Source organism: Rana temporaria, chromosome 1 (genome assembly GCF_905171775.1).
Source record: "Rana temporaria chromosome 1, aRanTem1.1, whole genome shotgun sequence".
NCBI classification, from domain to species: domain Eukaryota; kingdom Metazoa; phylum Chordata; class Amphibia; order Anura; family Ranidae; genus Rana; species Rana temporaria.
This window is the reverse complement of record NC_053489.1, coordinates 585,023,793-585,165,257: the sequence shown is the minus strand read 5'-3', so window position 1 is coordinate 585,165,257 and position 141,465 is coordinate 585,023,793. Positions and strand designations below refer to the sequence as shown.

General features: G+C 44.9%; 1 protein-coding gene across 1 annotated transcript; it reads left to right on the top strand.

Annotated features, from left to right (window-relative positions):
* Positions 1-31,248: 31,248 nt before the first annotated feature.
* GRXCR1 (glutaredoxin and cysteine rich domain containing 1) lies at positions 31,249-96,837 on the top strand. The gene is made up of 5 exons (XM_040335009.1): positions 31,249-31,721; positions 35,358-35,360; positions 81,486-81,725; positions 88,168-88,233; positions 96,598-96,837. The coding sequence occupies exons 1-5, from the start codon at positions 31,323-31,325 to the stop codon at positions 96,775-96,777; spliced, it is 888 nt and encodes a 295-aa protein (XP_040190943.1). The 5' UTR covers positions 31,249-31,322; the 3' UTR covers positions 96,778-96,837.
* The last annotated feature ends 44,628 nt before the right edge of the window (positions 96,838-141,465 follow it).

Genomic DNA, 141,465 nt, shown 5'->3' with positions numbered 1-141,465 from the left:
TGTCAAAAATCCTTGCACCAGCCCTGCTCCCGGTCCCTGCTCTGTAAGGAGCGATCACGTGTGCCCGGCGGCCAGGGCCGCCATCAGGAATTATGGGGCCCCTTACACAGCTTCAGGCATGGGCCCTCCTGGAGCAGAGAAATAAAAAATAGGGGGGGGGGTTGCCATCCGGGGCCCTGGGGGCCTCCGGGCCCCTGGGGACCTCCGGACCTCTAAAAAACAAAAAAAGAAAATTGTCCCTTTTAATAAAAAATAAAATAGAAATATATAAAAAAATATATATAAAAAAATGGGGGGCGGGGGGGGGGAGTTGCCATCTGGAAACCTCCGGACCCCTAAATAAAAGGGGGCTGCCATCCGGGCCCCTGCGGACCTCCGGGCCCCTTACAGGTGTACTGCCTGTACCCCTGATGGCGGCCCTGCCGGCGGTGATCGCGCCCGCCGGGCACGCGCACGGGAGTCGGGGGCAAGCGGGAGGCGTGCGCGCGCCCCTAGTGTAGGGTGACCAGACATCCCCGGTTTCAGGGGACAGTCCCCGGATTGAGGACACTGTCCCTGGACTAAGTCTGTCCCCGGTTTTGTCCCCGGATTGGATTTGAACAGGGGCTGAGGCAATTTCAGACAGTCAGTGCAAAAAAAAAACAAAAAACTGAATTACACCCCCACTCCACCGCTCCTACTAGCTTAGGGGGGGGGGTGTATTTTTTCCATTATCTGTGCCCCTTTCTGATGATCATGTGCTGGTCGAAGCAGAGGGAATATTTCTTCAGTTTCGGGTGCATGCCCATTCAGCTCCGCTCGCATGTTCTTTTGCCTTGGCTCAAGTCCCAGCCAACAGCCTGCCTGCTTATCTCCTTGGCTTTCCTTTGTGATCTTCCTCCCCACCCAGTAGTAGCTGGGGCCCGGAGAATAAGGGCCCTTTCAGACGTGCGGACCGTATGTCCGCATTTTCATCCATCCATTGCAGATAAAAAACGGGACATACATGGGTCCCTATGTGATTACGGGGGTGTCAGCGGATGACCATCCGCTGACACTCGTAATCGTCCGCCTCCGCAAAGATCCGATTTTTCGGACGGAAGAAAATCCTATTTTTCGGACGTAAAGAAATCCTATTTTTCTTCCGTCTGGCGGATCGGATGAACACGGACATACGGTCCGTGTTCATCCGATCCCCCATAGGGGAGAGCGGAGGAAAGACAGGGTGGTCCCTGCACAGTGTGCGGAGACCGCCCTGTCAGCTGCCAGCTCAGCGGGGATTTTACGGAGGATCCCCGCTGAGCTTTTGCGGACACATGGAGCGGATCATTACTGATCCGGCAGTGTGAAAGGGCCCTAAGACTTGACAGGCTGTGAGGTGGTGCAGCAGTGGCGACGGGGATTGAGTCGCTTATTGCCGCCATTACTAGTAAAAAAAAAAAAAAAATATGTCCCCGGTTTTAAATTTTTAAAATCTGGTCACCTTAGTGACCCTAGTGGCCTGCGCGAGAGCCGACGTATAGCTACAGGCTCTCGCGCAGGGGAGCCGACCTGCCGCCGTATAACTGCGGCGGCTGGTCGGCAAGCAGTTAATGTGTTTTTCCCCGTCCGGACTTTCTGCACTAGGTATATGTAAAAAAAAAAAAAAAATGAACCAATTTTTTTTATTTATGTCCACTGAACGATTTATCGGTCATTACATGATGGCAATATCGTTTGCGCTCACGGCCAAACGTTTGTTTTTCGAAAGTTCGTTCGGACGATTTTTCGTAGAGTGTATGGCCAGCATAAGACTGGGATGACATTAACGTTCATATGTGTGTAAAGGCAGGCGTCCCAATACTTTTCACAATGTAGTGTATTCTACGTATGTAAAGCAATGTTCTCCTTATTGTTCTATAGGTTTTATGTGTAGTGACTTTCCATTTCTTTTTATCTTCAGGTTGAATTTATATTTTTGGATTACCTTATTCTACATTGCGCTGAAGGGTGATTGATTGAATTATGATGAAAAGTGAAGAATGGGATCAGCATAGTGGATCCTTCATTCTTCATACAGCTCTGGATGGCGTTTCCTGGGTGCACAGCAGCCTCCTGTGGCGTGTTTAGTGACTTCACTGTAATTGTAGTTATTATAGAACACCTGTGCTGGGAGGAAACAGGGGCTGCCAGTACTGACTTCTCTCTGCCCTGGTTCACACTGGGCTGCGGGAGTGAAGCCGTGCGAGTTCAGCTGAACTCGCACGATTTCACTCCCGCTGGTAGTACCGAATCCGGCCGCGATTTAACCTCTTGACCACTGGGCACTTAAACCCCCTTCCTAACCAGACCAATTTTCAGCTTTCGGTGCTCTCACAATTTGAATGACAATTACTCAGTCATACAACATTGTGCCCATCTGAAATTTTTGTCCTTTTTTCCCCACAAATAGAGCTTTCTTTTGGTGGTATTTGATCGCCTCTGGGTTTTTTATTTTTTGCGCTAAAAAAGAAAAAACACTGACAATTCTGTAAAAAAATTAAAATAAATCTTGTTTCTGTCATATTAGCGGGTATTGCGGAGTATTAGGGGTATTGCGGAGTATTGGCGGTAATGCAGAGTATGGGGGGTTATTGCAGAGTATGGGGGGGTTATTGCAGAGTATGGGGGGGTTATTGCAGAGTATGGGGGGGAGGGGGTTATTGCAGCGTATGGGGGGGGGGTTATTGCAGAGTATGGGGGGGTTATTGCAGAGTATGGGGGGTATGGGGGTATTGCCAGGGCCGGACTGGCCAACCGGGATAGCGGGAAAATTCCCGGTAGGCCGCCTGCTTTTGCCTGCTGTCACTGCCTGTCAGTCAAATATAATCAGCGGCGGGCCGCAGCCGCGATCGCCGCGGCCGCCGCTGTTTTCAATTGTGCAGAGGTGACGGCTGCACTGAGTTTCCTGGGGCTGCTTTTTCATACCTGCAGACTGCGGTAGTTAAAAGCAGCCACAGGCCGGCAGGTTGCGGCCGCCATGCTCGTCGCCTCACTTCCCTGACTTGAACTAGTCCTGACGTTTTTTTTTCTCCTGCTCGGCTCCTCCCCGTAGACACATGATTAGTGATGCTGCTCACTGATTAGCTAGGTAAGAACTTACCTAGCTAATCAGTGAGCAGCATCACTGATCATGTGTCTACGGGGAGGAGCCGAGCAGGAGAAAAAAAAACGTCAGGACTAGTTCTATCGTCCCGTGCGGCGCCAACACCGGCTCCTAGTACAATGTCTCTGCAGTGTCTGCCCGGTCACGAGTGAGGGGAGAAGTGAACGGCGTCGCCACCCCTCAAGGTGAAGAAATACATTTAAATTCAATAATAACGATTCTCTATCTTACCATATCTGCACCCCCCGGGCCCCCCCCTTCTCTCTCTGTCACCTATCTTTGCTGCCCCTGCAATTAAAATCTGTATAATAATCTCAGAGAGGAGGGGGGGGGGGGTGCACCGTGCAATGCCTCATGAGAGAGATTATTATACAGGTTTAGGTTACAATTTGCACCCCCCCCCTCCTCTCTGTCACCTTGCTGCCCCTGCAAATTGTAATAAAAAAAAAACGCCCAAAAAATTCCCACCTGTCCTCCTGCGGCTGCCTCCCGCACTATAGCCCCGGCGGTACGGCACTTTACCTGAAAAATTTGGTTACTTAAAGTGGAGGTTCCCCCCTAAAAAAATTCTAACAATACATTGAGAAGACTGATTACACTGCGGGTATGCTGTTGTTTTTTTTTCTCGTACATACCTCGTTATCGCCGTTTCGGCTTCCGGGTATGATTCTAGTGGGGCTGGGCGTTCCTAGTTGATTGACGTTCCTCCGACCGACGCATACTTGACGTCACGACTTTCCGAAAGAAGTCGAACGTCGCTGCGCAGGCGCCGTATAGAGCTGACTCTATACGGCGCCTGCGCAATGACGTTCGGCTTCTGTCGGAAAGTCGTGACACGCAGTATGCGCCGGTCGGAGGAACGTCAATCAACTAGGTCTTCTCAATGTATTGTTAGATTTTTTTTTAGGGGGAACCTCCACTTTAACTGTTGGCAGTATGGAGGAGTGTGACAGGCACCCCCCATGCTCATTTACGAGTGTGACCGGCCACTCAGCCAGATTGTCATTTGTTTGACTGGAGGAAGCTCCACCTAAAGTGTCAGTATTTTAGCAGCGCTTTACTGTCATTTTTGCGGCGCTATTCAGCCGCTAGCGGGGCGCCTCATAGACTTTGAGCGTCCTGCCAGCACAATGCTAGCGGCCCAAAAGGATAAAAAAAACGTCCGCAAAGCGCCGCTGCAGCAGCGCTTTGCTGGCGGTTCAGCACTGCTGCCCATTGATTTCAATGGGCAGGGGCGCTTTAGAAGCAGTGTATACACCGTTCCTACAGGGCCTCAAAGATGCGGCTAGCAGGACTTTTTTGAGCATCCTGCCAGCGCACTACTCCAGTGTAAAAGCTTTCGCATTGGAGTGAGAAGAGAGGCTCTTTCAGGGCATTTTGCAGGCGCTATTTTGTAGCGCCTGCAAAGCGCCTCAGTGTGAAAGCAGTCTAAGACCCCTTTCACACTGAGGCGCTTTTCAGGCGCTATAACGCAAAAAATAGCGTCTGCAGAGCACCCTGAAAGAGTGGTTCCACTCCAGTGTGAAAGCCCAAGTGCTTTCACACTGGAGCGGTGCACTGGCAGGACATTAAAAAATTTCCTGCAAGCAGCATCTTTAAGGCGCAATAGGAGCGGCTCCTAAAGCGCCCCTGCCCATTGGAATCAAAGTGACACTTTGCGGCCATTAAAAGCACCCCGCTAGCGGCTGAATAGTGCCACTAAAAATAGCGGCGCTTTACTGCTGATGCCCCCATCGCCCCAGTGTGAAAGAGGCCTTAAAGTCATTATCATGTGCGATTGTGCGTGTGTGCCAAGCAGACGGGGCCGCTGGTGATCCTACTCCCTCTCTCCCCCTGTACAGTGTCAGAGGCACTGGCGCAGCATTGGCAGAGGACTGTATCTATTACAAGGAAACACACTGCTGCGTGTCCCTGACCATCACAGTGCCAGTGAGTGTGACCTGTCTGTGTACCACTGCGTGCAGTCACTGTCTGATGTTCCATTCCTCTCTGCCTTTCTGCCCAGTGCTGTGCCCATGATACACCGCACGATTCCTCTGCATTTAAGGGTGCTGATATTACTGCATTTATGGGTGCTGATATTACTGCATTTATGGGTGCTGATATTGCTGCATTTATGGCTGATATTGCTGAATTTTTGGGTGCTGATATTGCTGCATTTATGGCTGATATTGCTGAATTTAAGGGTGCTGATATTGCTGCATTTAAGGGTGCTGGTAAGGCCATATTTATGGGTAATGGTAAGGCCGCAATTATGGGTGCTGCTATTACTGCAATCTTGGGTGTTTTTTTTGTTATGGTTATCTGAAAGATGGGTTTCAAATGTTTTGACAGGGGCACAGTTTCAGTGCTTGCCATAGGCGCCATTTTCACTAGAAATGCCTCTGCTCTCGCCGTTGCACCCTCTCTCTCTCTCGCCGTTGCACCCTCTCTCTCTCACCATTGCAGCCTGGCCCCTCTCTGGCTCTCTCATGGATTTCTCTCTTTTTTTTGGGCTGGTATATTAATGCTGTGGGGCTGGTATGAAATTATTTCCAGGGCTGGTTTTCATTCCCAGTCCGGCCCTGGGTATTGCAGAGTATGGGGGGTTATTGCAGAGTATTGATTTTATTGCAGAGTATTGATTTTATTGCAGAGTATTGATTTTATTGCAGAGTATTGCGCAGGGAAGGATGGCTGGATCTGTGACTGCATTTGTCACAGATCCAGCCACAGCAGCTGCTGCTGCTTCCGCTCTCCCCCCTCTCCTCTCACACTGTACCGATCGGTACAGAGAGGAGAGGGAAGAACCGGCGTCATTACATGACGCCGGTTTGTTCATTTGACGGAGCGATCATGTGGTAAACCGCCGCTATCAGCGGCGATTTACCGCGATCTGTGATGCGCCGGGTCTTCTAGACCCGGCCCTCACAGATGATTCCGGGAGCGCGCCCCAGGGGGCGCGCGAATGAAGGATTCTGGGAGGACGTCCCAGGGACGTCCTCCCAGAATAACTCCACCGCGCTGTAGACGTCTTTTGTCTATGGCGCGGTGGGGAAGAGGTTAAGAGACATCTGTGCAGGTTTCTGCACAGATGTCAATGTAAATCGCGGCCAGAAATCGCAAAAAGTAGTACAGGAACTACTTTTTGAAATCGGTGCAGCGCCGCAGATGCGGCGTCGCACCGATTAGGACAGTGTCATTGCCGACAATTGGAGGCAAATGCTGCCGATTTGAGATGCGATTTCACATGTGAAATCGCATCTCAAATCGAAGGAAATCGTACCCAGTGTGAACCTGGGCTAAGGGATATTCGTTCCCTGACTGGCTGTGGCTTTAATTGTTTTTCAGTCATGTAACAAATTTACTGACTTGTAACAGGCATGGAGATTATAAAGTAAGAATTTTTGATCTGTTTGCTAATTTCAAATTAGCAATTTAGTTTTAAAATGTTTGAAACAGCATAATAGCCAGGCGACTAGCTTTTTTCAGAAGGAAAAGACAGCTCCCTCGATACCCTTTCTTAAGCTTTGGAAGGTTTTACCTCCTTTATGAACAGACCATTTTTCATTATTCAGCACTGTGCTCCTTTAACCACTTGCTTACTGGGCACATATACCCCCCTCCTGCCCAGGTGAAATTTCAGCTTCCGGCACTGCGTCGCTTTAACTGACAATTGCGCAGTCGTGCGACGTGGCTCCCAAACAAAATTGACGTCCTTTTTTCCCCACGAGTAGAGCTTTCTTTTGGTAGTATTTGATCACCTCTGCGGTTTTTATTTTTTGCGCTATAAACAAAAAAAAAGCGACAATTTTGAAAAAAATACAATATTTTTTACTTGTTGCTATAATAAATAGCCCAATTTAAAAAAAATAATAATAATTTTCTCAGTATAGGCCGATACGTATTCTTCTACATATTTTTGGTAAAAAAAAAAAAAAAAAAATCGCAATAAGCGACTGGTTTGCGCAAAAGTTATAGCGCCTACAAAATAAGGGACAGAATTATTATTTTTTATTATTTTTTTTTTACTAGTAATGGTGGCGATTTGCGATTTTTATTGCGACTGCGACATTATGGCGGACACATCGGACACTTTTGACACATTTTTGGCACCATTCACATTTATACTGCAATCAGTGCTATAAATATGCACTAATTACTGTATAATGTGACTGCCAGGGAAGGGGTTAACACTAGGGGGTGAGGAAGGGGTTAATTGTGTACCCTATATAGTGTTCTAACTGTGGGGGAAGGGGGGTGACTGGGGGAGGTGACCGATCTATGTCCCTATGTACAAGGGACACAGATCGGTCTCCTCTCCAGAGACAGGACGCTGTTTCTGTGTCAGCCGGCAATGAGAGATGATCTCATATGTTTACATTTCTAACGTCGTTTGCGTAGGCGTAAGGTTACCCCTGCTATATGAGGGGTAACCTTACGCCAGTCCCACGTAGGCCATGTTAAGTATGGCGTCGGGTCCGCGTCGTGTTTTCCCGTCGGGTACGTCGTTTTACTAAGTCGTCCGCGAATACGACTTTACGTCAATGACGCACACGTCGGCGTCATTGACGTTTTACACCGAGAACTGGAGCATGCGCACTGGGCTATTTTAAGCCTGGCGCATGCGCAGTTCGTTAGAATCGGGGGCGCGCTTAATTTAAATACAAGCCGACCCCTTGGATTTACGCTGCCATACGCCGGGCCATTTACACCACGCCGCCCCAAACTACGGAGCAAGTGTTTGGGGAATACAGCACTTGCTCCTGTAGGTTGGGGCGGCGGAGTGTAAATGGCTTATGCGACGCCCGCCCAAAAACTACGGGAATATGGCCCAAAATTTCTTCATCAATTTAGGTCAATATGTATTTGGCTACATGTTTTTAGTAAGTGTATATTTATTGGTTTGTGGAAAAGTTATAGTGTCTACAAACTATAGAATAGATTTATGGAATTGTTATTTCTTTTTTTTACTAGTAATGGCAGCGATCAGCAATTTTTAGCAATTGGCGAGTCCGGGCGGACATCGGGCCTGCCTGACCTGCTGATTGTCTCCTGCTGTGTTCAATCATAGCTAGAGCGCGTCGCCGGCGCCACGTGTGTGCACTGCAGACCAGGAAGAGCAAAATCGCATACCTGTACGTGATTTCGCACACAGGAGCTGCCGTCCCACAGTACATATACGTGGTGCAGTCGGCAAAAGGTTAAAGTGTGTTTAGGTAGCAACTGAGTAACTTACTGTTTTGCGAACACCTTACAAATAGTTATATAATTTATATCATCTTATATATTTCCTGGATCAATAGCATCTTGATATGTTAATTCATACAGGCTATTCTCATGTACCTATTGATTATATCATAAAGAGCTTCTTAATTCTTTGCTGGATGAATACCTCTCAGAAAACAGCAACTGTATATTGGCGAGGGGTCTCGTCTTTCTCATGGTTGATTGGAAAACTGCAGATCACCAAAACAATCTCTTGGTGGCAAGCCAGGTGTGACATTAGTATGCCGTTTATGAATTCCGTATATAGCCCTTCAGAACAGACAGACAGTCCACAGTCCACATGGGCTTTGCTGCTTAACTGCAGACAGGAACTTTATTCAGGGAAAAGACATAGGCCCAGATTCACAAAGCACTTACGCCGACGTATCTTGAGATACGCCACGTAAGTCTATCTATGCGCCGTTGTATCTATGCGCCATGCCCACAATCTGAGATACGCCTGAAAATAGGCTGCATACGACCGACGTAACTTTCCTACGCCGGCGTATCGTGGGCGCAAATTTACGCTGGCCGCAAGGGGCGCTCCCATTGATTTTTTCATGCACATATGCAAATGAGGGAGATACGCAGATTCACAAACGTACTTGCGCCCAGCGCATAATATACGCGGTTTGCGTAAGGCGTACGTCCAGGGTAAAGTTATTCCACATATAGGAGGTGCAACGCATGCAAAGGTATGGACCAGGGAACAGAGGAGTCGTATTTTACGTTGTTTACGTAGTACGTGAATAGGGATGGGCGTAGGTTACATTCACGTCGTAGGCAGTGATCCGGCGTAACTTAGGGAGTAGTTCCGATGTGATTCTGCGCATGCGCACTGGGTTACGTCCACGGGACGGCGCATGCGCCGTACGTTATTCGTATCTTTATGACGCTCAGTCCATCATTTACATGAGGTCACGCCTCATTAGCATGGCTCACGCCCACTTCCACCTACGCTGGCTTACGCCGAGAAAACCCAGCGTAGATTTTGGGGCGAGTGCTTTGTGAATCCAGTGCTTGCATCTGTGCGCTGCGTCGGTGTAGCCTATATTAGATACGCTACGCCCGCAAAAATATGCGCCGATGTATGTGAATCCAGGCCATAGAGTTTAACCATAGAGCAGCTACAAATGTATAAACACTGCCATCTACTGGCTAATGTAGTTGTTGCACAAAATGCATGAACAATGTATTCCAACACCAGGTCTATTCGGCACAAGGGAATTGGGGGGATGCAGTGTCAAGAACATAGGAGAATGGTCTGACCAGACAAAGGACTGAATGTCAATTCAAGAACCTGTGGGGCAGAGATAAGTAATTCAGCCTACTAAAGGACTGGCACGTTGAGGAGAAATATGTGTATTTACGATCTTTAATCTTTAAGAATAAATGGTCCACTAGAGGCCAAGCAGTTGGTGGTCGAAAAGCTGTTTTTTTTGTAAGGATTTAAGACAGCCGTAAGAGAGGTGGGAACGCTGAGAGGAGGAGTCTAGGTGTGGTTCCAGAACCAGGAAGAAATCATAACCTATAATAACTGCACCTTCCACAAAGTCAGCCAAAAGGTAACGAGTCACAGCCACAATTTGATTGTGATTCCGAATAAAAAGCTTGGCTATCATGTAGCTTTTTTTCCATAGCTGAAACTTGAGGAAGAGATAGTGGCCATTGGGATCAGCCACATGTTCCAAGTAAGAGGAAGAGAAAAAATGGGAGTCGGAAGTGAAGAAGGTACTCTTGCTAGACCCAGAGCTGTCCGAGGTCCAAAGATAAGAAAACAAAAAAGGGAAAGAAAAAGGAGGGAAGGTGGGCAAAAAGGGGGCGAACTATAAAAAAAATACACCAATCCCTACAAAGAGGGCTGGTGCTCCTACAGGGGGAATGTGGACACACATGTAGGACTCTCCCAGAAAATATGTGGGGGCATGAGAATACTATAAGCAATTCAACAACTTGACAATCTAAACAAGTGCATAACAGTGAGCCCATTTGTAGGACCTCAAGAATTCGGGGTCATAGGGAGGGGGTATCCATACTTAGGAATGGTCCCTATAATGTATATGGGAGTCCAAGGGCCCTTAAATAAAGTACATCAGGAAACCCAACCCAATCACAAAAGGCATGTAAGGACTAGGTTGTACATGTAAATTGCAAATAAACTACTGAATACAACCACAAATAAATGCATACAATTTAAAAAGAAGTTAGAGTGTGCAGTGGAGAACCCTGAGACCAGAAAAAGAGGGGATTTGAGAAAACCCCAATCAGAAATCCACTGTGGATCGGACTCATTTGGAGGCGATTGCCGGGAGTCCATGAATGTCTTGCTGTTTTCCTGGAGTCCAGCTGTAATCTTTTACACGTATTCTTTGATCCTCTGTCATGGGGGATCATTGCTAGTCGTAAGAGCTTATTTTTACTGGTGGTGGATTCAACACGTTTTCATTCTCACAAGTGGATTTGGCAGTTCACTTTTATATGGACTTTTTTTCTTTGGACTCTTTTCTTTGTCATTTGCACTGGTGCTCTTATTAAGTTACTTGCCATGTTTGTTAGTTTTTTTTTCCAGAAAACTTTGGACACTAATTTTTGATTACAACAAGCCTTATGTGGTTCAAAAAAAATCCATTTGTTGATATTCATCAATTTTTTTTACTTTTTATTTTTTCACTTTAAAATTTTTGTAGACTCACTATATATTCTTATTTCACAATATTTTTTTTATGCGTGGGTTTATTCTCATTAATTGATTATTGATGTTAAATAATTAAAAATTCTTTGCACTTACATTTATCAATTGTATAGTCACTATCATATGTTTTTCAAAAATTTTCACCAAGTCAAAGCATGGGTTAATTCTCATTAATTATTGGTGTTGTACATTATATGTCACTATTTTTAGTGTTAGGGTTAGCGCGATTTATTCTTTCTTCCAATGTGTGTATATATATATATATATATATATATATATATATATATATATATATATATATCTCAATCAATCACACTACCTAACTTTGTTTGTTGCCAGCGGCCACAGGGATTGCTTTACATAGGTAGAAGCATATAATATATGCTATTTAAGAGCATTCAATCAACAGCTATGTTATCACAAAAAAATCACCTCAGATTTTTTTTAAATAAATGTATTTCACTGTATTTTTTGACAAAGGTCTTACACTAAGGTTTTCATAAAATAGCTTTATCAAGGAAGGCCAATAGCTCTGCCTGTAGATGAGATCTTCACACTGGGAGCAAATGATCAGAAGTATAGCAAAGAACTGAATACTCCCCACATGCTGACAAACATGAATGTCCTGCAGAGTCCAGGAAATGAGCTGTCAGTGAGATATTCTGTGCTATCACTAATGTTTAAATATCACACAAACTATGATACAACTGAAGATCAAACTGATGTGGGCCATCTGACATGCGTAAGAACATTCTTAATAGTTTTTTTTTCCAAATCGGTATATTCATTGATCAGCAGAAACCCATGCAACCAATAAATCTTTAATATCATGACATTTTGTGTCAGGATCAAATCACAATTTAGAAGCTTGTTTGTGCAATTGTGACCGATTAGTAGGTATAGCTCAATGGATCAGTGCTTTTAAGAGCCAACGTTGTGGTACTTGTTTGCATGACAGACAGTTACTTTAGTGCATTAGACACCATGCACTAAAAACTGACATATCGCAAGGTAAGTTATGGGACTGGTACATTTTGGTGCTGATGCTGCTGGAGCTGTGTGTACTGTATGCTGCTGAATGAGTTAAGCAAATGTTAGCTGATGGGATGATGGGAAAACCCAAATTTTGCAGCTGTCACTCGTTTCAAGGTGAGGGGGAAATCATCCAATTTGGATACCTGTACCAGTGACAGTTGCTTAAGATATGATATCCCTTCACTTGACCTGTCACCAGAAAAGAAGATGGAAGGGAAATTCCTCTGTAAAATTTGGACCTTGGTAAATACATACTTTCAGTACCATGGAGAGCTCCAGATAACACAGTTACTGGTCTAATCTAAGTTGGTAAAGCAGTTTGCTGTGCTTGTTGTGACTTTTGGGCAGTCAATGAGCACACATTTGCCATAGTACAAACTTGAATGTGTCTATATGCTTTATAAATGTCCCATTTTTTTTTAGTCTGCCATTTCAGCTGTACAGGTGTCACCAAAACAAGAGAGCCATCATCGTAATGGACATCTTCTATAGCCCCCCCACCCAGTCTGTGTGGCATTCAACATCAGACAGGAGCTTCTAGTGGGTAGGGGGGACTCAATACTTTGCACTGATAGGCATTGAGAAATGCTACACTTTTGGTGCCTCATTTAGGAAATAAGTAAATGTGGGTGTTTACCTACCTGTGGTAGAGCCTGAAATGTAGAGAGAACCCTCTCATACAGCCCCAGCTCAGGGACCACTGATGTTGCAACAGTGCCTGCGAGAGCGCAGCGAGTACCTGTAAGATCGACCGTTGGTCGCATGGATGCATGGCAGGTGTGTTACCAGAGTTGGGCTGGAAAGCGGCAAAGCTGAAGCAGCAGATGGTGGCAGGAACAGCAGACCCCTGGCAGTAACTGGTAGCAGATGCGGTCAGATTGGCAGCACACAGCAGATGGAGGACCAGTGTCACCTGGCACAATACAGAGCAGGATAGATGAATGGATGAATGGATGCAGGGTCAGACAAGCCAAGTCAGCAACAGAAAATCAGGTATAAGCATAAACCCCAAGCAGAGAATGGTTAACGTACAGACAGAGGTTGGCAACAGCATGTCAGGCAGATGTGTAACGATAAACAAAGTCAAGCCAAGGTCAGGACAGGTGGAGTGTAATGCCGCATACAGACAATCGGAAATTCCGACAACATAACCGTGGATTTTCTTCTGATGGATGCGGGCTCAAACTTGTCTTGCATATACACGGTCGCACAAATGTTGTCGGAAATTCCGAACGCCAAGAACATGGTGATGTACAAGACGTACGACTGCACTAATAAAGAGAAGTTCAATACCAGTCGTGTTAGTAAAAGTTTGGTGAGAGACGATTCGCGCTTTTCAGCCTCGTGCTTTTCAGTACGTTACAGCGTGACAAATGTGCCATCTCCATTACGAACGCTAGTTTTACCAGACCAAGCGCTTCTGTCTCGTACTTGATTCAGAGCATGCAAGGAATTTTGTGCATCTGAATTGTCCACACACGATCGGAATTTACGAGAACGGATTTTGTTGTCGGAAAATTTGAGAACCAACTCTCAAATTTTTGTTGTCGGAAATTCCGACAGCAAATGTCCGATGGAGCCTACACACGGATGGAATTTCGGACAACACGCTCCCATCTGTCAGGGAAACAGACAGTTTCAAGCCATTCGGCGGTGCCAGTTCCTCCCACGCATGCGCGTTTGCGGCCCCATTAAGCGGCGCACGTGCACTAGCGCACATGTCACATGACACTTTGGCTGCCTATAATAGTGGAACACGTCCCCAAGCAAATTGCTGTTTTGTCTTCAGCTTCCTACGATTCTAGTTCCTGTTTCCTGCCTGCCTGATCTTCTGCTGTGACCTGGATTGCCTTTTGACTACCCTGATCTCTCCTGACCTGACCCTTGGCTCTGCTTATTGGACTCCGCTGCCATCTACTTTGTTTGACCCTCTTGCTTGTGACCCAGACTTTGTTGCCAGCCTCCTGCACCTGATCTTCTTGCCTGTGACCCGGATTGTCTTCAGTCTCCAGTACTTGGCCTTTTGCTTGCCTTGGACTTCTCTCCTCTTGGGTATTTGACCCCCGGCCTGTTCTGGGCTTACTTCATTAACGCACCAGCTAGTTCTGATTCCCATCAGCTCTTGTACCAGTCTTCTGAGACCTGCTCACAAGTAGGGTGTCCACGTGTCCCGAATTGCCCGGTACTGTCCCACAATTCACATGTCTGTCTTGGGTCCCGGGCACCTTCATTCTGGGACAATACTATGTCCCGGAATGAAATAGAGGACACAGCCACCCCTACTAACTAATATCTACATTTTCAGAACTGGTTGCTAGGGGCAGCGATGCCTGCCATCTTGCAACCAGTGACAATTTACTTTCAGACAGTGAGACCGAGAGCGAGGCCTGTGCCGAGTGCAGCACTGCTGTCTCCACCCATCTCGGGAACCTCCTCCTTCTCCGGCACCCAGTGGCAAGGAGCAGGGACTAGTGTGACCTTCACTCTCCAGATAGTGACTCCACTCCTTTCCTTCTACGCACGTGTCTCATGCAGAGGGAGTGACAGCAGCACTGCATCTGGTGGTAGGCTATGGGTGGCAAGCAGCCCTGCATCTGGTGGCAAGTGGCACATTCACGTGACAAATAACCCACCGCCAAATTCCCCATCAAGCCCAAGACTACATTACCCCTCCCGCCCCCTCATCTTTTTTGGGGAAGGGTGAGAGAGGGGGTGTGTCCCTGAATGGCAGTTTGAAAATGTGGTCACCCTACTCGCAAGTCCTGCTTAGCCGACTGGTAGCTTCTGGGTGCCATCCACCCTCTGTCCCATCTCCAGGGGGTGGAGTGCACTTAGTCGCAAGAGTGAGCCACTCTCTGCATCTCGGCCTCAGTGAGTACCCTTTTCTGACACCAATCGAACATTTGTTTTCGGAAATTCTGACCGTGTGTATTAGAGTGGTCAGGATAAGCCGGGTCAAACACAGGAATCAAACACAGGGCAGAGCAACACGAACATGGGTAAAGCTGCAGATCAGACAGCAAAAGGATTAGTGCAGCTGCTGCACTTACATCGTCCATTTAGCGCCAGTGTTAATGGTGAACACGTGTGAGCATGCATGTAGGCAGTTGCATCTGCGTGCACTGTGTGCACATTTGTGTGCCTGTGCCCAGAAAGAAGGGCGTCTGCAGGATCGCACATACACATTCTCCTTTGCCTCAGAGCTTCGACTGCATTATGGCCAGCACGTCCCTGGCACTATCCCAGTTAAACAAATAGACACCCAACATGTTTTTTTTTTTGTTAGTTATTTTTAATCAAAGAAGCACTCATGTGCTCATTCAACTATTTATAAACAAATGCACATTATATATTAGATACCTATTTTGTTGCACTCTATAGGCTAGTCCAGTGATGTCATGGGTCCTTTCACTTTTCCTAGGCAGTGGCAATGGGCGGTTCTGCCTTGGGAGGGGTGTCTATGACAGCATTTGCTCCCAGTAAGTAAATTGTAGGTAGATATCAACCATGGGAGTTTACTCCCACTTTAATATATAAATAGGCTTTACTTTATGCTGACCCTTGTATCTTTTTTATAAAGTCTTTCTGATTGAAGACAATGACCCTCTGCAATCTCTAATGTCAAACACCCACATTGCCAGGGATCATTACATTTTTACTTAGGTGACATGGCAGAGTTGTGTTTTTAATTAATTGCAAGAAAGAAATACTTTTTACTAAAAAAAATATAAAATTATTTGCTAGTTTTCATATCTCATCAAATAATGCAAACTGTGATTTTGTTTTGTTTTTTGTTAATGAGAGGTTCACTTTAAGTGAAATCCTGCAGGACGTTCAAATACTTTAGAACTCCCTCAACTGATTAATGATGCATTTGCTGTTAGCATTTGACATTATGTTTAGCAGATTTCCTTTCATCTCTTGTTGGAGAATATACCATATATTGCTGAGTTGCTCTAGGGAGGGAATACCCACTGTGTAGATAATGAAGATATACTGCATTTTCTGGAAGACACCATGGATGATAACTGAAGGAGCAATCACCTGATGTGTCTGATTATAAGTGAAAAATTATGCACTTTATGCACATTCTTATATAGAGTGCCCTACAGTAGGCAGACCTTTTTCTTTTGTCGTCTTTTGAAATATTGGCTCTAGAAGAGTAAATGGAGTACACATTGAATATATTGGTTACCATAGGATATAGTGGTTACCATAGGATATAGTATATGTGATTGGGGCTCTGATCACAATAAGTGGATGTGGATCCTTGGGTTTTCTTACTTTTATCATATTTTTGGATTCATTGTACAACATACAGTGCCTTGAAAAAGTATTTTCACCCCTTGAAATTTTCCACATTTTGTCATGTTACAACCACAAAACGTAAATGTATTTTATTGGGATTTGATGTGATATACTAACACAAAGTGGCACATAATTGTGAAGTGGATTGAAAATTATAAATGTTTTTTTTTTTTTTTTTTTTTTACAAATAAATATGTGAAAAGTGTGGCATGCATTTGTATTCAGCCCCCCCGAGTCAATACTTTGTAGAACCCCCTTTCACTGCATTTACAGCTGCAAGTCTTTTTGGGGATATCTCTACCTGCTTTGCACATCTAGAGTGTGTCACGATCAGGCGTCAGGCTCAGAGGCCAGTAGCTATAGTAGTTGAAGAAAGGTATACAGACAGTCACTTCTGGCAGATGACACAGGCTCACCTGAGGTGTGGAGTCTAAGCGCTAACCGGTGTTCACCAGAGCTCTTGATGGTGGAGATGGATTTTGCTGCGTGTTAGCACCAGGTCACGTCCTCAGGATCGCCCCACCAGCAGGGGAGCAAGCCGGGGTCCAGTAGCGGATAAGCAGATAAGGGTTAAACAGCAGCGTGGTCAGTAAACAAGTCAAGAGGTCAATCACGAGTGGTTGCAGGTTGGGATTAGGCAGTAGAGTAGTCAAGGAACAAGCCAAGGGTCAATCACGAGTGGTAGCAAATAGAGATGGCAGCTGGGCAGACAAATAGCAAGGCACTGGCTGGGAAGGCACAATAACCTGGCAAAGAGGAAGTGCTGAGACAAGGCTTATATAGGAAGTTCATGGGAGGAGCAAGGGGGTTCAAGGTTCAAGGCAATCAAGACACCAAGCAGAGTAGTCTGATGGATCAGATAGGTTTATCCAGCAAATCAGACAGGGTGCTGTCCAGCATCCCATATAGCTCACTTGGAATAGTTAATGCCAGTTGCCAGACACAGAAAAGGTCCCAGGTCCTGACAGAGTGACATTGTTGCCCATTCTTCTTTGCAAAATAGCTCAAGCTCTGTCAGATTGGATGGAGAGCGTCTGTGACAGCAATTTCCAAGTCATGCCACAGATTCTCAAATTAATTTAGGTCTGGACTTTGACTGGGCCATTCTAACACATGGGTCTGCTTACTAAGCCCCAATTTAATTTGCATATTTGATCTCCTGAAGAAGCGGTACTTCCGTGAAACCGGTAGAGGTCTCCTTCGATTTACCTCACACCAACAGATACTGCTGTAATCAGTGTGAGGTTGATTGTTATGGTTCTGTTTTTAAACTGTATATTGTTTTATATATAATAAATAATTTTTTTTACTGCACTTAAGTGTGTCATCATTACCGAGAAAGTCCATATACAATAATTTTGGGGTGATAGCTATTTGGGATAGCAGCTGCTACCATTCTATCCTCCAGTCCCTTTTCTCTCTATCAATTTTTGGATGATGGTACATTATACGATTATATAACTAACTGACCTGAGGCTATACTCAAAAATTTTCTCATTTGGTCTGTACTAGTCACAAAAACCTTTGTAAGAATAAAAAATGTTTAAGTCATCAATATCAGGTTATTACAAGAGTCTGATAGTCTGTTTAAACGAACAAATGAAAAAAAAAATTCAAGTATATAACTTCACTAAACCTTTTTATTTGTACATATTAAAAGTGACATTAATGTAGAACCATATAAATATAGTAATAATAATCACCACAATTTTTGAATAACTACAAAAATGGATATGACCAATTATTTTTGCATATTAATTATGGTGTTCACCTTACTGTTGCTCATCTAGTAAATGCATATTGGTACAGAAACCATCTGCAGCACGGTGACTAAGGGCCAGATACACAAAGCACTTACGCCGACGTATCTAGAGATGCGCGGCGTAATTGAAAAATGTGCCGCGCGTATTTTTGCGCCTGATCCTCAAAACGAAATACGCCTGAAAACCATTTTTTTCCATCCTACCTAAAACGATTACACCGGCGCATCTTAGAGCGCAAAATACGCTAGACACACCATTGTTTTGCTAGGCAAAGATGCAAATGAGGGAGATAAGGCGATCCACAAAATTAAGTGTGTGCGACGTAGGCTACGCCCTGTGCGCATCTGTTAGTTTCCCGGTGGGAAGTTACACTTCATAAAAGGTGCCTTAACTTTGCTCCAGCCGTGTAAAGGTCAGCTAAAGCAACACCATTAAGGAAGAGCTGAGCACACACACTTGCCGGACTACAATCCGTCTGCCAACATGCCAGGGGCATCCATGATCATGACTATACTAGTGACTTTAGAGGCGCAAAGAAGGAGGAGGGAATGGAGGAGGAGGAGGAGGGCACAGGAGAGGGTATACCGCAGACGCCTAGATGTCTTTGGCATGACTGCTTCTGAGGTGTATCGCAACTTCAGATTCAGCCGTGAAGCCATCATGGAATTAACCACAATCCTGCAGGATGATCTCACCAGCCCAACACACCGCTCACATGCAGTGGAGCCACTGATCAAGGTCCTGGCAACACTGCATTTCCTGGCCACTGGCTATTTTCAGCGCACAAGTGGAGGTGTGGCTGGGATGTCACAATCCTCCATTAGCAGATGTGTGCACCAGGTTGTCCCTGCAATCCTGAGACGCATGGCCAACCAAATCATCAAACCCACCCAGGAGGTCCAGCGAATGAACACAATGACAGATTTTTACAAAATTGCCAGATTCCCACGCACCATCGGGGCCATTGATTGCACACATGTGGCACTACAGCCCCCCCGTGAGACAGAGCACATGTACCGCAATAGGAAGCATTGGCATTCAATCAATGTCCAGGTGATAGTGAATGCCCAATGCCTCATATGGCATGTCCGTGCCAAACACCCAGGATCCAGCCATGACAGCTTCATATACCGTCAGAGCAACATCTCCAGAGAATTTGAACAGAACATGTATGGGGACAGCTGGCTGGTTGGTGAGTGACATGGGTGTCAGGTATGACTGTCCCCCCCATGATGCAGACATCACAAGGGGCACATGCATGACTAACATCCTCCTGTCTTTTCCCTTCCAGGTGACTCTGCATATGCACTGGGACCCCATCTCATGACTCCATTCCGGAACCCCTAAACCCCAGGAGAGGAAAGATACAATGCTGCACACATACTTACCCGTGGAGTGGTGGAACGCACATTTGGCCTCCTGAAGTCACGTTTCCGATGCCTGTATAAGTCTGGGGGTACCCTGTTGTATTCCCCAGACTTTGTGTGCCAGATCATCGGTGCATGTTGCATGCTGCACAACTTCGCAGTGAGAAGGGGCCTGCAGATTGACATACGTGATGACCTGACCCCTGAACCAGACATTCCCCCCTGACCCAGGGTACCCCCTCTTCTGAGGGAGGAGCAGCCAGGAGACGCCTTGCAGAAGGCATCTTTGCACGTTAAACACACACATTAATCATGGCACAATGAGAATGCATGCATGCACACCCACTGTGGTCCCTACCACACACACCCCACATGCACATCGAATTGGATTAGACCCAAGAAAACCACATGGTATTAGGGAGCAGCAACGCCACGCCACGGCTCCAATTATGTCACTGTGCATTCATAAACCATTCACATGGACCTGGGATCACTTCTCCCTGGTCCTGGGATCCCTACTCCACCAAAAATGAGGGTGACACCCTTTTTCACCAGGAATGTCACCCCCACATTCATACATCATTCACACACATAAAACAAATCATAATCACACTAGAAAATCATATAAAAAAAATACCAAAAGAACATCCCAACATATCAATGTCGGCGTGAGCTACGCCTGGGCCGGCCACGGCCACGGGCCCTCAGGGGAGACTCATGGGGGAGGGAAGCAGGGGAAAGAGGAGCCTCATGGGGGGGGGAGCAGGGGAAGGAGGAGCCTCCCAGGTGGCTGCCCACCTGCTGGCCTGCCCTCCAAGGCCACGGCGATCCTGGTCAGGCCCAGAGTGAGGGCTGCCGTATTGGCCTGGAGAGCCTGGGTGTTGTCCTGGACAGCCTGGGTCAGGGCAGTCACCTCAAGGGCCACGCCTGTTGTGGCGGCCTGCTGCAGCTCACAAAAACAATTTATAAGTGCGACAGTATTTGTGCCCACGTCACTGACTGACTCCTTGATGGAGGCCAGGATCTCCTCCATCTGGGCCAAAGTCCGGCTGACCTGACCCAGATGTTGTGTCTGACGGGCCTGGTCCCTCTGCAGATTTGCAGGCAGGAGCTCGGACACCCCCCTGGTCTTCTGGGTGGCCTTCCTGCCTGCAGTTGAGTCTTGTGGCCTGGGAGCAGGGGAGCCCCCTGGGGGGGCCTGTTAGGGGAGGAGTGGGAGGGACTACCCCTGATGGTGGCCTGACTGCCTCCAGATGAGGCTTGTGGCCTGGGAGGAGGGGAGCCCCCTGGGGGGGCAGCCCTGTTGGGGGAAGAGTGGGAGGAACTACCCCTGATGGTGGCCTGACTGCTGTCAGCCACAAGGGAATCCTGATCCCAACACAACATCACTTCTCGGGCAATCTCCATCCGGTCATCCACATCCTCCCCCCCCTCATCCTCCTCCCCCTGAACCTCCTCATGAGGGGAGTTGTGGCCACTCCCCTGCCCTGGGGACTCCGGCCTTTCTGGTGGCTCCTCAGCAGCCTGTTGTCCTGAGGGTGGTGCAGCCTGGCCTGATGGCCCAGCAACCTCCTGGCCTGATGGCCCAGCAACCTCCTGGCCATCTGTGGAGGACACAAAACATACACAGGTTGGGGGATCCACACACTTGGCACATATTCCCTTCCCCCACCCACACATGCTACTCACCAGATGGAAATAAAAAACAAACTTACCTGTCCTCACAGGATCATCAGAGTCAAAGCCAAGCAGGCCCACCACTTGCTGGCTATGGAAGCACCGGGCCACCGCACGTTCCTCCTCAGTCCACCTTACGGTGCAGGGTGGGCCTCCTCCAGTGCCCCTGGCATGGGCTGTTTGCTTGGCCAGCTTATCCCGGACCAGGCTCCTAAGATCATTGATCTTCTTGGCAATCCCACTGGGGGTCCTCGTCTCCCCCCCCCTCCGCATTGATCCGATCAGTTATCTGTTGAATGATCTCCCTCTTCCTGGCCGGGGTGATATCCCGGCTGTCAGGGCCATGCAAAAATCGCCCAAATTGGGTGATAGCCCTGGCCAGTAAGTGCTTCTCACGCACAGAGAAGTTAAGCTTCCTTCTCTTAGGTGCCATCTCACCAAACAGCACTCAGCAACAAACAGACACTAAATTCAAACAGAACAAACACAGAAACACACAGAACAAACCAACAAAAAGACACAGAACAAACACAAAAAGACACAGAACAAACACACACAAAAATCAGACAGCAAAAACCAAACACCAAAAAAGAAAAAAACACAAGCAGACAGCTAATACAAATTCAGACAAAAAAACACAGAAGAAACAGACACAAAAAACACTCAGAAAATACACACACCTACTACAACCTCCTACTACAATAAATCTTTATTCCAACAATACTACACTAACCAACAAACAGCCACAGACAACAGAACAAAAGCACCTTACTTTAGGAAGGGAAACACAGGGATGTACTTTTGCAATGGAAGTGCGTTTGTCTGGGGCTATTTAAGCAAAGGGCGATTCTCACACTAAGTATGCTTGGCCTTTTTCCTATCTCACTGATTGCGCCGAGTTCTGCACATGCCCAGTGAGGTGCAGATTCGTGGGCGCATGCGCAGTACGGCCGGCCCTTAATTTGCATGGGGTCACGGCTCATTTCAATGGAGCACGCTCACTTCCTTCCCACTTCTAATAACCCCGCCTTATGCCTCTGTATTTACGTCGCGCTGTCGCAAATTTGGGCGCAAATGCTCTGTGGATACGGCACTTACGTCACAAAATTCAGCCGCTTTAACTTAAATGACATACGTTAGGACAAACTAAATTTGCGCCGCTCTACGTGAATCTGGCCCTAAGTGGTTAGAACACTTGCCTTGCAGTTCTAGGTGCCATGGGCCAGATTCACACCGGAGATACGACGGAGTATCTCAGATACTCCGTCGTATCTTTCAGAGTATCTATGCGACTGATTCATAGAATCAGTTACGCATAGTTAGCCCTAAGATCCGACAGGTGTAATTGTTTTACACTGTGGGATCTTAGGAGTTTGCGTCGTAAACCAGCGTCCGGTATGCAAATTAGGAGTTACGGCGATCCACAACGGTTTTTCGGGTTCGCTACGTCGCTGCTAGTCTAGTTTCCCGTCGCAAAGTTAGTCGTCGTTTTGTGTGCCCTAACTTTACACAGCACACGTATGTGCTGTATAAAGTATGGCCGTCGTTCCCGCGTCGAAATTTAAAAATTTACGTCGTTTGCGTAAGACGTCCGGGAATACGGAAGAACGCTACTCACGTCGCCGTTCGAAAAAAATGACGTCACTTCGCGCAAAGCACGGCGGGAATTTCGAAACGGAGCATGCGCAGTAGGTCCGGCGCGGGAGTGCGCCTAATTTAAATGGCACACGCCCATTTAAATTACGCGGGCTTACGCTGGAGGCCGCCAGCGTAGGTTTTCATTGCAAGTGCTTTGTGAATCAGGCACTTGCGATGAAAACTTGTGGAGGTGTAACGTATCTACGATACGTTACGCCGTTGCTAGTCTACGTGAATCTGGCCCCATGTTTTTAGGCCAGTGCCAAAAGGGACATACACTACATTGTCAAAGATATTGGGACACCTGCCTTTACATGCACGTGACACACTCCTAAACCCTGTGTACAACCTTCCAAGAAGCGGTTATAGCCTCTAAAGGGTGGGCCAACTCAGTTTTGAACCCTACAGACTAATAGCCAGATTCAGTAAGAGTGATACGCCGACCTAACTTGGAATTTGCGCTGTCCTAAGTTTAAGTGTATTCTCAAACAGAGATACACTTAAACCTATCTAAGATACGACGGCTTGCGCCGTCCTATCTTAGGGTGCAATATTTAGGCTGACCGCTAGGTGGCGCTTCCATTGCGGTTGGCGTAGAATATGTAAATCACTAGATACGCCTATTCACAAACGTACGCCCGGCCAACGCAGTACAGATACGGTATTTACGTAACGCATTATCAGGCCTAAAGTTATTCCATCAAATAGCTGGAATAGTAATGTTAAGTATGGCCGCCGTTCCCGCATCGAAATTTGAAAATTTTACGTCGTTTGCGTAAGTCGTCCGTGAATAGGGTTTTACGTCATTTACGTCCATGTCGAAATCAATAGGACCGTGCGGCGTACTCTGCCGCAATGCACACTGGGATATGTAGGTGGACGGCGCATGCGCCGTTCGTAAAATACGTCAATCACGTCAGGTCAAGCCTCATTAACATAAAACACGCCCCCTCAGCCGAATTTGAATTAGCCGCCCTTACGCCCGCCCGATTTACGATACGCCGCCGTAACTTAGCAGGCAAGTACTTTGTGAATCATGTACTTGCCTCGCTAACTTACGGCGGCGTAGTGTAAACACGATACGCTACGCCGCCGCAAAGTTAGGACGCCCTCTCTGAATCTAGCTATAAGACTGGGATGCCATTAAAGTTCATGTGAATATAAAGGCAGGTACCCCAATACTTTTGACAATATAGTGTATGTCTCATAGAGTCTGCATAGTCAGCCCATGTTTTGGAGGGTTTCCACCAGCTGCTTCAGTTTGCCATCAAAATCCACAAAAAATGTTGATAAAATGAGTGTATGTGTTTAGTTTATGTAAGCTCCTTAAAGTGGATGTAAACCTGATTCATTAAATTTGAGTTTTGCACATACAGTATGTAACGGAACGTCCCACACTCCGCTTGAGTGCTTCCATCATATACCGCTTCTTATCAGTCTGGATATAGATATCGGATATTCCAGCTGCTCTCAACACACAACGAGGCAAGACTTGTTTGTGTGCTAAACATGGAGTGTTTATTAGAACTAAAAATGCCAGTCTTATATACAGTTAAAGAGGATTTAACCAGAACATAAATTAATATGAGCCAATTAACTAAATCATTTAGACAGTCGAGGTGACTCATAGACATCACGTCTCCTCACTCACCTGCTATACAATACACATTATCATAAATGTAAACACAGGACATCTTCACACAATAGCAGGGTCAATTAGCACAGAGAACAGACAGATGGCTGGAGGTAATGGCATGAGCATCTCCTTACACTGTATGTCCCAACAGTATGACTCAGTCACTCTAATATGGCATATACAGGGTCCCCAGGCATAAAGCACACAACGAGCACCGTTCCCCCAAATGCCAGGGCCCATGATCGCAAGGTAAGAGGCTAGCATTCAGTCCCCTCCAAAAGCCCCTGTTCCGGGTGAGTCTGTCACACAGTATATCTGCAGTGTTTTGTTATCTCTCTCCAAAGCACTATGTCCAGTAGCTGTCTCCTGCCCTGTTCTTCTGTTATCAGCCTGATAACTCCTGACAAGTTCTCTGTCACATATGATAAAAGGAGTCAGAGATTTGTGTTGGGGAGAATTGCATTTTAGTGTAAATATTAGATCGCTGGTCTTTTTGACCACAGATCTCATATTTAAGTGGTCCTGTCATGCTTTTTTTTCTATTACAAGGGATGTTTACATGCCTTGTAATAGGAATAAAAGTGACCCAATTTATTTGTATTATTTTAAAAGAACAGTGTAAAAATAAAAGGTAAAATAAATAAGATTTTTTAAACACGCCCTGTTCCGCCGTGCTCGCGTGCGGAAGCGAACGCATATATGAAAAGCACCCGCATATGAAAATGGTGTTCAAACCACGCATGTGAGGTATCGCCATGATCTTTAGAGTGAGAGCATGAAATTCAAACCATAGAGCTCCTCATGCAATCTGTAGAACTTTTAAGGGTAAAAGTTTGTCGCCATTCCACGAGCGGCGGCAACTTTGAAGCGTGACATGTTGGGTATCAATTTACTCGGCATAACATTATCTTTCACAATATAAAAAAAATTGGGCTAACTTAATGGATTATTCATTCAAATAATTGATTTTTTTCCCAAAAGAGTGTGTTTGTAAGACCGCTGCTCAAATACAGTGTGACAAAAAGTATTGCAATGACCGCCATTTTATTCTCTAGGGCAGGGGTGGCAAACTCAAATTCATCGAGGGCCACATCAGCAGTGTGGTTGCCCTCAAAGGGCCAGTTGTATATGGGTCGCACTACATACAGAATGCAGAGTTTAGGATTACGTCAGGATTATGCTACGTACACAGTGCAGGGATTCAGAGTTCTGCACAGACCCCATTACATCAGAGTCCGCACAGACCCCCATTACATCAGAGTCCGCACAGACCCCCATTACATCAGAGTCCACACAGAGCACCATTACATCAGAGTCCGCACAGAGCACCATTACATCAGAGTCCGCACAGACCCCCATTACATCAGAGTCCGCACAGACCCCCATTACATCAGAGTCCGCACAGAGCACCATTACATCAGGGTCCGCACAGACTCCCTTGTAATGCTGTGAACACGGATGTAAAGGGGGAACTCTGATGTAAGGGGGGCTCTGCCCACCAAAGCCCCCCTCTTGCACCAGAGTCCACAGAGCACCCCTTAAATTCATTTAATATATACACTGGGAGGTGGGAGAGGGTGAGCTTACTCACCCCAGGATGGAAGGTCAGGGGCGGGCTGCCTGCATCTTCCTTCACATTTTCCTGGGGATGTGTGAGCGAGGAAGACGCAGGGGGTGTGGGCGTGCCACACAGTGTAGAGAGGCGGGAAGAGGAGGAGCAGAGTCCGAGCTGAACTGTCAGCGTGGATTCTGAGGTTGAGCTGTGTGTGAGAGAGACACACAGCTCAGCCAATCAGCCGCGCCGGAGCCCGGAGATGACACAGGCGGGGCCGCATAGCTGTAGGTGAGCAGCGGCCGAGACCTGTGTTAACCCTGTCCGGGCTGCAGGCGCCCCACCTGAGCGGGCGGCACTGGCACTGGAACAAGCGGTGGAGGCTGGTGGGCCACATGACAAGGCTTGGCGGGCCGCATTCGGCCCGCGGGCCTTTTGTTTCCCAACCCTGCTCTACGGTGTTAGAAAAAAAATAATGTTTGGGGGGTCCTAAGTAATTTTCTAGCAAAAAAACACAGTTTTTAACTTTAAAACACCAATAGGTAGATTCACAAAGAGTAAGGCCGGCTTATCTACTTATCTACTGACTCTACTAACTCTGAATCTACGCCGCCGTATGTTTAAGCGTATGCTCAAACAGAGATACGCTTAAACAAAGCTAAGATAGGACGGCTTGCGCCGTTCTATCTTAGCTTGCAATTTTTCGGATGGCCGATAGGTGGCGCTTCCATTGCGGCCGGCGTAGATTATGTAAATGATTAGATTGCGTAGATTATGTAAACGACGAATTACGTCGTTTCTGTAAGGCCTTAGGCGGCCTAAAGTTATTCCACCGATGAGGTGGAATAACAGTGTTAAAGTATGGCCGCCGTTCCCGCTGCGAGGTTCGAATTTTTTACGTCGTTTGCGTAAGTCGTCCGCGAATCGGGAGTTACGTCATTTACGTCCACGTCTAAATCAATAGGCCCGTACGGCGTACTTAGCGGCAGTGCGCCCTGGGAAATGTAGGCGCATGCGCAGTTTAAAAAACGTGAGGTCAAGCCTCATTACCATGATACACGCCCCCCTCCAAGTCATTTGAATTAGGCGCCCTTACGCCCGCTCGTTTGAGGCTACGCCGCCGTAGATTAGCAGGTAAGTAGATTAAAAATCACTACTAGCCTAGCTAATTTACGGCGGTGTAGCCTAAACAGGCTAGGCTACGCCGCCCTAAAGTTATTCCAATGTACCTGAATCTACCTACAAATCTCAAAAAGAGGCTCCGTCCTTAAAGGGGTTGTAAAGGAATTTTTTTTTTCCCTAAATAGCATCCTTTACCTTAGTGCAGTCCTCCTTACCTCATCCTTCCATTTTGCTTTTAAATGTCCTTATTTCTTCTGAGAAATACTCACTTCCTGTTCTTCTGTCTGTAACTACACACCGTAATGCAAGGCTTTCTCCCTGGTGTGGAGAAAGCCTCTTAAGGGGGGAGGGGGCGAGCAGGAGGGTCAGGCCCCCCTCTAACACACAGCTCCTTTCATTATCTGCAAAGTAGAAAGTGTCCTGACCCTCCTGCTCGCCCCCTCCCCCCTCAAGAGGCTTTCTCCACACCAGGGAGAAAGCCTTGCAATACTGCGTGTAGTTACAGACAGAAGAACGGGAAGTGAGGATTTCTCAGAGGAAATAAGGACATTTAAAAGCAAAATGGAAGGATGAGGTAAGTGAAGGAGGACTGCACTAAGGTAAAGGAAGCTTTTTAGGGAAGAAAAAATGTACCTTTACAACCCCTTTAACAGCTTGCTGACCGCCTCCTGCACATATACGTCGGCAGAATGGCGCGGCTGCGCAAAGCAATGTACAGGTATGTTGCTTTGAATTTGCCACCGTGAGGGCGCAAGCTCCGTGACCGCAGGACCTGCGTACTCGATGTTTGTCGGTGTCTTGCGATTGTGTCACAGAGCTACAGAATAGGGAGATACCTGTGTAATCAAGGTATTTCCCTGTTCTGCCTTGTGACAGGACACTGATCTACTGATCCCTGTCATCGGGAGCAGTGATCAATGTCGTGTCACTGGTAGTCCAGCCCCCACACAGTTAGAATCACTCTCTAGGACACACTTAATCCCTTCCTCGCCCCCTAGTGGTTAACCCCTTCACTGCCAGTGTCATTTACACAGTAATCATTTTTACACAGTCCATTTTTATAACACTAATTGCCAGGGCTCGAGTCCTGTGGGAACGGCGTCCATGCACTTTTTTCACAGCAGGAACGCAGTTCCCTTTGCAGGACTAGAGCAGCCACGAGCAGCCGAGCCGCCCGAGCCGATCCTTCACTAAGTGGCGATGCCCAGCATTGCCGCATAGTGAAGGACTGGACTCGAGTCACTGTCAGGGGCAGGCGAACTGAGCCAAGCAGACTTGGAGCTCCTCTTCCAGGCTCCGACCTCGCCTGCCACCTGTCCTTCAGTACGCGGCTGGTTGCGTGTGACTTCACACGGAGGCAGAGTCACACAGAAATGCTAGGGCGAGCCCGTGTCTCCTCTCCTCACACCGTCACACTCACTCTGCCCTGACACTGACACACTGACACTGTGTGCAGTGAGCTGTAAAAAAAGCCCTTTTGGTACCCTGCTATAATATATATTTATATATATAGATTGACCAGCCAGCCAGCACCCTGAGGCCATCCAGCTAGCCAGCCAGCACCCTGAGACCAGCCAGGCCAGCACTGAGACCAGCCAGGCCAGCACTGAGTACCCTGAGACCAGCCAGGCCAGCACCGAGACCAGCCAGGCCAGCACCAGTATTTTCTGTGAAATATATATGCATATGAGCGTATAATTTTTTTGGGGAGTTTTGGGAGTTCCCACACTTTTTTCCACAGGACTTGACCCCTGCTGATCGCTGTATAAATGACAATGGTCCCAAAATAGCTTCAAAAGTGTCTGATGTGTCTGCCATAATGTCGCAGTCATGATAAAAATCGCGGATTGCCACCATTACTAGTAAAAAAAAAAAAATTATAATAAAAATGCCATAAAACTATCCCCTGTTTTGTAGACGCTAGAACTTAAGCACAAACCAATCAATATACACGTATTGCGATTTATTTTATTTTTTTTACCAAAAAGATGTAGAAGAATACATATCGGCCTAAACTGAGAAATGTGTTTTTTTTTTTATGTTTTTTGGGGATAATTATTATAGCAAAAAGTAAAAAAAAATTGCTTTTTTTTTTTTTCAAAATTTACGCTCTTTTCTTGTTTATAGCTTTATTTGTGGGAAAAAAGGACGTCAATTTTGTTTGGGAGCCACGTCGCACCACCGCACAATTGTCAGTTAAAGCGACGCAGTGCTGAATCGCAAAAAATGGCCCGGTCATTGGGCAGTCAAATCCTCCGGGGCCGAAGTTGGTAAGTGGTTAGGGGTCGCATAGTGTTATTAATAGTTTTATGGTGTTAATATTTGTTAGGCTATTAATGAAAGGTAATAAAATAAATGTATTCATTTATATATTTTTTTGCCACACAAACTACTACTACTAGTAATACTGGGCCAGATTCACGTACATTTCCGCCGGTGTAACGTAAGCCATTTACGTTACACCGCCGCAGGTTTTCAGGTTTAGTGCCCGATCCACAAAGCACTTACCTGGAAACTTGCGGCGGTGTATCGTAAATGCGTCCGGCGCAAGGCGGGTCAAATCGAATGGGCGGGTAACATTAAAATTAGGCCCGCGCCCGCGCCGGACCTACTGCGCATGCTCTGTTTCCTAACTCCCGCCGTGCTTTGCGCGCCGTGACGTCATTTTTTCGAACGGCGACGCACGTAGCGTACTTCCGTATTCCCGGACGTGTTACGCAAACGACGTTAAATTTTAAATTTCGACGCGGGAACGACGGCCATACTTTAGACAGCAATATGATTGCTGACTAAAGTTAAGGCAGGTCAAATAACGACTAACTTTGCGATGGGAAACTAGACTAGCGGCGACGTAGCGAACGCGAAAAACCGTCGTGGATCGCCGTAACTCCTAATTTGCATACCCGACGCTGGTTTACGACGCGAACTCCCCGCAGTGGTACTGCATCCTAAGATACGACAGTGTAAAACAATTACACCTGTCGGATCTTATGGATATCTATGCGTAACTGATTCTATGAATCAGTCGCATAGATAGAAACAGAGATACGACGGCGTATCAGGAGAAACGCAGTCGTATCTCTTTCGTGAATCTGGCCCACTATTACTACTACTAGTGCTGCTATTATAACTACCATATGTAAAACGAATTTGCTACTTTTTTCATTTAGGATCATAATGCTACTTTGTAAATGTTTCCCTTTTCATCACAGTTGAAGGTTTAAGTAGATAAATACACACAAAATACATTTTCATAATGGTAAAATCAGAAAAAATGTAATCTTCTCCTTTCTGCTTGTCACAATGTGCTTTTGACATACATAAAACTGAAGCCCTGTACACACGATCGGTTTGTCCGATGAAAACAGACCGATGGACTGTTTTTATCAGACGAACCGATCGTGTGCGGGCCCTATCGGTTTGTTTTCCATCGGTGAAAAAAAATAGAACATGTTTTTAAATTTTCCTATGGGTAAAAAACCGATAGAAAAAAACGATCGTCTGTGTGGAAGTCCATCTGTCAAAAATCCACATATGCTCAGAATCAAGTCGACGCATGCTCGGAAGCATTGAACTTCATTTTTATCATCACGTCGTAGTGTTTTAAGTCACCGCGTTGGACACAATCGGATTTTTGACCGATGGTGTGTAGGCAAGACTGATGAAAGTCAGCTTCATCGGATATCCGATGAAAAAATCCATCTGATATCCAATAAAAAAATCCATCGGATATCCGATGAAAAAAATCTATCGGATTAGATTCCATCAGATATCCGATCATGTGTTAGTAAGGCCTTAGTAAGGGTTTTTGTTATATAGTACAGCATACTAAGTTCGTGATCACCTTACAAAGCTGACTTTGTCTCCTGCAGTTTCATAATTCTTTTTGTTTACCCAACTTAGTATATATTTTTCTAAGTGTTGCTTGCTTCCCTTTACCCTATCTGCCGTGAAAGTACACAAGAGTTCATACATTATTAATTGGCCATATTAATTTACAGGTTTTAGCTTAAGGGTAACCATAGCACACAGGAATTCATTATTTATCGCTGTTTCAGAGTAAGCTAGACATTTCCTTAGTAGACTTTATTTCCTTATGGGTGCTGCTGTCATTAGTGGCAATAGTATAGGAGACCAGGAAACAAGGTGACACTGGCCCTGGACAATGTTTTTCTTTTACCAATGGATGGATATTTGTTAAACATGGACATGAAGTCGGAAGGGGACAGGCAACCAAGGAAAGTCCGGTTCAGGATAGCGTCATCCTATAGTGGCAGAGTGTTGAAAGAGGTCTACACGGATGGGGATTCTGTGGATTCTGAATGTGCCAGCAGCTCGGAGACTGACCAGAATAGCATACCAAGCGAGACAGATGGGCACCATAATGGATTTTTAGGTTCAGAATTTGATGAAAGTGAAAATGAGCCAGATGATTTGTTAGTTCTAGCAAGAGCCACTAAGGACAGGGGATTTGCAACCAAACGAGTGAACATACTGAGTAAAAACGGAACAGTCAGGGGCGTCAAACATAAAGTCAGTGCTGGCCAAGCTTTGTTTGACAACTTGGCAAAGGTATTCCAGGTAAGAAAATAAATACTTTTGTAGTTATTAATGCAAGTGAACTTAATTTATTTTACGTTAATGCAGATATTGACTGCAAACTGGAGTACTGGCCTAACCATTAAAAACAAACACGTATTTACCATATTTGGAATGATTTGTACTGATCTGAGCCGAGTTACCTGTTGCCAGAATAGCATATCTGGGACTGCTTATCATTGTATTGAATGTATTGTTAACTGGAATCTAATTAAAGATGTTCCCCCTTGCCTGTACAAGCATTGACAGTTGAGTTACCAGTCAGAAAACAGAAGTACTACTTTTTTCGACATTCATTTTCAAGCTTTGAAGTAGTTGATTCTAAGTGCAGAACATTTATTTTCAGCAGTTTATAGAGAGTGGACACCTATGATGTCTTTAGAATAGCAATGTACTGTATCTAGTACACTTTGGAAGGTGGGAGATATAACCAAGATGTTTGACACAGGGAAAAACATCAACACCAAATGGGAATCATTTTGATTATTTTTGTTATGTTTTAAATATATATGTTGAAAAAATAATGTTTTATGATCACATGGTGGACTGTTATAACTTAACTTGCTGGTTCCTAAAAAAAATAAATTACAAATGTTAGCACACCATGCTTAATATTTTTAAAATTAATTTATATTTCTTTAGCATTTATCTCTCTGGGGACATACAGCACTTTTTCTGCAGCTGGGACAGATGGTGAGGCAGGAATCATGGGCACACTTAGTAGAATATTTATTATAATAGGGCCAAATTTAGACCAGAGACAATTAACCTTCTAGCACGTCTCTAGAGTGTGGGAGGAAATTTGAGTACTAGGAGGAAACCCATGCAAGCTCAATGAGGATATGCAAACTGCATGCAGATAGTGTGCCAACTATGACTTAAGCTGCAGACCTCAGTGCTGCACATTGGATACAATTCACATTTTGATTTTTTTAAATGTGCTATGGTATTAAATGAGGTCACAGCAGCCCTGTACCATGTGATAGCCGTGTCCAATCACAGCAATCACAATAGTAAACAATGGCATTGCGAATGGATGCCAAACACAGTTAAAGACAGATTGCTTATCATCACTGTATAAGCAATCAAAGTGTAAAAAAAAATCCTGATCACCCTCCCAGAGCAGTACAGTGTCACTATGGTAACAGTATGCATTCATAAAATATTCCAAACCCCTTCACTTTTTTTACATTTTGTTATGTTGCTGATACTACAGTTGTTTAAAAAAAATGTCTTCTCTTTACTGTACACTTAGTATCCCATAATGACAAAGTGAAAACAGAATTTTAGAAATGTTTGCAAAGAGGTTTTCACACTGTGATTGGAGTCCACCTGTGGTAAATTAAATTGATTGGATATGATTTGGAAGTACACACTGCTCTATAAAAGGCCCCACAGCTGACAAAGTATACTGTATCACATCAAAAGCCATGAGGTCAAAGGAACTGCCTGCAGAGCTCAGTCAGGATTATTACAAGACAAAAAAATAAATTTTGGAACAAGGATACTTCCAAGAGCTGGTGCCGGACTGAGGAATCGGGGAGGAGGCCTTAGTAAGGCCCCTTTCACATTGAGGCGTTTTTCATGCGGTACAGCGCTAAAAATAGCGCTGCTATACCGCATGAATAAATCATGCCCTGCAGGCTTCAATGTGAAAGCCCGAAGGCTTTCACACTGAAGCGGTGCGGTAGCAGGAACGCTCCAAAAGTCCTGCTAGCCGCATCTTTGGAGCGGTATAGGAGCGGTGTGTTTACTGCTCCTATACCGCGCCTTCCCATTGAAATCAATGGGAAACCACGGTAATACCGCGGTATTAACCCTTTTTCGGGCTTTATGGCAGAGTGGCAAGATGGAAGCCTCTCAAAAGCAAAACACATGAAAGCCCGCTTGTAGTTTGCAAAAAAAGCACCTGAAGGACTCTCAGACTGAGGAACAAGATTCTCAGGTCTAATGAAAGGAGATTGAGCTGTTTGGCCTCAATTCTAAACATTATGTCTGGAGAAACCTAGACACTGCTCATCACCTGTCCAATACCATCCCAAAAAGAATGCATGGTGGTGGCAGCATCATTCTGTGGGGGTGTTTTTCAGCAGCAGGACCTGGGAGACCGATCAGGGTTGAGGAAAAGCTGAATGTAGCAAAGTACAGAGATATCCTGAAAGAAAACCTGTTCCACAGCATTTAGAACCTCAGACTGGGCCAAAGGTTTCCCTTCAAACATAACAACGATCCTAAGCACACAGTCAACACAGTAGGGATGAGCCTGCGGTTCGAGCCGAATGTGACGTTCGTGGAAAATCCAAGCCCTGCAGAACGTCCCATAATGCACTGCAAGATTTCAGTGCATTGCTGTATGATGATTGACCAAAGCATGCACCTGACCTGCATGCTACAATATGGCCAATCCCAGCAGGCCTTGCTGAGAGAGCCATTATTGGCCAAAGGGTGCCTTTGGCCAATCATGGCTCAGGGGGACTAAGTCCATGCCCCACACGATATAAGGCTGCTTACAGAGCAGCTGTGTGTAGTGTTGTTGGTGTGGACAGAGAGATAGCTTGAGAAGGCAGGTTATTTAGTTAGTGGCAGTGTATTTGATATATATTTTCATACAGTCTAGAATGTATGTATGTGTGTGTGTGTGTGTATATATATATTACAGTGCCTTGCGAAAGTATTCGGCCCCCTTGAACTTTGCGACCTTTTGCCACATTTCAGGCTTCAAACATAAAGATATAAAACTGTAATTTTTTTGGAGGAATCAACAACAAGTGGGACACAATCATGAAGTGGAACGAAATTTATTGGATATTTCAAACTTTTTTAACAAATAAAAAACTGAAAAATTGGGCGTGCAAAATTATTCAGCCCCTTTACTTTCAGTGCAGCAAACTCTCTCCAGAAGTTCAGTGAGGATCTCTGAATGATCCAATGTTGACTCAAATGACTAATGATGATAAATAGAATCCACTTGTGTGTAATCAAGTCTCCGTATAAATGCACCTGCACTGTGATAGTCTCAGTGTTCCTTTAAGGGGGCTAAATAATTTTGCACGCCCAATTTTTCAGTTTTTTATTTGTTAAAAAAGTTTGAAATATCCAATAAATTTCGTTCCACTTCATGATTGTGTCCCACTTCTTCAAAAAAAATTACAGTTGTATATCTTTATGTTTGAAGCCTGAAATGTGGCAAAAGGTCGCAAAGTTCAAGGGGGCCGAATACTTTTGCAAGGCACTGTGTGTATATATATATATATATATATATATATATATATATATATATTCTGCATTCAGTGTAGCATATATGTACAGTGCATTCTGTTTCTAATACACTTCAGGCAGTGTACACAGTATCTAATACAGTGTGTACAGTTTCTACTACACTTCTGGTGGTGTATACAGTATACAATACAGGCAGTATAGTATATGTAGCGCCCCCTTACTTTCAGTATGGGCACTACGCTAAAGTTAGTGGGGAATGGGAGAGTTATTTTGCTCCCATTCACAATTTGCTAAATTGGGACTTCTGTCGTTCCAGACATGTCCACTGGGTCAGTTTGTGCTCCAGGGATGCGGTGCCATCCCTGGCCGGCAGTTGGCACCAGAGGAGTTCTGGCAGAGCAAGTTTTCCCCAGCAGCCAATCAGAGGAGTTTTTCCTCGCGGGGCATGCTGGGGGAGAGTATATCTGTGACAGATGTCCTGTGCTCTAAAATCTTAGTGGGGTCCCGGTTCCAGGTGCGGCATCCACCTTTATTGTGCGCGCATCCATGGACCCCGCCAGCGCGGCCCACCTGGCCAAATTTGCAGGCTACACAGAACCTCATCCAGAGGTGAAAAGGGACTCCAGTGACTTACTGGGTCCCCAGTTCTATTGAGAGGATCCCAGGCTGGGTGCCGTTCGATTGCTCACAAGAATACTGCTAGCATTCTGCACATCACTTTGCCTTGCCAGGATACTTCCAAATAAACTTTGCTCATCCTGCCTAACAGGACACCAAGTGCACCAATGCCAGGCTAGCTGAAGATACCAGATATCTCCATTGTGAGGACCTTTTCTGTTTCCGCTTCAATAACAGTGATTAGGTGGTCCTAGTAATTTTCATTAAAGAGGACCCTAACGTAAATCCTAAAGTTGATCATTTACACTGTTGACTATTTCTTCATGTATTTATTCCCTGGGACTGTGATTTCAGGGTTAGAGGGAAACAGACTCACTGCTATTAAGACAGATCTGTTCCCCTTCATGCCTAAGCACATATAGGTGGATTCAGAAAGACTTAGGCTGGCGTATCAGTAGATACGCCAGCCTAAGTCTGAATCTGCGCCGGCGCTAATTTAAGCGAATTCTGAAAACCAGATACGCTTAAATTAGGCTCAGATACGAGCGGTGTAAGTGTCTTACACCGTCCTATCCTAAAGTGTAATTTTTAGGCTTGTGGCTAGGTGGCGCTTCCATTGCGGTCGGCGTAGAATATGTAAATCACTAGATACGCCTATTAACGAATGTACACCCGGCCGACGCAGTACAGATACGCCGTTTACGTAACGCATTATCAGACCTAAAGTTATTCCATCAAATAGCTGGAATAGTAATGTTAAGTATGGGCGTCGTTCCCACGTCGAAATTCGAAAATTTTACGTCGTTTGCGTAAGTCGTCCGTGAATAGGGATTTACGTCATTTACGTCCACGTCGAAACCAATAGGACCGTGCGGCGTACTTTGCCGCAATGCACACTGGGATATGTAGGCGGACGGCGCATGCGCCGTTCGTAAAATACGTCAATCACGTAAGGTCACCCCCCATTACCATAAAACACGACCCCTCAGCTAAATTTCAATTGGGCGCCATTACGCCCGCCCGATTTACGCTACGCCGCGGTAACTTAGCAGGCAAGTACTTTGTGAATACAGTACTTGCCTTGCAAACTTACGGCGGCGTAGTGTAAATGCCATACGCTATGCCGCCACAACTATGCGCCCGCCATCCTAAATCCAGCTAATAGACTGCATTGGAGCCATTTAAGTAGTTTTGATTGTGTTATTTGAAATTCACCCGTAGCCTTGTGCTAAACCGTTATAAGTCAGAGTTTTGATATTTTTGACTAGTAGTTACCCATTTACTGTTTGCTGTATGGAAGAGAGTCTTTGGTAAATATACCTTCTGATTTACAACAATTTGCGTCTATCTACTACTGTGTTTGCACTAACACTGTTTACTAGGTGTGCCAGAGGGTCTAGGACCGTTCTTGGGGTTGAGAGGCAGAGTACAGAACCAAACATACTCAAGCAGTTCCTTCAGGCAGTTGGTACTACATACATTCTTTATATTTTACTTGTACTTCAGCCCCTCCTCACAGAAGTTTTTTGTTTTATGGTTACCTGAGGCACAGCAAAATGGTGTTTATGGTGCTTACATCGAATTTAGTATCAGAAACCGATCACAATGTTCTCTTACACACCTGTTATAAATGAGCATTGGCTTCTAGCACTGCTGAATATTTCACTATGAGGGACAGAGGCAGACGCAAAATTCTTCTTCTGTATTCCTTATTTCTTATGCCTCTTACACATGATCGCTTTTACCAACGGGAAAACCGGCCGTGTGTATGCTTCATAGCAGTTTTCCCGACAGGAAAACTGCGATCAAAAACATTAGAACTTGTTCTCTTTTTCCGCCGCGATTCTCTTTTTTTTTTCCTCTGCAGTTTTCCTATGGGAAACACTGCAGTGGAGCATACACACGGCCGGTTTTCCCAACCAAAGCGGTCATTGCAGTTTTCCTGTCAGGAAAACCGGCCGTGTCTATACAGGGAAAAGCAACCAAGCAGGTTCACGGTTTTCCCCTCGGTTTTCCTGGCGGACTTTTGACCGACGGGAAAACCGATCGTGTGTACGAGGCATTATTCATGAGTAGTCCACATAGGGATTTTATAAAAGTAAAAAAGGAAGATATTGACCTGGTCTAAGATCTGCCTCATCCTGTGATTGGACAAAAAAAGAGCAGTAACATACTGTTAAGCAGGGCCGGCCTTTGGGGTGTGCCAGCTGTGCGGCCGCACAGGGCGCCATGGGCAACAGGGGCGCCGTGCGGCCATCACAGCTCGCAGAATGCGAGTCGCAGCAGGGCCCGGCCAGCGCTACCACTAGGCGGATTAGGAAGGCAGCCACCTAAGGCGCACTGCCACCTAGGGGCGGCGCTGACTCTTGCCTCACCTCTTCCTCATTGTTGCTCCCCAGGCTCCCGGCAGAGGATAGAGGGGCCCCGGACAGCCTCTTTGTGTATGTTTAGGTGACCAGGGGGCGAGGGGTGAATATGGGGGGGGCGACACAAGATTAGCTCGCACAGGGTACCTGAACACCCAAGGCCGGCCCTGCTGTTAAGATCATCACTCTGCTTCCTCCTCCTCTCAGGAAGCGCATAGATGAACAACTGTGCAATATAGTGCATTCTGATTGGCTGTCCATGCTGCCCTCCTCTTTCCAGCCTGAGTTCGGCTGAGCTGGGGATTACAAGAGATTGACATAAAGGCAAACTCAAATTATTTTGCTAGTTCGATGTAAAAATAAATGGTATGATTTTTTAATGAATCCACATCTGGATAAAGTAGTATTTGTTTTTTTCTTTTATATATGTCTAGTGTTCCTCTTTTAGCACACCTAGCATAACTTAGTGGCACTTATGAAGAAGACAGACATATAAAGGCTGGTAGCAACAAGGAAATCCAGATAGGTTTAAAATAAACTGAAAGCTTCAAAACTGAGGAATATCCCTATGAAACTGCAAGGGAAAGTTACACAATTGCCAGGCTCATGACTAAATAGCCAGTGTTTAGCAAATAAATAGGCTCTAAGCTAGGGTGACCAGACATCCCCGATTTCCGGGGACAGTCCTCGGATTGAGGACACTGTCCCCAGACCAAGTCTGTCCCCGGTTTTGTCCCCAGATTGAATTTGAACAGGAGCTGGGGCAATTTCAAAGGCAGTCAGTGCAGAATAAAAAAAAATATCTGAATTACACGCACACCCCCCCCCCCCCCGCTGCGCCGCTCCTACTAGCTTAGGAGGTGTATTTTTTTCCATTGTCTGTGCCTCTTTCTGATGATCATGTGCTGGTCGGCGCAAAGGGAATATTTCTTCAGTTTCGGGTGCATGACCATTTAGCTCCGCTCGCATGTTCTTCTGCTTTGGCTCAAGTCCCGGCCAGCTGCCTGCCTGCTTATCTCCTTGCCTTCCCTGGCGGGGTGATCTTCCTCCGCTCCCCACCCAGTAGTAGCAGACGGCGACGGGCAGAGAGTGGCTGATTGCCGTCATTACTAGCAAAAAAAGAATGTCCCTGGATTTCATTTTAAGAATCTGGTCACCTTACTCTAAGCTAGGGTGACCAGACATCCCCAGTTTCCAGGGATAGTCCCCGGATTGAGGACACTGTCCCCGGACCAAGTCTGTCCCCAGTTTTGTTCCCAGATTGGATTTAAACAGGGGCTGGGCAATTTCAAAGACAGTCAGTGCAGAATAAAAAAAATGATATTCTGAATTACACACCCCCTGCTCCACCGCTCCTACTAGCTTAGGGGGTTTATTTTTTCCATTATCTGTGCCCCTTTCTGATGATCATGTGCTGATCGGAACGGAGGGACCATTTCTTCAGTTTCGGGTGCATGCCCATTCAGCTCCGCTCGCATGCTCTTCTGCCTTGGCTCAAGTCCCGGCCAGCCACCTGTCTGATTATCTCCTTGCCTTCCCTGGCAGAGTGATCTTTCTCCGCTCCCCACCCAGTAGTAGCCAGAGCCCAGAGAGTAAGACTTGAGAGGCAGTGAGCTGGGCAGCGGCGGCAATGGACAGAGAGTCGCTGATTGCCGCCATTACTAGTAAAAAAAAATTAAAATATGTCCCCAGATTTCATTTTAAAAATCTGGTCACCTTACTCTAAGCAGGCTTTTAATCAATCAACATGTCAACATGTCACAAGAAAGAGAGATGCAGAAGGACAGAGAGCAGTAGAGGAGATATTGCAGGTACAATACTGTCAAAAGTTATTGCAGCCAACAGCACCATGTGAGGACCTGTGGAGAGGAATACAAACAACATCATTAAAGGGGTTTTCCACCTTTTTTTTAAGTTTATTAAAAGTCAGCAGCTACAAAAAGTGTAGCTGCTGGCTTTTAATAAACTGACACTTACCTGCTCCACGGCTCTAGCGACGCGCCGGCCGGGGCTCCGCTCCTCGCCCCCCCTCACCGGCCGGCGTCTTCATTCTTAGTGTGGGCACCCAGCAGTGACAGCTTTCGGCTTCACAGCCGGGCACCCACTGCGCATGCGCGAGCGGCACTGCGCATGCGCGAGCGGCGTGGCGCCGTCCGATTGGACAGGCGCTCGCCTACAGGGAGGGGCTGTGAAAAGGCGATTAAGCTAATCGCCTTTTCAGCCCCTCGGCGGAAGGAGGAAGTGGGACAGGAAGTCCCCTTCTCCTGAAGCCCCCACTCCCCCCCCCAAAAAATTACATGCCAAATGTGGCATGTAAGGGGGCGAGGAGTGGGTTAAGCGGAGGTCCATTTTTAGGTGGAACTCCTCTTTAAGTAAGATAAATGGAGTGTGCTGCATATTGTGTTGTCCTTTCTGGGCTATAGTGTAATCTGGGAGAAATAATAAGAGCCAATAGAAAACCTGAGAAAGCTAGGTTCTTGTGTGGGTACATTTTGAGGGTCCCATATACTGTGGTGTGTTATAGCTGTTGTTTCCTATTGAGTTTTGTTCATCATGAGTTTGTAATGGGACATTTCTTCTGCTGTTCTTTTAGTCCAAACCCTATCTATTGCTGGATACTATTCCTGTAGCACAATTGCCACCTAAAGTCTTCTCTGAAACCTTTAACCACTTGCTGTGCATAGGCCATATGTAAACAGCCTAGACTTTGAATGGGTAAAACAACCAAGATCATGGCTTTTGAGTATAAGTGATACTTTTTGGGCACTAAAAAAAGAAAACCCCTACTGACCCCCCACCGCCTGCTGTGTTCCCAGGCTCTTTAGTTAGTCCATGAACCCAGGACTTTGGTAAAAACTGTCAGGCTGCTGAGCTAAGGGGAACATTCCATGCCCAATCTTCCCTGTGGCTAATGGCTTTTCAGCATGGGTGATACTTTTTTTGGCATTAAAAAAAGTTAGCCCCTACCTACTGACACTAACCACCCCCCACCGCCTGATGTGTTCCCAGGCTCGCCTGTTCCTCCAGGGAAGCCAGGACTGTGATAAAATCTGTCCGACTGCTGAGCTCAGGGAACATTTCGTGCCCAATCTTCCCTGTGACAAATGTGTAGGGGAATGTCTACGTTGTGTTATTGTATATGTTATGCCATGTACAGTATAGTATGTCTGTCTTTATAACCTGTTTCATGCACTGTGTATGGCTTCCCCTGGTGCACCAAGAGTTATTATTTTCACTTTCTGTTGCTTAATCATGTGGATCTCTTGTGAGCCTATAAATACAGGAGATCGGCATTGGTAGGAGTTATCAGGTGTGGATGAAGGACAAATTTTGCAGAATAATAGATCTTTTTGTTCTACAAGTTACCTCCATGCGGTTGGTGTTCCGAAGTATGGACTGAGCAACTTATGGACTTTGCTAGTTTGAGGTATGGCGGGCAGGGACGCCATCAGGGAGTACAGGCAGTACACCTGTAAGGGGCCCGGAGGTCCCCAGGGGCCCGGATGGCAACCCCCTTTTTTTTTAGGGGTCCGGAGGTCCCCAGGGGCCCGGAGGCCCACAGGGCCCCAGATGGCAACTCCCCTTTTAAAATATATTTTTATAATTTTTTCTAATAATAAATATATTTTTTCTAATATATATATATATATATATATATATATATATTAGGGCTACGGGGGCCCGGAGATCCCCAGGGCCCCGGATGACAACCCCCCTTTTTTTTATAATATATATATTATATATTATAAATATATTTTTTTTATTTATTTTATATATATATATATATATATATATAATAATAATATATATATATATATATATATATATATATATTATTTTATATATATATATATATATATATATATATATATATATATATATATATATATATATATATATATATATATATATATTATTAAAGGGCTCAGAGGTCCCCAGGGCCCCATGTGGCAAACCCCCCTTTTTTTTATAAATGTTTATTCATTTATTTTTTATTAAAGGGCTCAGAGGTCCCCAGGGCCCTGGATGGCAACCCCCCCCCTTTATTTATTTTTTTATTTATACATATATATATATTTTTTTTTTATTAAAGGGCCCAGAGGTTTCTTTTTTTATTATTATTATTGTTATTATTATTATTATTATTATTATTAAAGGGCCCAGAGGTCCCGGATGGCTACCCCCCCTTTTTTTTATATATATTTTTCTTTATTTCTTCTTTTTTTTGTAACCCCCCCCCCCCCCGCTTCTCAATTTGTGGCAGCCCCCCCCCTTCTCTGCTCCAGGGAGCCCATGCCGGAAGCTGTGTAAGGGGCCCTATAATTCCTGATGGCTGCCCTGATGGCGGGCCAGGGGCACCAGGGAAAGCACAGCCATTTTAATGCACTATTGACAAGTGGATACATTGGAGAGACTATGTTTCTGACAAGCTATGTATGTAAGAAATTCTTTAAGGAAATTAAGTGTTATGGTGAAGAGTCTTGGTCTGAAGTTTATTCTGTAATACAAAATGATGTATGCAAATTTTATTACAGAACACAGTATATAAATGTATGAAATTATAAAATATAGAATAAATCGCTATACATGTTCATGTGTAGCACTACCCCCGTAGGAGCTGCTGGTTTAGATTGGGTTTTGCACGTTACCTCTAAGTTCGTTGTCCAGGGGAGAAAGTCTGTAGAAATTGCAATGTCCACACAAGATGTAAAACCTTCAACTGTTAGGTTTTATTTTTGCTGCATAAACTTGTGAAGGAAGTAGAGAGTATAGAGAGAAGGGGAAGGTTCAGGTACGCGGTACAGAATGCACAAAAAGTATCTAAAGTTCCAATATTCACCACTCACTCCTGAGTGGGTATTGCTCACCCGGATAGACCCCTCTCACATGGCCTAACAGCCGGAATGATGCACGGACAGTATGAGAACAGTCTCTGCCACAGACTGTCTGAGAACGAAAGATGGATAGCCAGGAATCCTCTGCCACAGGATTTAAGTCCTGAACTTCCTGCCTTAGAGCAAAAGAGCATTTAAGCCAATCCGGCGGATTGTAAGACAAATTGAGTAGTGGGTCCCTCTACAACAAAGACACCAGGCCTATCCTGAGACATCAGCTTGCCTTGCTTGGTCTCTTCCAGGGCAGGTCCTCCCCCGGTTTCCTTCATTAAGCAGCTTTCCCCACTTGTATGGACAGCTTGGGATCCCCTTTAGAATCATAGGCCCCAGCCAGCATAGCTGGGCCTATTTGATAGAGATGCAGCCATGGACCAATGTGGTCCTGAGGCTGGAATCACACACACACTTGACTCGCGCCAGGAGGGCCACGAGGCAAAGGACCCCGAAAAATGGCGTCTGCCCTTAAGTACCCCTTCCCAGCATGCACAGCGGGGCACCACTCCCACTGGCCTAATGCCGAGAAGGGTCACTTAACACACCATGGTTCGCTTGAGTTCCAACATGGGCCTGAGGTGGTAATGCCACCTACAGGCAACAAGGGACAACTTCTACCGAGCACAAACACAGCCAGAACAGAGGCAAATTTACATAGTTAGTAAAGTCTGAGCCCAACTATTGGCTCAGATGCCCCCTAAATTTATAATAGCGCCCCAGTCATTGGGAGCCAGCACTACACATGTTACAAACCAGCACAAAGAAAACACTGCACCACACTTAAATATGCACATAATGAAAAAATAAGTAAGCATAAAGTCCATAAGTGAATAAATCCCAACACCAAAATGGAATGCTCTGAGATAAAACTTCTAGATCTTCCACCACGAGTGGTCAGTATGAAGGTGGTCACTCACCAGAGCTGTTTGACCCCTTTTTACAGGACTGTCAAAAAACTCTTTGGGAACACCAGATTGGTTAGTGATTTGTTCACTTTAAAGGGGGCAGCTGTTTATTTATATGTTATTATCCCCAAAAGGCACCATGTTTGGTAAACATTTTTGCATATAAATATATGAGGCGTCCTAGGGACCTGGCCTGACAGTTACGTAAGAGAAAGAGAGAGAGAGAGGTCTCAGCTGTACTTCCTGAAGTACACTCAGCAGTGTTCTGCAAAATGTTCTTTGCATACTGCTGCTGAGAATTCTTCCTGATTGGATGAAAGCTATGTCACATGGTTTTGACAGGTTTTTTGATCAAGCTATTCTCCTTCTTTTCCTCATAGGCTAAAATGTATTTAGCTTTGCTTGCTTGGGAACTTACTGTATTTGGGCACATCTGTAAAGCCCTGCTCTGTGCTGGATATAGTAGTTTAGCCCTGTAATGCCTCGTACATACGGCCGGACTTTCCGAGAAAAAAAGTCTGAGGCCTCGTACACACGGCCGAGGAACTCGACGTGCCAAACACGTCGAGTTCCTCGTCGAGTTCAGCCCTGAAGCCGCCGAGGAGCTCGGCGGGCCGAGAGCTCCCATAGAACAACGAGAAAATAGAGAACATGTTCTCTATTTTCTCGACGAGTTCCTCGGCGGCTCCAACGGGCCGAAAGTGTACAGACGACAGAGTTTCTCTGCAGAATCCGGCTCTGACCGAGTTTCTCGCCGAATTCTGCCGAGAAACTCTGTCGTGTGTACGAGGCCTGACAGGCTTTTTTTCTCGTAAAGTCCGCCCGTGTGTAGCCTCCATCGGAAGTCCGACGGACCTTAGATAGAGAACCTGTTCTCTTTTTGTCCGTCGGACTTCTGACTGGGTCACGGCAGACTTTTGCACTGTCAAAAGTCCGAGGGTGTGTACAAGGTATAAGATCATATTGCAGCTTATAAGTCAGACCCAAATTGTTAATTCCATTGTCAAACATAAATAGATCCTTATAGCTTCTTAACTATGATTTATTTATTTTTTATGGTACCATTTTTGTTTTTTGCTGCAATATATAGGTGCAAAGTATCATTTGCTATACAGAGACAAAAAACAAAATAATTCACTTTGCAGATACATTATTTATGGAGATATTTACTTGAGACAGCAGGAGTAAAGGCAGCAGACAGTGATATGGTAATTTATCAGATTCTGTTGAACATCTGTTGTCCTATCCTTGTAAATATTCATGAATGTAAACTCTGCATTCAGTTTGACAAATGCCATACAATTATAATTCCCTGGTTTGGAGGTCTGCATTGGGCCATGTTACCTGACACTTTCTTAGAAAGATGAATGGAACCATCTCTCTCACTGAGTGAACTGTGTTTCCGCAGCACATACATAAACATTCACGGTCAGCACTAACTGGCCTTCCTTTGCCAGTTTAAAAGTGAGGAATGTATTAAGCTACTAACATTAATAACATTTCACAAACTGTATGCTGTATACCAGGGGTGCCCAACCAGTGGCCCACGACCTCCTGCTCTGGGATGGAATACAATATTATACTGTTATTAAAGGTAAGTTTATTGCTAAAATCACAGTGTATATATGGGATTATCTGTTCTGCAGTGATTACTGGGCTGCTTTTATACTGATCCGCAGATGCAGAGCAGTGCACCTGCGAATTACCTGCACGAGCCATAGACTGCACAAGCCATTACCTGCGAGTTTGGTGAGCTTTCTGAAAGTGCACCACACCTACAGGATGTAATAGAAGTCTATGGCAAAGTGCAGCTAACCTGCAGGAAAGCCACAGGTGATCTGCGCTGCATTCGCGGTACGAGTAAACAACGTGCATCAGTGTGAAAGCAGCCTTAGGTCCCTTTCACACGATCAGTCCGACCCTCCATTCACCTCTAAGGAGTGGCAGATGTAAATGGACTTGTGTCGGTTTACAAATGCCTACCTCCAATCCGAGTAGAGTGGGCACTATAGAGAAGAGTGGGCTGCCATCCCCCCGCTCCACTCATTGTGGCCCGCGACCGGTTACCGAGTCACTTAAGTGGTCCTCGCTCTTCAAAAGGTTGGGCACCCCTGCTGTATACCAACAAGCATTTGTGAAGGGGATAAGTTAAAGTATTGCAATCTATTCATCAGAAGTTAGTATTTTGATGATCCAATTATGCTGAATGCATGTGTAGCACATCCCCCGTAGGAGCAGCTGGTGAAAGGTATTCCCCGCCCTGCACAGTAAGGCACACCCATCTTTTTACAGGCTCACTTGAGAAAGGAGACAGTCCATACAGCTTTTTTATTTTATTTATTTTTTATTTAGAGGTTTGTATCTTTTATAGTATCTCACAAAAGTGAGTATACCCCTCACAATTTTTAAATCAATGGGCAGCGCCGCCAAAGCACCTGGAAAGCGCCTCGGCAGTGGTGCTTTGTGTGCACTTGTAACCCTTTATTTGGCCGCTAGAGGGGGTAAAATTCACCCCACTAGCACCGGAAAAGCGCTGCAAAAATGACGGTAAAAATAGCAGCGTTTTACCCCTGACTCCCGGGAGCTGTCAGTGTGAAAGGGCTCTAAAGATAAAAGTTATTGTGGTATTATTATTAAAGGATAAGTTCACCTTTGGGAACATGTTACATGTTCTACCTGTTTTAAGGGTGGAACATGTAACATGTCCCCAATGATGCAGCCTGCGCCCCCCTGTGGCAGCAGTATGGGGACGTTTCCTGTACTAGCTGTCACTTTTTAAAATAAGTATGGCCGCGCGGGGCTCCGCTTACACGCCTTCGCCATTCATTCACACAGCTCTGTGTGTGAATGTACTACAAGCCCCATGTTGAAAGAGCAAAAGCAATGCTTTGTACTAGGAACTATATACTGTATGCATTATACCTATCTATCCCAGCAGGTGGCACTGCAGTGTTATAGCATGTATTCTATGATATAATGTAATCACAGGATGTATCTTCCTTATTGAGTTATATGCACTTGTTTGTATCATGTTCCTGTTTCATGTTTCCCATAATGTAAAGACATGTACTGTAATCCTCCATACAAGCAAAGCTATTGCTGTATACAAGAAGCTTCCAGTGTATTATTTCAATACCCTGCTAACAGGTTACACGCCCAGCGCACCCAGCATACCCAGCAGCCACCCAGGCATCCAGGCCCTGGAAAAAAATCTACAGTGAGTACTGTATACAAGCTACTGAAAGATGGCACGTGGTTCAGATGTGAAGTTTGCAATAGCAAAGCTGAACAATGCTAATTATACCTCAGACAGGAGGCTCATATCTTATGCATTATCTTTCTTTAATAATGCCCATAGCAGAAATACAGTAAACATTTATTGTAACTTAAAAGAAAAAATTCAAAGAACTACCCTTCCCAGCAGTCCCTGGGCCAGTGTAGCCCCTCCCAGACCGTAATCTATATAAGGGACTGTCTGAGGTAACCTATTCCTCTTTCTTTCTGCTCATGGCAGAGCACACAAGATAAGTATTTCATGTACCTTTATTATTTACAAGATAGGTATTTCATGTACCTTTATTATTTACAAGATAGGTATTTCATGTACCTTTATTATTTACAGGATAGGTACTTCTTGTATCTTTATTATTTACAAGATAGGTGTTTCATGTACCTTTATTGTTTGATTGTATATATGGTCTCTAATACCGAGGGCCCAGGTGTCGGGTGATTTTGTTCAGTCTTAACTGATATGTTTGAGGTATTGTGGAACATGGGGAGTTTCCCTGGAATTCCTCCCTGATACCGAATGCCCCGGTGTCAGGTATTTTGTCAGAATTGATTGTTCTGTAGTTTTTGGAAGATTTGGAATACTGGGGGTTCTCCCTGCTATCCCCCGTTTCTGCGCTTTATTTCTGTCTGCCTGACACCGGACCGGTGTCAGGCAGATATGTTTGAGAGGCCACGTTTGTTTGTTTCCAATTTCTTTGACGTCGGAGCACTGCGGCGTCCGTGCGGGATCCGCGCTGTTTTTCATTCGCTCCCTCGGCGGGCGCCATGCCTGGGCAACTGTCCCCCCCCTCCCTCCCCACGCTCCCCTTCGCGCGCTCAGGTGGGGGGCGGGGTCTCCGCCGCGGCCGCTCCTCTCCTCTCTTTCGGTGCCTCTCTCGGTATCGAGAGCGAGACGGGGGAGAACGGTTCTCATCGACCGTTCCGTCCCTCACAACCTCGGGCCAATAAGAACTCCAGAGGCCGTAGTCTCGCGAGACTTCGCCTCTGGAGTTAGAATCTCGTCAGGCTCCCCTCACACCGCAGGATGTCCTTCCCAGCGGTGTCGTAGCCAGGAACCTGCTGCTGTTTCACCATGCTTTCAACCACTAGATGGCAGTACATCTTTTCAGATATATATATATATATATATAAATATATATATTTCATTCCAATGAATCAATATCTAATAAATAAATTAATTAATTAATTAAATTAAATAATTTAAATAACCGAATCTACAATAAATAATTCAATATATACTCAAATTATATTTCTGGGGAATTTATTCCCTAGAACATATACCTTATTTATCCTAATAAATAAATAATCAATATGTAGATAGATCAATAAATCAATAAATTAAATAAAGAAATGATAGCATGTTTATCTCCAGGGAATTTATTCCCTACAACATACTCCTAATAAATAATGAATTAAATAACTATCTAAGGATTGAATGAATAAATACATTTATTATTAATGATATTATTATTAATATATATTATTACTTATAATATATAACTAAATCCATTATTCAGTTTTACATATAATAAATTATAGATGGATTGTACAAATTATATATTCATTATATAAATAAATTATACAAATATGTATAAAAAATTGTATTGAATTGTACAAAGATTCTACAATTTAATGAATATCATGTCATTGTTCATGCCGGTACCCCGGATAGGGTGGACACAGTCCTAGGAGGCCAAATCTCAACAGTGTTACACAGTTGCCAAAACTGATCGGTAGACCAATCTTTACGACCATGGCGTCGGTTACCCCCGCCTGCACACCATATGCCTGGACCATCTGGCAACGGTCTACCGCCCCTGAGAAGGGCTGGGCGTTCCAAAACGCTGCCACGTTTCTGTGGCCCTTGACTCCCCGACAGGGGAAGTAAATAATATGTCCCAGGCAGTACCCTACCCGGACTGCCGACCCACTGCCCTCCCAGACTCCGACCGACCCCCGAGCCTCGGGGAGATGCACATGCAGAGGCAGCGATCCGTTAGACGGACTAAGCCAGACCCATTCGTGGACTCTTCCAGAGTTGTCCGCGGAGTCTGAGGCGGCTAACACCTTGAGTCTGAGGTTGTAGATGATGAGAATGATGATGAGTGTTAGGGCAGTGGGCACATGGCGCTCTATGACGACGCCAACCCTGTTCCCAGGGTGACACTCTATGGATTCTCGTAGAGAGCCATTATAGATCCGGGGGCGATATGCCATCCACACTCCGATGACTGGGCACCTCCACCCGAGGTGATCCAATATATCACATAATGGACCCGGAGATCGGTCGAAAAACTCACCGAATCATTTTCAGGGCGTAACCCCCTTCCTTTACCATTTATGGCTGTGCACACTCCCGAGGTGAACCCCATACCCTGGGGGTATCCCACCATACACGGGAAATCCCCCAAGCTGGGAATAGAGAGGTCCTTCGGATCATACAGACCAGGGCCTTGGATCTTTGGGACCTATCACCATCATCCCACACCTTAGTGAGCAGGCCACGCCGCTGAACAGCCGACTGACCTGTCCCAAATCGGGGCTGGGCCCAACGGGCGGTCGCCTCCTGGGATGCGTGGACACTACGGGTCCGACTGGACACCGCCGCTCGAATCTTAACGTGGCTTGTTCCCCAGCTGTCTCACCTAGCCGAATCAGACCCCGGTCCGACCACCGAGGGCAGGCTAGTCGGGATCACGCTGATTAAGATATTCCAAGACGGTAGGGCTCTATTCCATCCCGGATGAGCCCAAACGTCATCAAAGTCTAACACGGTACAGTGCCGGTCTATCAGGATTATAGGACCGGAGATGGACCTAGTCCCTCTTTCCTCGGTCTTCAGACCTGAACACCGCCCTAATAGACAACGAATTGCAGGGCCTCTGGTTCACCCAAACGATAGTGGAGACGAACCCGCTCTCCCCGGGTTTCCCCAAGAATGTCTTCCTGGTCAGGAAAGGAGGGCGGTTATCGCCCGGTAGTAACTTGAGAAATCTCTCGTAATTACCGTATACAGTGACGACATTCTGCGACACAAAGGGTGAGGTTGATTATCTACTTGGACGACCTACTCTTAATGGCTCGTACCCCTCGCCTGGCGAACGAACACGCCTCCGGGACAGTCCCCCATAGATCACGGGGAATCTATCCTCTCCCCATCTCAGGAGGTAGAGTTTTAGGGTTCTTGGTGGACACCAACCTAGTGCTCCTTCAGCTACCCATGACCACTTGGCCGCCATCTGCACGAGGTCAGTATCGTGCTGGGCTAACGACGGGTATCCTTACGCGGACTGGCTCGCCTGGTTGGCCTGTTTCTGGCGTTAATCCAGGCCATTTGTCCAGCTTCTTTCACTATCGAGACCTTCAGAGTCTCAGTCCCTACGTCTTTGCCAGGGGCTTCACTGTGCAGACGTCGTCACTCTGGACACGGAAGCCATAATTGAACTACGGTGGTGGCTACGTCAGGTCGACAGACGGCACGGCAGGTCCACCTGCAACTCCACTACGGATTCATCTTGGAATAGGTTGCCAACCACCTCGGTTGGGGTACTCGATGCGGTCCCTCGTCCACAGGAGGGGCGTGGCCCACAGCGGAGTCTCTGCTGCACGTTCACACGTGGAAATCCTGACGACCGCCTTGCCATCAGGACTCTAATGCCACACACGTCCACCTAATGGATCTAGCAAGATCTCTGACATTTCTGCCTGGAACGCGACATCGTTCCAGCTGCGAAATGTACCCCATGCACTTCCGCTATGGTGTTAGATTGGAATTCTCGTTACCCGCCCAATTCCATCGACTGACGACTGCACCGGTCAGTGTTCCTGGCCCTTGCTCCCTTATGGGATCCTTTCTCTCCCCAGTCTGTACGGGGATCTGCACCCTCTATTCACGACGCACGTCCTACTTCTCTTCGCATGGTTGGGTTTTCGGGGTGTCGGTCACGGACAGTGACCTTTTCTTTTATAACGGGGGTTCCACTTGCCTTGATCTAGGCCTTGGGACTAGATATACATTTCGATCATCCGGAGGACTCTGGGTTAGTTGGTGATCAACGACAAGTTAACCTCATGAAGGCGTTCGTCTGAGATGACCAACTACCTGGTGGACTCGTTTGAGTCCGGGAGGTCCTATAGCTCCCCTGCGCCTTCCGCGCTGCGAACTCGGACTACCGCTCCCTAGTAGACTTACTACCGGTGGGATAACACCCATGGTGTACCGACTTAGTAAGCGTTAAGTTTCAACGCCCATCACACCCAGGGTATCAACGCTCTTGGGAGGTGATCAGTGGTCCTGACCACGCGCCAGGACTGGGGGGACAATCTCACTCTGTCGGAGGTTATTGTCGTTTGAGCTACTGCCCCCTCATGTCTGATTCCGTCAGACGCATATCGGGTGTCACGACGTTGGCCATTCCAGGCGTCGGATCCCGCCTCGGAGAGTCTGGGTTTTTCCGTCGTGCGTAGGACAGCGGCGGGACTTCATCGTTTTTTTTCTACCCGTTCTTCCCCGCACATCATACTCCGTTGTCTACGGATTTCTTAGTCCTTCACGGTCCCACTGCGATCTTCGCATCTCTTCCTACTCCTCATTCCTACGCTAAACCTCAGTTTCCGGTTTCCTCAGCTACGCTAGCCAGAGGGGTATGATCAATCATGGAAATGGCAGGGTCTTACGTAACCCCGTTGGGCGCCCACCCCTCCAGAGGAGCGGTGGCTCCTAGGTCATCACCCCGGGCGGCTCCCTATAGGATTTACGGCTAGCGGCGGACTGGTAACCACGATTGCTTTCCGCCAATTCTGCTTGGATCGGAGGAACACATATCTATATCAATTTTGTAGTTGTTTCATTTGTTATCATCTATATATGCATTGTTATAGCTTTGAACTTGCATAAGATATGAGCCTCCTGTCTGAGGTATAATTCGAGATTTTCCTAGCTTGTGACGGAAAATATTGATTATATGAAGACAGGAGGCGAGTATCTTCCCTCCCGACCCAACCCTGTCACGAGGTTGTCTCTCTCTCGTTCTAGACTGTTGAACCACACACCCTGCAAGTCGGAGGTAGGTACGCCCCGGCAGTTCGTTTTCACTAACCCCGTCGGGATTGCTGTTCCGTTTCGATCCATGGGTTTCGTTCACCGCAGATGGAGGCTCCTACTACGTTCCAGATCCGGAGTCGGGATGCCGTTGTGCCGTTGACTGAATCCGTTGGTCCATGTTCCTGAAGACGACTGACCGGTCGGCTCCGAATGGTTTTGGTTTTCCTATAGTCCCCGTTGGGATGAAGTTGGTCCGGATGAAGTTGGTCCGTGTTGGCCTTGTCCTTTCGTTTCCTCCAGATTCAGATGTTGTGTTCCGGTCGGAAGGTTCCCGGCAGCCGCGGAGATGTCTAATTGGACTTTCGGTTCCTGTTTACACTAATTCGCATGAAGAAAGAGGAATAGGTTACCTCAGACAGTCCCTTATATAGATTACGGTCTGGGAGGGGCTACACTGGCCCAGGGACTGCTGGGAAGGGTAGTTCTTTGAATTTTTTCTTTTAAGTTACAATAAATGTTTACTGTATTTCTGCTATGGGCATTATTAAAGAAAGATAATGCATAAGATACTCGCCTCCTGTCTTCATATAATCAATATTTTCCGTCACAAGCTAGGAAAATCTCGAATTACCAGCTGTGGAAGTTCAAGCTAGGAATGTTTTTTAGCATGGATGACTTGTGGCAAGTGCTTAATACCGACAGGCCCACAAACAGAGAGACGAAGGACTGGGACAGGAAGGATAGACAGGCAAAAGCGACTATAAGCTTACAAGTGCAAGATAATCAGTTTATCCACATAAGAACAGAGAAAACGGTCAAAGGTATGTGAGTGAGTGAATAACTTGTATAGCGCTACAAATGCAAACTAAATCGCCTCAAGGCGCTCGCATCCAGTGACATGGCAATCCTTCAGAAGAGGTGGGTCTTAAGTTTTTTTCTGAAGGCCCAATGGTTTTCTTCCATGCGGATGTCCGTGGGTAGAGCATTCCATAGCTGTGGTCCTTGGACTGCAAATCTACGTTCTCCCTTCGATTTGTAGTGGCACTTGGGGATGTGGAGGAGGTTTTCGTTGGTTGATCGGAGAATGCGATTGGGGGTGTAGTGTTTTATTTTCTCGCATAAGTATTGAGGAGTGTTTCCTTGTGTGCACTTATCGGTTAGCCAATGAAGGGTCTTCAGTGAAGGGGTGATGGATTTCCATTTTTTTTCCCGTTACCAGTCTTGCTGCCATGTTCTGGACGACTTGTAAGCGCAAAATCTGGTATTTAGGTAGTCCTATGTAGAGGGAGTTTGCGTAGTCGAGTCGGGAATTGGTGATTGTTCCAACTACTACTGCTATTTACTCTTCTGGGATGAGGGGGATGATTCTATGCAGCAGTCGAAGGAGATGGTGCGATCCGCTGACTACTAATCCAATTTGTGCATTCATCGACATCTCCGAGTCAAAGATGACTCCGAGAATTTTGACTTTGGTGCTCGGGGTAATAGTCTGTCCAAGGATGGTGGGTGGAGTCTGTGACAGAACCCACTGTCACTGTGTGTTTTGGAAGAGACTGTGGGCTGGCCTGTTACCCACAGATTATGGCCCAGAAAAGACTGCAGACCTGGGGACAAGCTGGCATTGAGATAATGTAATGTAATGCTACATCTCTTCTCCCCCCTCTTCTTGTTGCTGTGTCTAATTGTGTTGGTTCATTGCACATAGACAATGGTCTGGACTGGAGACGTCTCTCCGCAGGGGATGTGTATTGAGAGGCTGCCTGCTTACCATAATACCTTTATGTTTATCTGTAGACTGTTTCAATGTACAAGTGTTCAGTTCCCATTGGTTGTTCCTTGTCCCCGTCCCCTCTTTGACAAGGCTAAGGGGAGTGTCCCTAACTGTGTGTAAAACTGTATGTCTTGGATTTAATAAACAGTTTATGCTCTGCATGTTTAACCCTCAACACCTGTGTGGATTGTCTCATGATTGAGGGGTTAAGGGCTGGTTATGGCAAATCTGCAGGCTGCGGGTGCATTTGGAGGACAGGAGACACAGGTCTGGCGGATGTGTCCACCTGGGGTATCTGAGATCCGTCAGTGTCCATGAAGTCTTAGCTTTTATCTTTCGATTTGCTTGGAGGAGAAGAAGTTCTGTTTTGGATCCATTGAGTTTAAGGGAGCTCTCAGTCATCCAATCATCAATCAATATAAGGCAATTTTCAATCCGTGATATTGGTCTTTTTTCTGGTGATGAGAAAGTAGAGTTGAGTGTCGTCAGTGTATGAGTGGTAGCACAGGTCCTGTTTGCTGATGATTTTGAGGAGTGGGCGGAGGTAGATGTTAAAGAGCACGGGTGACAGGGGTGATCCCTGAGGGACTCCGCAAGAAATTGTGCAAGTTTCAGAGGTAAAGGCTCCTAGTTTCACTGTCTGGGAACGATTTTCTAGGAAAGATACTGTCACGTACCTGGTACAGAGCAGAGCCTGGCTTGCAGGGAATGGCAACTCTTGCTCCTCTGACTCCGGAACCCCTGGTAGAGCAGACAGGGAGCGCTAGAGTTCAGAGTCGCACAAGCGCCAGGTATGGTGCTGTGCAGGTCTGCGGAGGTCTCCTGAAGACTCCGAAGATGCTGTGCAGGAACTGCGGAGATGCTGGAGGGTAAGACAGCAGACAACAGAAGCTTGCTGCAGATAGCTGGAACAGGCAGCAGGTGGGAGGTGTACTGTAGTACAGATGCTGGCAGAGTCAGGCAGGCCGGGTCAAACACAGGCGGGCGGATCAGGTACAGAGGGGAACCAAAGCAGAGTCGTAGTTCAAGCCGGATCAGTAACAGGCGGGCAGCAGACCGTTTGGAAGGAGGAGACGGGAGCGAAGTCAGACAAGCCGGAGGTCAGGGCAGGCGGAGAACAGCAGGGTCAATGGTAAGCCAAGGTCACAGGAACAGGAGCCAATCGGGTAACAGGTATCAGGTAGGGTAAACAGGAACGCTGTTGACTGAGCAGCAAGAGGCTATGGGATGAGCCCCATTAAATAGCCTAACTGGCGCCAAAATGGCGTCATCACGTGCCCGCGCGCCGCTACCGCTATTGCGCGTGCCCGTGCGCACCGCTGACGCTATTGCGCGCACCCGTGCGCGCCTACGTGCCGCGAGCGCGCGTTCCCGTGCGCGCTAATGCGCTATTGCGCGCCGGTGCGCGATTAGCGCCACCTAGTGGCCTACCAAGTCCATGACATTGCCCCCCTCCAATGGGCAGCCTCCGGATGCCCAATCGAGACATCTTGAGTGGGTGAGCGTTCTTGAAGGACCCAATCAATCTCTTAGCATGGATGTTACGTTCAGGTTCCCAGGAGTTTTCCTCAGGGCCGTAGCCCTTCCATTTCACTAGGAACTGAACCTGATTGCGCCTCTTTCTGCAATCAAGGATAGACTCAATCTCCAATTCTTCCTCGCTGTTAACCAAGACCAGTTCGGGTGGATCAGTGCTTCGCCCCGGAAAGGGGTTGGCGACGTCAGGCTTCAGGAGGGTGACATGAAAGACCGGATGGATGCGGAAAGAATCTGGTAATTCGAGTTCATAGGCCACACTATTGATCTTCCTCTTGATTGGAAAAGGCCCCATAAACTTAGGCCCCAGTTTCTTAGACGGACAGGCAAGTCTCAAGTTCACAGTAGACAACCATACCAGATCCCCAGGTTCCAGGTTGAGTTTTCCTCTCCGCCTTTTATCAAATACCTCCTTATTATGCTCCTGAGTCTTTGCCATAGTTTCTTGGAGTAGCCTGTTGTTAGTGCTGAAGAAGTCTAATGTCTCTTGGACGGCGGGCACCGTACATTCCGGGACACGATTAGACAAAAATAGCGGGTGGTAGCTGTAATTTGCAAAGAAAGGGGATTGTTTGGTAGCAGAGTGAATTGAATTATTATATGCAAATTCAGCCAGTGGTAATAGAGAGACCCAATCTTCCTGAGAGAACGAAGAGAAACAGCGTAGGTATTGTTCTAATGTTTGGTTTGTCCTCTCAGTTTGGACATTTGAATGTGGGTGATAAGCAGATGAGAACGACAGCTCAATCTTGAGGGACTCGCAGAGCGCTTTCCAGAACCTGGAAGTAAATTGTACTCCACGATCTGACACGATATTTGCGGGGATGCCGTGTAACCGCACAATTTCCTTAATAAAGACTTTGGCAGTTTCGGGAGCAGAAGGTGTACCCTTCATGGGCAGAAAGTGTGCCATTTTGGATAGTCTGTCCACTGTCACAAAAATGGTGGTGAAACCCTCAGAAGGAGGAAGCTCAACAATAAAGTCCATGGAGATCATTGTCCATGGTCTCTCTGGTACGGGCAAAGGCTTCAACAGTCCCCAGGCACTGGATTTGCTCCCTTTACTTCGGATGCACGTGGTGCACGACTCCACATAACTCGTACAGTCTTTCATAAGCTGGGGCCACCAAAACGTGCGCCGCAAGAGTTCCGAGGTCTTCTGTACCCCAAAATGGCCAGCCAGCTCGTGATCATGACAGAGACTCAGGACACTGACCCGTAAGTCTTTCAGGACAAAAATCCTGTCTTCATGCCACAACAAGCCATCTCTGAGTTGCAAATTTGTATACGAAGAGGAGGTCATTTCTGCAGAGGCCTGTTTGATCCGAGACAATAGGTCATCCTGAAGCAACAGAAAATTTCCCGAAGATAAGATGGTGTCCAGAGGAGCAGGGGTTTCAGAATTGCAGTACATCCGGGAAAGAGCATCGGACTTGGTATTCTTCGACCCTGGCCTGTACGTTATATGGAAGGTGAACCTGGTAAAAAAAGGCGCCCATCTGGCCTGACGTGGTCTTAGTCTCTTGGCTACTCTCAGGTATTCTAAGTTCTTGTGATCTGTATAGATCAAGATTGGGTGAGCTGCACCTTCCAATAAGTACCGCCACTCCTCCAGCGCTGCCTTGATCGCTAAAAGTTCTCGGTCACCCACTTCATAGTTCCTTTCCGCATCAGATAGTTTGCAGGGAAAAAAAGCAACCAGGTGCAGAAGGGCCTTTGGCCCCTGTCTTTGGGAAAGCACTGCCCCAACTGCTGTTTCCGAAGCGTCCACCTCCAGGATGTAGGGCAGGCTGGCATCTGGGTGTCTAAGGACCGGTGCAGACGTAAACAGCTTCTTTAACGCCTCAAAAGCTCCTTGGGCTTCAGGGGACCAACGGAACCGGACAGTTTGTTTGGTTAGGCTGGTTATGGGGGCGATGATGTTGGAAAACCCCCTAATGAACTTTCTGTAGAAATTGGCAAACCCGATAAAGCGTTGGATGCCCTTTTTATCTGTGGGCGCAGGCCAATCAAGGATTGCCGTAACCTTCTGCGGGTCCATCTCGATGCCGTTTACTGAAATAACTAGTCCCAGGAACGGTATGCTTTCACATTCAAACTCACATTTTTCAGGCTTGGCGTATAATCCGTGTATTCGGAGTCGCTTAAGCACGCTTTTGACGTGTTCCCGGTGTTTGACAATAGAAGGGGAAAAAATGAGGATGTCGTCAAGGTAGACTACGACAAAGAGGTCAAGGTAGTCCTTAAAGATGTCATTCACGAAGTGCTGGAATGTGGCAGGCGCGTTGCAGAGCCCGAAGGGCATCACCAAGTACTCAAAGTGGCCGAAGCGGGTGCGGAAGGCAGTCTTCCATTCGTCGCCGTCCCGTATTCGTACCAAGTGATAGGCCCCCCGCAAGTCCAGTTTCGTGAAGATGACCGCTGCTCCCAGTCTTTGGAACAGTTCCGGCACCAGCGGAAGGGGGTATCGATTCTTTATTGTTACCTTGTTAAGCTCGCGGTAATCCACGCAGGGGCGGAGAGAATGGTCCTTCTTCTCGACTAAAAAGATTCCTGCCCCTGCTGGCGAGGTAGAACGGCGGATAAACCCCTTCTTGAGGTTATCGTCGACATAAGTCTTTAGATTTTCAAGTTCCAGTTCAGCTCAATCGGGCAGTCGTACGGCCGGTGAGGGGGAAGGGTGTCAGCCCCCTTTTTGCTGAAGACGTCCAGGAACTCATGGTACACCTCGGGGACGGATTGGCGGATTTCAACGTCGGAGTCCATGCAAAGCAAAGAAGGGGGAGATGAGCTCGCCTGCAAGCAGTGTTGTTGGCAGTAGGTAGAACAGAAGCAAATCTCACCGGTAGTTCAATTTATCTGAGGGTTGTGAGCCTGGAGCCAGGGTATGCCCAGGATTATAGGGAACAGAGGGGATTCAATAATGTCCAGGCATAAAAGTTCTCGATGACTGTCCGAGATGGTAGTGGCGATGGGCAAGGTTTCTTGGGTGACTGGCCAGGATTTCAAGATAGACCCATCGGCCAAGTGTACAGACAGCCCAACAGCCCTTGGGCGCAACGGAATGTGGTGATGAGTGGCAAAGGCAGAGTTCAGAAAACAGCTGCAGGCCCCGGAATCAAGTATGGCGCTGGTCCGTATATCCCTTCCTGGAAGCTGCAATAAAACGGGAACAGCCAGATGAGCAGATTTGTTGAAAACAACGGGTGAGGGGACAGATGACATGAAGGTGCACTTACGGAATTTTGCTGGACAGGTCCTTACATAGTGGCCAGACTCTCCGCAGTAGAGGCAAAGGTTGTTTGTCCGGCGTCGAAGTCGTTCCTCAGCAGTGAGGGAAGGGCGGATCAGACCCAGCTGCATGGGTTCTGGAATGTCTCTAGAGGCAGTGATCGGGGATGGAGAAATCGGGTTAGGGTAGGCGGGTACCCGAGGCAACATCCATGCTGGACGATTCAGACCGGTGGCACGTTCAGTCCTGCGTTCCCTCAAGCGTCTGTCAATCTGAATGGTTAGGTTGATAAGAGCCTCCAAGGTGTCAGGGACCCCTACACGTGCAAGTTCATCCTTGAGTGTTTCTGAGAGGCCCAAGCGGAACTGATAACAAAGGGCTGCATTGTTCCAGTTAGTGTCCGCACTCCACCTTCTGAACTCGGCTACATAATCCTCAGCGGGTCTGCGACCTTGCAGGAGGGCATGCAAAGCGGCTTCCGCAGTAGCGGCCTGATGAGGGTCTTCATACAACAAGGACATAGCCTGAAAGAACGTGTCCAACCGATCAAGAGATAAGTCCTTTTGCTCCATCAGACGGTGGGCCCACGCCTGCGGTTCACCCGATAGGAGGGCAATAACAAAGCCAACTTTGGTGGCTTCTAGTGAGAAGGTCCGTGGCTGAAGCACAAAGTAGAGCTCACAAGCATTCCGGAACGCTCTAAACTTGCTTCGTTCTCCTGCAAATCTTTCAGGCATGGGCACCTTAGGCTCAGGAGGAAGCATAATAACTGAAGGTGAAGCGGATGCTCCAGAAGAAGAGGAAGTGGATGGAGTAGACAGTTCCTGGACACGATTTTCAAGTCGGGTATAGCCTTTCTGCAGGGCCCTGACTGCTTGGGTAAGGCCATCCAGATGGCGACAAAGTTCCGTCATAGGATCCATTCCCTGCGCAGGCTCAGACATGGCTGCTCAGTACTGTCACGTACCTGGTACAGAGCAGAGCCTGGCGTGCAGGGAATGGCAACTCTTGCTCCTCTGACTCCGGAACCCCTGGTAGAGCAGACAGGGATTCCTAGAGTTCAGAGTCGCACAAGCGCCAGGTATGGTGCTGTGCAGGTCTGCGGAGGTCTCCTGAAGACTCCGAAGATGCTGTGCAGGAACTGCGGAGATGCTGGAGGGTAAGACAGCAGACAACAGAAGCTTGCTGCAGATGGCTGGAACAGGCAGCAGATGGGAGGTGTACTGTAGTACAGATGCTGGCAGAGTCAGGCAGGCCGGGTCAAACACAGGCGGGCGGATCAGGTACAGAGGGGAACCAAAGCAGAGTCGTAGTTCAAGCCGGATCAGTAACAGGCGGGCAGCAGACCGTTTGGAAGGAGGAGACGGGAGCGAAGTCAGACAAGCCGGAGGTCAGGGCAGGCGGAGAACAGCAGGGTCAATGGTAAGCCAAGGTCACAGGAACAGGAGCCAATCGGGTAACAGGTATCAGGTAGGGTAAACAGGAACGCTGTTGACTGAGCAGCAAGAGGCTATGGGATGAGCCCCATTAAATAGCCTAACTGGTGCCAAAATGGCGTCATCACATGCCCGCGCGACGCTATTGCGCGCACCCGTGGGCGCCGACGTGCCGCGCGCACGCGCTCCCTTGCGCGCCGACATGCCGCGAGCGTGCGCTCCGGTGCGTGCTAATGCGCTATTGCCGCCATTGCGCGCCGGTGCGCGATTAGCGCCACCTAGTGGCCTACCAAGTCCATGACAGATACAAACCAGGGTAGGTCAGAGTCTATGACTCCCGCTACTCCTTTAAGGTGAATTAGAAGAGTTTTGTGGTCTACTGTGTCGAATGCTGCACTGAGATCCAGCAGCACCAGGAGACATGCTTCTCTGTCATCTGCTGCTTTGAGGACATCATCCCATATTTTGAGAATGGCTGTTTCTGTGCCATGGCCTGGGCGGAAGCCTGATTGTAGTGGGTCCAAGAGTTTGTGGAAGTCCAAATGAAGTTGTAGCTGTTGTACTACTGCTTTCTCCATGATCTTTGAGATTGTTGAGAGAGGTGTTGAGACTTGTTATCGGTCTGCGGTAGTTTGGGTCTTTGGGGTCGAGATTGGGTTTCTTAAGGAGGGGTTTGATTATGCCTTGCTTGAGGGAGCACGGAATAATACCTTCCATGAATGATTGATTTAAGAGATGTGTTATGGGTGCCAAGATATCGGTACATTCTTTCAGGAGTTTTGTAGAAATTATGTTACTTGGTGATGTGCTGACTCGGAGGCTTCTAATGATGATTTTTGGTGGTGTCGATGGTGATCGGGACCAGCGAAAATGTTGTCGATTTTGTAATGTTCGTATTTATTTCCTTTTCTTGCTTAGGCCGAGTGAGTGTGGTTGTTTTTTTCTGTTGAATTATTTCCCGAATGTTTTCAATTTTGTCGATAAAAAAATCTGATAGCTCATTACAGAATTCTTGCGTTTCGTTTGCTGGATGCTCTAGGCAGGTAGGGTTCATAGTTTGAGCGACTAGTTTGAAAAGTTCACAAGGTCTGTTTAGGGCTTTTGAAATTGTGTTTGAGAAATTTTATTTTTTTGCTTTGACGATTGATTCGTGGTATTTCTTAGTGAGTGCTTTGTAGTTTGTATGGTTTTCCTTTGTTGGGTTTCTTCTCCAGGCTCCTTCAGATTTTCTTCGTTCTTGCTTCAGTAAAGTAAGAGTGTCATTAAACCAGCCAAATTGTTTCTGTGGATGAGTGCTCTGCATCTTGGAGCGACTGTGTCTGCTGTTTGTAGTAATGCTTTGTTTAACCACTTCCCACCCGGTCAATAGACAATTGACGTCCGGGAAGTGGTTGTGAAATCCTGACTGGACGTCTATTGACGTCCTGCAGGATTTCATGTCGGCGCGCGCCTGTGGGGGTGCACATCGCAGCGATCGGTGATGCGGGGTGTCAGTCTGACACCCTGCATCTTCGATCTCGGTAAAGAGCCTCCGGCGGAGGCTCTTTACCACGTGATCAGCCGTGTCCAATCAGGTAGGTGGGGTGTGCTTTCATTGGGATTTTGGGGGGGATTTGGTCTAATGGGATGTGAGGGTTAAGGAGCGTATTTGGACATGATGCTGTTTTTTACAATAAATCATTTTGGAGTAATACTCTATAGGGTGTGTATATCATATCTTTTTTGTTTTTCGATTGTTAAAGTGAATGCAACCTTATTGTTTAAAAACACATAAAATTATAGCACACGGGTGCGAATCATAAGAAAAAAATGCATTTTCAGGCAGTAAAATTTGTGTATTTTACTGCAGAAAAACAAACAAACGTGAAGAGGTCCTAAAGCATGGGTGCTCAACCTGTGGCCCTCCAGCTGCTGTGGAACCACAAGTCCCATAAGTCATTGCAAGGCTGACAAAGGCAGAGGCATGATGTGAATTGTAGTTTCTCAACAGCTGGACTGCCACAGGTTGAGCACCAATGTCCTAAAAGGGAACCTTTACTAAGTGAGCTTTTCAGTTGACTTTGTTAATCTCCCTCTGAAAATACTAGCCTCAGTCTGGTTGTTTTGCTGATCCTGTGCCATCAATGCCTTTTAAGTTATTGTGCTAAACAATTGTATCACAGAAAACTGAGAGTTAATGTGTTGCTACACTTTTAGTGCATTTACACTTAAGCTGGCCATATATGGATCAAAATTCTCCCAGTCCTTTCTGAACCGGCCAAATTTTGATCCATATATGGGTACTGTGGTTGTACAGAAAACAAAAAGGCTACAGGATCTGTTTCAACGTGGTGTGCCATGTCTAAAGGAATAATATAACCTTGTTTTTTTTGTAAATATAGAGGGCTTTTTTAAGCACCCAAAAAAGACACAAGAACAATAAATAATATTGCAAAGACCATAAAAATTATCAAAAGTAGTGCAAGGGCTAATCATGAAGCGTTGGGTCAAAGATGGAGCGTTAATGATCTCACAATACATAAACAAAATATATTTGATTTTACACTGTAACCCTGTAGATCAGAGGTAGGCAACCTTGGCCCTCCAGCTGTTTTGACATTGCAAGACCCTAACAATCACAGGCATTAGAGGCAGAGGCATGATGGGATTTGTAGTTTCACCACAGTTGGAGGGCCCATCCATCAAAAAACAAAAAAAACACTATTACATGGAAAAAACTATATAACTATAACTGATCCACTGACTAATCAGCAAGTAAAAACAAATACAAAGTGTATAAAATAACATGATGTTATACAAGATGAATGTTACATGATGGATGCCCAATAGAGGATCACAGTAAAAATTACATACTGTATACACAGACGTCACTTACTTGTGTCCATCAGTTCATTGCAATACATATTCACTTAGCGAATATTAAAAATACAGAGGTCCCAGAGTCAGTGACAACCCCGCACAGGTTACCCACTTTAAATAGACCGCACATAGATCGACATAAAACATTGATATAAATATTGCAACATTTGAAGTATAATTAAAGCTTTTTTGGCTCTACTTCTCCAATGGGTCACAGGATTGAAGCTTGTTCTACACTCCTGTGATTTGTTTTCAGCCAACAGCGGGCTAAAACCCACTGTCTGCTGATGTCACTCAGCCAGTCCAGGCTGAAGAAAAATCCAGACTTTACAGTTGGGATTTACCAAAAAACCTAGACTGCCTGCTGGCTCAGCCTCTCATCTGTGCTGCTTGGAGACTGAGCCAGCCGCTCCCTCCCCCAGCCCAGTGCTCTAATGAGCACTGGAGGAGCAGAGCAGAGAGCTGACAGTCACTGCTCTCTGTTCAGAGTGGAGGAGAGAACTGAGCAATCAGTGGTCTTTGATTGCTTAGTTCTCAGTGCAGAGGTGGTGAGGGACAGATGCAGCATACGGTTTTATTTTTCTTTTGTAAACCCCATACTTCTCGTTTTAATATAATACCACAAAATGAAAACGAAGGAAGCAAGGCATTGCAATATGCCTCATCCTTTGATGGAATGGAGGGATCCAAAGATCAAAGTGAAAATGAGGATCAAATACAGCAAACATACCAGCACAGCACCTTATATAAACCCATTATGCAAGGATGAGCTTACTCTAGTGAAGCCAAAAGGGTGCCAATAGCATGTAAGCCATGTGCAGCATACAGGATGTGGGGAAGTGAACAACTTTCAAAAATGGCGGTGATCCCCTCCCACTTCAGGCACCATGACATCACTGCCTGCGCAACTGCTTAACTGCTTATTCCAATCACCTCCCCTGGGATCAACATTGACTCTATTCACCACTAGAAACCCATGCAAAATGCCCCCCCCCCCAAGCAAAATCCTCCATTGCTCCCCAACCAGAAATCTCTCCCCATCCTCAAGAATTTCCCAAACGAAAGTCCCAACCAACAGAAAAGCCCTACACGCATAGCCCAGCACTCCCATTGATGCAAAACACATATCAGACCTCAGATTCATGACTCCTGGTTCAGAGTATAGAGAAGTCCTCCTAGACTTTTTTTGGCTATCTCACGTGACACATTAGAGACCAAGGGGAACCTAGGGAAGCACTGTACATCTGAACTCTGTTCTTTACTGGCACTTTAACACTATGAGGATGCTTCTGCATAAAGGTGTTTAACCCTCGAGCACCAAAGAAGACCCATAGGATAAGCAGCTGGTATTAGGCCTAGCAATGGCAATGCAGATTTGTTCAGTTGCCTTTGGAAAAATGAAATAACTGACACTTTTGGATAAGGATGAGCATGTGGGTCTCTCCCTATGTCCCTTGTTACAGTGCTATGCACCTCCTGTATTGGTCCAGGCAATTCTGATGCATTTTTTGGGTGCATAGCATAGGGTTAGCATTCTTATCTTTCCTTCACCACCTGGTAAATCGCTGACACAGAAAAGGCAGCAACACCCAACATACACATACATGTTGCAGGTCAGTAACGGATAAGGATGACAATCCTGGAGTGTCCAAATATGTCAGCAATGACCATAATTCTTGCCTGAAAGGTTGCTTTCAACTATTCCCCTTTCAGTCGCCTGTCTTTTTTTGTTCTTTGGCTTCTCTCTAGACACATAGCACAATTTAAACTAATACTTTTTTGGTGAAAATAATCTGTAAGGGTCAGCTGAAGTCACAAACACTTTTACTATCGAGTGTTTGAGATCAGACAGACAGGCGTATTAGATTACGTCCCAAAGGACACACACTTTATTTTCAAGCATGGCACAAGGCTGAACTGATAATGGTTTTGAGCAACTATAAGACAAGAACAAAGGCTCTCTTCATAGAAAGCGACTGTGCTACTTACACACAATGTATGAGTTTAACTGAATAATACATATTCTGGGGATTACGATCACCAAGCAGTATTCAGCATGCATCTGTTTGTTGCACAAGCTAAAACTTCTGGTAAGAAAGATGTTTGTCAAATAGAGTATTATAATGACTTAATCTTAGTCATTCTATGCATTAAAGCAGAGGTTCACCCAAATAACATCTATTTCAGACCAACTTTTTATACTTCTAACATGTACAGTCCGCATTTTTTTTTTCTTTTTACGCTGTACATATGGTATAATCTTTATTTGCAATCTGGCTTCCGGGTACTTCTCCCCGCGGGAGTAGGTGTTTCCAAGCTGAGGAGGAATGTCCTCGGGGAGGTCGCCCAGATGATTGACGTCCTTTCAGAAAAAGTTCCCCCTGGCGGATAAGGCCCCGCCCCCCATATTGCGTAGGCACGTCACAAGTCACGGCATTTCCGAAAGAAACCGAACATGAAGAAGCTCTATACGGCGCCTGCGCAGTCAGCTCTACGTGGCTCCTAGTCGGTGCACAGGCGCCGTATAGAGCCTACTCGCAGCTCTGCATGTTCGGCTTCTTTCGTAAACGCCGTGACTCGTGACGTGCCTACGCAATACGGGGGGGGGGGGTATTTATCCGCCGGGGTGAACTTTTTCTGAAAGGACGTCAATCACCTGGGCGACCTCCCAGAGGACATTCCTCCTCAGCTTGGAAACGCCTACTCCCGCGGGAAGAAGTACCCGGAAGCCAGATTGCAAATAAAGATTATACGATATGTACAGCGTAAAAAGAAAAAAAAAATGCGGACTGTACATGTTAGAAGTATAAAGAAGTTGGTCTGATATAGATGTTATTTGGGTGAACCTCCGCTTTAAGGTGAAAAACCTTCTGTGCTGCAGCTGCCCCTAGAGCCCCCCTTTTTCTTACCTGAACCCGTTCATTCCATAGACGAGCACAAGCCCAGCGCTCCAGCTACTGTCAATCAAATCCAGTGACACGAGAGTGGGGGGCGGGGCCGAGTCCTGCTGTCTGTGTCAATGGACACAGCAGCGGGACTCGGGAGTGCGCCCACACGGGTGCCCCCATGGAAAGTATGGGGACACCCGGTGAAGAGGAGAAGCCAGGAGCGCCGCCAGGGCACCCCAGAAGAAGAGGATCAGGGCTGCTCTGCGCAACACCCTTGCACAGAGCAGGTAAGAATAATATGTTTGTTATTTAAAAAGAACAACAACCTGTAGAATCACTTTAACCATAAGTATATAGATGCACACCAGTATGGCATATCAGGGCTCAAGTCCTGCGGGAACGCGTGGGAACGGAGTTCCTGCACTTTTTTCACAGAAGGAACTAAGTTCCCATTGCAGAACTAGAGCAGCCGAGCCACCCGAGCCAATCCTTCACTAAGCGGCGATGCCCAGCTCGAGTCACTGTCCGGGGCAGGCGAACCTTAGTAATCCTTTGTGTTACTGGTTGCTTCCTGTATGGATTCATCAGGTAGTGTGCGGGTATTCCTTCACTTCCTTGATGCCGCAATGTCTCCTGGGAGCTTTTGTCATTGTTCCCAGGAGACATTGCGGAGGTCTGCCGCGAGTTATCGCAGAATCTAGAAAGAACTTCTTTCTAAATCCCGCGATAACTCGCCAGTAACATAAAGGATTACTAAGGTACAGTGGATCGAAATAAAAAACATGCGGTTTAGTAATTATGCATATGAGCGTATCATATTTTTTTTTTTGGTGGGGGAGTGGATCTTGGCTGGGAGTTCCCACACTTTTTTCCCCAGGACTTGACCCCTGCGCCATATGAATGTTGCAACATAGTCCAGTTGCAGGGGCACCTGAAGATGATCATGATGCAGCATTTGTCTTGGTGTCGGAGACCTGAAGGCAAGATCTGCAGTGATAGATAGACCCTTCAGTCATTGTCTAACCAGCCTAGAACACAACTTTTCATCAGCCCAAACTGTGATGTAAAAAAAAACGTGTAAACAAATATCTGCGCTAACTGAAATGTGAAAAAAGTGAAAAGCTGCTAGCACAGTTTGTAGATATGCAAACAAAAACAATATAATCAATAGTGCAGCGCTCAAAAGTAAGATGGAAAATTAATCCAAATAAACAATATATGTGATAAAAGTCCACAAAGTATATATTCAAATAAACTGTGTGTAAATAAAGTCCATATATATTCATCAATGAAATTGAAGATGTAGAACCTCCTCCGCTTACCAGAAATAATATCGTTATGGGCATGTAATCAGATAACGTGCAGGTCAGTGTCAATCGCACTTCCAACAGAGTGTGCAGGTGAAGACGGTAGTCCACAGGCAACATCAACGATGGAATGAGATCTCAGATGTTATGGAGGTCCAAAAGCATTGCGTTCATCAAAAGATATGTGGTCATAAAATGCAGAGAGGAAACGGCAATAGTGAAGCCCGTAGGTAAAACCAGTAAGCAATTTATTGCATGGTACTTACAAACAGACAGGTAAAAAAGGCATCCAGGCAAACTGTGATGTGACTGCAACTTATAGTCATCCTATCTACTCTGTGCTTAGTCCCTAGTAGCATCTAATCTGTCATGCAAACAGACCTCTAACTACCAAGTGGCTATCCGATGCCTAACCTGACTCTAGCCTATGCTGGTTACTAAGCCCTAAATTTAGCTATAGAATCCCAGACCAAAAGGCATAAGTAGACTAACAGGAGCTGCATATAAACCCTATTGCAAAAAAAAAAAAAAAAAACACAGGTTCACCTACTAACATACAGCATACACACTCAATCACACATTGAACTATCTGGTATAGTTCATGTAAGCTAACAACAATCGAAAAGATATACTTCTGTCACCAGCCATTAAACACATACATACAGTCAGGGCCGCTGATAGGGGGGACCACCAGCCCTCCTGTAGGGGGCCCGGGCACACAGGGGGCCCGGACAGCAGGAGGATTGGTGGAGCAGAGAATAAAGAATGACAGCGTCTCACACCCAGCAACTCAAAGCCGGTTTCTCTCCATCTCGCTCCTGCGGCTTTCAGCTGCTAGGTGAGAGACACAGGGCTGGATTTAGGGGATGCCGGAGTGGGTTGTTATGCCCCCCCCTGGCTGGCTGCTGCTGAGCTGCTTCCCCCGCCCCCTCTCCGCTCGCACTCACAGCTGGAATGAGGAGACGGCAGCTTGGTGCCTGGAGCGGTGAGAGAAGAAGTGCCAGCGGGACGTGTGCCATGTTTTGTTCTCCCTTCCTGTCAGAAGAGCGCTGGTCTTTACAGTACATGAGACCGGATCGCTCTTAGTGTAGATCGCATGGCACTGTACACACACCGTCCCCTATCCACATTTGTTGCTCCTGGGAGGTGAGCACTGAGCAGCCTTTGGAGGAGATGGGGGCGCTGTGTGTGTATGTGTGTGTGTGTACAGTACAATGCAATCTACAGTAAGCGATCCGGTCTCATGTACTATAAAGACCAGAGCTCTTCTGACAGGAGGGGAGAACAAAACACAGCACACCTCTTCATGGCTGTGTTGGCATTGGCAAATGTAATGGGGATTTGGGGAGGGCGATATGTGTGAGGAGAAAGAATGGGGGTATATGTGCTGGGAGGAGAGATTGGGGGGGGCAGGGGGGTAATTTAGAGGGGGATTTTTGTTTGGAAACTTGTGCACGGGGGCCCCGTCAGGTAGGCTGTACAGGGCCCCGTGATTCCTACAAGCGGCCCTGCATACAGTATATACACCCAGAATCTATTGGCTAGGATAGGAACACTTGCCTAATAACCCCTGCTTCTGTTCTGGAATAGAAACAATTCTTCCATGGGGATATGTTGTCTCAGTTCCTCTCCTCTTCACTTCCTCCTAGAAGGGATTCTAACCCAGCTATGCAGAGACAGAAAATTATGTACATAAACAACTTTGTCATATTAGGAGTTATTTATTAATATAGACAAGGGCAGCAGATCTCTACAGAGGTAATGGATAACTTGTAAATTAGTGTAGCAAGGGCGCCAACCCCTAGAGGCCTAATGGTGACCTTCAGTCAGAGAGAGCTGACATCCTTCTCTGTAGAGTGTGTTACAAGGCAAAGTGCGTGTAATACAAGCTGAAGTGATGGGTCATCAGACACTTTTTGAATGCAAAGAGATTCATTGTCTCTTGAACAAGAACTATGGGAGAGAGGGTTAGGGCCAGGACACCCTTAAGTAGATGCAATGACAAAAGAGACTTCTATAGGTAGACAGCTATACAATGGAAGGCCTCCATCTGGACACCACTTCTGTATAGGTAGAACCGCTTTCTCCTATGGCAACAAATCTTGTATTAGTCATTAAAGGATAGTTGTACAGTTGTGCTCATAAGTTTACATACCCTGGCAGAATTTATTTCTTGGCCATTTTTCAGAGAATATGAATGATAACACTAAAACTTTTCTTTCACTCATTGTTGGTTTTTGGCTGAAACCATTAATTTTCAATCAACTGTGTTTACTCTTTTTTAAATCATAATGACAACAAAAACTACCCAAATTACCCTGATCAAAAGTTTACATACCCTGGTGATGTTGACCTGATAACATGCACACAAGTTGACACACGGGGGGTTGAATGGCTATTGAAGGTAACCATCCTCACCTGTGATCTGCTCGTTTGTAATTAGTGTGTGTATAATAGATATGTGCATTCCCGTTCGTACGAATGTTATTTTCGTACGAAAATGTTCATTTTCGTACCCGCATAATAATGTGTACATACGAAAAAATTAAAGCACCAAAATACGAAAACGACGGGATTACAAATGAGCTGCATAACGAACAACCGCAAATACGAACGAACGATCTGACGAAAATACGACAAAACGAAAACGGCAAAAGATTGAAAATGACATCTATAACAAAAGATTTGCATTCTGTATCCTGTTTGAATCCCCTCTCTGCTCGTATCCTCAGCCGTATGTTCACACGACATCCACAACAAAAGATTTGCATTCTGTATCCTGTTTGAATCCCCTCTCTGCTCGAATCCTCAGCCGTATGTTCACACGACATCCACAACAAAAGATTTGCACTCGGTATCTTGTTTGAATCCTTTCCCTGTCCGCATCCCCAGTCGCATGCTCCCACGACATCCACAACAAAAGACCCGCACCCTGTATTTTGAATTCCTTTTTTCTGTTCGTATTTTGGATTCAACAGAATGCAAATCTTTTGCCACAGATGTCACACGAACACACGACCGAAAACACCAAAAGAAAAAGGACCCAAAACACAGAATGCAAATCCCTTGCCACAGATGTAATTTTCGTTTTTTTTGAATGGGCAGTGAGTGTAGTTAGTGAAGCAGCTTCTCTTTTGTGCTGAGTAGTACAGTAAAGCCAAATAAACTTTTCTGTGGATTTTCATCTGAAGGGAGATCAGTTGGCCAGACTTTTGAACCCAAAAATGGTTTTCTGATGGAGTTTAAAAACGAACAAATTTTCTGAGAACGAACGGAAAATTATCGTTTTTATGTTTGTTGTTAAAAAAGTCTGACCAAGTGTATGGGGCTTAACAATCGTTAATATGGATGAGCTGCGTGTTGAAAGTGCCACGAATCCCGCAATATATTTACGAAAGTACAAAATGACGAAAATCCTTTTTCTGTTCGTATCTTCAGTCGCATGCCCACATGACATCCACAACAAATTGTCATAGATGTCACAAGAACACACGACCGAAAACACGAACAGAAAAAGGAATCCAAAACACAGAATGCAAATCATTGACGAAAATTCACGAAAATTATTGTCTAACAAGTACTGAACATGAATTAAACAGAATAACGAACCATCCCACATGTACGAAAATAAAACGGTAACGAAAATACGAAACGATCAGAATACGAAAAAATCTCATCGTACGAAAAACGAACGTGAATCAACAGGAAAACGCGCGTCTGACGAAAAACGAACGGAAACGAACCTACGCAACGATACAAAACAGAACAAAAAAAACACGAACATTTTTTCTGTGCACATGTCTAGTGTATAAAAGGTCAATGAGTTTCTGGACTCCTGACAGACAATTGCATCTTTCATCCAGTGCTGCACTGATGTTTCTGGATTCTAAGTCATGGGGAAAGCAAAAGAATTGCCACTGGATCTGCAGGAGAAGGTAGTTGAACTGTATAAAATGGGAAAGGGATATAAAAGGATATCCAAGGAATTGAGAATGCCAATCAGCAGTGTCCAAACTCTAATCAAGAAGTGGAAAATGTGGTGTTCTGTTGAAACAAACCACGGTCAGGTAGACCCACCAAAATTTCAGCCACAACTGCCAGGAAAATTGTTCGGCGAGGAAAAGAAAAACCCATAAATAGCTTCAGATGAAATACAGAACTCTGTGAAAACATGTGGTGTGGCTGTTTCAAGCTGCACAATAAGGAAGCACTTGAAGAAAGATGGGCTGCATGGTCGAGTCGCCAGAAGAAAGCCATTACTACGTAAATGCCACAAAGTATTTCGCTTAAAATACACCAAACAGCACAGAGAGACGAGCCTTAAACCTTCTGGCACAAAGTCATTTGGAGTTATGTGAACAAAATGTAGCTTTTTGGCCACAACCATAAAGCTACATTTGGAGAGGAGTCAACAAGGCTTATAATGAAAGGTACAGAGATGGATCGCTGATGTTTTGGGGATGTGTGAGCTACAAAGGCACAGGAAATTTGTGCAAAATTGTTGGCAAGATGAATGCAGTATGTTATCAAAAAATACCAGCGGAACATTTGTATTCATCAGCCAGGAAGCTGCGCATGGGTCATACTTGGACATTCCAACGTGACAATGATCCAAGGCCAAGTCGACCTGTCATTGGCTACAGCAGAATAAAGTGAAGGTTCTGGAGTGGCCATCTCAGTCTCCTGACCTCAATATAATTGAGCTACTCTGGGGAGAACATACAGTTCATCCAACTCAGCCCAATAATTTACAGGAACTGGGGGCTTTTTGCCAAGAGGAATGGGCAGGTTTACCATCTGAGAAGATAAAGAGCCTCATCCACAAATACCACAAAAGACTTCAAGCTGTCATTGATGTTAAAGGGGGCAATACATGATGTTAAGAACTGGAGTATGTAAACTTTTGATCAGGGTAATTTGGGTCGTTTCTGTTATCAATATGATTTAAAAAGAGTAAACACAGTTGATTGATAATAAATGGCTTCAGCCAAACACTAACCATGAATGAAAGAAAAGTTTTAGTGTTATCATTCATATTCTCTGAAAAATGGCCAAGAAATCATAAATTCTGCCAGGGTATGTAAACTTATGAGCACAACTGTATTTAACTATTGGTAACACAAATAGTTCTCCTCGGACTCTACAGTTTCTCACTGTAGGTCTTCACTCACCGAGCTTCCAGTCTCTCACAAGACTCTCAGACCCAATCACCATTGGATCCCTGGTGCTCTTCCACTTCCATAACTCGGTATCCTCCTCAAGCGCCCCCCCCCCACTTCCCTGCTGGGTCCCCCGCTTGATACTCACTGATGCTCCTCAAGCGTCACCTCTGCTGTCCCACATGGTCCCTGGCTTGGCACTTGCTAAAGTTTTCCCACTTCTTCATGGTCCACGGCTGGTGAGAAGAATGCTCTGTTACTGGCTTCAGCTTACGAACAGCAGTCTCCAGTAACAAGTTGGATGGTCCCTTAGTGGCTACAGCTTCCCCTCTACCTCCAACCACAACTGGTTCCCCAACCGTTACTCTCGGTTGCACTCCAATCGTGCAGTCCCAACCCTGCGCTGCTTCTCCTGCTTCTGGATAGGCCCTCAGACAGCCTAGCAGCCAGATGTCCCCGGGATAGGCCTCGGGCTTCAGGTCTAGTAGCCTGGGACAGCATAACACATGTCCACCCAGACAGCCATCCAGGTGGCACAGAACACTCAAACACCTGACTCCACCCAAATAAACAGGCTCTCACAGCAGGCCAAGGGGCTAAAGGAACTCCCGCCAATTGGCTGAGACACTCGATCCATTCATAACCTGACCTTGCTAAGCCCTTGTCTATCAAATGTCACGAGCATAACGTCACCTAGTGACAGAACAGAGAAGGTGAAGCAAGTCCAGAACTAGAGAGGAATCAGTGGATCTACTAACAATTTAAAAGGGCAACTACTGCCTGGCAAACTAAATTTACCGGCAACCCTGCCTAAACACCAGGGTGCTACATCAACAAGGCCCCCTGTCCTTCAAGTGGTTGTTAACCCACTTTGACTACTTCATATAATCCTCTCTATGTCCTAATGACAAGTGCTCCTGTCTGTGTGATTTATAAAAAAAATGCCTTCTTTACCGTATTTCAGAGCATTTTCCGGCGATCACGTGACTGGCCGCCTCTCTACTCTCCCGGTCTGACAGATGCAGTGGGGGGGGGGGCCCGAGACTCCCCCACTGATGTCAGGAGGAGAGGAAAGAGCCGGCCGGGCATGTGATCGCCCGGAAACGCACTGAAATACGGCACTGAAATACGCACTGAAATACGGTAAAGAAGACGTCTTTTCTTTAATCACACAGACAGACGCACTTGGCAAACACTGACACAAGAGCAGACAGGAAGGAAGAGGATGGAATAGAGGACAGAGGAGAACAGGAGGCACGTAAACTTACCACAGTGTCAGGGCTCAGTAGCCATGATACAAAGGGGAGGACAGGCAGGATCAGCCAGCCAGGTATTTCAGGTGATACGTGGGGGGTCAAATGACACAGCACAATCACTGTGCTGTATAACATGCTTTCAAGAAGTTAAATCTTTTTTTTTTTGGTTAACAAATGCTTTAAAGTGTTTGTTACCCCAACACTTCGTATTCCTGCTATGTGGAAGTTCATCTCTTCCCCCTCCCTCTCGGCAATCATCGGGACATGTCACAGGTCCCAGATGATTGCCCGGCCAGTCACAGTGTGCAGCAAAGCCACAGCCGGGCACCCACAGTGGCAATGCCGGTGCTGCAGAGAGGAGGGGAGAGGAGCGGGGCTTCATTCCCCCGCACCACTGGACCCTGGTATAGGTAAGTATGCCATTATTAAAAGTTAGCAGCTGCAATATTTGTAGCTGCTGACTTTCATTTAATTTTTTTAGTCAGAACTTTAATGTGTCCAAAAGGGGGTGAGGAACCCAAATGTAAGTGATGAATCTATATCTTGCATATCTAATATAAACCAGCTAATAGTGCATAGGATATGGTTCATTCAATATCGAGGACTGGAGTGTAGCCAAAATATAGTTAGAAAAAACCCAGAGGCCAGTGGATTTAAATATATAGGGCTAGATTCAGAAAGCCTGCCGTAAGTTTGTGCGGGCGTAGCGTGTCTGAGAATCTGCACCCTAAGTTACGGCGGCGTAGCGTACATCTGCCGGTGTAAGCGCGCCGAATTCAAATTCTGAAGAGGTGGGCGTGTTTTATGTAAATAAAACATGACCCCACGTAAATGACGTCTCTAACGAACGGCGCATGCGCCGTTCGTGAAAGAATCCCAGTGCGCATGCTCGAAATTCTGCTGCAAATCGTCAATGCTTTAGACGTGAACGTAATTTACGCAAAGCCCTATTCGTGAACGACTTACGCAAATGACGTAAACGACGCAAAATTCGACGCTGGCCCGACGTCCATCCTCATATAGCAGGAGCAACGTTACGCCGGAAAAAGCCTTACGCATACGACGTAAAAAATACCGCCGGGCGCACGTACGTTTCTGAATCGGCGTATCCAGCTCATTTGCATATTCTACGCTGAAATCGACGGAAGCGCCACCTAGCGGCCAGCGTAAATATGCAACTAAGATACGACGGCGTAAGAGACTTACGCCAGTCGGATCTTAGGCAAATTTCGGCATATCTTGCTTTCTGAATACAGAAAGAAGATACGCCGGCGCAGATTTGAATTTACGCAGGGTATCAATAGATACGCCGGCGTAAATTCTTTCTGAATCTAGCCCACAGTATCCTCAGGATGTCAAGTAGGGGGTGGCCATCCATATAATATGCCAGATGGATTCAGGTGGTCCACATGTCGTGCCCTCATTTAGGGAGTAGTAAGGCATCCAGGAGGTCCGGTGGTGTGGCTAGTATCTCGTGGCTTGAATCTATACAAAAATGTTTTGCCATGTTTTTAATTTCTATGTTAGGCTGGGTTTACACTGCAGTATGGAGCGGCTCACAGCAGGGGTCCGACGTGTCCCTGTTCACCATTCAGGTCTGATTTTGGTCAGAATTTTGGGCTGAATTCAGACCTGAAACAGACCAGAGGACACACAGGACTCCTGTGCAATTCGCTCCGGAGCCGCTATTGGAGATGTGTGAACCAGCTCCATTGAGAGCCAGTCACAATCTCCTGGCATGCGAACTGGATGCGGGAAATAAGCATCCAATTCACAATAGTGTGAACCCAGCCTTAAACTGAATGGGTTGTTTTAAAAGTTGATCATTTAGAATCACATTAATTCTGAAAGCCTGGAACACAGGGATATAATGACCTGTTATCCCACATTCTTTAGTGTTACTAGACTTAAAATGTATCTAAACCCAAAAACGAAAATGTAATATATTGCAGCTTTCCAGTCCATAAATGTGGTGGCTGCATTTCTTTTCTTTTTTTTCTTTATTTCACTTGGTGATCTGGCCAGTAACACGCTTTCTGTCTTAGGGTGTATCCACTCCACTGGAGGAGCAACAGAGACACCTTTGGACAGCAGCAATCTCAACCTGATGGACTTGACTAACATATTTAAGGCGAAATCCAGCTTACTCTTTTTAAGCAGTTGCAGCAATAGTTATTGTTTCTTTTGGGATAAAGGTTTTACATAAATGAATAAAAGCTGGCCATTATATCAGTCATCAGTGGTAAATGGTTTGTCTCAATCCTCTAACTGCCACTTTTGCTGGACAGTTTGGTCTGTTAAAGGATGTTGAAAAATAACAGACTTATTGGCCAGATCACCAGGTGAAAATAAAGGAAGAGAGGAAGACTACTGAAGCCACCACATCTAAGATTTGGTAAGTTGTTTACGATAACATCTTACATTTTTGCTTTTGGGTTTGGATATTCTTTAAACATCTATGTGATTGTTTCCTTAACATTCTAATTAAAGCATAAAAATGACCACTACACTAATGCCCCATACACACAAGCAGAATTTCCGCCAGCAAAAGTCTGATGTGAGCTTTTCATCGGAAATTCCGACCGTGTGTATGCTCCATCAGACTTTTGCTGTCAGAATTTCCGCCAGCAAAAGTTTGAGAGCAGGTTCTCAATTTTGGAAAATCCGTTCGTCTGTATGGAATTCCGACAGGAAAAAGAACATACATACACCTCGTCGTAGTGTTGTACGTCACTGCGTTCAGAGAACTTTTGTGCGACAGTGTGTATTCAAACCAAGCGTGAGTGGAATTCCGTCGGAAAAAACATCCAACTTTTTTCCGACTCAAATTCCGCTTGTGTGTACAGGGCAGAAGTGTAAATTATCATTATACCAAGAGATCTCCTGAAATGACCATACATAGAAATGCTTGCAACTTATCGGTGTAGTCCTTTCTATGACATCAAACATATTATCTCTCTCTGTACTGCTAACTCAGTCTACGATAGAGACTCCACGTCAGGTTTTCCCCTAGCTATAAGGTCACAAGTGCCAGATTAAGTTTGGGGGCCTTCAGTGTGACTGAATGCAATTCAAGCGATGCAGCAAAAGAACAAGGCACACTAACCGGGTGCTTGGTGAAAAATAAATCACCAAAAACATGCCAAATAAATATATTCAAAATGTGAAATAAGGGACGATGCACACTAAAAAGTGTCAGGATACCAAAACACAAATAAAACTATAATTGCAAAAAATTGATGTGTTGTCCCTTTAAATCGTAATAAACAACTTTTGACAAATATAGTGACACCATTTAGTGATATAGTGATAGGCTGCCAAACAAGCTGCTGACTAGGCCTGTGCTTTGAATTCACTCCAAAAAAATACCATTGTAGGTCCAGTCTGCTTCTGGTTTGTTCGCTTTGTTGCCAGTTAGGCCCTGATGAAACACTTTGGCTACCTTTTGAATTGTATCTGGATCTCTTAGCAGTGGTGTGGTGTTTCAATTTCAACACTTTTTACACCATTCAGTGATATAACTGCTCAAAACACAAAACAAAATTATAATATTTAGTGTGACGGTAGTAGAATGATATCCCCATCAAACATCCCCTTCTTCCCATAAAGAAAATCACCCAATATTCCACGAGGAGGAATATTCCTGGGATCGCCCAATAATCCACACATGAGCCAAGCTTACTGTTGGAACAAGAGACACTTTAATGGCAGCATGCTGCCAGTTATATACAGTTTACAAGCTAATCCTCAATCAAAGAACAATGAAATCTCCACCCCCTTCTCACACACTGGGGGCTTCCATACAGATCATAGGCAGACACTTTGGCGCCGACCCTGAAGACACATCTCTTTAGATAATGACATCAGTGAAGTTAATTACTAGTTGTAACAGAATACGTTATCTAGACAGCTTGGCTCCTCATATAGAAGAGGTAATTACCACAATGAAGCAATCAGAATAATTAACCTGAGCCACTTATCCAATCATCTAGCCTGACGATACAATACACATCTCTTAAGGGTAAACACAGGTCTTCTTCACACAACACACAGACCTTAAACTGGCAGGGAGAGAATTAGACTGAAGCATAGGCAATTGCATAAGAGTCCTTCACATTTAGTATATAAATGCAAACCAAACTAATATTGTGAACAAACAAAATTGGAGGGGTTAGAGGTCACAGGCCTCGGGGCTTTTGAGGTGTCATAGGTTTAACCAGTGGCGGTGCATCCATAGAGGGCGCGGGAGCGCCGCCCCCTCTGGCTCTCGCACTGCCACTGATTACAATACATAGATTCATGCATTGCATGAATCTATGTATTGTTGCCGCTGCCGCAGACTATTCAGATGGCCGGCTGGATAGTGAGCTCCGGCCATCTGAATAACGGCAGCTGGTTGGCTGTGTGGCTTCAGGCTGTATTTGGCTTCCAGATACTTATCTAAGGGACGTACGGTGGGTGCGTTCCTTGGATAAGACTGACAGGCGTCTCAGCCAATCAGGTTCACCGATTCTGGTTACCGGTAACCTGATTGGCTGAAGCATCATATCGAGGGACGTGGAAGGAGGATGGCCGACCCCAGAAAGGTAAGTGCCGGGTGGAGGGAGGGGCATTTTACAGGGCACAGCGGCGACAATTGGCACAGAGACAGTGGCGACAATGGGCACAGTGGCAGTGGCATCAATTGGCACAGTGGCGACATTTGGCACAGTGACAGTGGCATCAATTCGCACAGTGGCGACAATTAAAGGGCACAGTGGCATCAATTGACACAGTGGCGACAATTAAAGGGCACAGTGGCCACAATTAAAGGGCACAGTGGCGAAAATTGATGGGCACAGTGGCTGCGTTTGATGGCATGGCCCAGTGGCTGCGTTTGATGGCATGGCACAGTGGCTGCGTTTGATGGAATGGCACAGTGGTGACAATTGATGGCACAGTGGCTGCGTTTGATGGCATGGCACAGGGGCGACAATTGATGGGCACAGTGGCTGTGTTTGATGGCATGGCACAGTGGTGACAATTGATGGCAGTGGTGACAATTGTTGGCACAGTGGCTGCGTTTGATGGCATGGCACAGTGGTGACAATTGATGGCACAGTGGCTGCGTTTGATGGCATGGCACAGTGACTGCGTTTGATGGCATGGCACAGTGGTGACAATTGATGGCACAGTGGCTGCATTTGATGGGCACAGTTAAGCCTCGTACACACGATAGGTTAACCAGAGGACAACGGTCTGAAGGACCGTTTTCTTCGGTAAAAAACGATCGTGTGTGGGCCCCATAGGTTATTTAACCTTCGGTTAAAAAAAAGACAACTTGCTTTAAAATGTAACCGATGGATTGCTAACCGATAGGTCAAAAAACGATCGTTAGTATGCAAAACCATCGGTTAAAAATCCACGCATGCTCAAAATCAAGTCGACACATGCTTGGAAGCATTGAACTTCGTTTTTTTCAGCACTTCGTTGTGTTTTAAGTCACCGCGTTCTGACACGATCGTTTTTTTAACCGATGGTGTGTAGGTGCGATGGACCATCAGTCAGCTTCATCGGTTAACCTAAGACAACGGTCCTCTGGTTAACCTATCGTGTTTACGAGGCTTGAGGCTGCAACTGTTTGTTTTTTTCGTTTGCGCCCCCCCAAAAATTTTGAGCACCAGCCGCCACTGGGTGAAACAATGAAATCACTGATACACTAATGTAGAAGTGAAAAAACTGTATTACAAAAATGGTTTTAAAAACATATGACAATTTGATATTCAGTTCATACATCAATTGCTCCCGTTGTATAAAATTTGAACAGACAATACCACTTTCTCTACATGTTTGGCTCGACAGAGCTTCTTCAGGAGATATGATTGTGGCGTCTGTTATGCTAAGGGTAACAGAGAAATGAAATGAATGCTCATATTAAACAATAAAACATTATAACATTACAGATTGGCATATATATCAATGATTTATGCAAAGAGTATCAAGAAGAATAGAAAACTGTCAATAATAGGACATCGAAACATAGTTTTAAAAAAAATATGGTTATGATAGGCTGTGAACCAATACTACTCAATATTTGTCACAACACTGATAATTGAGATAATCTGAATCGACCTCATAGCCCATTGTCAAGACAGGAGACTGGCCTGGAAAAATGCATTCAAACTCGTAGAACCAGGTCTTATTTTCCCTATTTGTCTTGGTGACCATTATCACTGAAGTGAAAGTGAAAGTGAAAAAGAATTTGAGAGTTGCCACCAGAACAGGAAAAAATTACATATATCAAGTGACCCTGGTGACTATCAGGGATTTCCCTCAGTTTGGAGGGATTTCTTCTCACCTCCTGTTATGGCTATGAGACAGTAAGTGAAGGGAAGTCTTCCAAATGGGACACTATCCACAATGAAAAATGTTGCGTTCAGTTCTACTTTGGGTGAAGTATTCCTAATCCTTTGATGTAGCCATTTACTGATAAAAAAAATGTAAAATAATAAATTGTGACAGGTTACTAATTAGCCACTTCAATATCGGCCCATCATCATATGACGTCCACAGATGGGATCTCCCATCCTGGGTGGACGTCATATGACGTCCTGGGTTTGCGGGGGGATATCTGAATGATGCCTGCAGCTAGAGGCATCATTCAGATATCCATGTCTTCAGCCGGCGATCCTGCGCACCATAAAAATGATCATAACGTTCTTATAGGCGGCGAGAGGGGACATCCCCCCTCCCGCCGCTATCCGATGCTTCTCCGGGCTCTCCCGTGCCATCGGGGGCCCGGAGAAGGAATCGTCCGGCGCAGGCAGGAAGCATAGAGATGACTGGTGACCAGATGGTCACCAGTCATCTCTATGACCGTCGGAGGCCCGGGCGCGATGTGATGACGTCACACCCGGGTACCCGTATGTAAACAAAGCCGCGATTCCAGCTAGTGAGCAACACTGATCATGAGATCGGTGAATTTTTTTTCACCGATCTCATGCTTTCCAGCCTGGAGGAGAGATGTGGGGTCTTATTGACCCCGCATCTCTCCATAAAGAGGACATGTCACACACATTTCCTATTACAAGGGATGTTTACATTCCTTGTAATAGGAATAAAAGTGATCATTTTTTTTTTTTAAAGTGTAAAAAAATAAATAAATAAGTAAGTAAAAAATTAAATAAAACAATAAAAAAAATTAAAACGCCCCTGTCCCCGGTAGCTCGCACGCACGCGTAAGTCCCGCCGACATATGTAAATGCTGTTTAAACCACATATGTGAGGTATCGCCGCGTGCGTTAGAGTGCCAGCAACAATTCGAGCTCTAGATCTCCTCTGTAAATCTAAACTGGTAACCTGTAAAAAAAATTCAAAGCATTACCTATGAAGATTTTTAAGTACCGAAGTTTGGCGCCATTCCATGAGTGTGCACAATTTTAAAGCGTGACATGTTAGGTATCTATTTACTCGGTGTAACATAATCTTTCATATTTTACAAAAAAATTGGGCTAACTTTACTGTTTTGTTATTTTTTTAATTCATGAAACAATTTTTTCCCCAAAAAAGGCGTTTGAAAAATGATTGCGCAAATACCGTGCAAGATAAAACATTGCAATGACCGCCATTTTATTTCATAGGGTGTCTGCTAAAAAAACATATATAATGTTTGGGGGTTCTGCATAATTTTCTAGCAAAAGAATGATGATTTGTACATGTAGGAGAGAAGTGCCAGAATAGGCCCGGTATTGAGGTGTGTATAAAAGCCCGGTATTGAAGTGGTTAGGCTGTACTACAGATGTGCAAAATAATAAAATGTCTCTTTAATCATCATTTTGTATTTACATTTTTTTTACCGGTTTAGAGCAGCTGAAAGAATGCAAGATGGCTGATTATTGGCTGCTGTGGATTGCTGTGTTTTGCATATTGTTCTTTTCTTTATTGCATAGACGTGTACTGTACCTGACATTATTATTGTTGTTGTCTTGTAGGCCTCTTCCACACTGGAATTTGGGCGGATAGTGATCTACACTACAAGTCTACGTGTGGTGAGAAACACGTTTGAAAGGTGTGAAATGGTGAGGAAGATCTTCCAGAATCACAGAGTAAAGTTTGAAGAAAAGAATATTGCTCTGAATGGTGATTATGGAAAAGAGCTGGATGATAGATGTCGCCGGGTATCGGAACTGCCATCTCTGCCCGTCGTTTTCATCGATGGCCATTATCTCGGGGTGAGTTGCTATAAAAGGTAGTATGATTTTCTTTTTTTTTGGGTTCAATGGCTTTTAAACTTTTTCACCTAACTCAAGACAGGACAAACTAATGTATTTAAATTCAACTTTATTTATGGTAAGCATTAAATTAAATTTTTGAATGGTTTACTTCTTTTAGAATTTTTTAGTTTTTTAAGGTTTATTTGATTTTCTAATTGTTAATATGGACAGTGATAAGAAAATGTATAGGAGAAGGTTAAAACGATTTTTCCGAATGAATTCATTTCTAACAGTGTTTGTGTTTTTTGTTCAGTAAAGTCCATTCATTTCAAAACTGAATGGTAAAAACATCATTTGGAAGTACCTTTAAACAACATACATCAAGTTATCGAATGTTTGTGAAAATCTATTTAGGCAGACCAGCATGCTTAAATGGAACTAGCTATGTCTGTGTCTATGCACAAATTTACATATTACATTTTTAAATCAAATAAAGAAAAATATGGGGGCTGATACTGCTGATCTCCTTTTGAATATGCCAGGTCCCTTGTTGATTTTCAGTGATTAACCTGGATGTAGTCAAATCGCAACTCAGAAATAACTTGCCATCAGCGTGCATCATGGTGAACATGTCAATGCGGATGTGAGTTATGATGTATGTTGACATTCAGTGCAAGTGCATTACTTAGTATGTGTACAGTGCCTTGAAAAAGTATTCATACCCCTTTTCCACATTTTGTCCCGTTACAACCAAAAATGTAAATATGTATATTATTGAGATTTTATGTGATAGACCAACACAAAGTGGCACATAATTGTGAAATGGAAGGAAAATGATAAATGGTGTGCATGGTTTTACAAATAAATACTGTATGTGAAAAGTGTGGAGTCCTTTACTCGGATACCCCTAATTAAAATCTAGTGGAACCAATTGGCTTCAGATGTCACCCATTAAGCTCAGTATAAATACAGCTGTTCTGTGAAGCCCTGAAGTTTTGTTAGAGAACCTTCGAGAATAAACAGCATCATGAAGGCCAAGAACCACACAACGGACAGGCCAGGGATAAAGTTGTGGAGAAGTTTAAAGTAAGGATCCAACAAAATATCCCAAGCTGTGAACTTTTCACAAAGCACTGTTCAATCCATAATCCAAGAATATAAAGAGTATGGCACAACGGGCAAGGAGAGCATTAATCAGAGAAGTACCCAAGAGGCCCATGGTAGCTGCAGAGATCCACATCTCAGGTGGGAGAATCTGTCCATAGGATAACCATTAGTTGTGCACTCCACCAATCTGGCATTTATAGAAGACAAGAAAAAAACATTGTTGAAAGAAAGCCATAAAAAGTCCAGTTTGCAGTTTGCCAGAAGCCGTGTGGGGGACACAGCAAACATGTAGAAGAAGGCGCTCTGGTCAGATGAGACTGAAATTTTATATTTTGGCCTAAAAGCAAAACATTATGTGTGGTGAAAAACCAACACTGCACATCACCCTGAACACACCATCCTCACCATAAAACATTGTGGTGGCAGCATCATGTTGTGGGGATGTTTTTCTCTAGCAGGGACAGGGAATCTGATCAGAGTTGATGGGAAGATGAATGAAGCCAAATACAGGGCAATCTTAGAAGAAAACCTGTTAGGCCCCGTTTGCGGATGAAAAAGGGACATACATTGGTCCCTATGAGATTGCGGGTGTCAGCGGATGAACATCCGCTGACACCTGATCTCGTCCGCCTCCGCAATGATCCGATTCTGCAGACGGAAGAAAACCCTATTTTTCCTTCCGTCTGCGGATCGGATCAGATGAACACGGACATACGGTCCATGTTAATCCGATCCCCCCATACGGGAGAGCGGAGAAAAGACAGGGCGGTCCCTGCACAGTGTCCAGGGACCGCCCTGTCATCCGCCGGGTCAGCAGGGATCAACAAAGCGATCCCCGCTAAGCATACGGAGCATACGGAGGCAGATCATTACTGATCGCCCTGTGTGAAAGGGGCCTTAGAGTGTGCAAAAGACTTGAGACTGGGGGGGAGGGTCACCTTCCAGCAGGACAACAACCCTAAACATACAGCCAGAGCTACAATGGAATGGTTTAAATCAAAGCATATTCATGTGTTAGAGTATCACAGTGAAAGTCCAGACCTAAATCCAATTCAGAATCTGTGGCAAAACTTGAAAATTACTGTTCACAGACGTTCTCCATCCAATCTGACAGAGCTTGAACTATTTTGCAAAGAAGAATGTGCAAAAATGTCACTCTAGATGTGCAAAGCTGGTAGAGAGATACCCAGCTGTAATTGTAGAACCACCTTTTCACTGCAAAGTATTGAATACAAATGCAAGCCATACTTTTCAGATATTTATTTGTAAAGAACAAAATTCAAAACCATTAATAATTTTCCTTCCACTTTACAATTATGTGCCACTTTGTGTTGGTCTATTACATAAAATCACAATAAAATACATTTACATTTTTAGTTGTAACATGACAACATGTGGAACATATTAAAGGGTATGAATACTTTTTCAAAGCACTGTATGTATGAATGTGTTAGAGACTTTAGATTATAAGCTCTTTGAGGGCAGGGACTGACATGAATGTACATAGATATGTACCGTACTTCTAATTAAAAGGTTTAGTTTGCTTTTAACATCAGTTTTTATTTTTATTTAATTTCTCCATACAAGTCAATAGTATACGCATAGCAAACGCATGGTAAATTCATAAAATGAATGGAAAGGGCAATGCATTCACAAATCTTTATAAAACATCTATGCACACCAGCCCATATTAGAGAGGCAGCAATATGCCCTTTGTTTCATCGTTTGCTTCTTAAAACTTTTTTAAGTATGTGTTTAGGGAGAAAACAGGGAGAAAGTCAACCTTTTAACGCATTTTCTAATAAAAGCTAGTCCTGGTCATAAAATAAAAATGGTTTATTAACCTACTGAAGTGCAAATGTTGTGCTTTTCCTACAGGTCTGAAAGTCACGGATTTTGTTGTCCCTTACTAAATTTCACAATGTCATCTGGACAAGTCAAATCTGGTGTATTATGAAATGAATCAGCCTTAGCTAACAAATCATGAGGCTGCCACAAATATATGTCCAAATTTTATTATATTTTAGATTGGCAAAGTAATTGAAACACTGCAGATGATTTAAGTATATTATGATGTGCTATAGTGTGTAGCTTCAGTTCTGGCCTATAATGTCCTGCACGGATACACAGCACCACCTGCCTTTAAAACAGGATTAGTGTGTGTGATAAATCACAGTTGAAATACTGATACCGTTGATGAGCTAGTAGGAATATACAGTATGTGTGCTTTATTTTTGTATATTATGAGCTACTCTAGAATGAGGACAATGAAAGGTGACAGGATCATGTCTTTGTTTTTCCTTTAGGATCATGTCTTTGTTTTTCCTTTAGGATCATGTCTTTGTTTTAGGGCTGTTACTGATCAAAATTTTTCTGTTCGATTAATCGTTTTTTTTTAATCGATTAATCGACTAATTTCGATTAATTATAACGCACATACAGATCCAACTACCTTTAGCTGATCTCCTTGCAGGCTGATTACCAGTGCAGCTACCAACTGGAAAAATGGATAGCAGGATACAAAAAAAACACACAAAGGCAGCGCTCGATGGGAATAGCATTAAAACTTTTATAGTCTTCAAGTAGGTAACAAAACAAATATTGCACTGGAGATAAAATCAATGTAGCTACATAAACTGTAAAATGTAAAAATGGTGCGAGTAATACCAAATGGTACCAAAAGCAGTCATAAAAACATGTAGCCAAGTATGATACTGGTATAAAAATGTGTACAACGATACCACTGCTGAATCCAGATGAGGAGAGGTTAACATCAGTCCGTCGGCATGTAGATGTCCCATGAAGGGAACTATCACAACTCCCAGTGGATGGTTGTAGAATCCCAGGTTGATATTGGGAAGTGTAACAGCCCTTGCATGTGGCAGATAGTAAGGTCCGCCGGCATGCACATATGAAGGCACAGCAAAGGAGCCCTTCAGATGGACACGGCAATCCCGCCATTGTCCGTGACGTTACTGGATCTCCGACGGAACTCCCTGAAGGCCCAGAAGCCGGCGGAGAAGTGAGTACCAATCAAAAGAATTTTAATCGATCAAAAAGATTTTGATCGCTCAAAAAAATTAATGATTAATTAAAAGTTAATTTGCACAGCCCTACTTTGTTTATCCTTTCCTGGTAGCAGCATTTTGCCCAATGTACTTAACTGGTGTATGGCTGATGTGTCGTCTGCCACCACCTGATAGCCCCACCCCCCTATTTTTAACCCATAAAACCTTAAGAAAGAAATACACACCTTCTGGATTAAATGGCTATATGGCCCCTTTATTAAAGGGGTTGTAAAGGTTCATGCTTTTTCACCTTAATTCATCCTATGCATTAAGGTAAAAAAACACCTTGCACTCTCTGGCCCCCCCCCAACCCCCGTTTTACTTACCTGAGCCCCAAACTTCAGTGGGCGTGATCCCACGTCGCTTTCCAAACGGCTTGTCGGCTCTTCATTGGTTAAATTGATAGCAGCGCAGCCATTGGCTCTCGCTGCTGTCAATCAAATTCAATGATGCGGCGTGCCAAGGGGCAGGGCCGAGTCATACACTCGGTGGCTATGGCCGCCGACTGTATCACACGGGAGCACGCCTGCAAGGTAACCCCCTCGGGAGAGAGCTTCCCAGAGGGGGTTAGCTCTTGCGGGGAGGAGCCGCGAGAGCCGCCGTTGGACCCCAGAAGTGGACGTTCGGGGCCACTCTTTGCAAAACCAACTGCACAGTAGAGGTAAGTCTCACATGTTTCTTTAAAAAAAAAAAAAAAACTGAACCTTTACTATGACTTTAACAAAACATAACATTTTCTTATCAAATAACTTCCATTTTCTCTATATATAACCCAGCCTTTTGTACCTGCCTTAAACTAACTGCTATGTCTGAGGTTAATAAAGGAAGGTTGCTATTGCATCGGCTGTTCCACCACCACCTAGGCATCCTGGCCCCTAGCCGCGATCCCACAAGCTCAGGGACAAACTATTACCAACTTCTTGCCCGATGCAGCCCAATGACCGATAGCCCAATATTACAATGATAAGGAAGGTACCCATACCGAGATAGGCCCAACCCGTTCCAAACAATATTATGTTTTCCTTTCACCATTCCGACCTTCAAGGACCAGAAACCTCTACAGCCAGCAACCTAGATGGTAAACATAACATGAAACAACCACACAGCTTAACAGATAGGGAGGGGAGGGAGAAAAACTTTCTGTGCTGTTACCTCTTCTCTGATAACCCCCTAATGAAACTACCCCCCGCCCCCCAGGGATAACACAGTACCCAAGCCACACCCCCTACCCTTCCATTACCCAGTGAAAGCCACCCACACCCCTAACCTGTACATTAGCAGGAACTGACTGGTGCAACCAACCCCAGCAACCCCCCAGTCATGTGGGCCCTTCACTGAGGTTCCCTTTGATCTGGGCCTGTACTTTAGAAGTTCAGCTGGCTGTGATACAATACCATTTAACAGATTTACCCATAAGTCTGTACTGTAAAAACAGTAAGGTGAGGAGATATGGAAACAAACATTAACTTGATATAAAGTATGTTGACCAGTTATATAAAAAAAAATGACATATCAGTCAGTTCTCGGCAACCGAAGGCCTCCTCAAAATACATAACATTTTTCTAAAGTTATAATGACAGGTGACAACCATTGTTTCTAATTGTAGTCATTGTTTCTCACTTTTATAGAGTCCTTAATGATTGTTATGATTGTTAATGACTGTTTTGGTACCAAAGGATTGGTGCAAGGCCAATGTGGTGTCTATTTTTTAAAAAGAACCAAGGTTTGCATGTACTACATCATACATAAGCTGACAAGTGTTGCGCAGCATGAAGTAGGAGAAAATGTGTTCTTTAAAGCTAGAGTGAAACACAATATAAGCGACTCCTTCGGCAGGTGAGGCAGATTTTCCACTCTTTTCTCCTGAATGGGGAGGTCAGATTTACACCATGGTTCATATCTATTGATGTAGCCATATACTTTTCCATCGTCAAACTTCTTACGGTGAGGCGGAGAGGCTTCATAAGGGGATTCTCTTCTGTTATATAGTTATTTATTGAAGCTAAACGTATTGCACTACAGCTGATTTTGGATTAGTTGATACAGATCTTGATTACTGTATTTTTGTAAGCAGAGGCATAGCTTGAAGCTTGTGGAACATGATCATGATGTAAAAGCTAAACTGCCCCCCCCCCCTCAACACCACACACTACCACCCGCAACTTCCATTGCGCACCATTGGAAAATAAGCAATTTCTGGTTATTTTTTTTTTTTTTTTGCACACACTAACATACTTCGATTGTAATACAAAAATGCTTGATTTCATGATTATGTTCCATTATAGGGTGCTGAAAAGATACTGTCAATGAATGAATCTGGAGAACTTCAAGATCTCCTAATGAAGATTGAGGTAAATGATTCTTTCAAAAAAAATCTTTGTATTCATTATAGCATGAAAACTATTGTATGTGAATCAAATGCACATGTACTGATTTGACATAGATTTAGATATGTAGCGACCCCCCCAAAAGATTTGTGCTGGAGTGACCTCAATGACTGGTGGCAGTCAGGGGTAAGTCTGGAGTAGCCAAGGACCACTACAATACCCTCAAAATTCATTCTAAGTCACTTCCAAAGGTTTCAGGCCTTAATGATGTGGTCACTAGAGTCGTCAATTCACATGGAACATGATGAGGATTGTGAGCACTCCTCTCCTCTTGTGTTCAAGGATTTTGTGCTAGTTTATCAATTGTAAAATTTTATGGCAAAAATGCCCTCACGTCATCGAAACTGATAACGTTTATTTTTTTATCATTTTGGTGATGTCATTTTTAAAAAAAATATATTTTTGTACCCATACTGCATAGCAATAAGGAGTATTACACAAGATCTAAGACCATATTGAAGTCATGGTCAAAGAGATTTTCATCTGCAAAAGAAAAATCCATTCATAGATTTTATACCTTGTTGGCTGCTGTGCTACAGTAAAGACGATCTAAGGCAATTCATCCCCTCCAAAGCATTCATAAGCAGGGCATCCGTGGGGTACTTGTGTAGGATGGCTATGGGTTTACTGTCTACAGCTAGTTAAAGTGTTAAAGATATGATGGGTGCAAAAGATTTTTTTCAGGCCTTTTTCTTTTATTATCACCTTGGGATCCTGGCAGAAACACACTTCCTGTCCTAAGGTGATAACACTCACTCAGTGTAATGTATCCATGTGGAGCAGTGTTGGCACACTAGGCTGCTGCTTCGTCTTCCTCGCTTTTATCTCAAACTTCCCCTCTTTTATTTTAAACGTTTTATTTTCGTCTTAATCATACAGGGGGTGGTATGGATGTATGTATTAAATCACTTTCGTAATTGTTTTGTATTAACTCATTGTAGTAATTATATTGATTAAGAGAACATACTTTGGATGAAAGAATATCATTAATTGAGATTTCAGTTCAATTCACAAATTCTAAAAAACGTAACTCTCGGCTTTAGGATGATTTAACTCTTAAAAATTACTGGATATAATTGAGGAAACAGTGGAAATACCACAGACTTGAATTTAGTAAGTTTAAAGAAAACTGCTCAGGTTTTGGTAGATGCTTACAGTACCTTGAAGTATTCATACCCCTTGAAATTCTCCACATTTTGTCATGGTACAACCAAAAATGTAAATGTATTTTATTGGGATTTTATGTGATAGACCAACACAAAGTGGCACATAATTGTGAAATGAAAGGAAAATTATAAATGGTTTTAATTTTTTTTTACAAATACATATCTGAAAAGTACTTACTACAATCTAGCGGAACCAATTGCTTTCAGAAGTCACCTAATTAGTAAATAGCATTCATCTGTGTGTAATTCAATCTCAGTATAAATGCAGCTGGTCTGTGAAGCCCTCAGAGGTTTGTTGGAGAACCTTAGAGAACAAACAGCATGATGCAGGCCAAGGAACACGCCAAATAGGTCAGGGATAAAGTTGTGGAGAAGTTTAAAGCAGGGTTAGATTACAAAAAATATCTCAAACTTTGAACATCTCACAGAGCACTGTCCAATCCATCATCTGAAAATGGAAAGAGTATAGCACAACTGCAAACCTACCAAGACATGGCTGTCCACCTAAGCCATGTGGGGGACACAGCAAACATGTGGAAGAAGGTGCTCTAAATAGGTGAGACCAACATTTAACTTTTTGGCCTAACAGCAAAACGCTATGTGTGGCAGAAGTCTAACACTGCACATCACCCTGAACTCACCATCCCCACGTGAAACATGGTGGTGGTAGCATCATGTTGTGGGGATGCTTTTCTTCAGCAGGGACAGGGAATCTGGTCAGAGGTAATGGGAAATTAGATTAGATGGAGTCAAATACAGGGCAATCTTAGAAGAAAACCTGTTAGGCCGCGTACACACGGTCGGTCTAAACCGATGAAACGGACTGAAGTTCTGTTTCATCGGTCCAAACGGACTGTGTGTACGCCCCATCGTTCTGTAGTCCTTCAGTCCAGAAACAGAGAACTTGCTTTAAAATTGGACCGATGGACACCTGACCGATAGGTCAAAACCGATGGTTAGTACGCAAAAGCATCGGTTCCAAACCCGGGCATGCTCAGAATCAAGTGGACGTATGCTTGGAAGCATTGAACTTTTTTTCAGCACATCGTTGTGTTTTACGTCACCGCGTTGGACTCGATCGGTTTTTGAACTGATGGTGTGTAGGCACATCAGACCATCAGTCTGCTTCAGCGGTGAACCGATGAAAATGGTCCGACGGACCATTCTCGTCGGATGGACCGACCGTGTGTACGCGGCCTTAGAGTCTGCAAAAGACTTGACACTGGGGCAGAGGTTCACCTTTCAGCAGTAAAACAACCCTAAACATACAGCCAGAGCTACAATGGAATGGTTTAGCTCAAAGTATATACATGTGCTAGAATGGTCCAGTCAAAGTCCAGACATAAATCCAATTAAGAATCTGTGGTAAGACTTGAAAATTTCACAGACGTTCTCCATCCAATCTTGTGCTATTATGCAAATATTAATGGGCAGAAAATTCACTCTCTAGATATGCAAAGCTGGTAGAGACATCCCAAATGCATGCTACACTCTTCAGATATTTATATGTAAAAAATTATTGAAAAAACAATTAGCATTTTCCATTCACTTTACAATTATGTGCCACTTTGTGTTGGTCTATCCCATAAAATCCCAATAAAACACATTTACGTTTTTGGTTGTAACATTACAAAATGTGGAAAATTTCAAGGGGTGTGAATACTTTTTCAAGGCACTGTAACTCCCTGTGAATTGAACTGCAATATCAATTAATGATATCTTCCATCCAAGCTATCTTTTGTCCTTCTGCATATTCCATAGTTTGGTTGGATGACATCTTTATTTGAGGTTTCAGTTCAATCAATGGGAAGTTACAAGCATCTACTGAAAACGAAACTTTTGGCTTTAAAACAACTAAATGCTTAAAGCGGATGTGCCACGGGGAAAAAATATTAAAAGCCAGCAGCTACAAATACTGCAGCTGCTGACTTTTAATATTAGGACACTTACCTGTCCTGGAGTCCAGCGCTGATCGCAGCAGAGCACGAGCGATCGCTCGTCTCTCTGCTGCTCCCCCCGCCATCCACGCTGAGGGAACCAGGAAGTGAAGCGCTGCGGCTTCACTGCCCGGTTCCCTACGGCGCATGCACGAGTCGCGCTGCGCCCGCCGATTGGCTCACACGCTGTGTGCTGGGAGCCGAGTGTTCCCAGCACACAACGGGCGACAGACGGGAAGTCAGAAAAACCCGTCTTTCGCCCGTAGCGTGTGGCCGGAAGTTGGTGCAAATACCTGTCTTTAGACAGGTGTCTGCACCCCCCTCCCCCTGAAAGGTGTCAAATGTGACACCGGAGGGGGGAGGGTTCCGATCAGCGGGTCTCCACTTTAGGGTGGAGAACCGCTTTAAGCTTTTGTTTTTTAGATTGTTTTCTCTATTACATTTTGTCTTTTTTACTGCCTCCCCCTGGTTCCCAGGGATGGTGATATTGTTCTGACAGATAGCAAGGGCTGTCATGGGTAAAGATTGGAGGTGTTGTTTGCCTGATGTTCAACAATTGCATTTGTTGACATGCATACAGTATATGTTGCGGACAGGCTTTATAGAGTATTAAAAAAACAGGATACAACATGTAATGTAGTGTGAGCACTGTGGCTAGTATGTTTAAGAATGTTTGATTTAGTAGCATAAATAATCAATGGCACAGTACATGAAATTATCATGGACTGACTAGTGGTACTATGGTAGATAATATAATTGTAGCGCCCCCCCCCCCTTCTTTCAGTACGGGCGCTACACTAAAATTTGTGGGGAATGGGAGGCTTAATCACTTCTATTCACGAATTATGGAAATTCAGGCTGCTGCCAATTCCAGAATCTGTCCTGTAGGTCAGTCTGCGAGCCAGGGTTGCTGTCAGAGTCGTTTAAGGTAAGTACTCACCGAGACCGAGATGCCGAGGGTGGCTACCTTTGCGACTCTGTGCACCTCACTCTCTGGAGATGGAGACAGCGAGGAGGGGCACAAAGAGGCACCGGCTGCCAGCAGCAGAAGATGATTTGATGGAAGTCACTGAAGCTGTGATTCGTAGACACCAAGGGGGCTGTAGCAGATGAGATGAAGATGCAGGTGCAAGACAGAGTCCACGGGTTTAGGAGCCCGATTGGATCAAGCAGGAAGTCCAGGAAGCAGGCCAAGTGGTCAGGGGTTCCAGAAGGTAGAGAGTCCAAATCAGCAAGCCAGTAGTCAAAGGAATGGAGACGGAAGCGGGTCCAGTAAACGAGCCAGGGGGTCAAAAGCGCAGGAGAAGGCAAAGAGTAGTCAAGTCCAAATCCGGGTCAAAATTCAGGTAATCTTCAAGGTTCTTCAGGTAAAGCTGACAACAAACCAGCAACCACCATGAGTGTGGTGCTGGTTTAAATAGGCCGGGTTGCGCCCTGATTGGTGGACGTACGTGCGGGTGCACGCGCGCGCCCACGCCGTAGCAGAGAACCACGCTGGAACGCAGAGGCGCGCATGCGCGGAAGCGCTAATCGGTTTCCGGGTCCCTGACAGTTGCGTTGACACCCCTGGGCGGCAGTTGGCGCTAGAGGGGTTCTGGGGGATCCACCTCCTTTCAGCAGCCAATCGGGAGGGTTTTTCCCTCGTTGGGCATGCTGGGAGGGGGGATTTATCTGTGGCGGCCGCTTTTGGTGGGTTGTTTTTGCGGTGCCCGAGTTCCAGGTGCAGTACCCACCTTCAGGGTACGCGCATCCATGGGTCCCGCTACCGCGTCCTGCCATGCCGAGGTCATGCATCATGCACCTTAATTAGAGAGGGACCCCAGCGGCTTGCTGGGTCCCAAGCTGTTGCTGAGAGGATCCCAAGCTGGGAGCTGTGCGGTGGGAATTGGCTCGGGAGAACCTAGAACCAGAGGTTGTCTGGAAGGCCTAGACGAACCACCGGTGATCCAGTCGCCGCACCGTATGACAGGTATGCTCAAGCTGTCAGTGGGTGACATTGATTGAACTATTTGGAAGTATCTACTCAAACTGACTTTTCTAAATACATAGGGCCAGATTCTCGTAGATTGGAGTAAAACTGTGCGGGCGTAACGTATCTCGTTTACGCTACGCGGCCGCAAGCTTTATGGGCAAGTGCTTGATTCACAAAGCACTTGCCTGTAAAGTTGCGGCGTAGCGTAAATCCTCTGGCGCAAGCCCGCCTAATTCAAATGATCCAGGTAGGGGGCGTGGATCATTTAAATTAGGCGCGTTCCCGCGCCGATCGTACTGCGCATGCGCAGCCCCTAAAATTTCCTGACGTGCATAGCGCTAAATGACGTCGCAAGGACGTCATTGATTTCGACGTTAACGTAAATGGCGTCCAGCCCCATTCACGGACGAGTTACACAAACAACGTAAAATTTTCAAATTTTGACGCGGGAACGACGGCCATACTTAACATTGGATACGCCACCTAGGGGGCATATTTATCTTTACGCCGCGTATCTCTTACGGAAACGGCGTAAATTTACTGCGACGGGCAAGCGTACGTTCGTGAATCGGCGTAACGACTCATTTGCATATTCTACGCCAACCGCAATGGAAGCGCCACCTAGCGGCCAGCGTAAATATTGCACCCTAAGATACAACGGCGCAGGCCGTCGTAACTTAGGCATGTTTAAGTGTATCTCAGTTTGAGAATACATTTAGACATACGACGGGCTTAGATTCAGAGTTACGTCGGCGTATCTGCTGATACGCCGGCGTAACTCTTTGAGAATCTGGCCCTAAATTGTCCAGCCTGTGGCAGAGGCCCTGAGGCAGAGGCCTGTATCCTCCCAGTGATTTTTTGCAAGTGGCGCTCCGGTTGCCAGGCCTGAGATAATTGCCTGTCCGGGGGCACTTTACCCACCCTGATTGGGTGGCAATGAATTGATCTGCATCATTGCTGAGAGCAGGCTTGCTCTCTCCTAACATCCAAAGGCCTGATACTAAAGTTCCTCTACGCTCATCAGCCTTTTTCCTGTCGTGTCTCCTGTTAATGTTGGCCAGTTTGGGCCTTGGAATAAAGCTTTGAAACTAAATTTGTGTCTGGACACTTGCTCTTTATTCACACTCACAGAAGTCACCCCTAGACCAAGTCAAGAAGGTAACCTAGAAAGCCGATCCTGAATCAAACAGCGGCTCCTGCGGGGGTAGCGCTACATAATTTTGGGCTTTACCTGGATTAATCCAGAGTATCGCATACTGTTTCACTAAGAAACCATTTAAAGGGGTTGTACAGGTTTGTTTTTTATTTTCTAAATAGATTCCTTTAAGCTAGTGCATTTCCCTTCTAAAAATGTTTTTTCTTTGTCTGAATTTATCACTTCCTGTGTCTCCTCAGTAAGCTTGTCCCCATCATCCAAGCCGTTCTGGCTGGGGGTTAGTCAGCCAGAAGAGCTTACTGAGGAGGAACAGTAAGTGAGAAATTCAGACAAAGAAAACAAAGAAAAAAAAACATTTAGAAGGGAAATGGAAGGAAAAGGTTAGTGAACCAACAATGCACTAGCTTAAAGGTACCTATTTAAAAAATAAAATACAAACTTTTACAACCCCTTTAACTCATTTGCGGGTTCTATTTTGTGGAAAAGATCATCTATCTATTGATACCATACTGTACAAAGCAACTTGGCTTTTAAAATTTCATAGTCTATCCTTTTTTAGTTTTGTTTGCTGATCATTTCGAAAAGCAGCAATCAACATTTATTATTCCACTGGTTAAAGCTTTATAGTCATCCATAAAGTATTTGTAGTGTTCAGTTCAGATAAACATTCACACATTATGTTATTCACGGCTATGAATTATCCATGCAATTTGATGGCTTTTTATCCATGGTATGTTGACTTTAGGTTACGTAATACTTCTGTTACAACAAGTTGACATAACGGCTTGCTGTCCTGCATTATTGTTTGTTCTAGTTGCTCTTCAGAGAATCGTTAGCACTGATGGAGGCACATGCACAATTGTGAAGATGTTACTCTAAACAATTGGATACATGCCACATGAGCAATTCTGTTGGTTCACAGATTGCCTTTGAGAACAAACAGTACTTCAGAAGGGAAATACTGTATGCAGCTGTTTTACAGAAAGATCTCCTGAACATCTGCAGGTTACAGTATACAAATTTGACTTATAAGTTGCTGAAATCAGTTTGATTTAATTGTACCGGAGCTCTAGGTTTGGCTACCCTCTGGCTCGCTGGGCCTCTCCTGCTGTTGGTTGTGAGCTCTGTGGCAAATAGAAATAAATGGGAATGGCTTCAAAATGGCTAATTACCTAAAATGGAAAACACTGATTTTTTTTTTGTAAATCATTTTCCTTTTATTAAAAAGCCTGGAGCCAGATCCAGATACATAGTTGCAATTTGTGGTTGCTCAGTAGCACAGCCAGGTGTTATCAATGTACTGGTGCACTTGCAAGTTATGTACTATAAATACACAAGCAATCCACTGATTGTCTGAAATTCGGTCAACCTGTAGCAGGTATGGCCTTTAGAGTCAGTTCACACTAGGGCGACACGACTTCCAGCGCGACTTTCAGAGGCGACTCCGACACGACTTGAGCGTGAACCACAGGGCGATCTGGGGCGATTTACAACACAACTTGAAGTCGTCTCCAGGACAGGAGACTTTCCAGTGGCCAATCAAACAACAATCAGCTCTAGGGGAGGGAGGGGGAGGGAGAGGTTTGCCTGAGAAATGTATGTTATCTTGCTGGAAAGTCGCTTCATTTAAGACAGTGATCAGACTTGGATCAGACTTGGAGGCGACTTCCATTGAAATCAATGGGTACAAATCGCCTACAAGTCGGATTGAAGTAGTACAGGAACTTCTTTTGAAGTTGGAGCGACTCGAGTGGTGTGTATTAACACCGCTCCCATTCACTTGCATTGTTTTTCTCGACAGCGCGACTTGGGATGACTTGAGGCGACTTCAAGTCGGATCCCAAGTCGCCCCAGTGTGAACCAGCTCTTAAGGATGGCCAAATAAAGGAGATATGGACATCCACATTGTGTGTGTTTGTGTGGAGGGGATATGAAAAAATTATATGGGTACCAAATATTGGTGATGCAGCTCTCATATAACCACATCCTCTATTTAATATATTTGTTTGACTTAAATAGAAGGCTGCCCAACTGATGTTCATTTAACTAGTCCGACAGCATAATCTAATAATGTGTGTTTCTTTGTTTTTCCTGCAGAGAGTTCAGCACCCCCATGCATGTGCCTCCTGTGGGGGTTTTGGCTTTGTCCCTTGTCTAGTGTGCCATGGAAGCAAGATGTCAGTGTTCCGGAACTGCTTCACGGACTCTTTTAAAGCTTTAAAGTGCACGGCCTGCAATGAGAATGGCCTACAGCGCTGTAAAAGGTGTACTGTATAAGACAAGCAAAGCTCCTTTGTAAAGCCTCATTTTACAATTAATTTCTTGCACATTTTTTAAGGTGACATTTGCATCAATAAAATTAATTTCTACATACCTTGACCTTTTTTTTTTTTAAATTGCAAGATACAGTGCTAGTATATAGAAAGGTTAGACACAATACATATTAGCCATATTGATCACCAATTGATAACATGTAAGGGAGCTTGCGAGTGGCTGTGTGCTTGTGCCAGGAGCACAAGTCCCTTCCCCACATGATCCTACCAGAAAAATAACCCTCTTGCTTGAGGTCTCAAGCCTCCACCATCTTGTGCCCATCTCCATCCCAGAGGCCTTTTCATTACATTCTTGGCCATTAAGCCTTAAATAGCAAGGAAGGGAGGTCGACACAAAAATATAGATGCTGTATTTTACTCATGTTACTTTAAGATGACATTTACAGTAAAATCACAGACATACTATCTAGGGTCCTTTGACAGTGTAGCACTATTTTTCTCTCTCTCTGCGGCTACTAAGGTACGATGGCGTCACCTGTATAGTATTTAGGAGCAGTGTCTTTATAATCTGTGTGATCAGGACAGGATCTTTAACAAGCACAGTGCCTCCACTCAATTGGGGCTTGTGAATAGCAAGTGAAATCCCAATTGAGAAATATATCTTCACATAGACAGTAATCCACACAGCATTGTATTTGAAAGTCCATGTATTGAAGGAATAACATTCAGTGAACCATCCCCCATAACTATTTTCCAAACAGGAACATGAAATCATTAACAGTCTCTATGTATGTCTGAGTGAAATGAATCTGCAGAACTTACACAGCCTGTGTTCTCTTAGCAGGAATTCATTGTCCTATCTCTCTCCACATGTATGTCTGTCCACCCACTTACCCACAAAACCCCTTCCCATCCTCTGCTCTTCTTGATGACCTCATCCTTGGTGAGAGAGAGCATAGCAACCATATTGGAAAAGGGCAAACAAACACTGCATAACAAGAGTATACACTTGGTAAATGGGCAAAGAAATGATCACATCACTACAACAGCATTTTTTCAATCACTCACAGTCACATGTGAATGCAGCACAGGGTACATTTCTAGTAGGCCATCTTCTCTTGCTCACTCCTTTCTCCACCTAGAGTCACTCAGAGGGCTCTGTTGTTCTTTAGGCATTCTGTGTCCAGCTAACAACTTCTTACTTGTAGCCTCCTGAGACAGGATCACTGCAGTTCATCTCTGGCTTGGGTACATTCTCCCAGATTCTCCAGGGGGAGAGCCTCACTTGGACTGGCCTAAAAGGCTATTTGCAACCCATTTTAGTCTCCACCACCATAGAGACATGATGACTATAGCCTGAGTGCATAATTTACCTTCCCTGTCCTCTAGACCCTTTTTAGGGCCTCCACTTAGCTTACTACACCTGCATGCTGGTGGGGCCTCTGACTCCCATGCCTTGACTGCACTAGGGCTCCTCCCAAACTGGTTTATATCTGGACACTTACTCACTCATGACATGACTACAGGGGGACTTTAGCTAAAAGGGACCTAGCACCTGATTACACTATTCTCTGTTACCAACACTATTCTGGGACACAGCCACCTAGTGGCAGACTAGCTAACTGTGCTTGCTTACATACATTCCATTTAACAGGCAACAAAATGGTCATCATAAGTGTGCATATTAGGGCTGCGCATCTTCACCGGTCTCACGATTCGATTCGATTACGATTATCTGGTCAACGATTCGATTCGATTCGGCGATGCATCACGATGCATCAAGATTACCGACGAGCTCTCACTTCCGCTTGGGCCACCTAGACACATCACAGGTTCCAGAAGATTGCCCAGCTATGCAGGACAGCGCAGTGAGACATGTACACCTGGCTGTGAAGCTGCAAGCTGTCACAGCCGGATGCCCACAGAAGTATTGCCAGCGCCGTGGACAGAATGGAGTGTTCGGGTGGCCACATCGCTGGATTGTGGGACAGATGAGTGTCTTTTTATTAAAAGTCAGAAGATACACTTTTTTTTGTAGCTGCTGACTTTTAATATTTTTTTTTTTTACTGAACTCTGCTTTTAAATAAAAATAACCTCACTCCCTTAAAGTGGAGTTCCACCCAAAAGTGGAACTTCTCCTTTAAGCACTCCTCGCCCCCTGACATGCCATATTTGGCATATCATTTTTTTTGGGGGGGGGGGGGCCTCTTTTTAGTGGGACTTCCTGTCCTGGCTGCCTAGGTGACTCCTTCTGTCGCCCTAGGTGGCCCCTCCATGCCAGCGATCTTCTGGGACACAGGTCCCAGAAGTTTGGCTGGCCAATGGCAGATCACAGTGCGCGCCTGGCCATGAAGCCGTAAGCTATCATGGCCGGGTGCCCACAGTAGATATGATGGCATTGAGGAGAGGAGCAGGGAAAGGTATGGGGCTCTGTGCGGTCGCATCGCTGGACCGTGGGACAAGTAAGTGTCGGTTTAATAAAAGTCACCAGCTACACTTTTGGTAGCTGCTGACTTTTACTAAACTAAAAAGCGGCGGAACTCCACTATAAAAAGTGATTAGTGCACTACAGGGTACAGTAATATACAAATGTGGCTGCTGAGAGGTCTGGAGGGATTATAATTCACAGCAAGTTCCCTGTACTGTCTGTGTTGAAATTTGAATGTGAAAAAAAGGGGAGGTACAGCGCAAAAAACTAATGTAAAAATTGAAAACCTGCACATGAGGCGCAGGTTGATATGTTAGTGGTAATAAATTGATGACACTAGAAAAAACAAATATATATAATCAATGGTTATTGGATGTAACATATGAAGGATAAACCCAATAATTATGACATATAGCTGGGAAATCTTCAGATAGTGCAAGAAAAAATTCTCTCAACAATACGTGCCAAAAGATGAAAATCAATCAAAGAAATCCAAATAAATATGGTGACGTATGAGTGGGTGAAAAAAATCCACAAATAATGATCAAGTGAAAAGCTGTTGAATTATGTTGCCAGTATATAATCAATGGTATAATCATATATATAATCAATAGTTATTGGATGTAACATATGAAAGATAAACCCATAATTCAACAGCTTTTCACTTGATCATTATTTGTGGATTTTTTCACCCACTCATACATCACCATATTTATTTGGATTTCTTTGATTGATTTTCATCTTTTGGCACGTATTGTTGAGAGAATTTTTTCAGCTATATGTCATAATTATTGGGTTTATCCTTCATATGTTACATCCAATAACCATTGATTATATATATTTGTTTTTTCTAGTGTCATCACTTTATTACCACTAACATATCAACCTGCGCCTCATGTGCAGGTTTTCAATTTTTACATTAGTTTTTTGCGCTGTACCTCCCCTTTTTTTCACTTAGCTTTAAATTTGTATCTATAATTTTTGGTACCTGGCAGCACTTTTTCTTTATTCTGCGCAGTGTTTTTTTCTACTAGAAAAAGTTTTTCCTGTGTTGAAATTTCCCTGGCTTCCCAAGTTCGCACATTCCAGCACACTAGGAGTTAACACAATGGAATGTGCAAACTTAGGACACCAGAGAAATGTCAACATAGAGCACATGGAGGAGGAGAAAGAATACTGCTGTAATTAAGAATCCCCTATTTGCAATACATGCCGTTCTAAACCATTTAATGGCTACTTCTGCATGTGCTGTTTTAAATATATACAGTCAGCTTCTCATACCTTTGTTTCTGTGTGTGTGCTGATCTCTGTATTTCCGCACATGTGACTCTGTCCTGTCCGGCCCGCCTCTCACCACTCGTTCTCCTCTTTCCCGACTTCAGTGGGAGTTCTCAGCCCCGCCCACCGACTGTACTATAGCTATCAGATGAGAAGAGAGGCGGGCGGGGCTGAGACGTAGGAGGTGAGAGGCGGGCCGGAGCTAACATGAGAGGAATACAGACAGCAATATAAGTATGAAACGCTGTATATTTTTAAAAAGTACATGCAGCAGTGGCCATATAGTGTAATATAGCAGCATGTATTGCAAAATGGGTATTTTATTAGACGCGCTCGGAGCGCTCTCCCGGGAGGGGCGGGGCAAGTCGGGATGACGTCACCCGACATCGATTATTGGGGTCACATGCATCGATGCCGAATCGGGGGCCCCCGAATCGCGATGCATCGATGCAACGATTATATTCAACACCCCTAGTGCATACTGAATAAGTTAAATTGTTAGACTGAAAACGTGTATATTCTAATAAGCAGGCTATGTAGGATTCAAGCCAACAGGCTCCACCTATTTTTTGTCAACTAAATTACCATGATTACAGAGAAGACAAAAAAAAATCAATGCACCATTGCAGTATATTCAGAAATACTATTGAACTGTACAACTGTACATAAACATTGTTAAGATGCTCCCCCTCTAAGCGTGCCATATGATAAATATAGACCCAGTTTACTTGTCACTCAGTTCACTTGTCCTTAGTCACTCTTTCAATTTCTTGTCAGTATATGGCGCTGTTATCAAATACACAAACAGAAGCAAGGGGCAGGAAGAGGATATGTTGAGTCTACTGCAGACACATAGATTACAGGGACTCGAGACAAAACACTAATGCTTTTTTTGATGCATTTTGCATTTTCCAGAAATGCAGGGAAATTTTTTAACATGGTTTCCTATGGAACATGTTCACATCAATGCTTTTTTGTGCCTCTGCGTTTTTGGAAAGGGTCAGGGACTTTTTTTTCTGCAAAAAGCAGCATTTTGAATGTAATAGAATTCAATGGACCCGAATCCAAAGTATCCAAATACCATGTTTTTATCGTGATTTTGCCGCAATTTTTCCGCGATTTGTGTTTTGCATTTTTTTAACCTGTTTATAGTTGGTTGTTAAAGGAAATGTAAAAAAATAAAAATTGCTGGCTAACAAGAAAAAAGAAAAGCAAAACGCGAATCGCGGTAAAATCGCTGTAAAAACGCACGTCAAAAGCAGCAAGCACCACAAAAATGCTCAAAAGCAACATGCATAGGTATGAATCGAGCCTGGCAGCTAATGCACGGGAGGATGTACATGGATGCCCATCCAGCAATTTAGACCCGTGCTGTAGCAGTCTTTCGGCTATAGCGCGGGCGCGTAGAGGTTAAATAATTCCCTGAGCTGGCCAGTCTTTTCCACATTTTTACAGCCTTTCCGTATGTGAAGGTTAAATCTCTTTACCTTCAGACATAAAGATTTCTCCCCTTGTCCCCTATAATGACCTTAAAGTGAATAATTTTGTTGTAAGTTCAGTATATGTACCACTTATGTATTTACTATATACATGGTAATCATATACCTCCCTTAATCGCCTCTTCTCAACAGAAAATAAATTAAGTTCCTCTAATCTTTCCTCATAGCTGAGCTCCTCCATGCCTCTTATCAGTCGGTTACCCTTCTCTGTACTCTCTCCAGTTCTCCAATATCCTTTTTGTGAACTGGTGCCCAAAACTGAACTGGATATTCCAGATGAACTCTTACTAATGATTTGTACATGGGCAAAATGATATCTCTCTCTCTGGAATCTATACCTTTTTTATTACAAGAAAGTATTTTTCTAGCTTTAGAAAATGCAGTTTGGCATTGCATGTTGTTAAGTCTACAATCTACCAGACCACCCAGATCATTCTCCATCATTGACTCCCCCAGCTGTTCTTCTTCTAGAATGTATGATGTATGCAGGTTTTTACACCCAACGTTTATTACTTTACCTTTATCAATATTAAACTTCATTTGCCACATAGTTGCCGAATTAAAATAATGCATTAAGGTTTAAGTTGGAGATATTCTGTAAAGACCTAACTCCACTACTTAGCTTGGTGTCATCTAAAAACACAGAAATTATAAATGTATTCCCATTTATAAATATGGTAAAATAAGGATCTCAACACTGAGCCTTGGGGTACACTACTAATAACAATTGATCATTCAGAGTATGAATAATTAATCACTACTCTCTGAACATGACCAGTTGGCCAACTTTGCTGTCCATTTAAAGTGGTTGTAAAGACACAAGGTTTTTAGCTTCATGCATTCTATGCATTAAGATTAAAAAGCTTTCTGTGTGCAGCAGCCCCCCTAATACTTAGATGAGCCCCCACTCAATCCAGCAATGTCCATGAGAGCCTTGCCTTTCTGGGGACTCGCACTCCTGATTGGCTTTTGGCAGCAATCGTAGCCAGTTAGCCAATCAGGAGACGGAGGGGGTGGGGCCGAGCTGCGGCTTCATGTGTGAATGGACAAACGGAGCCACGGCTTGGGAGTACTCCTGCTTGGGTGCCCCCAGAGCAAGCTGCTTGCTGTAAAGGCACCCAGCAGGAGGCAGGAGCCAGAAGCGTCCGCGTGGGACCCGAGAAGCGCAGGATCCGGGCTGCTCTGTGCAAAACCATTGCACAGAGCAGGTAAGTATGACATGTTTGTGTAGCCCTGTTGTGATTTTCAGCCATTTAAGAGGATGTAGATATATATATATATTGCAGCAGGTGGAGCCAGAGAGCACAGATTTGGAAAACTGCATTTCCCAGGAGGCTGTGAGACAGGAAGTTCCAGGAGAGAGGGGAGTCAGGAGGAAGTAGTGAGAAGAGGGAGTCTGGAACAGTGACCAGGGAACACAGATCTGCATCACAGAGTGATTTAAGACAGCTTGTGTCAGAGCTGTGTGTTTGCCACTGAGACACAGGCTCTATGCAATAGTTCTTGGAGAGACTGATGTTCGTCTACTGAAACAGAGAGAGACTGTGTTTTGAGCGATCGAACTGAGGCCTGGTCGCAGGGCCGATCCAGCCACCGGAGTAATCCAGCCTGCCCAACTGAGTGAGTACAGCTGACGGAGGTTATTGCCAGATTCCCCAGACGGCCCCTAGACGATCTGAGATGTCCTGCCGGAGGCTTTAAAAGACTGCATCCATTTCACAGAAGTCGGTCTGAGGAGAGAGGGACACTCGCTTCCGCAGACAGCCATCCTCCTTTCCTAAGAGACACTGAAAGTGGTGAGAGGCCTTTGGCCATTGCAACAAGTGTATTTCCTACAACTGTCATACATCCAGGGCCCCAACGTTGGCTAGCCTAGGACAGTACTACTGGCCAGTAGTTTAGGGTGGGGTCGATACTGCTAAGTATATAGATATATTACTGTTCATCGCATTCAATCTAAACGTATTATCTCATTCTGTTATTAGTTGTATTATATTAGAGTGGGGAGACATTAAGGGCTTTTGCTCTATCCCACAGTCATTAAATCTGTTATAAAACTTCACAAGGTGTGCTGGTGTGCTGTGGATTCATTGTTTGTGGTGTGTCACAGAGGTGAGACAGAAGACCCGATAATTCAGCGGCTCCTTCGGGGGTGAGCGCTCCACGTGGGGTGCTCGTCCGGGATTTCTTCTGATACCTCTCGCAAAGTGATAACCGCACAAACGAGCCAGCAATGGATCCAAACACCGCAGCAGAGTGGTGCAAAGAACAAAATGGCCAATTAGGGCTGAGTATAGTAATGGACATTCCTGCTGACAAATGGACAGAGGAACAGATCCGTCAAGCAGTAACTACACTAGCACCTGACCAGAAAGTGTTTGTAATAGACACGAAAATAGATCAAAAAGTCTCCCATACCTATGCCCTACTAGAATGGAAGAAAGGAGTCCCAACCTGCTTCCAGGGTGATAGCATCCAGCTAGCCGGACAAGTTAAAGCACGGTTATTCCCTCTACTCACCTCAGCAAGTTGTCTGGAGGGACCAAGCCAGACCATGTCAGACACAGTGGAAGTAACTACCACTTCTGTACCAACCACTAACTACCCCCCAGCTTCCTTCTTCATGGACATAGGAAAACTGGTAGAGAGCGTTAGAAAAATGTCCTCGCCATCTGTGAACTATGGCTACAGGAAGTTGAGAATTTTTTCTGGAGTGCAGCCTGTACCTCCGGGAGAAGAAGAGCATGAAACCTGGATGGAACAGGCTATGCAAGCACTGGAAGAATGGGATGTTCCAGAGGCTCAAAAGAAACAACGCATTACTGAAAGTCTGAGGCCTTGTACTCACGGCAGGACATGTCCGATGAAAACGGTCTGCAGACCGTTTCCATCGGACATGTCTGGCCGGGGACTGCCCGGGGACTTCTGTTCGATGGCTATACACACCATCGAACAGAAGCCCGCGCGTAAACATTACGCGGGGCGTGTCCGCGGTGTCGCCGCGTCGATGACGCGGTGTCGCCGCGACAATGACGCGGCGACGTGGGCGGGCCGCCTTAAAAATGCTTCCACGCATGCGTCGAAGTCATTCGACGCATGCGAGGGATGCGGGCGGCAGGACATGTACGGTAGGTCTGTACAGACGACCGTACATGTCCGGGCGGACAGGTTTCCAGCGGACTGTTTTAAAACAAGTCCGGGAAACAGTTGTCCGCTGGAAACCTGTCCGATCCGTCCCAAAATGGTCCGCTCGGGCCAACACACGGCCAAACATGTCTGCTGAAACTGGTCTGCGGACCAGTTTCAGCAGACATGTTTGGTCGTGAGTACGGGGCCTGAAAGGCGTTGCAGCAGAAGCCATCCGAAATTTGAAATTCAGTCAGGAGTCTTGTACAGCATATGACTATCTTCGCATGCTACAAGATGAGTTTGGGCGCACAGAGAAAGCTACAGATCTAATCTTCCTATTTGAACACATGTTTCAACGGGAAAATGAGCATCTTTCCGAGTATATTCGACGACTAAACAAAATGCTATACCAGATTGTACTAAAGAAAGGAATAGAAGCCAGGGATATGGATCAAGTTAGAATGAAACAGATCCTGAGAGGCGCTCTGAGTTCCGATCCTATCTGGATCCAGTTGAAGACCTTACAAGGGGGTACCTCTTTGCGATACTCTGATCTCATTAAGATGGTAAGGGAGGAAGAGGCTATCCTAGAGGAGAAAGAGAAGGGCTAGGAGGAGTACTATACCAGGAATATGATGGCCTCCTGAGACCGGTGGCATATGTGAGTCGGGGTCTCACCCCTTCTGAGAAGAATTACCCCACTCACAAGTTGGAGTTCCTGGCCTTGAAGTGGACAGTGGTGGACAAACTAAAAGACTACCTGTACGGGGCCAATTTCGTGGTCAGAACTGACAACAACCCACTCACTTACATTCTCACTACGGCCAAACTGGATGCCACTGGGCACCGGTGGTTGGCTGCCCTGTCAGGATTCCGCTTCAGCCTCAAATATCGCCCTGGGGTCAATAACCAAGACGCGGATGCCTTATCCAGGAGACCCTATAGCACAGGGGTCCCAGAAACAGAGTGGACTCATTTGACTCCAGATGGAGTTCAAGCCCTATGCCAAGGGGTGGAGTGCCGAACCAAAGGAATGATTGGAGCAGAGGCCATAGGAGTCATGGCTGCCGGTGTCCCTAAAATGTATTGTAACCCTACACAGCTGAGGAGTGAGGGCCTGCCTACTTTCACGAAGAAGGACCTGAGAGTAGATCAGGCTGAAGATCCTTTGATCGGGTTAACTCTGAGAGCAATGAAAGCGGGCCAAAGAGGGCTCCTACTAACTGATTCACCAAAAGAGGCTCGTCTGGTCCACAAAGAGTGGGAACGGTTGAAACTGCTAGACGGGGTGGTCTACCGAAGGGGCCCCTCGGATGACTTAGAAGAAAAGCAGCAGTTGTTCCTCCCAGAGAAGCATAGAGAAAATGTGCTGAAAGCTTTGCATGATGACCATGGTCACTTAGGAGCAGAGAGAACTTTTAAACTGGTCCGAGACAGATTCTATTGGCCCTGCATGAGAACCGAAGTTGAAAGCTACTGCCATTCCTGTCTAAGATGTATCCAGAGGAAAACTTTACCTTCTAGGACTGCTCCAATGAGCCATCTACAGAGTCAAGGGCCTATGGACCTGGTGTGTATTGACTTCCTCTGCTTAGAGCCTGACACTAGTGGACAGGGAAATATCCTAGTGGTGACAGACCACTTTACCCGTTATGCTCAAGCTTTTCCAACCAAAGATCAACGTGCTCCTACTGTAGCCAAAGTCCTAGTAGAAAAGTTCTTTGTTCATTATGGTCTACCTCAGAGGATCCATTCTGATCAAGGCAGAGACTTTGAAAGTCGACTCATCAGGCAGCTCTTGGATCTATTGGGGATTCAGAAGTCAAGAACCTCCCCCTATCACCCCCAGGGTGATGCACAACCGGAGAGATTCAATCGGACTCTGCTCAATATGTTGGGAACACTGTCGATCAGGGAGAAACAGCACTGGAGTCGGCATATCTCTACCATTGTGCATGCTTACAATAGCACAGAAAGTGATGTTACAGGATACTCACCGTACCGCCTCATGTTTGGAAGAGAAGCCCGATTACCAGTAGATTTAGCTTTTGGCCTCTCCCTTGACCAGACGTCTATTGCCTCTCACCAGGGTTATGTGGATAGACTGAGGAGAAACCTGGCTTCTGCATTTGAGAAGGCCCGTTTGACATCCGGGAGTAGAGAACAAAGAAACAAACGGAACTATGACTTGAGGGTTCGGGTACAGGATTTACAGCCAGGTGATCGAGTTCTATTGAGAAATTTGGGTGCTTCGGCCAGGCACAAACTAGCTGATAGATGGAGCTCTCAGATCTATATCGTCTGTAAACAATTGCCTGGCCTGCCAGTGTACCAGATTCGACCAGAGGGAAAGACCGGGCCACTGAAGAATTGGCATCGGAATCATCTCCTACCTCTGAATGAAGCTGTGCGGGTACCAGATAGAGATGAGTCTCCTTCACCCATTCCATCCACTTCCCGTCAAGCGCCTGTTACTCGGTCCCAACAGCCACCTTCTACAAGAGAAAGTGAGGACGACAGCGATGAGGAAGATGTGTGTCCGAGTTGGATGTGGCCATCTGAACCTATGGATGTTCATCCAACTATTATGACTCCTGAGCCGGATTTGAGCAATTTGAGACCAGATGCCCCTGAATTTGTGCCTCAAGCAAACGAGGATAATTCTGTACCCTCTCAAGTGGAAAGTCTCTTGCCGGAAACCTCAGTGTTAGAAGATGCCCCTGTTCAGCCAGTTGAAAAGGATACTGAACAGTTAACACAGCAAGTAGAAGAGGACTCAGCAGATGAAGGCCCATCCGGGTTTTTAGAATCAAGGTCCAAACGACTGGTGCGACCTCCTCAGAGACTCACTTATGACTCACCAGGGAACAGCACAGAGGAAGCTATCACTACTGTATGCAGATCACCCAAAGTGTCCACCCTAACCACAGAGGTATCAAAGGACTTGTGTCCAATCCCGACCATCAGCACACCTTGGTGGAGTGTTCCTCTGCCCCCTCCACTTGCTAGACGTTGTCATAGACTGCATCTATCTATGCGCAGTAAAGGTATTCAGATGGTCTAGTATAAACTTTATATGTGCCTTTCATACTGTATATATTGTCTGTAGAACTTACAAATACAGTTTACCCTTTGGGGGGACCCCAAAGACTTTAAGTAGGGGGAGAATGTAGCCCTGTTGTGATTTTCAGCCATTTAAGAGGATGTAGATATATATATATATATTGCAGCAGGTGGAGCCAGAGAGCACAGATTTGGAAAACTGCATTTCCCAGGAGGCTGTGAGACAGGAAGTTCCAGGAGAGAGGGGAGTCAGGAGGAAGTAGTGAGAAGAGGGAGTCTGGAACAGTGACCAGGGAACACAGATCTGCATCACAGAGTGATTTAAGACAGCTTGTGTCAGAGCTGTGTGTTTGCCACTGAGACACAGGCTCTATGCAATAGTTCTTGGAGAGACTGATGTTCGTCTACTGAAACAGAGAGAGACTGTGTTTTGAGCGATCGAACTGAGGCCTGGTCGCAGGGCCGATCCAGCCACCGGAGTAATCCAGCCTGCCCAACTGAGTGAGTACAGCTGACGGAGGTTATTGCCAGATTCCCCAGACGGCCCCTAGACGATCTGAGATGTCCTGCCGGAGGCTTTAAAAGACTGCATCCATTTCACAGAAGTCGGTCTGAGGAGAGAGGGACACTCGCTTCCGCAGACAGCCATCCTCCTTTCCTAAGAGACACTGAAAGTGGTGAGAGGCCTTTGGCCATTGCAACAAGTGTATTTCCTACAACTGTCATACATCCAGGGCCCCAACGTTGGCTAGCCTAGGACAGTACTACTGGCCAGTAGTTTAGGGTGGGGTCGATACTGCTAAGTATATAGATATATTACTGTTCATCGCATTCAATCTAAACGTATTATCTCATTCTGTTATTAGTTGTATTATATTAGAGTGGGGAGACATTAAGGGCTTTTGCTCTATCCCACAGTCATTAAATCTGTTATAAAACTTCACAAGGTGTGCTGGTGTGCTGTGGATTCATTGTTTGTGGTGTGTCACAGAGGTGAGACAGAAGACCCGATAATTCAGCGGCTCCTTCGGGGGTGAGCGCTCCATTTGTTATCTAACAAAAAACCTCCAAGGCTTTAATATCGTTTTAAAGATAGAATTTTCTAAGCCTAAAGACTTAACTGTAAAAAATTGCCTTGTTTGGGCACCTTTGTCAAATGCTTTCACAAAGTCTAAGTATGCCATATCCACAAGTTTTTGCTTACTTTCTCAAAAAAATTAATCAGATTTCTTAGACAGCTTTGGTCTTTTGTGAATCCATGCTGACTAATGATTATATTATTGTTTTCTAGCAAAAAAAAACCCACCTTTCTTTGTGTTTTTTTTTTTATCATTAAAGAGTCTCGAAAAATTTGAAACAAGAATGGTGAGAGCAGGGTAAGACAACATAGATGCAGTGGAGACAGGGGGAATTCTGTGCAGGCATATAGGGAGGGCAGTGATAAGTATGCACAAGTGTAGTTGTCAGCATGGAGTTCAGGCACAATGGTAAGAGTAGGGAAGTGCAACCGTGGCGTGGTGTTGGTGTTGAGAGTGGAGGGATGGGGAGCATTATGTGGATAACATAGTATGGGAGCAGGGTGGTGGTGAAAGCAGGAGGCAAGTGTGCAGGTACAATGGTGGGAGCAAAGGCGGGAGGAGCATTCAGGCAACGGGTGGGAGTTTGGAGGGTTTGTGGAGGGGACATGCAAGTATGTGGTGGGGATGTGCACAGACACAGTGATAAGAGAGGGGCATCCCCAGGCACATTGGTAAAAAAAAAAAAGATGCAGCGATGAGAGGTGGGTACACATGTAGCAGTGGAAAAGGAAGTGTAGGCATGGTGCAGGTGAGACAAGGGGAGTAAAGAATGGAGGGTGGTATGACAAGGGGGTTGCAGTTTGAAGGGTGGTGAGAGAGGGTGGAGTGCATCTGCAGTGGGTGCTATCAGAAATAGGGCTGCAGGCACAGTGGATACTGAGAGATGGGAGGCTGAAGGTGCAATGGTGCTGAGAAAAGGAGGGGTGCAGGCACAATGAGGTGTGGGAAAAGAGGGGCTGCAGGTATGGTGAGTAGTAAAGGAAGGAGGGTGCAGGTGTGCTCAAAGGTGAAAGAATGGGAGATGAAGGTTCAGTTTCAGTGGGTGGTGAGAGAAGGGGATTTACATGCATGGTTGGTGCTGAGAGAACAAGGGTGTAGGGTGTAGGTGTTGTGAGTGTCGACAAAAGTGAAGGAACTTGAATTCTGAGATGGCTGCAGACAGAGACAGTGGTGAGAGAAATATAGCTGCAGGTGCAGTGGTTGCTGAGAGAACGTGTTGAATGCTTACAGGTATAAGCTGTATAATGTGACTGTGAGGCCCCATACTCACGACCAAACATGTCTGCTGAAACTGGCCCGCAGGCCAGTTTCAGCAGACATGTTTGGTCGTGTGTGGGTGCGAGCGGGCTGAATTCCAGCAAACATTTGCCCGCCGGGCCTTTTCCCAGCAGACAAATATTCCTGGACTTGTTTTAAAACAGCCCGCTGGAATTCAGCCCGCTCGGACATGTACGGTCGTCAGTACAGACCTACCGTACATGTCCAGGCGCCCGCCGTCCCTCGCATGCGTCGAATGACTTCGACGCATGCGTGGAAGCATTTTAAAGGCGGGCCGCCCACGTCGCCGCGTCATTGTCGCGGCGACACCGCGTCATCGACGCGGCGACACCGCGGACACGCCCCGCGTATTGTTTACGCGCGGACTTCTGTACGATGGTGTGTACAACCATCGTACAGAAGCCCTCTGGCAGACATGTATGGTGAAAACGGTCCGACGGACCGCTTTCACCATACATGTTTGTCCGTGTGTACCCGGCCTGAGGAGCAGCCAGACTTCCAGACCCAACCAGACACAACACAGCAGTGATGGGACTCAGGAGCAAGCTGGTTCTCTTGTGTTTCCTGTGTAGGATGAGAGTAGCACAACAGCAGCCGCCTGTTCACTTTAGTTTTCCATCTGCTATTTAAGGTAAAATGGATGGTCAAGCAGTGTTCCTGCCATCCTACAGGGGGAAAAAAAGTCAGGCTCAGAAACCAAGGCAGAGGATGACAGAGAAGACTTAAGCCCTGTACACACGATTGGTTTGTCTGATGAAAACAGACCGATGGACCGTTTTCATCGGACAAACCGATCGTGTGTGGGCCCCACCGGTTTGTTTTCCATCTGTGAAAAAAAATAGAACATGTTTTTAAATTTTCCTATGGATAAAAAAATGATATAAAAAAAACATTGTCTGTGTGGAAGTCCATCGGTCAAAAATCCCTGCATGCTCAGAATCAAGTCGACGCATGCTCGGAAGCATTGAACTTCATTTTTCTCAGCACGTCGTAGTGTTTTACGTCACCACACGGTCCATCGGATTAGATTCCATCAGATATCCGATCGTGTGTACAGGGCATAACTGTATATGTGATATATCACAACATCCCCATCACATAGGCAGGGCCATACCATGACATAATGAACAATGTGCTAGAGTCATATACTGTACATGTTACAAACCAGACCAAACTACTCTGGGTCCATTTTTGTTGAATATTGGCTCTTCAGAAATAAACACATTTATTTGGATCCCTATTAGAAAGAGGGTGATAGAAACAGCACTAGGTAGAAAACTTAAATATAAAATTTTTCTAATTATATGAAAACACTATATTAACATCTAAAAAAAATCTAAGAAAGGCACAATTTAAAGTGGAGGTCTGTCCCCCAAAAAAGAAAGACACATACTGCAGCTGCTGGCTTTTAATAATAGGACACTTATCTGTCCTGTAGTCCAGCGATGTCGGCACCGCAGCTGATGTTTCCATCAGCTGTCGGGTGCTGCCACCGCTATTGCGGGTAAGGGAACCCGACAGTGTAGCCTTACGGCTTCACGCCGGAAACCGTACTGCGCATGCGCGAGGACCTACTCATCTCTCCTACTGGACTGGCGACAGGGGGAAGAGGAGGTCCAAAATGTTAAAACATGCTTCAAAATCGAACCGATGGACCGCTGCCCGATCGGTCCAAACCGATGGTTAGTACACAAAAGCATCGGTTCAAAACCCGCGCATGCTCACAATCAAGTCGACGCATGCTTGGAAGCATTGAACGTCGTTTTTTTCAGCACGTCGTGTGTTTTACGTCACCGCGTTCTGACCCAATCGCATTTCGAACTGATGGTGTGTACACACATCAGACCATCAGGCCACTTCAGCGGTGAACCGATGAAAACGGTCTGTTGGACCATTCTCATCGGTTTGGACCGACCGTGTGTATGTGGCCTAAGTGTTACAAGGTCTCAGGTGTGTTAAATTTGGTGTTAGCGCTCTCACTCTCTCATACTGGTCACTGGAAGTTCAACATGGCACCTCATGTCAAAGAACTCTCTGAGGATCTGAAAAAAAGCTCTACATAAAGATGGCCTAGGCTATAAGAAGATTGCCAAGACCCTGAAACTGAGCTACAGCATGGTGGCCAAGACCAGACAGCGGTTTAACAGGACATGTTCTACTCAGAACAGGCTTCACCATGGTTGACCAAAGAAGTTGAGTGCACGTGCTCAGCGTCATATGCAGAGGTTGTCTTTGGGAAATAGACGTATGAGTGCTGCCAGCATTGCTGCAGAGGTTGAAGGGGTGGGTGGTCAGCCTGTCAGTGCTCAGACCATACACTGCACACTGCATCAAATTGGTCTGCATGGCTGTCGTCCCAGAAGGAAGCCTCTTCTAAAGATGTTGCACAAGAAAGCCCGCAAACAGTTTGCTGAAGACAAGTAGACTAAGGACATGGATTACTGGAACCATGTCCTGTGGTCTGATGAGACCAAGATAAACTTATTTGGTTCAGATGGTGTCAAGTGTGTGTGGCGGCAACCAGGTGAGGAGTACAAAGACAAGTGTGTCTTGCCTACAGTCAAGCATGGTGGTGGGAGTTTTATGGTCTGGGGCTGCATGAGTGTTGCTGGCACTGGGGAGCTGTTGTGGACTTCAACCAGACAGCTGGATTGCCCCCACCAAGCTCTAGGTAGTACAGATTGACCCGCAGAAAAGATGTGATCAAAATATACTCATTTAATATTGGTGATTGGCCTTTGTTTTATGCAATATGAAAGTAGAATGGATTACAATACATTTTAGGGTTTGGTTACAGAGAAATAAAATAACAATTCTAAGAAAAGGTGTTTACCTCCATATGACGTACAATCTCATTATATTTTCAATTAGAAAGGTACAAGTCAAAGTGTTCCCAAAACAATTCAGCCATAACAATCTATTAGCCTAAACATTTCTTAGCAAGTAAACACATTCCCAGTCAAACTCAGATAATAGAATTATGAGAGGAAGATGGAAATATACAGAATAACAATCAGCATAGAAACATTGTTAATTCTTCAGGAGCTACAGTGCATTGAGAGACCCATGAATGTCAACATGTACTGTGACATACTGAAGCAGAGCATGATCCCCTCCATTCAGAGACTTGGCCACAGGGCAGTATTCCAACATAACGACCCCAAACACACCTCCAAGATGACCACTGCCTTGCTAAAGAAGTTGAGGGTAAAGGTGATGGACTGGCCAAGCATATCTCCAGACCTAAAATCTATTGAGCAGCTGCAGGGCATCCTCAAATGGAAGGTGGAGGAGCACAAGGTCTCTAATATCCACCAGCTCCGTTATGTCGTCATGGAGGAGTGGAAGAGGACTCCAGTGGCAACCTGTGATACTCTAGTGATCTCCATGCCCAAGAGGGTTAAGGCAGTGCTGGAAAATAATAATGGCCACATATAATATTGACACTTTGGGCCCAATTTGGAAATTTTCACTTAGGGGTGTACTCACTTTTGTTGCCATACAGCTTCATAGGCATATACTGTAGACAGACTGACATTTGCAATCCATAATATCCAATAAACCCAAATTTGTTTATAAAAGAGTACCCACCATTCGGGATATAGTGGTAAAAAATTTCATATATCCCCCCAAAAAGGTTTTATCTTTTTCATGGGAAAAGGCTTCTACCCATGCAAAAGATGTTATGCGTGCACATGCACCAAACGCCCAATGAAAATAAATTATATTTCAAATCAACTAGTACAGGTGTCTCATATGAGATTAAAGATGAGTCCACAATAGAGATCCTACCCACCTTACATTTTGGGGCATTGTACCCTATACGAAACATTGGCATGGTAGTCATAAAATAAGAAATCTTAGAATCAAAATGGATATTTTTAATGGATACTCGTTCACACCTCATGGATTGAATGTTCGATTTAAACTGTTTTCTGAATGATTTTTGAATCCATTGTTTTCATTTTTACATTCATGTAGCATTTGAGACACCCCTTTCTCCTATCCTTTGTGGAGATATGTTTGTTGTATTGTATTAGATTCCATATTGCACTATACATTATTAGGTGGATTCAGATAGAGTTAGGCCGGCGTATCAGTAGATACGCCGACCTAACTCGGAATCTGCACCGTCCTAAGTTTAAGTGTATTCTCAAACTGAGATACACTAAGGCCGGGTACACACGAACAAACATGTATGGTGAAAGCGGTCCGTCGGACCGTTTTCACCATACATGTCTGCCAGAGGGCTTCTGTACGATGGTTGTACACACCATCGTACAGAAGTCCGCGCGTAAACAATACGCGGGGCGTGTCCGCGGTGTCGCCGCGTCGATGACGCGGTGTCGCCGCGACAATGACGCAGCGACGTGGGCGGCCCGCCTTTAAAATGCTTCCACGCATGCGTCGAAGTCATTTGACGCATGCGAGGGACGGCGGGCGCCTGGACATGTACGGTAGGTCTGTACTGACGACCGTACATGTCCGAGCGGGCAGAATTTCAGCGGACTGTTTTAAAACAAGTCCAGGAATATTTGTCTGCTGGGAAAAGGCCCGGCGGGCAAATGTTTGCTGGAATTCGGCCCGCTCGCGCCCACACACGACCGAACATGTCTGCTGAAACTGGCCCGCGGACCAGTTTCAGCAGACATGTTTGGTCGTGAGTATGGGGCCTCAAACCTAGCTAAGATACGATAGCCTGCGCCATCGTATCTTAGGGTGCAATATTTAGGCTGGCTGCTAGGTGGCGCTTCCATTGAGTTTGGCGTAGAATTGTAAATAACTAGATACGCCTATTCACGAACGTACGTGCGCCCGTCGCAGTAAAGATACGCCGTTTACGTAAGGCATTTTCAGGCGTAAAGTTATTCCATCAAATAGCTGGACTAGTAATGTTAAGTATGGCCGTCGTTCCCGCGTCGAAATTTGAAAATTTTACGTCGTTTGCGTAAGTCGTCCGTGAATAGGGCTGGACGTAATTTACGTCCACGTCGAAACCAATACGTCCTTGCGGCGTACTTTGGAGCAATGCACACTGGGATATGTACACGGACGGCGCATGCGCCGTTCGTAAAAAACGTCAATCACATCGGGTCACAGTTAATATGCATAAAACACGCCCCCCCACATCCTCATTTGAATTAGGCGCGCTTACGCCGGCCACATTTACGCTACGCCGCCGTAAGTTAGGAGGCAAGTACTTTGTGAATACAGTACTTGCCTATCTAACTTACAGCGGCATAGCGTAAATACGATACGCTACGCCGCCTTAAAGATGCGTCGCTCTTTCTGAATCCACCTATATATGTATTCCTAATGAGTGATACATAAGTCATTTTTATTGCATTATACATCTCAACTTATGAGCTGGAGCTCATTGTACATTTATTTTTATTTTTTCCTCTCACCCTTGTTATACACTAGATGTTACTTTGTTACATTGCTCCACCATATCATAGATTATTATCTAGCATGTCTTGCCTTTCCTACGTGGTTATACACACATTGAATATACACAATTTTTTAGTTCTGTAAGTTGAATATACAGTCTAGCAATCAATGCTTTAACAATTATTTACCCTAGTTTAATTATCGTACATCTTTGTTTGGTCTTTTGTATATGTTTTATTTTTTTATATTTTCATTAATATTTTATATATTTCCAATAGGTTTTAGATTTTTTTTTTGCTAACATGGATAGAGTTATTTTGTTACCTACATCATTTGCAGTGTCCCTGGGCTTTGATATATCCTCCACCCTGTGTTTTCAGGTCCCCTTTTGTTTGCCTATAGCCAATTATTGTGTCATGGTTATGCAATAAAGTCTGGCAGCTTACCTGTCTCATGTGTCCATAAGAGGCCTGACCCTCTTTCTGGCTGTCTTTTATCACCTTCCTCCCACCCAGGCCATAACAAAAAAAAAAAGAAAGGAGGGCGCACCGACCTTGTGCATTACCACTTAATTTTTTTTTAAAAAACAGAATAAAAAGCAATGGTCCTACTCACAAGGAAATTTGAGTAAGCGCTTTTCAGACAGCTGGACTGGACCTCACGGCACCTGCCAGTAGAACCTCAGACATCTGGACGGCTGATGCGTTTCTGGGGCGTACCCCCTTTTTCAAAGCCTAGATGGTCCGTGATACCACCCAGGCCATCCCAGGAAGTCTATATTAACTGTTGCACTACAGGTCTGCAGGGCTGTTGAACCTTTGTTTGTAGCTTGTTCCTGTCTGCAGTGTGTTACGTTTACCTTCCTGTGTACCGAAATTGGCTCGTCTCTGACTTCTCCTGTTTGTCTGTTTCCCTGACCCTTGGCCTGTTCCTTGTTTACCCTTTTCTGCCAGTTGCCCCGACCTCGGCTTACCCATCACTATCGCTTGTCCTGGTTGCTTTTTCCCCTCTCTCCCCGCGGAGCGTGACCTTAGGGACCCCAGGGGTCGCGACCTGGATCCAGCTGCGGCGAAGACCATCCTCACCACCAGAGGCTCTGGTGAACACAAAGCTGGGTCTTAGACTCCGAGCCCTGGGGAATCTTGGGCTCACGCTTCCTCTCTGATCGCAGCAGTCGGCCATAGGGTTCTCTACCAGTGGTGCATCCCTGACCCCAACGGGGTGCACTTGTCACCTGGCCACAGGTGACCTGACATATTGTTCCCAGACTATATAGCCGTAGTTTTTTTTTTTACCAAAGAATATAGCTAAGATCCCATACACAGGCAGATCGGAAAAGGTTATATCGTTTTTTAATATCCCTAAGAAAATGTCCGCCCAAATATCTATAGGAGGATGGCCGCTATAATAGATTCACATAGTGGGCTAACAGAAAATGGCCACCACAATATATCACAACAGGAGGCTTCAAGAAAACGGCCACCATTACATACATTCCAATCACACTATTTAAAGACACTACCTATGCCTGTTATTATCCCCCTGATGAAGTCACGTGGGCGTGACAATACGTGTTGGGATTGAGCGACAGGTAGCCCGGAAGTGACACAGGAGTACAAGTTCGGTGCTCATGGAGTATATGTCTATTTTTCCTTTGCTAAATATGAGTAAAAATAACTGTTCTTTTAATAATAAACTCTGGAAAACTATATCAAACCATTGGAGATTCTTTCTTTATACACCACCACTACGGAGGCTATCAGGTAGAACTCCAGGACCATCGTAGATGAGGCATTATCGATTATCTAGTTCCACAGGCTGGGCTCACCAAAGAAAGATCCCCACAGGCATGTGGAGACACACAGAGTTATATGAGAGCTATCTATACAATGCTGTTACCATTCGTTGTGAGAGGCTTGTGAGCACTGAGGTGTCATAGCAATTGTAAGAAGAGACACCAATCACCTTATATCCACTGCTTTGGAATGTGGAGGAGATAGATCACCTAGTCGTAATCACCACATCAGATTAAGCATTGTCTACACTTGGACTTTCACTTTTTTATTTTAATTTTATTTTCACATTAGTTATTTCTATTGCATGGTATTGGCACTGTATATTTATATTGTGGTCACTTTCTATTTATACCGGTCACTAATTGCTTGACCCATTAGATGGATTACCCATTTTTTTATTCTCATGGGTTTAATCACGATATTTGCTGTTTAGAAGTACACAGTTTTTTATGACATTTTATTTTAATTACTGGATTTCACATATTGACACTTGACAGCGCAACATCATCACTATTAGTTATTGACACTGTGAAACACTTTTTGTAAGATACATAGTGCATTTTACATGCACCTATATAGATCAGACCATAATGAGGGACAAATGAGGAGGACTGTTGATACTATTGAGCTGGTGTTCTACTGTACCCCTTTAAAACAAAAAGAAAACAACTAGAAAACCAATACTCACAGGGCATTTGTGAAGGTTCATTAACACTTCAAAAATGCACATCAAAAGGATTAAAAACACTTCAAAACTGCATGTTAAAGGGGTAGGCACTTTAATGTGTGTTACTAATCAACTCAAGTGTAAACTAACCCTAAGGCTAACATATATTTTTATCAGATTAAAAATTGGTGGGGCAAAAGGCTCTAAATATTTGGGTGAGTAATTAAATTACATCAAGGAAATATTGAAGCAGGGACGGCACATATATTATCAAAGCAATAATCTACATACCAGTACAGTTTTCTCTATATGATGATTTTTGTTTTTCAGTTTCATCTGTTGCAACCTGCTTTAGCCTGATTCCTAAATAATTCATTTTTTTTTTGCAAGCCAAGCACTACAAATTCCTTGGTGGTATAAATAATGTAGAAGGTTTCCCACTGAATGCTTTTGTGGTTTCATTACGTGGCTTAGTCAAAGTGCATATGTTGTAATTATCATTAGTAGAGGGAAAACACAAGAACACCCCTATTTATATCGAAAACTGATCTGTGCTGCAATTAAGTAAATTAAGTAGTTTCATGTGTATGACAGGCTGTATTACAGTAAATGAACTGTTATATGTCAAATGATATCAACAAATATATATGTACAAATGTATGTCAGAGTGCTATAAAATAATAGAAGCAGTAAAAACAAAAGCAAAACCAATTATAGGTGATCGTTGGGGTATCTGAAAAGGATCCTTGAAGGGGCTGAAGAATCAAGGAGATCGAAAGGAATGAGAAAAGCAAATAAAATCACCAAAGGGATCAGAATTTCTCAACAGCATCTATCAAACTAGATAAGAGATCCAGAAATGAATGAAGCAAGAGGATAAGCCACAATAGTCTAGGCATTTCTCTTATAACAAGAATATAAAATCGAGTTGTTACTATTTCTGCTTCATCAGAACACTTTAAAAAAAAAAAAATATTCTGCCTAAAAAGTTAATATATATACATATATATATATATATATATATATATATATATATATATATATATATATATATATATATATATATATATATATATATATATATATATATATATATATATATATATATATTAACTTTTTAGGCAGAATACTTTTTAGTAATTGCAGTAAAAGTTCACCAGGTGGCACTACTGTGCTTTAAAGCAAATTCTAATAAGCACAGAGTTCCAGGCATACAGTTGTTTAAAATAAAATAATTTGAGGAAATCTGGAAACATTTTAAGTTTTTTTTTTAAAAGTGTTCTGATGAAGCAGAAATAGTAACAGCTCAATTTTGTCAGTCCATTAAAAGTAAATGCATATCTATATGTTTTGCTTTCACAAATATCTGGAAGGCAGACAAAAACAAGTTCTAGCAGCATTTGTACTATTATTAATTTTACAATGATAAACATCACAAATGCATTATTTCACTAATGCATTAACACATTTATGCCATTTTAATAACCCTGCATTATTTTCTACTTATTACAGTGGAATTATGTTTTAAATTGACTATATTAGAATTATTTCCAGTTTTTGTAAATTCAATTTACAGAGATTATTAGACAAGTTATCCCTTATAGTCTATCACTAGAACACTGGTAATAACTGTTATAAGGTGTCTACTGAGGAGAGCAGGGAAAGGAGCCAGGTGAGGTGGAGATAAAATACAAAATACAGTCAATGAGAAAATATACCTGATGGTCAATAGTTTATTATCTATTTATTAAGAAAATGCACTAATTACACACCTATGTATGTGAGTACAATGTTATATTTAACAAAATATTGTGAAATAGAATGTTGTTATAGATTATTCTAATTACTTATGCAGTGATAGTCTAGCAAAATCTTGTTCTTCATCAGTTCAGTTATTGCATATGTGTACCTATGTAACTAGTTGTCGTTTTAAAACAACTATGACTGCTGTAGATAAACAGTGTACATCTTATTTTATTTTATAATTTTTCCCATTTATAATTACGCTAAAGGAAATATTAAAGTTATTACACTAAAATATTAAAAGTGTTTGAAATAATAATAAACTGAGGCCTCGTACACACGACCGAACATGTCCGCTGAAACTGGTCCGCGGACCAGTTTCCGCAGACATGTCCGACCGTGTGTAGGGCCTAGCGGACATTTTTCCGGCCTAGCGGACAGGTTTCCAGCGAACAAAAGTTCCTTAGCATGCTAAGAAACTTGTCCGCTGGAAACATGACCGTCGGACATGTGCGATGGTTGGTACGACTCATCGGACATGTCCGCTGGTTATGACGTATAACCAGCGGCCCGAAATCCCGCGCATGCGTCGAATTGATTCGACACATGCGTGGAAGCATTGTACTTCCGTGTTAGAGAACGTCGGTGTCTTCTACGTCACCGCGGTCTCTGTGTACACACATCAGACCAAAAGCTCTCAGCAGACATGTCCGATGAAAACGATCCGCGGACCGTTTTCTGCTCGTGTGTACAAGGCCTTAGTGTTAGGCCTCGTACACACGATAGGTTAGCCAGAGGACAACGGTCTGATGGACCGTTTTCATCTGTCAAAACTGATCGTGTGTAGGCCCCATAGGTTATTTAAACTCAGGTTAAAAAAAAGCCAACTTGCTTTAAAATTTAACCAATGGATTCCTAACCGATAGGTCAAAACCAATCGTTAGTAGGCACGACCATCAGTTAAAAAACCCACGCATGCTCAGAATCAAGTCGACGCATTAAACTTAGTTTTTTTCAGCACGTTGTTGTGTTTTACGTCACCGCGTTGTGACACGATCGGTTATTTAACCTATGGTGTGTAGGCGTGATGGACCATCAGTCAGCTTCATCAGTTAACCTAAGACAACGGTCTGAAGGACCTCTGGTTAACCTATCGTGTGTACGAGGCCTTAAAGTTACAGTATTTACAAACAAAAACTTTTTTTTTCTTATTCGAGGCATTAAAAAATTAAGGAGCAAAACAAATAAAAAGTACCATTACATTTTAATAGTAAAAAAACATAAAAAAGCTTGACAAGGTTGACATTGTATGACAGCATATGACATCACCCTTTGATCAGCTATGAATGAGCTAGAGCAGGGGTGCCCAACCTTTTGAAGATCGAGGGCCACTTAAGCGACCTGGTAAGCGATCACAATGAGCCACAATGCCCACAGTGAGCAGAGCAGATGGACGGACACAGACACAGACCATTATACTCTTATTTTATTTTTTTGCGTATTGGAGGTAGGACACAAGTCGGTTTACGTCTGCCACTTCTTTGAGGTGAATGGAGGGTCGAATTGGGATGGACTGACCGTGTGAAAGGGGCCCAAGGCTGCTTTCACGCTGATGCGCTGTGGTTTTTCCTACACCGCGGGTGCAACACAGTGTACCTTTTGGCATTCTGCACTGTGCAATATTCTTTTAATATATTCTGCAGTTTTGGTGCACTTTCAGAAAGCTCACCAAACTCGCAGGTAATAACAGAGGTCTATGGCTCAGTGCAGATAAACCCCCAGGTGCACTGCTCTGCATCTGCAGATCAGTTTGAAAGCAGCCCAGTCAGGGCCAGATTAAGAACATCATGGGCCTTGTGCTGAGGATTTTGGTGGGGCCTTTTATAAATAATAAATAAATGCGTGGGAATGACATCAACGCAGCCCGGCCAAGGCAAGTGACCAAAGGCACAGAACCCAGAAGGAAGACCGGGTGAAGATGGAAGCGCCCGGGCCCCGCCGGATTCATCACAGCGCAGCACTGGAGGGCTCAGTCTGAAAATGTAAGTGTACCCTAATGTGCTAATATGCTGTGTATACTTGTACGTTGTGGCATAACCTACCCCAGGGCCTCTAAAAAGTAGTAATGTCATGAAATGTTCACTACCGCTTTAATATCACAGGATCCCAGGAGCCTCTCATGGGGCCCCCTACTGACCCGGTGGGCGTTGGCCCTTGGGCAGTGCCTAAGTGCATAGTTGCCAACATTTAAAAAATATTTTCAGGGACACTTTTTTATACAAGAGCTATATTTAGAGTAGCTGAGATCCCTTATGTTCCTCTATACACCACAGTAGTAATCACAAAATTAAATGAGTACTAATAATGGGGCAGAACAAACATGAGAACTGAGATTTCCTTTAGTTGAACTATCAAAAGTATGTCCATTCTAGAGCTGGTAACATTGAGGGTATTCAGTATAATTTTAAAGAACTGTTTTTGTGGGTAAGCGACATAGGGGAGGAGTATGGACGGTATATAAATGGGAAGTATGTGCAGGTGAGGGAGAGGAATGTGGAGGGTCTAACAGTGGGCATTATGTACAGGAGAGGAGTGCAAAGGATATGGCAAAAGGCACTATGTACAGAAGAGGAGTGTGAAGGGTATGACAGTGAGCAGTATATACAGGAGAGGAATGTGGAGGGTGCAACAGTTGGCACTATGTACAGAAAAGAAGTGTATGACAGCAGGCACTATGTAAAGAAGAGGAGTGTGAAGGGTATGACAGTGGGCACTCTGTATAGAAGAGGAGTGTGTAGGGCAGGGCTTTTTTTCAGGGGGAACTTGGGGGAACTCTGTTCCACCACCTCCGACTCAGACCCTTTGGTGCCTGCTCACCACAATCACTTGTAAACACAGAAGTCTGGTTTCTGCGTTTACACGTGACAGCTTTGTAACCCCCTGAACTCTTCACTCTGTATGTAATGCAATTCTGGTATTTAATGCCCCTTTTAGACCCTTCTACTGTTTGTGAAATCTGAACGGGTCGCGGTTGAGTTCCTGCACCTATTTTCTGAGAAAAAAAGCTCTGGTGTAAGGTATGACAGTGGGCACTATGTATAGGAGAGAAATGTGGAGAGTATGACAGTGGGCACTATGTACAGGAGAGGAGTGTGAAGAGTATGACAGTGAGTACTAAGTACAGGAGTGGAAGGATGTTTAGGAAATGCGTAGTGGTTAAGCGGGTCATACATGGATTGAAATTACGCCAATTATGCAGAGACCAGCCATAGTCGATCTATGGGCTAGCTGGTTTTACACAAGTTAATCTATGAATCAACTTGAGTACAACCAGCCTGTTAGGTTTTTCCCAAAACAATCAGTGCTGCCAGCTATAGTTAGCAACACTGATCATTGTACGCACTGGCAGAACACAATAACACTGCAGGAGTGATTCCCCCATCCACAGGTCAGCAGGTGAGAGGGTGTGTGGGGACAGGCTGTGGAGAGATACTAGTCAGTGGCTGGGTAGGCACTGGCTAGTATCAGAACCAGATACACACAGGTTATATACACCTTCGATCGTTAGAGTGAGAACAATAATTCTAGTACTAGACCTCCTCTGTAACTCTAAACATGTAACCTAAAAAAAATTTAAAGCATCGCTTAGGATACCAAAAAAAATCGTGTTAACTTTAGTGTTTTTTTTTTTTATGAATGAAATAGTTTTTTTCCAAAAAAACACGTTTGAAAAATTGCTGCGCAAATACCGTGCTAGAGCTGCACAATTAATCGTTAAAAAATCGTGATTTCGATTCAACCCCCCTGACGATCTCTAATGCAGAGTTTGCCGATTCTTTCATATAACGGGCCAGATTCACAAAGGTTAGCGGATCTTTAGATCCGTGTAACCTATGTGTTTTAAGATCCGCCCTCGCAAGTTTGTGAGGAAAGTGTCAAATTCACAACACACTTACCTCCAAACTTGCGACGGCGGATCCTAACTCCCCCAGCGGAATTCAAATTCCGCGGCTAGGGGAGTGTCATATTTAAATCAGGCGCGCTCCCGCGCCGATTTAAATACGCATGCGTCGTCCGGGGAATTTCCCGGCGTGCATTGCTCCCACTGACGTCAATAGGACGTCAGTGGTTGCGACGTGAGCGGGACTTGCGACGCGCGTGTTCGTGAATCGGCGTACGCAAACGACGTAGGAAATTTCAAAATCGACGCGGGAACGACGGCCATACTTAACAATACTTACCCCTGCTTTTAGCAGGGGTAAGTATACGACGGGTACCGCGCTACGGAAACGACGTAAGAACACTGCGTCGGGTCCGCGTACGTTCGTGAATTTCGCGTATCTCGCTGATTTACATATTATTCAGTGTAAATCAGCGCCATTTTTAAATAAAAAAAAAGATCCGACAGTGTCACACAGTGTGACACTGTCGGATCTCAGCCCTATCTATGCGTATCTGATTCTATGAATCAGGTGCATAGATAGGACCAGTAAAAATCAGAGATACGATGGGGGATCTGAGATACTCCATCGTATCTCTTTTGTGAATCTGGCCCAACAAGTGGAGAGACTTTCAGCTATCAAAAGAACATATCTGGGCAGTTTGCCAAGTTTTTAACAGGAAACATTGGCCCGGATTCAAGAAGCAATTGCGCCTGCGTAACCATAGGTTACACAGCGCAATTGCTTACTTGCCCCGGCGTTACGAATGCTCCTGATTCAGGAACATCGTAACGCCAACTGCAGCCTAAAATGTGACTGGCATAAGGCTCTTATGCCACGCATATCTTAGGCTGCATTCTTGCGATGTCCGCTAGGAGGCGCTCCCATTGTGCTCAGTGTATAGTATGCAAATTGCATACTAACACCGATTCACAATGTTGCGCGGGCCCTGCGTACGCAATTTACGTTGTTTCCGTACGGCGTGTTTAGCGTAAGGCTGCCCCTTCTAATAGCAGGAGCAGCCAATGCTAAAGTATACCCGACGTTCCCGCGTTGCGACGTTCGATTTTTACGTAATTTGCGTAAGTGGTTCGTGAATGGCGCTGGACGCCATTCACGTTCCCTTTGAAGCAAATGACGTCCTTGCGACGTCATTTGCCGCAATGCACATCGGGAAAGTTTCCCGACGGAGCATGCGCTCTACGCTCGGCGCGGGAGCGCGCCTAATTTAAATGATTCCCGCCCCCTACGGGATCATTTACATTAGGCGCCCTTACGCAGGGCAAATTTACACAGCGCACACGCAATCTACAGAGCTACTGCTCCGTGAATCGCGGGTAGCGCAGTAAATTTGCGGGGGCGCAGGGCAAAAACGTTGCCCTGCGCCTCCGCAAGAAAGGGGCAAATCTACCTGAATCCGGGCCATTGTAACTAACGCTTCCTTCTTAGATCAAAGGGATAAACTTCTGTGTGTAAAGAACAAATCCCCCAAGTTTGTAACAACATTAAACATTGTAACCAACTATCCTCTTAGATCAAACTTCTGTGTGTAAATGCAGGAAATGTAATCATTTAAAGTCCAACACTTGTTTCTTAAGTTAAAAAGCAATATTTTTTGCTAGAAAATTACTTGGAACCGCTGCTGCAATATTTTATGTCACACTGCATTTGCCCATTTCAATGAATAATAAAAACCATAAAAACAAAACAGTAAAGTTAACCCATTTTTTTTTTTGTTTTAATGTGAAAGATGATGTTACCCTGCAAGAATCGTGAGAGAATCGTGATCTTCTAAGCAAAAAAATTGCAATTCTAATTTTAGCCAGAATCGTGCAGCTCTATACCGTGCAACATAAAAAGTTGCAAAGACCACCATAGAGTAATTTTCTAGCAAAAAACAAATGATGATTTTTACATGTAGTAGAGAAGTGTCAGAATTGGCCTGGGTGGCAAGGGGTTAATTACCATGAGTAATATACAAATAATTATATATAAGCACTGTGATCCTATCAGTCTGCTGCAGTGTGACAGCTTGTATTTATATTGGCCGCTCTGAATGTAGCTTCTGACAGGCTGTGCAAGCAGGCCCGTATCTCCGGAACCATAAATGATATGGAATTTTTTTTTCTGTTTTTTTTTTTTTTTTTGGGGCAAATGGGCCAATCTTGAGAAAGGGGCCTGGAGCTGCAGCTCCATCAGCCCCTATGTTAATCCGGCCCTGAGCCCAGTAACCACTGCAGAAAAGATATGCTCATATGTACAATGTGATTTTAGTAATAAAATTGCCATTAATAACAGTATTCTATTCTATTCCATCTCAGATCAGGAGGTCACAGGCCACATTAGAGGGCTCCGCGGGCCACTGGTTGGGCACCCCTGAGCTAGAGTAATTACAATTTAGCAATAACATTATTATTACGCAGTAATTCTTACTGACACTGTAGACACTATTCTGCTACAGTGCCTTGCAAAAGTATTCAACCCCTTTTTACCTATTTTGTTTAGTTTTACCCATTACAGCCTTTAGTTCAATGTTTTTTTAATCTGAATTATATGTGATGGATCAGAACACAATAGCCTAAGTTGGTAAGTAACATTAGAAAAAGCTCTGGTGCAACCAATTGCCTTCAGAAGTCACATAATTAGTGAAATGATGTCCACCTGTGTGAAATCTAAGTGTCACATGATCTGTCATTACATATACACACCTTTTTGAAAGGCCCCAGAGTGTGCAACACCTAAGCAAGAGGCACCACTAACCAAACACTGCCATGACACTACCAAGGAACTCTCCAGACAAGTAAGGGACAATGTCAGGGTTAGATTACTAAAAAATATCGAAATCTTTGATGATGCCTAGGAGCACCATCAAATCTATCATAACCAAATGGAAAGAACATGGCACAACAGCAAACCTGCCAAGAGACGACAGCACACCAAAACTCACAGCAAGGAGGGTATTAATCAGAGAGGCAACCCTGGAGAAGCTTCAGAGTTCCACAGCAGAGACTGGAGTAACTAACTGTACATAGGACGACAATAAGCCGTACGCTCCATAGAGTTGGGCTTTATGGCAGAGTGGCCAGAAGAAAGTCATTACTTTCATCAAAAAACAAAATGGCACGTTTTGAGTTTTGCGAAAAGGCATGTGGGAGACTTCCAAAATGTATGGAGGAAGGTGCTCTTGTCTGATGAGACTAAAATTGAACTTTTTGGCCATCAAAGAAAACGCTATGTCTGACGAAAACCCAACACATCACCCAAAGAACACCATCCCCATAGGGAAACATGGTGGTGGCAGCATCATGCAGTGGGGAAGTTTTTCAGCAGTTGGAACTGGGAAATTGGTCAGAGTTGAGGGAAAGATGGATGATGCTAAATACAGGCATATTCTTGAGCAAAACTCGTACTCTGTGTGTGACTTGAGGCTAAGACAGAGGTTTACATTCCAGCAGGGCAATGACCCCAAACACACTGCTAAAGCAACACTTGAGTGGTTTAAGGGAAAACATGTAAATGTGTTGGAATGGCCTAGTCAAAGTCCAGACCTCAATCCGATAGAAAATCTGTGGTCAGACCTAAAGATTGCTGTTCACAAGCGCAAACCATCCAACTTGAAGGAGCTGGAGCAGTTTTGCAAGGAGGAATAGACAAAAATCCCAGTGGTAAGATGTGGCAAGCTCATAGAGACTTATCCAAAGTGACTTGGAGCTGTGAGAGCCGCAAAAGGTGGCTCTACCAATAGTTACGCACAGTGGCCCAGATTCAGGTAGAATGGAGCAATATTTGCGTGGGCAAAGAGCAAAGATTTTTCTCTGCGCCCACGCAAATATTTCCATTTGCCCAGCGATTCACGGAGCAGTAGCTCCGTAAATTGCGCGGGCGATATGCTAAACAGCCGGGCGTAAGGCTTCCTAATGTAAATGATCCCGCCGGGGGCGGGAATCATTTAAATTAGGCGCGCTCCCGCGCCGAGCGAACAGCGCATGCTCCGTCGGGAAACTTTCCCGACGTGCATTGCGGCAAATGACGTCGCAAGGACGTCATTTGCTTCTAAGTGAACGTGAATGGCGTCCAGCGCCATTCACGAATCACTTACGTAAACAACGTGAAATTCAAATTTCACGGGCGGGAGGCGCAGCTATACTTTAGCATAGGTTGCCCCTGGGTTGCCCCTGCTATAGCAGGAGCAACCTTATGCTAAAGTCGCCGTACGGAAACTCCGTACCTTGCGTGCGCAGGGCCCACGCAACTTTTGTGAATCTGTGGTAGTATGCAATTTGCATACTATACGCCGATCACAATGGCCGCGCCCCCTAGCGGCCAACGCAAGAATGCAGCCTGGGATGTGAAGGCATAAGGAGGCTTATGTCTGTCACATCCTAGGCTGCAGTCGGTGTAACGAGGTTCCTGAATCAGGAGCACTCGTTACACCGGAGCAAGTAAGCACTTGCGCCGCGCAACCTATGGTTGCGCGGGCGCAAGTGCTTCTTGAATCTGGGCCATTGACTTTTTCTGTTATTTTGTCCCATTTGTTGTTTGCTTCACAAAAAAACATCTTCAAAGTTGTGGGCATGTTCTGTAAATTAAATGATGCAAATCCTCAAACAATCCATGTTAATGCTGCAGCAGCTTTTTTCTGGGTTATGTAATATCCTGAACAGTCATGGCTACATAGATTCATCTCTATATTGTTCAGTACTACAGGTGGTCCTACAACAATGTCAGTGTCAATGTGTTAAATGATAAGGTGGTACTCCCACACTATCACTTTAAATATAATATTATAACCAACTGTTGCAGGCACCAGTTAGCTAATCCATGGTAAATGGGGTGTGATATCCGATTGTCATGGATCTGCCACTTAAGGGTTAATGGTGCAGACTGATTTCAGTGATTAACAGCAGGCTGCCCTATTTAAACACTTCAGCAGCACAGTGTCTTCGCTGCCTGATCTGCAGTTCTGACGTGGATACTATCTGAGACCTGTTTGCTATCTGAAACCTGATTTGAACACTGAACCCGGCTTGTTTGACCACTCTACCTGAAACCTGATTTGAACACCGAACCCGGCTTGTCTGACTCCTCTCATCTCTCCTATCCTGACCCGGCTCCGTTTGACCATCCGCCTGCTTGACTTCACTGCTGCCAGATCCACCTGCTTGTTTACCGACTATTCTTCAGCCATCTTTCTGCACGATCACCTGTTATGACCCGGCTTGTCTGACCCTGCTTTCCCGGTATACCTGAACTGTACTAAACTTGTGCCGCTGTAGTCGCAGCTTCTGTGCGGGTCGCTGACCCTTCCTCCGCTGAGCGTTCAGCATCTTCTTGCCAGAGGAATTCGCCCACCTGCTTCTACACTTCACCACCCGGCACTCCTACCCCTCTGTGCTCCGAGCCCGCTGTCTCATATCCAGTGGCTCGCGAACCAGAGTCGTAAGAGAGGCTACCCTGCATCAGACTCTACAAGACCAGGTACGTGACAGTATCAGGCAGCCCTGACAGAGTCTGCAGGTGTAGTCCCAGCCATGGAAGAGGTGTGTAAACATCTAGCATCTCTTACCCAAGCCGTGGAAAATCTGCAAGATGGCTACTTAAGGTTGGAAGGACACGTTCAGAATTTAACAGCATCTGGGGACGCCACTTCAGCATCTGCTGCTAGACCATCTACATCTTCATCCTCTTCTGGTCCGTCAGTAGTGATGTTGCCGCCCGAACCCAGGGTTCCCATGCCCGAACGATTTTCTGGAGATCGAACCAAATTCCGGGACTTTCGCAACTCCTGTCAGTTGTATTTTGCCTTGCAACCTCGCACATTTTCTTTGGAAGCCACCAAAGTAGGATTCGTTGTTTCTTTGCTTCAAGGGGAACCTTTAAATTGGGCACATCGATTGCTGGAGGAGAACAGTGTCCAAACCGAAACTTTGCCGTTCTTTTTCCAAGCCATGTCGCAACTTTACGACGACCCTCAGAGAACTGCCACAGCTGAAGCAGCTTTACTTGCTCTCCAACAGGGGCGAAGGGCAGTGGAGGACTATGTTACAGATTTCCGCCGCTGGAGTGCGGACACTCAGTGGAATAGCGCAGCCTTGCGTCATCAATTTCGTTTAGGTCTGTCCGAAGCCTTAAAAGACGAACTGGCCCGCATTGGAGTACCTGACACTCTGGATGACCTGATCGATAAGGCTGTGCAGATCGACCGACGATTAAGGGAGCGCCGAGCAGAACGTTCTTCTCAGCCAAGTCGCCCAGTCTGGGTCACTACCCGAGCTCCTCTGCCTCCCTCTCGTTATCAGCCACCAGTCTCTTCCAACTCTACTTCCTTGGATACCTCTGAACCCATGCAGTTAGGCGTGATGTGACCTACCTTACCGCCAGAAGAACGCATTCGCCGCCGCCAGCTGAACTTATGCCTGTATTGCGGTGAGGCCGGGCACTATGTACACAATTGCCCTGTTAAACTACGTAAGTCCCGATCATCAGTTCCTGGTAATATTTCTGCTATCTCTACCAATACCAACCTTCTCGATATCTCCCTTTTGTTACAGCTTCCAGGAAAGACGGTGTCGGTCAAAGCCATCGTTGATTCAGGTGCGTGCAGCTGCTTCATTGACTCTTCATTTGCTGATATGCACAACATCCCTGTCCGCCCAAAGAACTTTACTCTTTCTGTTTTTTTGGCTGATGGCTCACACATCAAGTCCGGGCAAGTCACCCAGGAAACCTTTCCTTTACCTGCCATCTCTGCCTCCAATCATAAAGAACTTTTGATTTTGGACGTTATTTCGTCTCCTTTGTTCCCGGTGATCCTGGGGATACCTTGGCTCAAAGTACATAACCCTCAGATCGACTGGATATCCAAAGAAATCTCGTTTTCATCCCACTACTGTCAAGTACATTGCTTCCCCAGACACCCTAAACCATCATCTACCTTGCTGTGTCTAAACTCTGATCCGAGCCTGCTCCAATCTGTTCCGAAACCTTACCATGGATACTTGGACGTTTTCAGTAAGAAAGGGGCTGATTCTCTTCCACCTCATCGGCCATATGATTGCCCGATCGAACTTCTCCCAGGAGCCGAGATTCCATTCGGGCGAATTTTCCCTCTCTCTGAAAAAGAACAAGATGCATTAAAAATTTACCTCGATGAAAACCTGGATAAAGGATTTATCCGCCCGTCCACGTCTCCAGCAGGTGCCGGTATATTCTTTGTTTCAAAAAAGGACCAAACCCTCCGTCCCTGTATCGATTATAGGGAACTCAACAACGTCACAGTCAAAAACCGTTATCCCCTACCGTTAATACCTGAACTTTTCCAAAAATTGAGATTTGCTGTCATTTTTACTAAATTAGACCTGAGGGGAGCGTACAACTTGATACGCATCAAAGAGGGACATGAGTGGAAAACAGCATTTCGTACCCGTTATGGTCACTATGAATACTTGGTCATGCCCTTCGGGGCTATGCAACGCGCCCGCCACATTCCAACATTTCGTCAATGACGTATTCAGAGATTTTTTGGACATTTTTGTTATCGTTTATTTGGACGACATATTGATTTTTTCCCGTTCTCTTGAAGAGCATCGAGGACATGTCTGTAAGGTTCTGAACCGCCTCCGCCAGCACAGTTTGTATGCAAAAGCAGAAATGTGCGAGTTCGAACAACAAACTATCCAATTCCTAGGCCTAGTAATTTCTCCAACAGGAATTGAAATGGATCAAAAAAAGGTATCTGCGATTTTAGATTGGCCCACGCCCTTGGACAAGAAGGGGGTTCAACGTTTTATAGGGTTTGCCAACTTCTATAGAAAATTCATTAGAGGTTTTTCTGCTATTGTGGCCCCCATCACACAACTTACGAAACAAAACCTCCGTTTTCATTGGAACCCTGAAGCTCAGAAGGCCTTTGATACCCTAAAAAGACTCTTTACGTCAGCTCCAATCCTCCGACACCCCAATCCAGCGTTACCTTTTCTTCTTGAGGTGGATGCCTCCGAAGTTGCCGTGGGAGCCGTTCTCTCTCAACGTCTGGGGGACAAGGATCTAATCCATCCAGTGGGATTCTTCTCTCGAACACTTTCTCCTACAGAAAGAAATTACGACGTGGGAGACCGGGAATTGTTGGCCATTAAAACCGCTCTAGAGGAATGGAGGTATTTGTTAGAAGGCGCTACACATCCTGTACTGATCTACACAGATCATAAAAATTTGGAGTATCTGAAATCTGCCAGACGCCTTAAACCTCGACAAGCTCGTTGGGCTCTTTTCTTTTCTCGTTTTTGTTTTCACATTACGTACCGTCCTGGATCCAAAAACATTAAGCCAGACGCATTATCTCGAATGCACGACGATCCAAAGGACACATCTACCCCTGATTCCATCCTACCGGATGGCAACTTCCTGTTATTACATGCAGATCTACTCTCCATGATCCGAGAAGCATCCTCCGACTCTTCCAAACCCTCTAACATTTCCCTAACGTCCAGAGACGGATTATTTTGGAGGGGAAGTCAAGTTTTTGTACCCGAAAACATCAGAATAGAAGTTCTGAAACTTCTGCACGACCACCCACTTGCAGGTCACTTTGGAGTCAATAAAACCCTGGAATTGGTACGACGCACCTTCTGGTGGCCCAATTTGGAGGACTTCTGCAAGTCATATATCAACTCTTGTCCAATTTGCAATAGAAATAAGACACCCCGAAATCAAGTCTGGGGCTTATTAAAGCCTTTACCAGTACCCAACCGACCATGGGAGATGATCGCGATGGACTTTATCGTAGAACTTCCTTGCTCCGAAGGATATTCTGCAATTTTTGTTGTTGTAGATCGGTTCACCAAAATGGCTCACTTCCTGCCCTTGAAAAACACACCCTCTGCCGCAGAAACGGCTCGCGTGTTCATCAAAGAAATTATTAGATTACATGGGGTACCTTCCAACATTGTCTCCGACAGAGGGGTACAATTTACTTCTCGATTCTGGAGAGCCCTCTGTGAAACACTTCAAATTCAGCTTTCGTTATCCTCAGCCTACCATCCTCAATCTAATGGGCAAACAGAGAGGACGAATCAAACGCTGGAACAATATATCAGATGTTTCACTACCTTCTCTCAAGACGACTGGGCCTCTCTGCTACCCCTGGCAGAATTTGCATACAATAATGCCAATCACTCAGCTACCGGACAATCTCCTTTTTTCGCTAATTATGGTTTTAATTTAACATTTTTACCAGATTTCTTTTCAGATTCATCAGTTCCAGCTGTGCAGAGTACCATGGACTTTCTCAAACGCAACAATCAACTACTGCACGACGCAATAACCAAGGCTCAAGCCGACAACAAAAAAAATTTCGACAGAAAAAGAAGAGGTGACCTGGATCTAAAACCAGATGATCAGGTATGGCTGTCTACAAGTAACCTCAGATTACCTTACCCTTCTAAAAAATTGGCACCTAGGTTTTTGGGTCCTTTTCCGGTCAAGAAAAAGATAAACTTAGCTTCTTATGAACTGTCTTTACCTGATTCGTTAAAAATACATCCTGTATTTCACGTTTCTTTACTCAAGCCCGCAGTTGCTGATCCTTTTCCCAACAGAGGGTCCAGACCTCCTGAACCCATTCAAGTTGACGGCTGGGAAGAATACGTGGTGGAAGCTATTTTGGACTGTAGGAAGCGACAAGGCCAGAATCAATTCCTAGTCAAATGGAAGGGGTACGGCCCAGAGGATAATTCTTGGGAGCCAGAAGGTAATATACATGCCAAGAGGTTGTTACGTGCTTTTTTCCTTGCTCATCCTGACAAAAAAGCCCGACTGGGCATCCGGAGGCTGCCCCTTGGGGGGGGCAATGTCATGGATCTGCCACTTAAGGGTTAATGGTGCAGACTGATTTCAGTGATTAACAGCAGGCTGCCCTATTTAAACACTTCAGCAGCACAGTGTCTTCGCTGCCTGATCTGCAGTTCTGACGTGAATACTATCTGAGACCTGTTTGCTATCTGAAACCTGATTTGAACACTGAACCCGGCTTGTTTGACCACTCTACCTGAAACCTGATTTGAACACCAAACCCGGCTTGTCTGACTCCTCTCATCTCTCCTATCCTGACCCGGCTCCGTTTGACCATCCGCCTGCTTGACTTCACTGCTGCCAGATCCACCTGCTTGTTTACCGACTATTCTTCAGCCATCTTTCTGCACGATCACCTGTTATGACCCGGCTTGTCTGACCCTGCTTTCCCGGTATACCTGAACTGTACTAAACTTGTGCCGCTGTAGTCGCAGCTTCTGTGCGGGTCGCTGACCCTTCCTCCGCTGAGCGTTCAGCATCTTCTTGCCAGAGGAATTCGCCCACCTGCTTCTACACTTCACCACCCGGCACTCCTACCCCTCTGTGCTCCGAGCCCGCTGTCTCATATCCAGTGGCTCGCGAACCAGAGTCGTAAGAGAGGCTACCCTGCATCAGACTCTACAAGACCAGGTACGTGACACCGATACAGTGATGGTGCTGTGCTGTTAGGTGCCAATATATGATATATAGAGTAAGGCCCTGTACACACGATCAGTCCAAACTGATGAAAACGAACTGAAGGTCCGTTTCATCGGTTAACCGATGAAGCTGAATGATGGTCTGATGTGCCTACACACCATCAGTTCAAAAACCGTTCGAGTCCAACGCGGTGACGTAAAACACAACGACGTGCAGAGAAAAATGAAGTTCAATGCTTCCAAGCATGCGTCGACTTGATTCTGAGCATGCGCGGGTTTGGAACCATCGGTTTTGACCTATCGGTCAGGCATCCATCGGTCCATCTTTAAAGCAAGTTCTCTGTTTTTGGACCGAAGGACAACAGACCGATGGGGCCTACACACGGTCGGTTTGGACCGATGAAACTGAACTTCAAGAGGGGGTTCCGCGGGTTTTCGTTTTTTTTTTAAAATCCTTCTGCTGCACTTACCTTGTTAAAATAGCCACTCGTGTGTACCAATCTTATAGCCCGCAGCATTTGTTTTGTCCCGAAAATTAGATTTTATAAAATCCATAGATGGACGTTTCCATCTTTATTGTGGGCACTGTGAAGCCCAGCAGCATGTCCTTCCAAGATACGGTGAATGCTGATGGCCCAGCATTCACCGCTCTATCCCGCGCATGTGCAGTGTTGACAGCGAGCGTCGCCGTCAACACTGCACTGTTGCCATCACACGTGACCCGCGAGATATTGCGGGATTACAGCACAGCGCGTCTCCTGGGATTCTCATCACTCACTCCCAGGAGACATAGCGCTTGTCGGGGGAAAATGTAATACACGCCCACTCCCGCGGGGAAACGCTGATTGACAGAAGATTAAGAGCTGGATTACAAAGGTAAAGATGCTGATTAAAAAAAAAAAACGATTGTTTATAGTGGATGGGTAATGGCTTAATTAAGCTAAAGTTGTCATTTAGGGTGGACCTCCGCTTTAATCATTCCCCTTGAAACCAATGCAATTGTTAGGTGCAATCTGACCACACCCACCATTTGCCACATTAATTACTTTACTGGATGTGCCTTAGATCTTTTACAGCCTTAGCAATGCCCAGTATTGCCATTCTTTGAAATACAGGGTCTGGTGGTGACAACTTCAAGCCATAAGCTTAAACCTTGGCTGTGTGGGTGTTCGGATGCAAATTGAACATTTACCCTTTCAGCAGGAGCCAAACATTATGTTTCACTATTATACATGAGAGTTTCTCTCTGTCAATGGTTGTTAAGGATGCTGGGTGGGTGCAAGAACCACCGAGTCCTTAACAGTAAGTGATATCACCTGGCCCCATTCATTTATATAGCTAGTAATCCCCAGCCATGTAAGTAAAGGATTTCAGCAATGTAGATCCGTAGCAATAAGGATGTCAAACATCTGCTGACCCGCCGAAAGAAGAAACACCACCTGCTGATGCATATGTGCTCCTAATACTTCACTCCTGCCGAATGACAGGTCCAGAGAAGGGATGAGCTTTATGTTCGAGTCGAACATGAGTTTGACTCGAACATTGGCTGTTCGCCCATTCGGCGAACAGCGAACAATTTGGGGTGTTGGCGGCAAATTCGAAAAGCCGCGGAATACCCTTTAAAAGTCTATGGGAGAAATCTAAAGTGCTAATTTTAAAGGTTAATATGCAAGTTATTGTCATAAAAAGTGTTTGGGGACCCGGGTCCTGCCCCACGGGACATGTATCAATGCAAAAATAGTTTAAAAAACGGCCATTTTTTCTGAAGCAGTAATTTTAATAATGCTTAAAGTGAAACAATAAAAGTGAAATATTCCTTTAAATTTCGTACCTGGGGGGTGTGTATAGTATGCCTGTAAAGTAGCACATGTTTTCCGTGTTTAGAACTGTCCCTGCACAAAATTTAATTTCTAAAGGAAAAAAGTAATTTAAAACTACTTGCGGCTATTCATGAATTGTCGGGTCCCGGCAATACAGATCAGTCCTTTTGGTCTGGTATGAATAATAAGGGGAAACCCGAACCAAAAAAAAAAAAAGCATGGGGGTCCCCCCAAATTCCATAACAGGCCTGGTGTGGATATTAAGGGGAACCCCACACCAAAATAAAAAAAAAATTAGCACTTTTGATTTTGAACGTTCGAGTCCCATAGACATTAATGGGGTTCTAAAGTTCGTGCAAACTTTCGGTCTGTTCGCAGGTTCTGGTGCGAACTGAACCGGGGGGGGGGGGGGGGGTGTTCATCTCATCCCTAATCTCTGGGTTCAGACCAGCACCAGGTACATTAGGGTCACCAACCATATTGAACAATACCTGTTCAGAAATGAACAAACTATGAATGATGCCATCTTATAGCAAAGGCAATCAATTTATTCTGCATACAATTAATTAAGAATCCTAAATGAGTTGCATGATTTTCTGTCTTGGCTTGATATTGTTCTTATAATTATTGCTTCAAAGATATGTTAATGTTTTTATAGTTATACTAATGAGCACATTACACTCATTCAACAGTTCATTGCCACTATGAGTGTATATCTAAAATTAGAAAATTAGGACAGGCAATGCTGCCTGCAGTAATACCATGGAAAAATGCAATTGTCTCAGGTCACATGTGGCCAGTTTAGCTGAGGGTTACAATAGTCTAATGAAGCTGTCAGGTTGGTTTCCTTGCTAATGGATTCATTTGCCTTTTTGATCTCTCAATTAATTAGAGAAAATTACTCTATAGTTGGTTTCATCTTCATCTTTCCTGAACACATTGGCAATTTTTGTTCCTTAAAAGTTCATTGTCAGTTTTTACAACTAAAGCCAATTGGAACCCAGGTGGTCTGTAAAAGTCTTATGACTTTGTGGATTTCAAAAAAGAAAAACTCTGTATACATTCCTTTTAAGAAAAAGGTCTGCAGTTTGGTCATAATTCATGTGGGGCCTTCTTCCTCATCCTTTGTCCTTGACAGTGGGTAGGTCCCGAATTTTTGCAGAGTTCCATGTTATGAAGTAGCACCTTTCTCTGCAGCATTCTCCTTTGAGTGTTTGAATCAAAAAGGGCTGGCAACGGATGCCCTTGAATAAAAGTACTTTATTGGTTACATGGGTACATGGGTACAGGCTATACCCTGACACGTTTCGGCTAAGCCTTCATCAAAGCATACATGTTTGATTTAAAAACTGATATTTATAACAAAGAAAGCACTCCAAATGAGGCGGGTGCATCGTAATCAGAAGCAATCAAAACAAATAAAAACACATGGAGAAAAGAAAGCACAGCAGGCATATGGAGGACATATCATGAACAAATAAAACATGTTCACAGTAGTACAATAAATGTATCAAAACTATGCAATTATGTTAGAAAAGATTTATGTCCATCCTGTCATTCAAGCAATACGGTTTTGTAGTATTGAGGTTATGGATCCACCACACTTCGCGCTTAAGCAAAATACGATGAGGGTTCTCCCTTGAGCCCAGGAAATGGGCTATATGATTCTGGACATCAGAGAAAGGTTGAACATTATAGTGAAAGTTGTTTCTTTTTTTTTTTAAAAAAGCATGCACAGTATTTTAATCACAACTTCATCTTTCTGGATATTTGGATGCTGTAGATGTGAAACAGAATGGCCAATATTTATAGCCTATGCAACAAGATTACATTATTAATAAAAAAATAATAGTAATATACTGTGTATGTGTATATACAGTGTGTGTGTGTGTGTGTGTGTGTGTGTGTGTGTCGATGTAAGGTCATCATGGATCCAAGGCATTTGATTTGATTAAATTATGTTCCTTTAATGAAATTCTGTACTAATGGGCAACTGTTTTGAGTAGTCATTTCCACTTGTCCTCAAGCTCAGTGGTGGAGTTGTCTTGCCCAGTGATTAATAATGAGCCATTCATGCCAGAGAGAAACTAAAGAAAAAAAAACACACCATGCCTAATATTTTTCTAACAAGTCCAAGTATGCATGGAATGGCAATTTACTTTCTTCACTAAGGAGATGAGCAAAGCTGGAACCTAAGCCATAAGAAGTAACTTATGCCTTTCCAATCTGAATCTGAATGTCAGGACAGAAAGCTACTCTTACAGTTCTGAGGTGATATGTGAATATGTAATGTATTATACATCATGGTGCTAGTGATGTGAAAACTATCTTCTGCATATTTTGAACTAATAATCAGATTTTCAGTTTGTGAAAATAGTTATAGTTGTCTTTTGTCCAAAAAAATTCTGTACATTAAAATTCTGGAACCATGCAAATAATGTGTGAGTACTTTTTTGTTTCTTAGTTCTGAATATCTAACAACATTTTTTTTTATCTCAGTGAACCTGGTCTTTTCCCCACGTACCTAACTCTCAATATGTATGGGGCTCTGGTGGATTTTACCTCATATACTATGTTATGCAGTAATAATAACATAAATCTACCTTATTTATAATAATCCTTCAACTTGATACCTACCCTAACTCCTGAACATTTACCTAACAATAACAACCAAAACCCAAGTCCAACCCTAGACCTAACTACTCCAAATCCAAAGCCTAAGGGTGAACACGGACAGACGGTCTTTGTTCATCCGATCCTCCCCATAGGGGAGAGCGGAGATCTGACAGGGCGGTCCCTGCACACTGTTAGGTGCCACAACCTTTTGACATTGCAACTGCAACTGCAGTGTGGGGGAAAGCCCTATTGCAATATTTCCCTGGTTCTCTGTTTGCACAGTTACTTCATCAATGCATTGTGAGTTTACTATAGAACCCAAATATTTTTAACAAAAAAGAAGAAGCCTTCTGTATAGCCACACAGGCCCGTCGCTACAGGACAGGCAAAACAAACAATTGCTTGGGGCCCCCAACTTCCCCTTCCCAGGCTGTAGCGTGGCCAAGCTCCTCTTCCTTCCCCCTGGAGTCCTGTCAGTCCGGCCGGGTACCGCGCGTGGTACAGGAGATTTTGTTTCCTGTTCCCGGCCAGACTGACAGGAAGTGCACACTGAGTGCTCACTTCCTTTCAGTCCGGCCGGGAACACAGCAAACTGAATCTCCTGCAGTGCGTGGGACTGGGAACCCATAATTATAGAACACCGGACTGACAGGAGGAAGAGGAGCTTGGCCATGCTACAGCGGCAGCCTACATGGAAGAAGGGGAGGTGAGAATAGAAAAACATAGGGACTAGGGAGGGGGGAGGAAGAACATGGGTGTAAAAAATTTGTGTAGCACTAACGTAGGTTTTGCATGCGGGGGGTGCCTGGGGCCCCCAAATTCCTTCAAACGGCCCTGTAGCCACACACATCAAAATAGTAGGGAAATGTTTGCAATGGACCATAATTGTACTATACAATTATTTTGAAATAATTTTGTGTAAAAACAGGGCTAAAATTTGGCCTTTCTATTAATTAACCCCAAGATTTGGGTCATTGCTTGTCTTTTCCGGTTTGGTGATCTTTTTTGGGAATTTTAAGAAGGTTTCCAATCTGACAGTAGGTGGGTTGCTGCATGCATCATATTTTATAAGCTATTACATGGGGACGTGTGCATCATTTACAGTATGTAATTTTTCTAAAGCATAATATACTAGGTTTGGAAAATGATACATCATTGTAACAGTCTAACCTGGCCAAAGCTTTGCAGACACTCTATCCATCTGTAACCCTGGCTGGCAACCCCTTTAAAAAGCTCAGTCAAGCATAGCAGCTAATTTCCATCTCCCTGCTGCTGACTGGCAGAGTGCAGGTAGAGGGGAGGAAAAGGAGGACACTGATTGGAGTAAAACCCAAGTCCTTCAGGGGAGAGAAGGACTTGGTTGGCCAGTGAAAATTTAACCCAGCCCATAAAAAAAGAGGGAACAGACTGAGCAGGCTGGGTAGCCAAGGAAAGAACCCTGGGGCACATGCTGGGGCCAAGAACTGTCAGAGCCTAGTGGGAATGGGAGACTTGCAGGCTGCCAGACTGTACTGTGCTGTACAGTGAGAGCACTGTCAGAATGCCAGGGGAGCAGACTGCATGAGAGGAAGGCCTATTGCATTGAGTACTGCCTTTCTCCTGACCCCTACTCCAGAATAGTGCCAGCATTATAGAGGCAATAAGGTACAGTCCTACCGACACATCTCATTGGCTATCATCTAAACAGAAGCATTGCGGTCTACACTACATCTGCTTTCAGCCTGTGTAAAGGAGCAGTCATCTGATTTCAGACTAATTCTGAAAAGCTTTGGTGTGGTGTGAAGCCTTTGGCCACCCTTATATTTACTGAACTTATTTGCTGTTATAGAGCCTCCAGAGGATTTCCTTGCCTTAAGGGTCAATGCTTCAATGTGAGTTTAAGGGTCCCATTGCTGGCAGACTTGCTGATTATAGCAATGGCTAGTGGCTAGACAGGGTCTAGTGAAGTCCCGCAGGTTTGCTCCTTCCTCCCAGCCTGTATCTGTGTTGCATGTTTTTTCTTTGGGGGGGGGGGGGGGGGAGCGAGTACACGTTTCTGCTGGTTTTGGTCTATGGAGAAATCTGTAATCTTGTGAGGAATTCAGTTTTGCCAAAATTGCTTTTATTATACGTACTAGTGAACATCAGAATAATGAGTGACACTTCCCTATATTTTCTGCCTAAAAGCTGTACTATTTGCCCACCACTGAAAAATTGATTTCTGTGTTCAGCTGGCATGTGACAGTAAAACTATATATTTTAGCTAATGTTACACACTATTAGAACTGAAAGTTTTGTATTCTTTCTAAATATAAAAGGTGGACTAAAGATTGTTTGTATACATGTTTTTCTGTGAATGCCCTTTAAAAAGATTTTTCACGTTACCAAAAAAAAAAAAAAAAACGTACAAAATATGGCAACGTCAATCATCAGTCTGTTTAAAGCCATGCAATTATTTGGAACATTTGAAAAGCAGAACTGAAATAAAGTTCTTGAA

What these genes read in the sequence shown, in the direction of transcription:
- GRXCR1 (XM_040335009.1), top strand. Translation starts at nt 31,323, where the DNA reads ATGGATGGATATTTGTTAAACATGGACATGAAGTCGGAAGGGGACAGG. An exon ending in TCGATGGCCATTATCTCGGG is followed by an intron (nt 81,726 to 88,167) that starts GTGAGTTGCTAT and finishes GTTCCATTATAG; the next exon opens with GGTGCTGAAAAGATACTGTC. An exon ending in ATCTCCTAATGAAGATTGAG is followed by an intron (nt 88,234 to 96,597) that starts GTAAATGATTCT and finishes TTTTTCCTGCAG; the next exon opens with AGAGTTCAGCACCCCCATGC.